Source organism: Macrotis lagotis, chromosome 3 (assembly GCF_037893015.1).
Source record: "Macrotis lagotis isolate mMagLag1 chromosome 3, bilby.v1.9.chrom.fasta, whole genome shotgun sequence".
Classification (NCBI taxonomy): domain Eukaryota; kingdom Metazoa; phylum Chordata; class Mammalia; order Peramelemorphia; family Peramelidae; genus Macrotis; species Macrotis lagotis.
In genome coordinates, this window is record NC_133660.1 from 162,032,171 (window position 1) to 162,144,865 (window position 112,695).

Below are 112,695 nucleotides of genomic sequence, written 5' to 3' on the forward strand. Positions count from 1 at the left end.
TTCTCCAGTCCAGGTCTTCTGATTATTCTGCTTAAGGAGGATCAGAAGTGTAACACAGGGTTCTGATCCTACACTCCTGTCACCATAGTAACATTTTATGATCAGATTTTCTTTTCTTTTGTTTGCTCATTTTCCCAACCTAATACTTGACTTTTAATTCTTTCTTAAAGTAGGATTCTGCTTTCAGTTTGGAAGGTGTACTGTCCCAAGTTTCAGGGGTTTTGGGTAGCTGTTTTCAGAGATACTGAAAGAGACCTATAAGTTTTCAGTTCGGGAGAGGTGGTTTGAATGACTACAAATACTGACTTCTGCTCTGGAAGTGTGAGGAGGGCTCCTGCTCCATTGTGGCTCTGCTCCTTCTCACCCTGGGACTGCTAACCATGGCTGTGATACAGATCTGAGTAGGGACAAAACAGCAGAGTCCTGTCTCAGTGCTAGCAAATAGATCCCTGTAAAGTTCTTCCGATCAGTTGTTCAATTTCCTTATGATCTGTAGCTGAGAGTTCTGATTCAGTACCTCCCAAAGTCTGTTTCTGGTTTGCTGGGGCTGGGGCTTTGCTGGTGTGGCCTGAGCTGGACAGGTTTCACTCTCACCTAGGTGAGACAGACTTTTCCTGCTGACCTTCTAAATTGTCTTAGGCTAGAAAATTGTTTGATCTTTTTGTGGGTTTTGCCCCACTAGAATTTATTTAGAGTCATTATTTAAAGGCATTTGGAGGGAGAGTTCAGATAAGCTCCTGCCTTTACTCTATGTCAAAGTATAGTAATTACTATTTTTTTTTTTTGGCAAGGAAAATGGGATTAAGTGGCTTGCCCAAGGCCACAGAGTTAGGTAATTATTAAGTGTGAGATCGGATTTCAACCCAGGTACTCCTGACTCCAGGGCCGGTGCTTTATCCACTGTGCCACCTAGCCACCCCAAGAGGGCAATCTTGAAATCTAAATTCTGTTTTGATTATAATGACTTTTGCAGCTGGTAAGTCAATTAGTATGTTATCTCTCATTATCTTGTTCGTGGTGTTATGAACTATATCAAGCAAACAAAAACCATTCCTAAATGAAATAGAATCCGATATCCCTTCTGTCTTTTCTTATTTATCTTTAGCCAAGTGTGCTGTCATTCATTCATCCTAAGTTTGTAGATTTCTACAATAAATTTTAAGATATGGTTCTAATCTGCCAACCCTGTTACCTGATCAGTGTCTTTTGAAATGGGATGAAAAGATGGATAGGCTGGCACAATTCACCAATGCTCAACAAATAGTGCAAAATCATTGCTGGCACTCTTTCTTTAACTAGAAGGTGGATATGAAGGAAGTAGAGGTATGGCAGAACTAGTTACAACTGACTTTCAAGAGTCAATAAACATTTTTGTACCATGGAAATCAGCAAATATCAGGGTTTGATTTATTATTGTCTAGGTTTAAGAAAATGAAATTGATAGTAATACTGCTTAAACTTATATATGTCTTGCATACATTTCTTTTGTTTTTTAGAAAGTTTTTTGTTAAATATTTATTGGGTATCATTGAGGGTAGGGGGAGGAAGGGTGACTTTATTAAACATCCTTCCCAGTTGCAACCAGCAAACTACATTTCTATCAAAGCTGTACTTGGATTTGTGGCCTTTTTTGTTATACCACCAGCTGCTTAGTAGACATTCTTTTTTTTTTTTTTTTTTTTTTTGCAAGGCAGTGGGGTTAAGTGGCTTGCCCAAGGCCACACAGCTAAGTAATTATTAAATGTCTGAGGCCGGATTTGAACTCAGGTACTCCTGACTCCAGGGCTGGTGCTCTTCCTTTTTTTTTTTTTTTTAAAGATATTTTGTTTTTCCAACTACAACAGTATTTTTTAATCAAGGGGCAAGGTTTTGAGTTTTACATTTCTCTCCCTCCCCTCCCCCCCAACAGAAAGCAATCTGATATAGGCCCTACATTTATAACTACGTTAAACACAGATCTATATTGATCATGATGTGAGAGAAGAATCAGATCCAAATGGAAGAAAACATTAGAGAAAAATGACATAATGGCTAAGACAACTTTAAAAAACTGAAGATAATAAGCTTTAGTCTTCATTTTAACTCCAGTTTGTTCTCTGGATATAGATGGCATTTTCTATCCACTTAAAATTCTTTGATTACCTTTATTGCTGAAATGAACAAGTCCATCATGGTTGATCATCACCCCATGTTGCTGTTAGTTATAATGTTCTTCTGGTCCTCCAGCAGACATTACTAATTAGATGACCCATAGACATTTTAAACTTAACACATCTGAACCAGAATTCATATTCTTTACCCTTCCATCCCTTCTGATTCTGTTTCTGCTGAGGATACCACTTTCCCAGTTGGAATCCTTTGGGGCCTCTTCTCATTCCTGTTGTGAAGTTTTATTGATTCTACCTCAACAGTATAAACGGGGCACTTTCTAGGACAGTGGGGATGGGAGCCCTTCCAAGCAGCAGGCTGATGTCTCTGAGTATGCAGAATAGTTACAGGAGGAAGTCCATGCCTGATGGTTCCTGTGACTTGTGTGTTCATTTATTGTGTAAATCTTGTGGTCCTTATTCAGGAGGATGGGAAGGTACTCATATTCATAGTCAAGGCATCAGCATACAGAGGTTAGACTGATTCACATCTCCTCTCTGTAGGGCTAAGCCCATGAGTTCTAGATGATGATTTATCCTGGGAGTCCTGGATTTCTGTAAAATCTCAAAACTTCTAAACCCCTAAACAGTGGCTACTATGTTTTTCTCTTACTGATGCAGTTTCAGTCTTTGTTCAGCTCCTCTCTGCTTCTTTACTGAAATTTTGCAATGGTCTCCTTAGTATTAAGCCACTCCACTTAGCCAGATTTTTATCCCTAAAGCCAGGTCTGATCACATCATTCATTCCCTCCCTCAGATTGTTGTTATCTCCCAAATCTTTCATGGATAGAAGCAAACTTCTTGAGGGCTTTGAAGCCCTTCAAGACCTGACTCTGCCTTATGTTTCTAGGCTGATGGTTACAGAACTCTCCTTCACAAACTCTATGTTTCACCTAACTAGACTATCCTACTTGTTCTGTAAACATAACCTTGCCTCTTCCTTCTCCATATGGTCTCTGCCTAAGATTGTCTCCTGTGTTTGAAGTGCACACCATCTTTACTAGAATGGATGAATTTTAAAGTTTAACTTTAAATATCTGAAAAGTGTTGAAACATTAGCTTCTTTACACTGGTGAACAAAAAAATGTCACTTTTGGGTTTGCAATAAAAATAAAGTAAAATTCCCTGGATTCCTGCCCTAATCAAGTCTACTGCATAGTCTCTGTCTGAATGTCTGAAATACACTCCCATCTTAGCTTGGGCTCAGAAAATCAGCTTAGGTGCTCCTACAGGAAACCTTTCCTGAGCTCCTTGGTAGAACATAAGCTTCTTGATGGCAGGGTTGGCTTGGTATTTTGCAGGTACTCAATAATTTCAAATTGAAGTAAAAATAAAATATACACCATCAAAACAAATACAAAGTTAGCTTTGAAAAAAAATCTCTTTACTTCACCATCAGTACATGTCTTTATTTATCTAAGGCAATGAGGTTAAATGACTTGCCCAAGGTCACACAGCTACATAATTATTAACTGGTCACATTTGAACTCAGGTTTTCCTGACTCCAGGGCCAGTGCTCTACCTAGCTGCCCCATCAGTACATTTTTAATAAGATACAGTTACACCTCAAAACATAAACTTCCTAATGTTATCTCTCCTCATACAAACACACAGACACAGATGAAACTGCAAAATAAAACAGTTCTGTACAGTACGTTAAAGGTAACATGATTCTCAAGAAAGAGAATTAAATTTGGAGTGTCCACTGTATTTCCAATGCACTTTACAAACTCCAGGTTACAGTGCTCATGAGCAAGAAAGGGATCCACAAATGTAAATCTTTTGCACAATGTCAGAAAAATAAGTGCAATTTAAATGAAGAGAAAATTATTCTGTTTCATTAGTACACAACCTAGTAAGTGAACAATACTGCTGCTAATGAGGGTCTGTAATGTTGCACTGAATATCTGTACATTTACTTGACATTCAGCAATATTTATTAATATATAAAGTTTCCAATCCAGGTTTTTGAAGCATGTAGCTTGAATATCTGGACACTGTCTGGCATTTTAAAAACACTGTTAGCTTTTCTTTTGTTGAGTCTAATGTGACTGGGCAATGCTAGAACAATAGTCTAGGATGTCCTGAATGGTGAATTCCATTGTAACACCAGATCCAGGATAGCATCGTGCTATCAAACCCTCAAAGTGCTTGTATTGGCGTATAAATTCATCTTGCATGGAGTGCCACACCACCTAGTATAAAAGATGGAGACAAAACACAAAATTGTGACAATAAATAAAAAAATATTGTGAGGTCAAATAAAATTACATATGGACATTCTACCTCCATCACTCTACCTTCACTGTAGATTCATCAACTGTAAGATGGGGATAATAACAGCATCTCCCTCCCAGGGATGTAGTGAGGATCAACTGAGATGATAATTGTAAAGTGCTGATAATTTCTTTTCTCTTCTATTACAATTTTTTTCTTATAATTAAGAAAACAGTTTTATTTAACTGTTGAAAACCAATTGAGAAAATAGCCAATCCTGATCTTCTAAAGATCATGGGTAATCCAGGGTCAATGAAAACACTGCATAATTTTCCAAACACAATATGGCTTGGACTCTTTCTCCTACTAAATTGAGGTCCCACATCAAAATGTATCTGCAGTACTAACACAACTGAGCTCAATAGGATGTTGGCTCAATTAAATATTATAACCTAATCAATAAACACTTCTTATCTACTTTTGTTCTTCCAGTGTGTATGTCTAAGCAGATATTTTTTAGATTATTGAACATTTTACTCAGAAGGCTTTGTATTAATTGCATCAATTTTTGTTTTATGATGCATTTGTGAATAGGAGAAAACTTCACTGATGGAGGAACCCTCAATTTGTACTATGCACAGAAAATACTTATTTTCATAACCTGGGTGAACAGACTAAATGAGTATGTTTCCTTGTGTTAAACTTTAATTCTGCTATTAAGAGTGGTCATTTTGTATGTCAGTGAAAGAAACTGAACTTTAGAGACCTTTTTTGAATCAAGTTTACCTGTAGCAGTTTCATTTTTTTAACCTAACTTTTAAAAAAAACCAATAAGAAACAGATATAAGTGGGAACTTATGTTTTCTATATTTCTCAGTTGTGTGATATATAGTCTCCTCTAGAAATAATTTGTGAATGCTTATATTATTTTAACTTTCATCAAGGAGATACCCGGTGCCCAGAAAGGTCATTATTTCAAATGTTTTGTAGATTGGAGAAAAGATTCAAGTGCTTGTTACTTAACTTTAAGTAATTTATTAGTTACTTAAAATATATTGTATGTCTGTATGTGCATGCACACAACACATATACACATATACATACACCTTATGTTGTCTTTATTATCTTGGAATCTTTGTAATATCTTTAAGGAGAATATGTATATAGTTCTAAATTATATTATCTGAACCAAAATCACTTCTGTAAATAGTCAGGGGTCCAATCATTTTTCCTGACCATTTTCTTATGTACTATTAGTAATTTTTTAATATATTACATTGGGTACTGAGGTAGAAGACATTTAATGTTCTATTGGCAGATCTATTTCATTTCATATCGATTGTTCTACTCCCAATTTCATCTACAAATGTTCTCAAGACGATTTGGCTTAGCAAATTCACCTGAGGTGAATCTGCAGGAAGAGATTTTTTTAAATAACATTTTTTATGGTTAACTAAAATTAATCACAGTGCAAACTCTCTACATCTTTCAATTAACTCGGTGAAAAAGTAAAGTTGTGTTTTTCTGTGGAATCTTGTTTATCTGTCTATTCCCTTCTAATACCCTCACTGAGGATGTCCATTGTGTATATGTAGATTAGCTTCATAAAAATTTAGATAAATAGTAGATATACAGGTTGGCAGCTCAGGATATCACCTCAGGATAATTTTGACCTTGATTGTCTTTCACTATTTCACGAGACAAATGATGCTTTGAGCTTGTACTCTAAATGAATGATAGATTAGGACTGTTTTTATAAATATACACATTGTTTTTATACATACACACACACATATACTGATTTTGACTCTGCTTCAATTAATTAATGATCTGGTCACACAAAATTAATTCTGAAATATCTTCCAGCTTGATAATTACTTGCTTCATGTTCTATTAACATATAGGCAAGTTTATTGTTTGAGATAGGGTTTGGTACTTGCCATGTCTAGAGTGTGTTTTTTAGTTTATTCTTTTTCAAGTAACAAATTTTTTAAAAATTAATCTGCCTTTCCAAGTACCTCCTTCCTCCACAGTAAAATTGTTTTAGAAATTCATCCAAAAAAACCAAATTCCCCAATACATACATATGAACATATAAACACACATACATCTAAATATCTGTCTACAAAGAGAACTTTTTTTGCATTAACCAGATAAAAAAAACACTGAACTTTATCTACATATATGATACCCTCACTACTAAAAAACTCCTTTTCCAAATAAGAAAAATATTCAGAAACTTAAAGAAGTCTAATAACATATTCTATCATTCATATCTGCCTAGAAGTGAGTAGAGCATTTCAGCTTCACTCTTTTGAACTTGGGTTTTATCACTAAGTTGATGATAATTCTAGTGTCTTTCAAAATTGTTTTTGCCTATATTATTATAAACACATTGCTTTTCTTCATGAGACTACCAGAGAATAGAGAGGAAAACAATATTGTGCAGAACAAGTTTTTAACTGTCAGAGTTGACTGAAAGGCATAGAGAATTTAGACTGTGATCTTTTTGTAAACCATTGTTTGAGTATATGTATTATATAAACGCAATAAACATAACTGATGCATCAATTAGTTGGCAACTATTGATGCTTTCTCAGTTGCTTTGTTTTGGCAATGAGTTGTGAATATAAGCATGAATATATATGTGTACAGACACACACACACACACACATATACAAACACAACATTTTTTTTCTTTCTCTCTTACATACATCCACACTTACCTCTTCATCCCCTCTCCCCCCTCTATATTGCCCTCCAATTCTCTATCATGGTCTGGACAAGTAGATATTCTCATCTTCTTTGCAGGAAGAGGTTTTTTAAAATAACATTTTTTATGGTTAACTAAAATTAATCACAGTGCAAACTCTCTACATCTTTCAATTAACTCGGTGAAAAAGTAAAGTTGTGTTTTTCTGTGGAATCTTGTTTATCTGGCTATTCCCTTCTAATACCCTCACTGAGGATGTCCGTTGTGTATATGTAGATTAGCTTCATAAAAGTTTAGATAAATAGTAAAGTAGATATACAGGTTGGCAGATACTGATGTTCTTTCAGTTGCCTTATTTTGCTAATAAGAAGTTATGAAATTTTTTATGCCTTTGGCATCTTCTTTTTTATATATTTATATTTCCAAAATAAAATCAACAAAGTAGCTCCATAACAGAGCTATATCAAATATGTTACAGAGCAACTGTTATTGTCATGGTGTAATAGCATTATCTTTCCACTGCAACTGGTATAAAATTTTAAAAAATATATTTTCACTATATTATAACTTAAAAATGATTAAAAATTTAGAAAAGAAAAGATGAATAAGAAAAACTTTGGAGCGGCTAGGTGGCGTAGTGGATAAAGCACCGGCCCTGGAGTCAGGAGTACCTGGGTTCAAATCCGGCCTCAGACACTTAATAATTACCTAGCTGGGTGGCCATGGGCAAGCCACTTAACCCCATTTGCCTTGCAAAAACCTAAAAGAACAAAACCAAAAAAAACCCTTTGAAAGATTTAAGAAATATATTGTCAGACAAAATTTTACCACCGTGGATCATTTCTCTGTGTGAAAAAAACTTTAAACCTTTCAAATATAAAGTGCTTATATATATTACTTATGGTATAGAAGTTAAATAATCCAAACATAATACTGCATAACAGAGAAAGTAATGTAAAACTTTTAGACATATCTTCTTTTTCTTTTCTTTTTGTAGGTTTTTTTTTTTTTACAAGGCAAATGGGGTTAAGTGGCTTGCCCAAGGCCACCCAGCTAGGTAATTATTATGTATCTGAGGCCGAATTTGAACCCAGGTACTCCTGACTCCAGGGCCGGTGCTTTATCCACTACGCCACCTAGCCGCCCCTAGACACATTTTCTTAAGATTACTGCAAAAATATTGATTCAGAAATGTCTGACTTTAATTCATCCCTTCACTAACCTGGTCTGCAATTTTGGGAGCATTAAGTAATATTCCTGATCTTTTTCTTCTTTAAGCTGTCTGACTATGGAGAGACTCTGGTGGGGGAGATTTTTGTAAGTTTTGAATTATTTAATCAAAGGAATAAAAATCCATACCTGAAGCAAATTTTCTTCTTCACAAAGATGTTTATCAACTTTCTTGTAGAGATTATCTAGTCCCTTCTTCACTTCCTTTCCAGGATATTCTTTGATAACCTTACGAAGTTCTTGTTTATTAAATGCAAGTTGATAACTAACTTCTTCTTCCCTTATACCTTGTGCTACTCGAGCTTCAACACCCTCAAAGAAATGCTATAATGAAATTCAATCAGAAAATTAACTGACATAACCTGTTTTTCTTGTACCTTGTATTAAATTTCAACAACAGATAAAAAGTTCAATGATTTGTAATATTCCCTGTTGCAAGTTTTTAAGACAAAAAAAGTGACTTCCTAAGCACTATTACTAGTTGATTAAAAACTCAATAATTAATTAAACTCAACTATGGATAAAGATAGAAGGATATTTTTATAAGTACTGGTTTGCAAGTTCTCTAAAACTAACATATTCTTCTTTGACATGTACAGCTTGATCTTGATTATAAGTTACTGACTATATTCATTAAAGGAAAGAAAAAAAGAATGGATGGTATAGTTCTTCCTCATATACAATCACAGTCTTTGAACTTTTAGTTAAATATAAGTACAAAAGAAAGGTAATAATACCATTCCTTCATTAATATGCACAAGATTTAAAAACTTGTTTATAGCACTGCACATATATATTTATTTATGTTCTGAACCTCCCCCAAAACACTAAAAAGGTACTTACATTTAGTTTTTCAAGAGGTTGTCCTAAGGAATAGATAACATAAGACTGAAGATGGTCTGTGTACTTCTGTTTGGCTTCTTTTTTTTCAGCTTCTAGACATGAGATTTTCAAACGAGAAAGAGTTGCAAAAATATGGTGGAAATTCTCCATCATCACCACATCCCTGGGAGTCTTCTGGCTTTCATTTGCAACTTTTTCCACTAAAATAAGAATAAGAAGAGTTAAAAGAAAAATCAAAGGACATGAATCCTAAAAGACCTTTTGGATGGGAAAAAGACAAAAAAAACCACCAGAAAATGGAACTCTTGTGAATTCTATCCAGAGTGCATTTAGCAATGTCAAATTTTGATTACTTAGAAAGAATTGAGGATCAAGTTTATATGTCATGTGGAATCTTATTCTTTTTCTAATGCCTACTGGCCCTTCAACAAAAAACAAAAACTGGTTAGCAACTTCAGGAAAAGATGGAGATCTTCAGGAAAAGATGTAGAGATCAGGATGAAGCTTAATTTAAGTAAAATGTAAACACACATAATGCTAAAAGGGGCTAGTTTAAGCTGATGCATGCTTAGGATATTTAACAATCACAATCTGTCATCTACTTTTTAAAGATGCTCTTTTACCATTTCCATATATTTTCCAGATTAATTTAAAATTTTAAAAATTATATTAACATTATTTTGTATTATCTATACTTCCCATTGTGTTCTCCTCTCTCCCTTCCAGAAAGTAATCCTTTATAACAAAGCAGGAAAACAAAATCAATTAGTTCAAATATCAAAAAAACAACAACAACAAAAAAAACAACCTGAGACTACATGCACTGTTCCATACTCACAGTCCCCATTTCAGCAAAGAAGCAAGGGGAATGTCTTCTTTTATTTTTTGGGTCAAGTAATATTTTAATCACTTTGTGAAATTTCAAAATGATTTTTATAATGGTTACACCAATTTACAGCTTCACCAGGAGTGCTTAAGTGTATCTATCTTTCTACAATTCCTACAACATTGATTATTCTCATTTTTGTTATTTTTTTTTTTTTGCCAACTCTGAGGAGTGAGGAGAAAATTACTTTCTCTATTTCTCTTAGTGATCTGGAGTTGTTCTTTATATGGTTTCTAAAAATTTAATTTTATTTTGAGAATGAATAAAAGCATGGCTTTTATTTATATATATGTATACATATATATTGTATATTTCTTTCTAAAAATAAAGAACTTTGAGGACTTATACATAAAGTGTGTGTATATATTCTGTCGTAGCCTAAAATTAGAATCTAAGGGAATGTCTTTATGTTGAGGAAAAGTTAAACAAATTGTGGTATTGTGAATATAACTAAAAACCATTGCTCCATAAATAATGATAAAATGTTTTAGAGGAAACTTGGAAGATGTCTAGAAATTAATGTAGGGTGGGGTAAGAAGAATTAGAAGAATAGCTTATATAATAACATAGAAAAAACAATTTTGAAAGATTTTAGAACTCTGATCAACATAATGATAAACTAGGAGTCCAAAAGAATAAAGATGAAAATACCACTCACTTCCTACAAGAGAGGTGAACTTAAAATGAAGAAAAAGACATGTCCATAATGGGAATTTGTTTTTTGGATTATGCATGTAAGAATTGAGAGATTTCTTCTTTTTTCAAATTTGTTCAGATTTGGTAGGGGATAGAGAAGAATGGGATAGATTTAAAATTTTTTAAAAATAATTTTAATAATTTTTATATTCAATAATTTTATTTATTACATTTATAATTATTTATAATTATATATAATTTTAATAATTTTTAATAATTTAAAAAATTTTTTAAAGGATGAGAATGGAAGGAAGTTCAGAAGTAAACAGATAAGCAAGTAGTTTTGAAAGTAACATGGTGAATTCTATAACCTTAAAAAAAGCAAGTTATATGGAATAGAGATTTGCTGTTTTATATATCTCATTTTTTCCTGTTGTTCTGTGTAAATATTTAACTGCAGAATAAAAACAACTAAAATAAACACTCAAAGGCAAAAAGTAATTAAAAAAAATTAACAAGCATTTTTCTTCCCCTCTCACCTTTCCAGGTCCCCTAATAAAATGGTCTTCCATATTTCTGTTATTTGTGTATATATATATATATATATATATATATATATATATATATATATGTCAAATTGTAGACTCTTATATGAGATATTTACTATAAAGGTTTTTTTTTCAGTCAACTACTTTCTTTTTATTCTACTGATATTGTATTCCCACAAAAGCTTTTCAATTTCATGTAATCAAAATCATTTACCTTATTTTTCTAATTACCTCTACCTCTGGTTTGTTTGAAAATTCAGTTTCAAGGTCATAACTCCTGTTAAAACACACATGATTTATGTACATAATTTCTACACAAAACCATCAACATTCAAATTAATTATTGTAATATTAGATTTTTTTTTAGCTTTCCAGTTCCCCAGAAATTCTCATCGGAGTTCTTATCTTTAGGTTTATCACACCCTGGGTTATAGATGTCCATTATTCCTAACTGTGCTTTATCTAGCTTTTTCATAGAATTACTTTTCTATTTTTAAATCAGTGCACAATGTTTTGCTTTGCATTAATTCCATATATACTCTAAACAGAACAAGTATACTTATTATATGTATATATATATATATATATATACATATATACACACACACATATACATACACACACACACACACACACACACACACACACTGTATACTCTAAATAGAACAAGTAACTTTAGATTTTCACAGCTCAGCATTGCATATTGTGCCCATATGCCTTTGCCCAGGCTGTTCCTAGAACCCACTGTTCTCCTTGTTTTTATTTTGACAAAGACACAGACAGACAGACAGACAGACACACACACATTTTATTTTTCTCAATTACACGCGAAGATAGTTTTCAGCATTCATCCTTTGCAAGCCTTTGAGTATCACATTTTTCTACCATCTTCTCTTCCTTTCCCCTCCCCATGGCAGTGAACAATTTGATATAAGTTGTATATGTATGATTATGTTTAACATATTTCCATATTAGTCATGCTGTGATAGAATAATTAGAACTAAGGGGAAAAATCATGAGAAGGAAAAAAACCAACATAAAACAAGTTTTAAAAAGTGAACTTAGTATGTTTTGTTCTACATTCATACTCCAAAGTTTTTTCTCTATGCATAACAGAAGACTTAGTTTTCTTCAAGGTTCAATACAGTTATGATCACCTATTGAAATCTTTCCAGCTCTTAGTGTTCTCTCCCCTTCCTCAAATTACCATAGGTATCTGTCTCTCTAAATGTTGTGCCCTACTGTGGGATGTCAGCTCCTGAAGGTTTTTTGGTCTTGTCTTCATGTCCATGGCTTGGCATACAATTGCTTAAAAGTGGTTACTGAATGAAGAGCAGCCAAACTATAACTCACTGAAAAATTTTAAAAATATCCCTTATTAAGCATTGGCTGTGTGCTAGGAACTGAGAGGTCTCCCTTGAGGTCCACTGAAACAGTGCCTAGGTGTCACTATCTTTGCTCTTCTCTTCAATCTCCCTACTTCTTCTCAGGACACTGACATCTAGTCTTCACCATCATTCTTGACTTTCTCTCAACTCCTTCCCTCATCAGATCTTCCTAATGCTCAGGAGTGAAAGTATCACGACTCTACTCAACAAAGCAGAATTGCTCCCTGGTGCCTTCAACATCAGAGAGCAACTACTCTGCTTGGCTCATCTGGCAAAAATCTTTTCCAGAGTTGTGCACACCACAGTCACAGATTATACTGGCTGCCTCTCATTCTTTATACATAGAACCCCACTTCTTGCCCTGACTATCTGCTCTCTAGTTCAATCTTTCCTGAGATCTCCTGATAGCCAGAGCCTCTTATCTCATGCCTCCTCATCTATGCACAACAGACTACAGCAGGCACAGTTTTCACTTCTCTCTGTGTGGCAAGTGCTTAGCAAGGTGACCATACTTTACAGAGTCTTTATTAAATGCCCACTAATTGAAAGACCTCATGTAGTTAGGTGGTGCAGTGGATTGAGCACTGGCCTTGGAGTCAGGTGGACCTGAGTTCAAATCGAGCTTCAGACACTTTATAATTACCTAACTGTGTGACCTTGTACATGTCACTTTACTGCCTTGCAAAAACAAAAAAAGTACTCTTCAAAGACTACAGAAATTTTAGGGGCGGCTAGGTGGCATAGTGGATAAAGCACCTGCCCTGGAGTCAGGAGTACCTGGGTTTAAATCCACTCTCAGACACTTGGCCTTGGGCAAGCCACTTAACCCCACTTGCCTTGCAAAAACCTAAAAAAAAAAAAAAGACCTCATGTAGAAGGTAGTATCTGAGTTATGCCTTAAAGCTAGAAACTATACAGATTAGGAAAAGAGGGAGACAAAGAAGGAACCTATCCCACTCTCTGTGATAACCTTGTACCATAGGAGAGACTTGGAATGCTGTGTGTAGGAATGGCTGTTTGGAAAGAGCCTGGAGCTCAATTGTAAAGGGATTTAAATGTTAAACAGAGGAAGGTGTATTTTAATCCAGAGACAAATGAAAGCCACTGGAACTTCCTGAGTAGGGAAATAATATAATCAGACCTGGGATTAAAAAGATCAATTTGGAAACTGTGTGGAGAAAGAGCTGAAAATGAAGACCTCTTGGGACAGTACAGAGGGCTCAGATTAGTGTGGTGACTTGGTGAGGGGAAAGATATGAGCAATGATACAGAGACAGTACTGACAAGATTTGGTCACTGTCTAGATATGTGGGGTGACAAGAGTCAAGGTTGACTTTGAATGCTGGGAACCTGGATGACTAAGGATGATGAAACCCTAAACACAAATAAGGAAACTGGGAAGAAGGGAAGTTTTTAGAGGAAAGAAAATATATTCTGTTTTCACTATTATGAGTTTAAGATATTAAAATGTCCAATAGAAACTGGTCATGTAAGGCTGGAGCCAGAGCAGGCTAGACAGTGTTCTACTGGCTCAGGAGAGCCCACTTAAAATTTTGAAAGTGAGCACTGCAACTCTGAAATTGGCAAATGCTAAAAATCAGGGTTTGATTTAGTTTCCTTGGGTGTTTAGTCTTAATAAAGTGATGGAGAAAATATTAAGATTAACTTAAAAGTGTGTCATTCACACCTTTTTCTTCTTGGGAATCTGGTTGCTAAACATTTACTAGTACATCCCTGGGTTGGGGCTCAGGAGAGAGACTAGAAGTATATTTATAAATATCTATAGTCATCTGCTTAGATGTAATACATATATTTTATATAACATAATATTAATTAAAATTACATTGTATAATATACAGATAGATATGTCTTAATTATAATAATAATAAACCTATATAGGGATTATAATGTCAGTTTGGTTATATAAGAGAATATAGAAAGAAGGTAGCCCAGGACAGAACATGTTAGAGAATATGACACAGATGATGATTCAGCAAAGAAGTCAAATATAGGTAGGAAGAACCAAAAGAGATCAATGTGATGAAAATTTAGAAAGGAGAGAGCTTTTTTATTAAAGATATTTGAGTTTTACAATTTTCCCTCCAATCTTACTTTCCTCCCCCCCCACGGAAAGCAATCTGTCAGTCTACTTTGTTTCCATGTTGTGCATTGATCCAAATTGAGTGTGATGAGAGAGAGAGCATATCCTTAAGGAAGAGACAAGAAGTCTAAGAGATAACAAGATCAGACAATAAGATATCTGTGTTTTTTTTTTTAATTAAAGGGAATAGTCCTTGAACTTTGTTCAAACTCCACGGCTCTTTATCTGGATACAGATGGCACTCAAGAAAAGAGTTTCTAAGAAGAAGTTAACAGGGTGAGAAAATGAGGACTAAGGTCCTTGAATTTGGCAATGAGAAAGAAGACTGTATGTTGGGATAACCTGTTTTAACTCTTAACTTCTCTTTATTTCTCAAAGTCCCTCTATGATACAGCTATTTATTTATGGTATGTTTTGTAACCAACCATAAACAATTTCTTTTTAAGGCTTAGAGGTTTCAACAATTTATTTTAGGGAGAAATGAAGAAAATGTCATTTTCACTACAATAGATGTGGTATGGTTGTCTCATTCCAGCTACAGTTAATACCTTAAATTACAGAATCTTTAAACAGTAAAACAAATAACATAGGCCAGAACACTAATAATGTTAGCAAAATTCCCTATCTCAGGTCTACTATTTTGATAAGTTACCTCAAATTCTTCTAAAGTTACTCCCTGTGGTCTACAAAAATTTTAATTTTTGAATACAGATTAAAAATTACTCATATTAAATTAAAAAGTTTTTTGTATTAAAATACTATTATTTGAGGAGTTAACAAAAATTGCCACCATAATACATTATTTTTAGATTAGGAATGAAAGTGACACAGGTTCTTTAGTAGCATCTATATTTTAAGTTACTTAACTCTTGGTTTGACTTCAAAAAGGCATGAGCCCAAATATTAAGTTAATAACTTCTTCCCTAAGTTATTCTTACAGAAATTACCACTCTCTTTCCTCCAGGCCTTTATACTAAAGAAATCTTAATATATCAGTATCAAATATGCCTCAGCCTTTGACTTTCCCCTTTGCATCTGAATTTTAAAAAATTCTATAAATTATTATATACTTAAAGCATTGAGGAGTAAAAATAGGCTTGGTGAATATTAGTGACATTTTTCAATGGTCTCATTACTTTCAATTTTGATCTTTTTTTTTTCCTTTTCTGAAATTGCCTTAATTTTTTTTTCCATGTACAATCTCTGGTTAAATAAATAGCCACTTCTTTATGATACCAATTAATTCTGAAAAACAGCAGCTCTCATAGCATTTTTTTTTCTTAAAATAGTATTGTTTTCTATAGCTAATGCAGTTTAAAGGAAATCTTCTATAAATTTGTTTTCTTTTTTAAGATGCTGAACTCAGAGGAAAAGAAACATTTTATATTCAAGGTAAACCACAGAATAAGAACTAGGAAAAACAATTAAAAAAAAATATAACTAGCAACTCTATTGCCAGGAGGCAAGAACCAAAGAATGTGATTAATAGTTTCTTCGAATAAACTTTTTTAGGACAAATTCATTTGAGTTGGTAGACCCAGGGAAGAGCACCTCAGGACACAAGTTTCTTTTGAGGTGGAGAATCTGGGACATGGTATACTACTATACCATGGTATACTACTATCACAACAGCAAAGTGTCATGGTGGGCTGAGAGCAAGACTTGGGGTGGCTATTTTAAAGAGGTTGTATGGGAGTAAGGAAAAAATATCAGCAATTTCCTATTTTGACTTATTATTGCTAATCTGGGGTTAAGGAAGGAATACAAGTGCTATTAGTATTCTCTAAATTTTGGTTCACTGTGTACATCATTTCATTTGCCCCATCCTTGGAAACTCTGCCAGGAAATTTACTATTATACTGCAATTCTTGTGTTCATTTTTTAAAAAAAGCACCAGGATTGCTTGGTGGAAAATTATATGTAGTTTATAAATATTCAGATAAAAAGTTCACCTTTAGATTCTCTTATATGACCTAAATGTAAAATTATCACACAGATCTTATCTTTATCAGATTAATAGGACCTTCTCTTCAAAGAAAATGTTTTATATAAAAGGGAGAATACTGCCAAATGATTATGGTCTTCTGGATATGAAGATAAGAAATAAAGCACTGGAAATAGCAGCTCAGTCATTCTGATGATTGAAAAATTCAAATTTCTCCAAAGAGCAATAAACTGTGTATTCCCTTTGATCCAGCAATACCACCACTAGGGCTGTATCCCAAAGAGATCATAAAAAAGGAGAAAAAAACCCCTTTTAAAAAATATTAAAAAAATTTTTTTGGAGGGGTATTTTTGGTAATGCAATGAATGGGGTTAAGTGACTTGCCCAAGGTCACACAATTAGGTAATTATTAAGTGTTTGAAGTCATATTTGAACTCAGGTCCGCCTGACTCCAGGGCTGGTGCTCTATCCACTGTACCACCTAGCTGCCCCATAACCCCTTTTTCGTATGAAAAGTACAAAAATATTTATAGAGTTATTTTTGTAGTGGCAAAGAATTAGAAAATGAGATGTTCCTCAATTGGAGAATAGCTAAATAATTTATGGTATATGAATGTGATGGAATACTATTGTTCTCTAAGAAATCATGGGGGGGGTGGCTAGGTGATGCTGTGAATAGAGCACCAACCCTGAAGTAAGGAGTACCAGAGTTCAAATATGGCCTCAGACACTTAATAATTACTAGTTGTGTGGCCTTGGGCAAGCCACTTAACCCCATTGCCTTGCAAAAAAAAAAAAAATCTAAAAAAAATAGAAATCATGAGAGGGCAAGACTCTAGAAAAGCCTGAAAAGACTTCTATGAACTGATGCTGAGTGAAGTGAGCAGAACCATGAGAACATTGTACATATTAACAGCAACACTGTGAGATGATCAACTAAGATGGATGCAGCTCCTTTCAGCAGTTCAGAAATCAAGGACAATCTGAGAGACCTGTTATGGAAAATGCTATCCACATTCAGAGAAAAAAAACTATGAATTCTGAATGCAGAGCAAAGTATACTATGTTTACTTTTGAAAACTTCTTTTATGTTTTTCTTTTTCTTGGTTTTTAGTTCTGCTTCTTATTTTACAACATGACTAATTTGGAAATATGTTAAACATGACTGTAGATGTTTAAACTATATCAGAGTACTTGCTGTTATGAGGAGGGGAGAAGTTAGCGAGGAAAGATGAATGGTGAAAACTATCTTTGTATGTAATTAAAAAAATAAAATATTTTTAAAAAAAGAATCCAAATTTGTTTTTTTATTACTATATATTAGAATCAGGTTTGTTTCATTGTTCCTTAAAATCCCTGATAGCAAAAGTGTTCTATTCTTTTTCATTCCTTTAAATTTTCTAAAGCAATTTAAAAAACTCCCCAAACCCTCAACTAAAAACTAGTAACTCACTCTATGAAAATTTAACTTAAGCATCCAACTACAGAGTAGGAGTGAGAAGATAATAGACAATGACCTAAGACAATTGTATTAAATGCCACTAAAATGTACATAAGGATTGATATAGGCCACATAATGTTGAAAACGACATGTTAACATTATCTATATTCTACAGTATTCTTATTTATTTTGTTAAATATTTCCCAATTATATTTTAATCTAGTTCAGCTCCACTTGGGAATGTTGTTATTGAAGTAAGCCTTGAGTCTGAAAACTCTGATTGAATGCTCTGACAAGTAAGCACCCTTTTTGTTACCTGAGCTCCCTTAAAAGGCCTGGAAGAATTGTCAGTGCAATCAACCACATTCATTTCAGTTGTTTGCAGAAGCCTTCAGGTAACAAGAACAATAGAGGGAAATCTTCAGTAAAGCAAAACCCTCGTCTGTGTCTATGGATTGCCTGTGACTGTGTCTAACATGTTCTACCTAATATATAAAAAGTGGCTACTTAATAAATATTTGATTTCCTATCACTGAAAAAAGAGAATTCAAAATATAAATCAAAAGTTATCTTTAAATTATCACAAAATTAAGAAAAAAGATAAAAAGAGTGAAAAAAATCTGTTAAAACTTACCATTTACAAAGACTCCTCTTATAAGTTTTATGTAAGCTTTATCTAGATCTCCTCGACGTTCTGCATTCTTAAAGATTGATTCAGCAAGCCCTGCAAATTCTTCAAATTCAGCAACAAATGGAAGAATCCCCACTTTGCTCTTCTTTGAGATCTTTACTTCTTCCATCTGTCTTATTTGGTTACTCTAAAGACAGGCAGAAAGTAAGACAATGTAATACATTAATTATAAGAAACACAACAGATGACAACCAACTATTTTAAGTATAAGCAGAGATGGTAATACATCTTATTAAGTAGATATAAATAATCACAACAAAAATAATGAAAGAGTTCATTATTATGCCCTTAAAATAAGCTTCTTTTAAAAGTGAATTAACAAAATTTGTTAAAAGTTGTTAAAAAAGTATAGACTATCAATGAAATAATTATATGATTGTAATAATTTTTTGGTTCAAAGTTGTGGATGGAATGTATTTGTTTTCCTGTGCTCAGGGCTGTTAAATGGCATGTTCAAAATTTTTCTTCAAGCATTTTGGATTGTTAGGCCAATAGGAAATAAAGCTTTCCCAGGGTGGCTCTGATGTTACAAGATTCTTGTCCATTTCTGGCCTACTAATTTCTGTTGAGAAGAGAGGGAGAGAGACAGAAAAAGAGTCTTCATTTCAGATTTGAGAAATAATTTTATCTGATTTGTATCCATTACTTCTTTCTAAACTGATATAGAAATACTTTTTTTTTAATTCAGATAAAACAGAAATCTTCCCAACAGTACAAGCAGGCATTGCAGTCTTTAGAGTAGCAAGGTGAACTGGTAACACATATTTCTGAATGGGAATCAGAAGACCTGTGCTTACATGTCCTAGGTCTGCCATTTGTTGGTTCTAAGAATCATTTTGCAGAATACTGCTGGAATGCAATTCTAAATTTTTAAAGTAAAATTTTTAAGTACAAAAATAATTTTTATAATTCATACACTATACAAAAATGCAAATACTATTTTCATTAAAGATTATAATAAAAAATTAAGTGAGGATTTGGGTAGTGGATTACTAGTGAAAAAGGTACTATGAGAATTGTTCAGTTGTTCATATTGTCATTGGTAAATATTACCTTCTTATATGTACACATAATCAAGATTTGACAGAATATCTGAAATCAGAATTTCTTGATCCCATTTAGGTAGATTATCTTTGGAGATTTTAGATACCAAGATTATGGATTAGTCTTAATACACTCTAAAGTTATTAGAATTCTACACATTCAGGGTAGCTGGGTGTTGCAGTGTTTAGAGCACTGGCCCTGAAGTCAGGAGGACCTGAGTTCAAATCCAGCCTTAGAAACTTAATAATTACCTAGCTGTGTGACCATGGGCAAAGTCACTTAACCCCACAGCCTTGCAAAAACAAATTTAAAAAAATTCTATTCAATCAAGGCAGTTCTAAATCTTATTTTTTTTCCTCTAAGGAATAGAATAGTACTTAATAAAAAATAAAGCTCTTTGTGCTGACAAATACCTATGTAACAAAATCTCTAAGCACCTCTACAGACAAAAAATTCTCATATATCTAGTACTGACTGATGACTTCAGGGATTAAAGGATCTCTCCTCTTTCAATTTCAACATTAGAAACAAAACAACTCAACATACCAATTTCATACCTTTCCTCCAAGTCAAGGCATCCAAATCATAGTTTCAGTCATTTTGGGAGCAAAATTTACGTAACTACTCTGTGTGTGTGAGTGTGAGTGTGTGTGTGTGTGTGTGTGTTGATCTTAGTAGTTCAAAACAGCTGATATTTTTCTTTAATCTTACTTTTAGAGTTACAAAATGCTTCTCATATAAACTGTGAAGTAGATAGCAAAAATATCAATGTCTTTATGGATTTCTCTGACCATAGGACCCAGAATGGTTTAATTTTTCATTTTAGGTTAAACTATAGTCACTAACCTTGATCCTAAGGATATTACGATTTTTTTGCCAAGGGTTGAAGTAATCCCTGAAAAATCTACTTCTTGTCTTGTTTACTCCGATTCTACAACTGTAGCTCATGAACTTAGTGCCCTCAGCCTCAAAATATGGATTCAGTTCTATTAGTTTTCTTGCTTTAGACTTAATTCTGCCCATGCCCCCTGTTCATCATCTTTTTTTTTTTGGTTGGTTGGTTTAAACCTCATTCCTGGAATCATTTCTTTTTGGCCATATCAATTTTCTGTTTCTAAGTTAAATATGAATTTACAATTACCAAGAGCACCACAATCAACTCCCTGAAGCAGGGAGTACTTCTTTTTAGTTTAGGTTTTCTGAGCACAATAGTTTACACCTAGCAGGTACTCAATGTTTTTAAACTAAATTTAAGATCACTCATCCTAGGCAAACAGAAGTATGCTTAGAACACAAATATACCTGGAAAGGTTATTTATTATAGTGGGAAAGGCACTATTTTTGGAGACAGATTCAAATCTTGACTATGGGCAATTCCCTCAACCTCCAGGAATCTCAGTTTCTTCAAATGGAAAATAAGAGATTTAAACTACATGTGACTTTCTTAGCTCTAAATCCTATTAAACTATAAATATGTATTTGATGTTAATATAATTCATTCCCTCCCTTGTCCCTTGGGTAATAAAAGGCAGCTAGGTGATACAGGAGATATGAGTGTTGGGTCTGAAGACAGGAAGATCTGAGTTCAAATCTAGCCCTGAACACTTCCTAACTTTAGTTTCTTCATCTGTGAAATGGAAATAATAATAGCATTTCCCTCCAAGGGTGGTTCTGAGGATCTGAGGAGATAATATTAAAAAGTCTGTAGACAGTACCTGGCACATAGTAGGTACTATATAAATGTCTATTCCCTTCCCTTCCTTTCCCTTCCCTATAAGGTTGATGGGAAGTCCTGAATTGGCATAGATCCATTATTGACATGTAAGAGAAATAAATGAGGGGAATAAATCTTAATGGAGAGAGGTATGCAATTTAAAGTTATATTATGTTGGTAAAGGCAATTAACAAACACATTTTGTAAATTCTTTAAGCACTGAAATTTTATAAATCAATTCTTGATATATATATATGAAATGATTATCTAGTTTGTGAATGTAGGTAGGTCCCTTTTTTGGTTTTTGTGTTAGCCCATTTACCTTCTGGTTTTCCATATAGCGTTACTTCTAGACAGGCAAAAAAAAAGATGAGTTTTTATTTATTTGTTTGTTTATTTATTCATTTATTTATTTTGTTTTTGCAAGGCAAATGGGGTTAAGTGGCTTGCCCAAGGCCACATGGCTAGGTAATTAAGTGTCTGAGACCGAATTTGAACCAGGTACTACTGACTCCAGGGCTGGTGATTTATCCACTGCGCCACCTAGCTGCCCCCAAAAGATGAGTTTTTAAAGAATTAACTCTACTACTTCTTAGTATGAAGTCAATTTATTTAATAGTGTACTGACCAAAGCTGAAGTTGTCAGTCCAAAAAATAGCCATCAATTTCAAAAAATTTCACGTTATGTCTAGGTTTCTATTACTAAGGTTAATCAAGATGCTAAATAATCATGTAATTTTATTTACTCATTTTTAGAAAAAAATTATAATATTGATGCCCAAACACATACAGATTACATAAACTTTTTTTTTTTTTGGAAAAACATATCTAAAGATTGGGGGAAAATGCAGTTCCCACAACAACCTTAACATTGATCTTTTGTGTTTTCACCCTTTTAGGGAGATATGCAGCTCTTCAAGATATAGGTCAACTAACAATGTAAGCTTTCGTAGGTCTTATTAATCTGGAAGTTTTGAGTACAGGACAAGTAAAAGATTATTATGTGAGAACTATCCTAGCCAGGTTTGGAGAAGTCCTTCACTATAAAGTTGATTCCCTAGGCAGTTTTTTATTTTTGCAAGACAATGGAGTTAAAGTGACCTGCATAAGGTCACACAGCTAGGTAATTATTAAGTGTCTGAGGCTGCATTTTAACTCAGGTTCTTCTAACTCCAGTGCCAGTGTTCTTATCCACTCCATCACCTAGCTGCCCCCCTATGCATTTTTTAAATACCTGTTATAATCAGTTTAACAAACTGATGTATGAAATAACTAAAATTCTAATTCTAACTTCTGTGTTAATTCCTAAATTTGATAGTGGTCACTACTGCAACTCTTATTCTATTTTTTTTTAATTTAGAGGATGGTAAAGGGAAAATGGCCAGCCAGTTTCACTGTATATCCTTACCAACAATTTCAAAGCTTTGAAGAAAGGAAAAGAAGTTCCTCCTCTTGGCAGGATCTGAAATTATTTAGTCATTTATGATTACTTAAATTTAAGTAATAAGAAACTCACAATGCATTTGTCAAAATTCCTTTTTACAGTCACCAAAACATTTCCCAATGTGGTACTGAGAAAGGAAGCAGGATCCACATTTTGTGCAGTCCATACATGATGACTCATTTTGACTAGCATGTAGAGGGAGTTAAAGCTATCAATTTTGTCTCCTAATGCAATCAGATTGTTCAGTTCTGGCTCAATGCAGCGAAATATTTTAATCATCATTTGGCGAATCATATCTTTCCTGTTCAAAGAACAAACAAAGCATAGAAAATTTAGCACAGATTTCATATTAATTCTTCTCTAGCTCTATTAAGCTGTTGTCACATGAGTGAAAATTATTTTCACATAATACAAATAATAAATACTTTATCTTCCAGTTTTACAAATATTTTCTTGATTAAGAAAGAATTTTTGTCATTTATATTCTCTGAAAGTGTTATACAAATATGACTCTATGGAGTAATTGAATGCCTTTCAAAGGCTATCACTGATGGTGTGGCAAATTATGTCACAGTCAAAGACATCTTTGTTTTCCTGAAGTAAAAAACTATATAATACATCCAAATTTCATTTAAAACTTAAATAAGATACAAATTTCAAAATCTGAATTGAATTTCAGTCTATCTAAAAAATGTAAAAAACATTCTTAGTTCACTAGATACAAAAACAGGCATAAACTAGATTTGGCCTCCAGTCATAATTTGTTGACCAATGAAGTTCAGTTCTTATTTCCTATCCCAAGTTAAGAATTCAAGGGTTGAAGAAGTTGAGGCTATGCTATGCATGGAAACTTTCAATTCAACCAGTAATAAGCATAATAAAGTATTTGAGACCACTATCCTAATGATAAACCCAAATACAAGACTATGAGCACAATATTAATTTTAACTTCTTTTCACTACAGGAGAGAAATAAAAAATTTTACTTTAGGGGAATTAAAATTTTATTCTCTAAAATTAAAAAAGAAAAAAGCACACATACTCAGATGATATAGACTGTAGTACACCAGAGCTATACTGCCGTGATAACATTCCTCCATCCAAATCTTCTGTTTCAGTCTAAAAAATTTAGTTATTTTATATATATTACCATTAGACAATAAAGATATCCATTTAAACTACTTTATATATTAAATAAACTACTCATTTATATATCAAATATATCAAGTAACCTGCTCATCTTTAAAATGTTTTTAAAACATTAGTGCCTAGAAGAGAATATTTTATTAAAAACTACATCTTTAAAAGGCAATAATTATTAATAAGGCACAAATTATTTATAATTTGTTTTATGTTTCAACATGCTGCCTAGTACCTAAGATTTTATCTAAGTATCTATACTTAACTTTTAACCAAGAATCACTTAAGGAAAAAAATCCATAACTTACAACAATCAGAAACCTAGATAATTTCAAGTAATAACTTTAATTTTTTGGGTTGAGGTTTTTTGCTTGTTTGTTTTATTGTCCTATCATAGCATTAACATCAGAATTTAATGCCATTTAAAAGCCCAACAAGAATTACTACTTAAAAAATATTTGTGTTATTGAAGAAAGATATCTCTTATAGAAAAAAAGAGTGCTATGTATCAAGAGACCTGAATCCAAGTTTACTCAACGGATGTGTGATTCTAGGCAAGTCATTGACTTGACCCCTTTGTTTCAATGTTCTCATCATAAAATGGGGTTAAAATACTTACTCTGGCTGTTTCATCAGATTATTGTGGTGATCACTTGAGGTAAAATATGAAAATTATTTTGTAACCCTTTAAAAGCTCTAATGTAAGTACTTTTTTAAAAAAATTAAGAAACAGTAGTTAAGAGTCTTATGATGAAAGAGACTCATCCATGAGAAATATTAAGTTGCAGAAACAGTGCCAAAGGTAGTAGGGAATTTATGTTTCTGGTAACTCAAAGATTGATACATGCTTGCATCACTTAATTTTGCTATTCCTCTGGGTATCTTTATTTCCTTCTGTTTAGTCCTTTCAATAATGATCATGCCAGGTGAGACCTGTTATAGTCATCCACACTTTACAGATGAGAAAGCTAGGTTGCTAAATGACTTAGCTAGTGTCAGAGATTGTTAGCTACATAGTCAGAACTAGGATTTAGGTTTCTTGATTTTTCATTCTGTCCCAGCAATGAGCCCTGTACCATCCATTAATACATCTTGAAAGTCATACTTTTTATTTCATGTATAGGTGTATTTAAATTGATATTTTATCATACTCTTCTGTAAGATAAGTTGAAAGCAATTTTTTACTAATATGAAAAAATAAGGGTATGACATTTTTCTGAAAAATTAATTCTTATTTAATTCATTTTGATCATCTTGTAAAACCACACAAATTGGACAAAATTATACATATTGCTTGAAATTTGGTTCTACTTTTTTCTCAGGTTGTTATATATAAATTCTGATGAAATATTTAACATTACATGATATAACCAAACTAAATATGAGCCATACCACAGTTCCAGGAATATTCTGATGTTGCTGAAGTTTGAAAAATTTACTTATGAAGTCCTGCTCTGCTAGACATAGGGGTTCTAATTCACTTAGAACCTGTTCAAAGATCTAAAGAAAAGCAAATTAATCCATTAAATCACTGAACCATAATAAAATTTTTATTCTAGTTTGCTTCTTTCTGAAGAGGGAAAGTGCTTTCTCAAATCTCTTCAAATGAATCTCAAGACTAAGTCCTTCATTTAGGTTGAGTAAAACCAAGAAATTGGAAATTTTCATAATTTATAAAAATTTAGACTATAGTTGAAGGCTCACCCATAAAATTGTTACTTATTTCAAAGCTAGAAGGGAAGGAAAGAAAATAAATTAGAACTTTTACACATAATCTATCAGTATAAGATATATTATAGTATTTATTATGACAGCCAGTCTTTTTCATATCAAACAACTAAATGGTAAAGTGGATAGAACACTGAACTAGGAGCTAGGAAGACCTGAATTCAAATAAGATCTTCCTGATTTGAGTCATTTATCTCTTACCCCTAGTTTCCTCATTGGTAAAAGAGAAATAATAATAGCACCTATCTCTCAGGATTGTTGTGAGGATCAAATGAAATACATGTAAAGTGCTTTTGCAAATCAGAAAGTGATTAAAAAATGGTAGCCATTATTGTTATTGTATCTTTTTTTTTTTTTTTTGCTATTTTGCAAGGCAATAGGGTTAAGTGACTTGCCCAAGTTCACACAGCTAGGTAATTATTCAGGGTCTGACGCCACATTTGAACTCAGGTCCTCCTGACTCCAGGAGTGGTGCTCTATTCACTGAGTCACCTAGCTGCCCCTAACATTATTATTATTATTATTATTATTATTATTATTATTATAAATATACTAGTATAAGCTTAGGAACTTTGCATTGATGTAGAATGCCTTCCAACTAATACAAATCACCTTTTGTCTCTGATGAGAGTAACCTGAGTTTCTGAAGTTAAATGACTTGTTCATGGCCCTCTGCTTTTATATTAAAGGTGGGACTTGAACCTGACTATAAATCCCAGAATTCTATCCATAGGGTTACTCACTTTGTTACTCATTGCCATTTATTCTTTTACTTATCAAAATCTTGACAGGATTTAATTAGCTACCTAAACTGGATATACTGGTATACTTTATAGTTTTGAGACATGAGATGCCAGATTGATCCTGAATTAAATGGTGGAAAAATTTTGACTGAATAGGTAGCTTTCAATTATAGAAATACTAATCTTTAAGAATATAAAAAAGAGGGGCAGCAAGGTGGTGCAGTGGAAAGAGCACCGGCTCTGGAGTCAGGAGTACTTGAGTTCAAATCCTACCTCAGACACTTAATAATTACCTAGCTGCGTGGCCTTGGGCCACATTGCCCCATTGCCTTGCAAAAACCTAAAATAAAAAAAGAATATAAAAAAGAAACAAACTTTTAGGTAGTAAGTTAGCCAATAAATATACTCTTGAACATGATGATAGCTAAAAAAAACAACAAAAAAGGGAAAGCAATTTTATAGATTACAATATAAAAATATTCTGTGTATGTATACAGGTACTACATATATGTAAATAGATATTTTGATATGGATCTATAATTTCATTGGTGAGGTAAATTTCTAGGAAGAAATTCCTTCTAACAGTTTAGACCAACAATCCTGCAAGTCTGTTATAGAAAACTGTCTGCAGAAACTGAGAAATTAAGTTGCTTGTTCAACATCACAAAGTTTGTATATTACCAAAAACAGGACTAGATACCAGGTTGTCTTGAATTTGAAGTCAGTTCTCAATATGTTATGTCAAGCTACCTCTCTACCTTTTCTGTGTTCCTTTCTCTCTTACTCTTTCTCAATACACACACACACATACCTGTGTATACCCACCAGGTGCTTACATTCACTTTTTTAATATAATATAATCCAAGAAAAATAATATTTCAAGCTAAACTTATACTAAGGAGCAAAACTTCATGTAAAAAATTTTTAAATCAAATTTATTTTACCTTATCAAACTTGGTTCTGTCAGCAACATCAAGATCAGAGGCAGACATGTTTCCCATATCTAACAAAGAGGATGACTGAGATCTACGACTCCCAGAACTCTGAACAGTGAGTTTATTTAGGCTAGATGTAGATCCAGTCAATTTCCCAGAACTTCCATGAAGACCTATGAAATAATGAAACTATGAAAGATAATGCCTTAGGTGTAAAAAAGTGTGCAGAATAAACCAAAGTTACTACTCTGAGGTCCTGGTTCTACAAAGGTTATATGATAAACTTAGCAACACATTGTCTTTTTTCTTTTTTATGAGCAAGGGTCAGGGTAAAATTTGTTTTATTTTTGTGGCTTCTTAACCCTCCTCCCAATTATTTCAGAAACTGAAGAGGGTGCCACTTTAAATAAAAGAACCTGGCAGTATATTGTGTGATGGTACACCAAGCTGGCTCTGCACAAGGTATCCCAAAGCTTTAAAAATACAAAAGTAAGAGTAGCAGAGTTTGCTAATGTCCTTAATGTGGTACCAGATGACAGTCTTTATTTACTTTTGGAGAATAAAAGCAAATCTTACTATTATTCCCTTCTACATTATATTCATATACCTTATCTTAAAAATAGAATTCTACTTTGAACATAAAGGACAATGCTAAAATGAAATTCTTCAAAGTCTGAAAACATACTTAAAAACATTTACTTTTAAACTACAATATTTATAAATGTTATTAACTTTATTATGGAAGGTCCCAGTTTTTAGATGTTAAGCATATCTATATAAAAGATATGCAGTAAATATCCAAAGTAAGAATGACAATAAGGCAGTCAGAAGAAAAATCCTTCTTCTAGTTATAAAAATTCAGTTAAACAAGACATAGTTTCCTCTGTGGGGGGAAAATACTTTTCATTTAGTTGTGGTTTGGGTCAGGAGGAAAATTAGTGAAATACAGGAGGAAATTAAAAGAAATCTTAACTCAACTATGAAATATTTGGCCCCATCCATAAGACTTAAAAAATTAAGTCCTATTAAGTCAAACCTGAAAACAGAAATGTCAGTTAGTTGTTTTGCATATATCTGACATAAGGGTCTATCACCTGACAAATAAGCTTAATTACCTTGTATATTTCTTAGCCTCAGCACTGTTCTCATATCGCATTTCTTTAACATATACCTTACAACTTAGAATAATCAATCATTTCACAACATATAACTAGTTTCTACACATAAACAAACATGCATTGAGAATACCTGCTGATGCACTAATCATACTCACTCTCTGTTTCTTGTTTGACAGCACTTTCTTTTCGAGGCAGTGTAGCTGGGATGGATTAGGTTGCAAGCATCAAAGACAAAGACAAGTTAATTAACTGCATTTCACACAAAACATGCACAAGAGGAAGTTAAGCTCTAGTTTGAAAGACACATGCAAAGAACTAAGGGAATCATAACTACAGTTGCAAACACAGGTTTAGTTGTCAGCTATTGTTCTAGAAATTATATGTGAGAAAGTTTTACAAATATGATGCATTCTTTTAAATATTTTTATTCAAATATAGGTTACAGATATTTGTTTAAACTTTTGAAAACTTTTATGATAAAATAAATATGGATACTTATCCATATATATATATATTTAACACAAAATATTTATTAAAGTAATGGTCTTAAATTTAGATATTTGGACAAATATAATTTATGTAGAAATGTTCATTTAAATCATTTAGTGCAGTGGAAATCTATTACAAAGTAATTCATTTCACCACAGATAGAAACATATCCTCTATTTGACAGAAAAGCTCAATTTACAAAAGCAAGTGCTTATGAGACAGAATTCAATATTTATTGTTAATGATGGTTCCTGAAACCAGTTTCCACTGTGCTAAATGGTTTTTTATTTTGCCAAAAATATAACCACATGAGGAAGGTTTCAAACTGAATTTCTTAGTACCCAGCTTCATGGAATTTAATGAAGACTTTAAAAAATTATAGGGAAAAATTATTTCTAGTCTACAATCCCTCAGTTCTAAATAGAGGCTGATCAGTGATTATTTGCAAATAAAGATATTAAACTGAACTTCCTTGCATCATTTGACATTTTTGTTTAATTTTTTCATTTTAATTAAAAATTATTATCAGAAATATTTTGACCTCAGACAATAATTTATTTAAAGAGACTGAAAAAGAGCAAGGAAAAGAACCACAAAATGAAACAGGAAATGAAAACATAATTAATTTGAACATAAACTAAATAAAACTATAACATTATAAAAATCTGAGGGATAAAATGTTGGGCTAATGCACACCTAGATAGGAAATGTTGCACGTTGTTGTAAGGAGTCAAATACTTGTTTACAGAGCACTTTCTAGTATACTGGAGCAGTACTGTAGTTCAAGATCAAAGCATAAAATTCCAGGTGATTCTCTCTCTTCTAGGAATGAAAGCACTATTCCCAATTACCAAAGGCTGACCTGGCAATCAAAAATCTGAAAAAAGCTTATAAAAGCTTTTAATATCTATAGACCTTACCAATAAGGTGAATTAGTGTACATCACAAAAAGGTTTTTAATTTAAGTCATTTTCCCCTCCCCCTTCATCTTCCCCTGCAAAAATCTTTGGCTACTATTTAAATGAAATGTTTGTGATTCTTTTGTCCATTTATAGACCTTCGTGAATCTTTTGTAGAGTTCTACCTTTGGAAATCAATAGGAGCTCTCAGTATAAGGAAGACATGTAAAGTAAAAAAAGATCCATTATTAAGAATATTAAATAAAGAGGTCCATAGGTCATATTTAAAATCTGGTGCCATATATAATTAAATGAATAAAAATGACTAAATTTACCCCAAAAAGATCTAAAAATAAAAACAATAAGAAACTGCTTTCATGGTTCTTGATCCTTGATCCTAAATTAGAGTTGTGAAATACAAATAAAAAGGACAAAGTTTCACTTCTGAAAAACAATCCTGAGGATTTCTAAAAAGTTATTGTTCAAAGGACAACAGTGATGGTATAGATGAATACCATGTATAAGAAAAATAGTTTTGTGCCAATCATTTTTCATTTATTTTTTAATTCAAGCTAATCAAATAATATTTACTTCAAGAGTGACTAAAAACAGATTTCTTAACATGAAAAGCAAAAATTCCTGACTATAAATATACTTTTGGAATATATATACAAAATACTATTCTATTTTCTATCAGTATGTGGCACTCCCAAAATGCCTAAGCAAGTTCACATTTGAAACTTGAATAGTGTCAAGCCAAATTATTTCAATTAAGTAATAAACAGCAATAGTTATACTTATTATTACCAAATTCAATTTTATTCAGTTATTATTTGTCAAATAATTATTTTGCTTTGAGCTATGGCATATACTTTTTTATCTTCAATAAGTAAATAATTTGGCTGTAATTTGAAATGTTTTAAAATGCTACAAAACTAAGGTGAACCTAATTGTTTTTTATAATCCACATTTTAAGAGAAGAATTTTTTCTTTTAATAACTTATTATGCCTTCACATAAGAGAAAGATATAATTTAATACTCCTTTTAAATGTAAAATTATGCTGGAAATTATACTTTTATTTTTTATCCTTTTAACAAACTTATTTAAGAATATTCTTAAAAATATTAGGAAAGTAAAAGTGAGGCCTTTTAAAGAGTTTATAGTCCTCTTATTTTAAGCTTAATAATTTAAAAATATTACTGTAACCCCTGAATTAAACAGTATTTGTATTCCAAGAAGCTCAGAGTGTTTCACTTTTATTTTCTTACTTTGACATAAATCTTATATTTGGCAACCTCAAAGAAAATAAGTTATTATATCTCTCATAAGGAATACTTGAAAGATATAAATACTTGGTATTGTATCATTTTCTATGCATCAAAGAAGAATTCTTCCCCCCTCAAATAAAATTATTCACTAACAAGAGGTGACAAATATACTTGATGACAACAATCAGACAAATAACTGTTCAAATCAAACTTCTTCACTCAGAAAAAAGCATCACAAGTCAATGGTGAAAACATTAACTGGGAAATAAACACATTGCTATTTTGAAACAGTTAACCTTTAGGATGAGTTAGCATTTGTGTTATACAAAGCCAATTGTCCCCAAGCTGTTCTTAAGACAACACATGCACACTGTATTCTTATGAGAGCACCAAATATTTATGTGATAAATGAACTGGATATGCTATTGCAAACAAAATTATAAGTTTGAACCAGTACATCCAATTCTTAGAAATATGTATATATATATATATATATATATTCAATTCCTGCTTCATTTTTTTCTTTTTGCCTAGAAAATAGCAAGAAAACCACTTTTTTTTAGGTTTTTGCAAGGCAAATAGGGTTAAGTGGCTTGCCCAAGGCCACACAGCTAGGTAATTATTAAGTGTCTGAGACTGGATTTGAACCCAGGTATTCCTGACTCCAGGGCTGGTGCTTTATCCACTGCACCACCTAGCCACCCCAACCACTTTTGTTTTAAAGATAGGTCTTTCCACTGTAAATGACACTTTAAAATGACCTATTATAAGAAGTCATTTTCATGTTTGTTTTTTCATTTTTCAAAAAAAGGATTCCTAATGATCAAAGCTGCTTAGGGTACAGGCTCCTTTCAACAAACAAATGTTAAACTCATTAATCTAAAGGGGAGCTATGCAGACACACTAAGAACATTCGTAGCCATTTAAGGCTAAATCTTGACTTGAATAGGCACATAACTCCTTCCGGGGGAGCTCCAGGGATGGGAACATGCAAGAGCAGAATGTGGCCTTAGCAGATAAATAACTTCACAACCTGAAACTTTTACTAACTATCTTTTCAAATAATTTTACAACCAAAGTTTCCATTTAAGCATATTTTTGAAGTCATAAATACTAATAAGGAGATTTTTTCTTACCCAAAGGAAGGCAAGAGAAAAGCTGCACTATTAGAAGAGATATATCTTAGCATATCTTTTCAGTTCCTTGAAAAAAAAAAATCCCTTTACAAACCCAGGAAAATAGCAGAAATATTCTCCATTTCCCATATGACAGCAAAAGGTTAAGAAACTTGGTAGAAGGATGCAAAGAAAGGCAGTATGGAATTCATGAATGAATATTAGAACTTTCTTTCTCAGTACTTTTGTCAAGATACCTAATTTCAAATTATATTATTTGTGTATAGTCATACACATTCTACATATTCTAGCATTCATAATATGCTTTCTGCACAATCAATACCAATAAGTGATTCTTTTTTTAAATAATGTAAATAACAATTGAGTTTTTTATTTCTACCCACTGTTTGTACCTTGTGTACTTCAGGTTCCTTAAAAAAGTTTCAATAATTATTAGCACAATTAAAAGTATAAAGTGAAAAAGGGCATTAAAACAAGGCAGCTTTCCTTACCAAACTTTTTGCTTTCTTTAGTGGTGCCTGTCATTTTGATCTTTGCAACTTCGAAGAAATCTTTTATTTCTCTTTCATAAAGCCTTGATAAATAATCCATGTAATTCTTAAATAAAAATGGAGTATGCATATTTTAATGTAACATAAACAATTCAACAATATAAACTTTTAAAACTAATAAAAAAAGCTATTTAAGTACATTCAAAATTTTGATTTAAAAGTCATCTGAAGCTTTATCTGATCTTTTCCCACAAACTAGTTTTCCAAAGTATGCTCCACAGGATAATTTTTATTGAGTACTCTATCTATGATTTTATCTCTTTTACCAACATAGCAGAAGTTCTGTCTCAAGGGTGGGAGCTGCTGTATGAGACTTATGAGATCCATTCCTACCTGCCACCCTACCTACCACCCCACCTGGGTTTGCAGAAGGCAGTGTTCATAGAAGAAGGCAGAGCCCAGAGCAAAACATTCCCATTCCTTTCTTCCCATCATTCCAACTGTAATTTAATTTTTCCAAATACTGATCCTCAGCTGAAGTAGTAACTCTGGTTCTGACTGACACACTTGTTCCCTCCCACAGTCCACTTCTCCCAGTGGCTTTCATTCTGAAGCTCTGCATTAATTGGGTTCTATTCAATCTCCATGGCCAAATTATACAAACCATGATATATACTATAAAATGTTGGGGCTTTTTTTTAGGTTTTTGCAAGGCAAAACGGGGTTAAGCAGCTTGCCCAAGGCCACACAACTAGGTAATTATTAAGTGTCTAAGACCGGATTTGAACCCAGGTACTCCTGACTCCAGGGCCGGTGCTTTATCCACTACGCCACCTAGCTGCCCCTAAAATGTTATTTTAAATCTAATACTGATGACTTACCTCTAATGGAGATCATCACTGAATGAAATTTGTTAATATAAAATTGATTCATCTGAGCTTTAGTTAAATGCCTCTAATATTTTCCATAAAAAATACTTTTATTTTTCACTTACTCAAAGTCACACAAAAATATTTTATCCTTTCAGGGCAATTCTTTAATCATGAGTAGGAGACCACAGATTCCTCCATTAAGGGTTAAACTAAGTGCCAAAAATTGTTTAACAAATTCATACTAGGAGAACTGTGGTGTACAGATTTTTAAAATTATCATTATAGAGATCCTTTGACAGCCTCAACTTATTTTTCATGAAATTATATATTTTTGATTAGTTAAATACAAAACAAATATTGGCATAAGTTTTGTTGACTTTCCTCATAATTTTAGATGTGTTCCTACAGAAAACATGATTCAAAAATGCGATTAAATATTAGTGTCACTTTAAGGAGCATGATGGTTTTCTCAGTGTACATTTTATATTAATGATAATTACATAATTCTTATACAATTTCTCAATCCCTGCCCTGATCTTTGTATATTTTGAAATAGTCATGATCCTTCCACATGATTTTGTATATGTTGAAAATATGCTTCACCTTGCTATAGGCTAGCCATGGAGTAAAAAAAAATAACCTAAGTTCCCATTTCATTGGGAGGTTTCATTTATCTACTGAGACTTAACTCCTTCAGGAATCACAGTGGTTACCATTTCTTCAGATTTTAAGACAACTTTTTGACTTTAAAAGACCATAAATATGACCATCTGTCAAATACTCAAATGTTACTTTATATTTTTAAGGGACTTTGATCTATTACCACCTAAAATTGGGCATAAATGCTGACTCACTTAAATTTACCAACTTAAGAATTCATAGCTGCTAACTCCATTAATTTTTTAAAGTATATTTTTATTCTGGCCCTGAAGACCACCATCTGCAGCTTACCTGAAGGAGCTCAGACATCCATTTAAATAAAACTAGTATCATCACTTATTAATGGCAGTTCAACATTTACATATTACTTTAAAATTTATGTGACACTTTCTTCACAATAACACTGTGAGGTAAGCAGTACAAGTTATTAACCCCCCAATATCCTCTTTACATATAAGAAAACTGAGGCACACAAAGATTAAAAATAACTGGCCTAAGATCACACAGCTAGTAAAGGTCAAAGTCAAGACTCCAACTTAGATTCACTGACTCTAGGACAACTACTCTTCCCACTAAACCAAATGTTCAAAAAACATATAAATAATGAATCTGATTGACTTCTTAAAAAATAATAGTGAAGCAAATTGAATACAAAAATTAAGCTGGGGGAAGCCTTTCTGAGCTAATGTAATTTAATGATGATCATCAAGTTAAAAAAAAAACGAAGATGATAGTTTATTTTCCAACCTGGCAAAAATGGAACTTTTCGATGGGACATATAGTCAGATTCAACAATCTTATTGGGGGTGGTGGACAGAGAATGATTGGAACCATTCAAAATATAACAGTGCTCATTATTAATTTCCATAAATGTTATTTTTATTCTAAATATCAAGTCCTTGCTCTGATGAGGAAGTATCACCATGACAGTACTCAAATGGGACTCCCTAGTCATTATCATACTTTTTTTTTTTTTTTAGGTTTTTGCAAGGCAAATGGGGTTAAGTGGCTTGACCAAGGCCACACAGCTAGGCAATTATTAAGCATCTGGGCCACATTTGAACTCAGGTACTCTTGATTCCAGGGCCAGTGCTCTATCCACTATGCCACCTAACTGCCCCCATTATCATATCTTCTGAAAAAAAAAAAAACTGGTCTTTTATTTTTTTCCAATTATTTGGAAATAATTTAGTAACCAAAATTAGACTGTACTCTAAAATATTTAGTTTGTTAAGCGCCCAAACCACAAGCTCAAATTACATTCCTGGGAAACACGTCAATTCTATTGTAAAGAGTATGAACACTGTCAACAAAAATATACCCTGAGCATGATCCAAAAGCATCTTTAGTTTGGCTAAATACTTACCTCTTCACTTAAAATTAAATTCATAAATATTACATGACATATGATAAAATAATAATACTGAAAACACAAGCAAAAAACCTTATTGATTATTTATTTGAATATTTACTGAGCAAGAAATCACTTGTTGCAATTAAACTTATTGTTTATATTTAATTATTTAAAACACTAATGTGAATAAAACTTCAAAAGGCAAAGATTCTACTAATTAAAATATTTTTCTTCAGGTATCAAGTATTCTAAACCAGAATTCAGTTTAGTGTTAAGATTCCAAAGAGCTCCAAAGAATTTAAATAGCTAACTGTAGTAAAAATAGCTTTAATGTGATCAGTAATTGATCATAAATGGAAAGATAACTTTACTGTAGAGAATTCCCAATGCTAAAGTCTAAATTTTACAGGCCTAGATCTAATATTGTTCCCCAAATCTGTCAGTTAGATACCGGCTGGATGTAGTCTAGAAGAATTAAGGGAACAATATTAGGTCTGGATATATAAAATTGGGAATTATCTATTATCTAAGTGTAGCATTTCTTGAGCTCATCAGGGTAAAGCACATAAATAGAGATGTTTTTTTAAAAATATCATTCTGGGAATACATAACCTTTTAGTTCTAGTAGATAACACTGTATAATTTGGTGAAATATTTTATCTGAATGTTAAATCCATACCTTTGTTAGTCCCTCATATTTTCCATAATCTGTACTTTTTAGCCACTCCATCAATTTGGCATATCGGAGCAAGTCTCTGTGGAAAGGATGGTGATTAGGCAAAGTCAATTCAATGGAGTGCTGTGCAAGAGTGGAACTCTGGTCATGTCCCTAAAGAAAATAAAATTAAATAAATTATTCACATACAGCATGGCTACTAATGAATATCCAAAGTGATAGAATTTCACAAGGCAAAACCAAACTAAAAAGTCAGTACTTACTTTTTTTTTTAACATATAGCTGTGTTAACACACAGTCAATTAAGACCACCTCTATAAAATAAAGATTTATTGGAATGATAAGACATTTTCATCAAGATATTTTAAAACTTTAACTATTAGAAAATTAAATGATTAGTTGATTTAATAAAGGTCAACTTTCACACTTAATTTTATAATTTCCTAAGTCATCAACTTTTAAAAATATATGCATGCTTACATACATACATACATATATACACAGAACATTAATAAGTATATCACACAGGGAGCTGATTAACAATAGAATGTCTACATTTATGGCATCCTTTCTCCCACTTTCCTCCATAGTGTACTTGGGCAAAGAAAAAATCTGTTTCATACAATCATGGGGCTTCAGAATTAGAAAGTATTGGGACAGCTAGGTGGTGCAGTAAATAGAGCACTGGCCCTGGAGTCAAGAGGACCTGAGTTCAAATCCAGACTCAGACACTTAAATTACCTGGCTGGGTGACACTAAGCAACTCATTTAACCCTAATGCCTTGCAAAAATCAAAAAAACTAAACCAAACCAAACCAAAACAACAACAAACAAACAGAATTAGAAAGGATCTTAGGGTTTATCTAGTTCCAATCCTTCATTTGAAAAATGGAAAAAAAAAGATGTGTAAGGAGTTGAAACTCTTGATTTATTCCTTCTCTTTTTACATGAAAATTTATGTAATGCAAAAAATTTGCCCCAGATTTTCTTCTTAAACATCTAGCTTTTATTCACTGGCAATTTCTCTCAATATTTGGAAGTCAAAGCCAAAACCTTGTCTAAGGTAGCTGGTCAATTATTCTACCTCTCTCTGTAAAATTATTTTCCAACAACATGGAAAAATTTAATAACATAAATCTGGCTTTAGGAGAAAGGTAAATTAAATAAATATTCATTTAAACAAAAAAACTTGTAAGACTTCTGAAGTCATATGTATATTATGCTGGCATATTATTTGATTTGTTCACCTCAAATAAAATTACCCTTATGTGAAAAACATACCAAATCAACTTAGACAATCATAAAAGTGGGATGGAGAGCTAAACTAAATCACCTGAAAATCAATTAACATTGACAGTTTAATCTCTAATGGTAATCAACATTTTAATATGTTGTCACAAAAAATCATAATTTTATTAGCATGTACAAATAATTTTTTTGAATTAAGAAAAATCTTACAAAGAAATTTGCTGAAAAAAGTTTTGAGCATAACTCTGTATTTAAAGAATATTGGTGAATATTTAAATTCTGCTTCTTATGAGAGTTTCAGTCTGTGTGCATTTTAAGTTCAAAAGAAACATCTAAAATTTCTAAGTGGAAATACTTTTTAAGGAATATTCATAAAGCTAAATTAGAAATTTAAATGTAATAATATGCCTTCCAACATAGTTTACAAATTAAATTCAAGCAAAAGATAATAAAATTTCCCCAAAGTTAAATAATTCTATTTTCTATTTACTGCATGAACAAGACTTATTGGCTTCACAAGGAATCATATAGAATCATCTCAATATTTTTGACCTAATGATTCTTTTGCTTCTATTCTCTGATCTGTATCTTTATTTTTGCTTCAATATTGAAAAAAAAGGACATTTAGACAAAGTTTGAACAAAAAAAATTCAAGCAATTTTAGATAAAACTTGTATTCTCAATGCTTGGCACATTAAGTGACCTATGCCCTGTGCAATCCCAGGCCTGGACAAGGCACTGTGCTCAATGTGGAGCAGATAGGTAAAGAAGTTGATCACAGCCAATGGGGGATATGGACACTGGATTCCTGTAGAAGGAAGCTCATAATTGATGAGATGGTACAAGATAAAGAATAGAAGAGGGAAACTTAGAAGAGTAGGCAACAGTATACCCAAAGGCAAACAGCAAGAGTTATAAAGCTGAATGAAGCCAAAGATTGGCTGGAACAAGGCAACATATTCCAGTAAAAAGAAGCACTGAAATTTATGAACCTCAAAGTCTACCCCTGGTCATTTTTTCCTATTTCCTCATCTTTAATATGATGAGTTGGATTAAGAGTTTTTTGAAGGTCCTTTCCAGCCTTCTATGACCTTAGAATAAAAGACAGAGTCTGGAAAGGCAGGCTGAGGGCAGACAAAGAACTTTAAATCCTAAACTGAAGGGTTTGTGTACTTTTTATCTTGGAAGCAATCTGGAGTCACTGATTATTTTTGAGAAGGGAAATGATTCAGTTAAACCTATCTTTAAGAAGATTATTTTGGCAACTCTCAGGAGGTTTCACTCTAGAAAGGAGTGAAACCAAGAGCAGGTAGGCCAGTTAAGAAGCACTAACCCAGGTGTGACTGAATCATAACCAAATGTTAAATACAGAAAAACCAGATGTGTCTAACAGTTTAATGTAAAACTTGCTTCACGGCACAATCCTGCTGATCCATGTCATTCTGACAGTTGGGCACTGAAAATAGGTGGTCTTCTACAGATTTCCTTTTACCATATAATGAAATAATGACCCTCTGACATTTATTTATTTATTTCTGGTTAAAAGCACTTGTTGATTGGTTACAATATCAACTCATGGCAACATGTTTCACTGAGCCACTGTACAAATACAAAGAACAAATCCAATGGAAAAAGCTATAAACAGAAGTTCATAGCAAGTGACCATTTTCACAGGGAAGTCATTGATGCAAAAGCACTATTGGAGGATGCACAGCACAAATCCCTGGTTTGTTTGTTTTTTAATTCATTTAAATTAAAACTGTTAAGATTTTTATCTGGATCCAGACACACTCCAAAGGCAGTGGGGAACTGAGTCATCTTTTTGTGATTATATTTACTGACTTCTCTGGTCCAAGTCAGCATAGAGTGTGCAAAACAAATGTTCTAAGGAAGATGAGAAGGAACACATTGGAAATTTGACTATTATACAGTGACTTCAAGACAAAAGCTTGTAAAAACCAATTACATTTGGACTACTTTGGATGTAATATGTAGTACAAGTGTTCAAATGTCTCCTCTGACATTTATGTAAATCTATGTCAAGAGAAAGGTTTTCAAGCTATAGTATCTATCAAAATGTAATTTCATTTTTTCTGCTTATTCTATATATTAAATGAAAACTCATTTTCCCAGTCTCTTTTCCTCTTAAATTTCACAGTATAATTATAGCATTAACTAATAATATAATCATTTCTGTTATGCTATCAATTGCATAATCTCAGAATTATGACTTTGATGCAGAAATAAAGTAAAATAAGAAGCTCCAAAAGAAACAATGGCATGTGCATTTTTCTTTATGTAAATGATTTCTCACTTAAATTACTCTTATTATGAATGTTCCTGAATAAAAGAATTTTACTTAGTTGAAGAAGCCAGATTCTCAGAGCTAGAAATTACTGATGGTACACAATAGTTTTAACGGTAAATGAATGCTAAGCGAATATTAGATAAAAATCAATTATATAATTTTGTACATTAACACCCATAGTATTTTTCTTTTTTAAAAAAATTATTTATTTAAGGCGATGGGGTTAAGTGACTTGCCTATCACACAGCTAGGCATTTATTAAGTATCTGAGGTCACATTTGAACTCAGGTCCTTCTGATTCTAGGGCCGATGTTCTATCCACTGTGCTACCAAAGCTGCCCCCCATAGTATTTTTCAATAGAAGTCCATTTTTTTGTGTGTATTTATTTATTTATAGAATCTATAAACTAACTATACTTTTTTTTTAGGTTTTTGCAAGGCAAATGGGGTTAAGTGGCTTGCCCAAGGCCACGCAGCTAGGTAATTATTAAGTGTCTGAGACTGGATTTGAACCCAGGTACTCATGAGTCCAGGGCCAGTGCTTTATCCACTGTGCCACCTAGCTGCCCCATAAACTAACTATACTTTTGCTCTCGATACAGGAAAGAAAACTTTTTTTCCTCAACAATTTTTTTTTTTAATGAAAGAGAGGACACAATTGCAGAATTCAGCAAAAACCAGAAAGGGTTTCTTACAAACTATCATAAGAATCAGTTTCTTTCTTTTTTTTTTGCAAGGCAAACGGGGTTAAGTGGCTTGCCCAAGGCCACACAGCTTGAACCCAGCTACTCCTGACTCCAGGGCCGGTGCTTTATCCACTACTCCACCTAGCTGCCCCAAGAATCAGTTTCTTAAAAAACAAACAAGGGATTATATATTGCATGTTTACAACCAGGAAACTGGATTAAATCAATATATAAACATTCATCAGTTACATAAAAAAAAGGTTCCCAAATGCCTTTCCCATTCTCTAATAATCTAAATAGAACATAGAAGCAAAATGGAAGGAACTAAAACACTAAGAAAAAACATTTTTCAAAGTTTGGTCAAATATAACCAATACAAAATCTGAAAGAATTTCATTTGTCTAAATGGTTAGATTTCCTAGTGCAAAAAGTGATGGCACAAAGAGGTCTTATTTGTTCATAATAATTTAACTATCATGAGGATGGGGACAATATAAAATTCTAGTCCTCCAAAGGAAGATCCAACATCATAGTATAATTTAACATTTTCTATTAAGTATTACATCTCCTTCAGTTTAAATATTTTATTCATTAGAATGGCAATATTCAAATGGAGCTAATGAAGCAACTAAGTATATTTTCTCTGGAGGACAGAGCACTTTTTGCAGAGAAGATGTCAAATTTTATGAAAAAATTGCCTGCCTTATTTTATAAGCTAACCTTTAAGGACTGACACAGGATTGACCTTCTAAAATTTTCTTTTTTCTGAGGGGATGACTTTTTGAAAGTTTCAAAGATAAAGGTTCCTTTTTTTTTCTTGTTTCTATAAACGTTCATTTCTTTTTCTTTCAACCAGTTCTATAGAGCATTGGTAGACTAACCTTCTTTAATGTGATTCTTATCATATTATTATTCTATACAGAAAGCCTCAATGACTCCATATTTTCTACAAACCTTTTAAAGACCTCTACCAGGCTTTTAATGTCTTCTGTTATTTGGTCCCAATCTTCCTTCCCCTTCTTAGGTCTTTTCACTATTCCCCAATCATTGTATGCCTATTCCTACCTTTTTGCCTTTGTTCATGTCATTACTCTAATATAGAATAATATTCTTTCCTAACTCTTATTTATCTCAATCTAATTTACCTCAAAGTAGGTTCATCCAATTTTTTTTGTTCACTTAATTATATACTGCCCTATATTGCTGGGTACTGAGAAGCAATATGGTAGATATGAGGCTAGCCATGGAGTAAGGAGTGGACAAATAAAAATTTTATTAAACATTTATTATTATTTATTATTATTATTATTATTTTTCATGGGCTAACTGCTAGAGAATATCATCAAAGGAAGTAAGACAGTTTTTGCCTTCAAGGAGCTCATATTTTAATGGGAAAAGGCAACACATTAAAGGGAACTAGAGAGCTATGTTTGGAGGTGACTCAGCATGGCTTGGAAATGACCAGAAACTGATGTGGAAGGCTGGTTCTTACCAAGATATGGTGAACGTTCATTAATCAGAGCTCAGGCAGAGTCCACATACAAATGGAAGGAGGATGAGGAAGATGATCAGAGTATAGACAGTATTGCTGAGAAGACTGGCCTTGCCATGGACAAATCCTTTAATCTTCCAATGCCTCCAATAACACTGTAGAATAGTTGTAGACTTGCACAGGTAGAGCATGTTTTCATACAGTGAGCTCCTGATATAGATGAATTTACTGTTGCATACCCCACACTATCCTCCAAATTGTTGGTTGGTTATTACTTTATGTGTTAATCTTAATCTCCCTTTGCCAATAAGAAAGTAAGTACTATACAGAAAAACAAAGATCTCTATGAGGAAAATAGACATTCGACACAAATTAAAATATTAGATTAGGTGAAATTTTTAATCCATAAAAATAAGCAGCTGAAATGAAAACATTTCTGCTAAGAGGTTGGGAGTAGGAAGGGGAGAGATAAAAAAAGAATGAATTCTGTATTTTTCCACTAGCCCTGAAAGTGCTCAATTAACAGTGAAATAAATCAAAAGCAAACAAGCAATAGTTATTTGGAAACTTTTACTGCAATATAACATTTAAGTATACAATAATTAGATTTCTACCATTTTTTCCTGTAATTGAAATATTTAATTGACCAAGATATATATCCTAAAAATTCTTATAGCAGCACTCATTTTTTAGGATTCTAAATCCTAAATATGTAATATGCAATAATATGTACTAGTTTGTCAACAATAGGAAGACTCATTTTAAGCACAGATGTCAGTTTTTAAGAGAAAGGGAGAAAAGTCCATTGTAGCAATAAACAAAAGAAATCTTCATATAGGCTTACAGAGTAGAAAGGACTATATAGATTACAGGTATATTAATTTATGTAGATTGTTGTACTGTCAATAGCATATCCTCTTTTTTTTTTTAGTAAGGCAATGGGGCTAAGTGACTTGCCCAAGGTCACACAGCTAGGTAAGTATGAAATGTCTGAGGATGGATTTGAACTACAGTTCTCCTGACTCCAGGGCCAGTGCACCACCTAGCTGCCCCTGTATAACCTTTTTAGACTCAAAGAACAAAATAATTAAGAATCTAAATTAATTCTTTCTGTGATTTATAATTCTGTTGCTTTCCCAAAACAATTATTTGATTTAATCCTATAGGAATTAATTTAATTATAATTTTAAATTACTAAATCAAAACAAATAAAAAATTGGTGCATTCAGACCCATTTTTCTTCCCATCAGGCTTTTCAGGCCCAAAGAATATCATCTGCTAAGGCACACAAATAGCAGCTGTAAATGCAGTTATTTGGCAGCTTATATGAGTACTGTCAAGTTACAAATTTATAAAGCCAAGTCTGTAGCTTTCAGTTAGATTCAGCAAGCTTGACAAATAAAACCATCAAAATAAAGTAAAGAAGCTTGAGTCAAACCCCATGTACTCACAGGAACTGAAAGAAAGTTGGACCTGCTATAAAGCTGCAGAAGGGCTTGAGTAAACTATGTAGAGATAAAATACAAGATCATAAGTATTTTGAAAAGTTGAAAAATCGTGAAAAAAAGTAAAGAACCCAACAACTGAAATAAGTATATTATGAAAGACAATAGAAAAGTTCCCTAAAAAGTAAAAAAATCCCTGAAAATATTTTTTCTAAATTGCAAAATGATACAATGAACTTTACATTATCAGAAATTAAATAAAACTTTATTCACAGTTTGTTCATTTAGCACAGGGGTTCTCAATTGAAGGGTCTGTGATTTAAAAACTTTTCTTTTTTGATAACTGAATTTCAATAAAATTGGCTGCTTTCTTGTAATTTTATGTATTTTATTACCTATATTTAAAAACATTATTCTAAGAAAGACTGCACACGTTTTAATAGACTGCCAAAGGGATCCATGTCACAAAACAACTTAAGAACCTTTGCCTTGATACAATCAATTAGTTTTTTCACATTTAAAAAAGTGGAGAATTTTATTTATCAAAATTATCAATTAGAATCATAAAGAATTTTAAGGGAGGAATTTTATTTTGTATATGTGTGTATGTACATATGTGCATATATGTATGTGAGTGTGAAAAGTTCCAATGATCAACATTATTAAGGCTATATCTGACTGTAACAGAGGTGAGCTGGTCCTGTACCACAAATGAGAGAAAATAGATGATCATTTTTACTGTATGCATTATTTCATTTAAAAAAAATGGATCTTTGACAGTTTTCTTGGGTAGATTCTTTTTTTTAAGGTTTTTTTGCAAGGCAAGCGGGGTTAAGTAGCTTGGCCAAGGCCACACAGCTAGGTCATTATTAAGTGTCTGAGGCCAGATTTGAACTTAGGTACTCCTGACTCCAGGGCTGGTGTTCTATCCACTGTGCCACCTAGCTGCCCCTTGGGTAGATTCTTGATGTAGGGCTTATAGAAAACCATGGGCATGATCACAAAGATAAGAAGGTTGGAGGATTTTTGATTTGCGTGAGGGAAGAGAATGCTCACAATGATGAGCATGAATTTTCTTTCAAGTACATAATATGTATATAGTGATTGTGAACATGGTAGTTTTTTCTGAAAATTTCAGAGTACTATGTGAGATCATTCATATCACCCCTCAAAATGCATCAAAGGTGAAGCTGTATGAAAAATAACCCAGGAATAATTTTTCTTCTTTTACTGAATCTGTGATTTGTTTAGAAAGTTCTGGGTGAAGAACATCTACCAAAGAAAATTGAGACTGTCTCTACAACTTAAAAGCCTTAGAGTTGTTGGGGTATCAAGAAATTAAATGATTTGCCCAATGACATAAAAAAAAGTGAGCGTCAGAGGTGTGGCTTGAATCCAGGTTATTCTAGCTGCAAAGCCAGCTCTCCATCTACTTTGCCACATTGACTCTCCTGGAATAAATATTTATTCTTAATGGATTTCTATAGATTCAAAGAAGTTACAGCTGGAAGAGACCTTATTTGGTCCAATCAATTCCATCATCTTACAGATAAGAAAACTGAGGCTAAGAAAAGGAGAATTAACTTTCTACGATGAGAATTCTCTCTGAGACATAAATATGTGTGTATGCATAGTGCATACATAGAATTAAAGGCATCAAAACCTAAGAATGTGTGAACTGCACTATAGGATATGTTACTAAGGTGGTTTTAAAGGGGGGGGTACAAATGAGAACTTAAATGCATAAAATAATCTTTAAAAAGACTTAAGATTTAAAGTAAAATATCAATAAGCTTAGGAATGTTTCAACTTAACTAGAAAAGTAAAATTACCTGTTGAACAAAAACATTGTTAAGATGACTAGCAAGTCTTCGGGCAAACTGCTCTCGTAAATCACTGAAACGTTGTTGCTGTTGCTTGACTGCATGAAGCATGTCATGTCCTGAAAAGAAAGAAACAATCCCATGAAAAATTTAGCTATAAAGATAACTGATGTGAGACTTAATATTCACGATGACAAAATTTAAAGCAGTGACAGACTGTCAAGATTTGAAAAGAGTGAAAAGTTTAGATTATCTGCTTATTTGGTTAGACAGTGTTAACAAGGAGATTTTTCAAAGTCCTACAAAATCTTAAAGTAAATGATTCATTTAACAAAGGGCTCTAAATGCTTTCCCCTTCTAATCAGTCAATCAAATTAAATTAATAATAAAAAGACTGTGCTACACTGGCAACAGGCCTAACAATGTCAGTGTAAATTATATTAGGGATGGTGTGGAAAAAAAATTCCTTCAAGATAGAAGACACATGTGAGAAAAGAACAGGGAAACCTACTGGGTGTTATCCATTAGACCACAACAGATGTATCATTTCATTTCCTATTGAAGTTAGTGAGTTAAGATTTTCTTTTAATAACTGATATAATTATAATATCTCTTCAAATTTTATTTAAGAAGTACATTACCTGGACGGAGAGCTACATTCATACATTGAAGAAGGGCATCAGCTGCATTGGTACAGGCCTCAATGCCTCTAGAAGAAGCAAGATCTCCTTCCTGAAGAGCCTTTATGTGGCCTTTTGCTAAGTCCATGTGGTTCTGGAATACATGTAAAATATAAATGTTATGTTTTATATATATCTATATTATAGATATAAATAACTTTAGACAATATACTGATAGTGATTTAGAGTATTATTCAATCTAACCATGACTAAAATTCTCTCTTGTAGTGGAATTGGGCAAATGTTCATTAATACCTCTCAGCTAGTACAATTGTAATAGCTTACTCACCACAAGGAATTCAATCTCAGATAGGAGCTTTACATTATTAGTGTTGCTAAGATGAATTAAGTGATTGCTTTCTGAGATTTGATCCATTTGTTCCTTTACACTTTGTAGCATTTCTTCATAGCTGCTCAGCTTAAATTCAATCTGATCCACCTCCTTAAGAGCCTCATCTAGCAACTTCATCAGGATATTCACCTGTTTCTCAGAGGCCATGATTGACTGGATGTTCGCCTACAAAGTAAAGGAGCATATCTGAAGGACCCACTAAATCATTGATGTTAAAGTCACAAAGAAATTGGCTGCATAACAATTTAGGAATACATAAATTAACATTATGTGTGCTTACTATAATTTTTATTTGTCAAACTTTTTTTCACACAATAACTGTTGTCATGTCATTTCAGATCTTTTTTGTGTTTCTCCAAATAAAATGTAAAATCCTTTTATATCAAACATTTCCTGACTAAGTCTAGCAGAATGCTCTCCTAAGGTTAGAATGCAGAAACAAAGTTTAATACTGAGATGCAGAAATGTTTATTACTGAGCTACTTCTTTCCCTTTTATTCTGATAGGTTCAGCCTGGTTTTTCCCTAATTATCCTTCCATTGGACTGTAGGTTAATGTCATGTTTTGACTAGATGATATTGATAGTTTAGTTTAGTTTAAAAACTGATAACTTGGGGTGGCTAGGTGGCACAGTGTATAGAGCACCGGCCCTGGACTCAGGAGTACCTGAGTTCAAATCCAGCCTCAGACACTTAATAATTACCTAGCTGTGTGGCCTTGGACAAGTCACTTAACCCCACTGCCTTGCAAAAAACTTAACCCCCCCCAAAATGATAACTTGGGATTTTTATAATTCAAGTGTAGCCATTCACTAGTTGAGAGATATTTTTGAGTCTTTTTAATTCCTTCATTTTTAAAATGAGATCCAGACCAGATGATTTATAAGGTTACATTTGATTCTAAAATTTTACTATTCATTATAATTTTAAATTGTTCTTCATTCTAGTATTTCCATAAATTGTTCCCTTCTGTTTTCCCCCTCCAGTATGTATATTTGGCATTTTAAAACGTATTTCAAATTGAACATGGCAGTTTCAACAGGGTCCTGGTTTGTTAGTCCTTTTATTAACTTCCTTCTGCTCTCATATATTTTTTTAAATGATTCACAGATAACTCTTCTTTCTTTTCTTCTTTTTAAAAAGTGTTTCTACCACTCTCTCATTCCCAATTTCTTCCATTTTTAAAAAAAGGTAATGTTTACATATTAGACAATTCTAGTTTTAATGAAGAAATCTCTATAAATATACATGGAACAAATATAAAAATTGATAATGTGCTGAATCACAAATTAGGTATGGTAAATATGAAAAAGGAGACATTGCACATGTCAAAATTATAGATGAGTAATGAAATAAGGTTAAGAATGAATAAAGATATAAAGTGATAAATGATAGGTCCGTGAGAGAACTAAAATAATGTATTAAATAGAAGCTTCGTGAAAAAGAAGTTTTTTTAAAAATGCAGACAATACAGATACTACTTATTAGATTCTATGGAATGCATCTATATCATTGTTCAAAGACAAATTTATAGTGTTGATTGCCTTTGTCAGGAACATAAAGTGAAACTTAGGTAAATGGGTGTATACTTTATAAATGTAGGGAAAAGAACAATACAATAAAACAAAATTAAAAATAAAAAGAGAAATAATCAAGATATTAGCTGAAATATGGCTGAAAATTGAAAAAAAAATTCTAAGTAAATCCAAGAATCAATCTGAAACCCAAAAAACTGATCAAGAATTAACAAGTCTAGGGGTGGCTAGGTGGCACAGTGGATAAAGCACCGGCCCTGGAGTCAGGAGTACCTGGGTTCAAATCCGGTCTCAGACACTTAATAATTACCTAGCTGTGTGGCCTTGGGCAAACCACTTAACCCCATTTGCCTTGCAAAAAACCCTAAAAAAACCAAAAAGAATTAACAAGTCTAAATTTAAAAAAAAAACTTAACTAACCAAAATTAGGAAAGCAGAAAGGAAGATCACAATAATTGTGACAGGATCACTATCTAACAGGGTTCCCCTTTACCACATGGGTTAAGTTAGTATTTTTTTCTTTTAAAGATGTCAAAGCTTTTCCAAATGGCACTTAAATGGCTAAGGTTCAGGCTGCCTTAGACACAGTTTTCTAAGTCATCTAAGAGCACAATCAATACCCTTCAAACCTGATGAATGTCCCAAACTTTGGCAGTCATCTCACTCCACCTGCTGACATGTATTGATATAGAAATGTGAGGAGGCTATATCCATCTACACAATCTAACTGCTACATATTCTAAACCTCCTTTTATTAACTGCTGAATGACCTATGAGTGCTTCATTTCCATTTAACATTGAACCTGGTATTGGCCTGGGGCATGTTTGCCCTTTACAATGACAAGAGATTAGCAAAAGTATCAGTTAATATTATAGTTCTAAGTAAAAGAATTTAAGAATCTAAAACAAGTGACCAATATTATATCAACAATGGCAAAAATAGAATATAAAACTGTATCATTGGATATAGAAAAGGCCTTAAAAAATGCAGCACTGACTTATGTTAAAAAAAATACTAAAATACAGACAGAAAAGTTAATATTTTATAGTATTATAACAAAAACAGGTGAGAAATAGATCATAGTGTTCTACGATTTGCTGATCTTTAGAATCATCAGAAGAATACTGTTATTTAATAGACTGACCTGAGTGACAGGGAGCAGCTTATAGTCATTATAATGTACAATTTCTTAAAGGCAACTCAGGTCACTTGCTCCCTCCTCCTTTATTCAGACTCAGTTAGTTTTCTGTTGACAGGACTTAACTTCCACCCCTCCACCAAGAAAGAGGCAGTGACGGACTTAACTCTTGGTCATGGCGATATACATTTTTCATCCATTTGCTTTTTCCTACATGAAGAAGCCTTTTTAAGTGGTTATGGAATAGGCTAAAGAGACTGTGTAATACTCTGGAGCTTAATGCAATTATTACATTATCTCTTGAAAATAGGAGTCTCATTATCTACAGCAGAAGCTCTTAATTAGCCTGGAGTCCAAGGGCATTTTAGAAAAAATTTGGATAATGATTATATATTTATATTAGCAATAACAAATATTACTGGTTTCTTCTGTAATCCCATGGTCTTTATGTAATTTAGAAGCAACTGTTCTGAGAAGGGATCATTACTTGTCAGACGGATTCATGTCATAAAAAATGGTTCAGAACCCCTAGCCGGGAAGAAATCTCTCTCTCTTACTTAGACTCTAAACATGTCAATACATCCTCCATAAAAGAGACAATAGAAATTTCTGCCTTGTTTGTTACTGACAAAAAAATTGTTAAATACAATTGATATAAAGTGTTTTAAAACTTTTTTAAAGTGATTCTCCTTTGTTAAAATATATAGCATATATTTATGGTTTTATATATAATCTTATTCCTTCTTTTATAAGTTTACTTCTTTTTGGATGCTGGTTAATTACCTTACTTTAACTATTTGTTTTTAAAAAGGATCTGTTTGGGGCGGCTAGGTGGCGCAGTGGATAGAGCACTGGCCCTGGACTCAGGAGTACCTGAGTCAAATCCTGAATCAGACACTTAATAATTACCTAGCTGTGTGGCCTTAACCCCATTGCCTTGCAAAAACCTTGAAAAAAAAAAAAGGATCTGTTTGTCACTGGTCAGATAAAATTCAATTTAGGACTGGGTATGTTTAGTATGGAGAAAGCAGGACATGACATGCCTTAAAATAACTGAAAGTTTGCCATGTGGAAGTGGTAGTAAATTTATTTAGGCATGGCCCTAGAAAGCAGAATTCAGATCAACTTAAGAAAGTTAAGAGTGAATTGGATTTTTACTTAACATAAGGGATAATTTCTTAACAAACTGAACTATCCAAAAATGCAAGGGCTACTTCTCTATGAAGGAGTGAATTCAAGATGGATGAGCACTTATGGATGCAATAGAAAAATTTCATTCTTTATGTAGGTGTTAGACTATTTGTCCTCTAAAACAGGGCTGTTCAAAATGGGCCACCTGTGAATTTACTAAATGCTTTAGTAAATGCTGAACTCTCACTAAAATGGCAAGTCAGAATATATTATCTACTGTTCCAATAAAACTTTTAAAAATAAAACTGGACAACCCTGCTCTAAATGTCTTCTAAGGTTCCATGATTCTATGAGTATTTCTTTCTATACTTTAGATACATCTTTTTTTTAATAAAATTTAACTCAAAAATATATTTTGAAATATGGGGGGGGAATCATTAATATGATCCTATTATGACTTCTCACATTTATATAGCTTTTTGTGATTTGCAAAGTGTCTTGTATATATACCATTTTATTTCATTCTCATAGAATCACATAACTGGAAGTGACAGACATTATCTATCTAAACTGAACTTGATCAAGAATCTCCTCAACAATATAGACAAAAAGATCTCCAATTAAAGGGAACCCAATAACTCTCAAAGCAATCCATTACTGATTTTTCCTTATATCAACTCTTCAGATACTTGTTTGTCTTCTGTTTGATTCAATGTGTTAGCTAGTCACATAAGCCTTTATTCACTTGGTACTGCTAGAGCAGAGTGGTATTAGTACAAGCATCAGAGATCAGGAATTGGAGGACCTGGGCTCAAACCCTGTTCTGTCATGTGTTACTCCTGTAATCTTGGGCAAGCCACTTCTATGAATTTCACTTCCCTCAAGTATAAGGTAATTGGATTTCTCAAAGAATCCTTATCTCCAAATCTGTGATCTTTGAAGAAAAAAAAAAAACAACCATAGTGACCAAATACAAATCCCTAGAGCACTCCTCCATAGAGGATACCTTTCAAGTTGACAGTCATGATCTAGTTCTCTTTGTGTTGATGAAGTTTTATAATCACCCCCATTTTTTTAGACACAGATTCTAAGGTTTAGAAAGATGATGAAACTTATCATAGAGAAAAAAGGTTGCAAATCTTTGACTGTAAACTCTGTGTTTCATTACTCTTCACAATTTCCCTGCTCCCTCAAAGCTTGACCTTTTCATAAAAGCCCTTCTTACTACAGTTTCTTCTTTTCTTTTAGCTGAAGTATGACTCCCATTTTCTCCAACTGAAGATCTCCCTTTGTACAGAGATGGCTCTGATCAAAAAGCCCTGAGCTATTTTTCTCTGCCTTTCTTCCTTCTCCCTTCTCCTTTCATGCCACATTGAGTGTCTCTTCATAAAATGGAGACCTAAGCAATGGTCTCTCATTGGCCTTGTTGCCTTCCTTTTAACAAAAGCAACAATAGACAAATGGCACCAAGGAAATATTCTGTCTGCCCATTCTGAAATAGCTGGGTAAGTTCATGAAAAAGATAATGCATGTACAGATAAAGTATATATAATTATATGCTAAAGACTTAAGTGCTCAATGGCAATGGTCTATGTATATAACCAGTGTCTCAATCCATTGTAAATTAGTAATTCATATTTTACAAGAAATTCTTACCCCATCTAGCACCTGCAGTTCCCTTGATAACTTTTCTGCAAAAGCTTCAGCATTAGAAATAGCATATTCGCAGCCTTCCATCATTATCTCAATATCCTGCTCTTCTCTTGCATTTAATTCTTGGTACTCATCTACAGCTTCTTCATCTCCTCCTGTTACACTCTGATTCTCTCCACTCGGAACAGATTCTTAAAGAGTAGTAAAGGGAAAATTAAAATTATGGAAGCCAAAAATATTAAGTACAGCTAATAGTAGTTTACTTCAGGCTAGATAGGATCAGCTGTAAGCACAGGTCATATTTAGTAGTGAGAAATAAAAAAGAATAATTCATCTCCACAGAAGAAAATCAAAGTAACTTCATTTTTGTTAAGTACTTTATATCCTCTGGAAATGAAGCACTATGTTAAAAGACACAAATTAAAAAATAAAAACATAAAACTAAAGTCACTAATTTACAAACATTACAACATGTTTTAGTCATGACATTCAAAGCCATAGCTGAAATCTTTTATACTATGTAGAAAATGAATTTCATTTTCTTACCTCTGATAGTTGTTACTCCTTAATTAAAAACATTGACTGTAAATTCTGAACATATGAAAAGCATCTTAGTCTACTTTTTAAAATAATTTTAAGTAAGAACTGAAAGATTTATGATAGTACTAATCTCTTACAGTATAACTGAGGCTTTGAACATGGTATATAAACAGTTTTGCATATTTAAATGGAATTTCATATACACTTTTAAAGTTTCTATTGATCTGCTAAAGAAATTTCAACAATTATTATCAAGACAAGAAAAGTAACAATAACATGAATTTGAGAAATTATAAAAATGCAAATAGATGTCCTTGGTGTCTTAAAAATTTGGAATACTTTCTGAGTAAAAATGTTAAAATATTTGAGGGGAACTAGATACTTATAAATGATTATTTCAAGTTAATTTTTAAAAGCACACTAAGATTGTGGTAGGAGTATTTCATTTCTGTATATTTTATAGGTAGCTTCCAATTTAAATAAAAAGCTCTTTATGACCTTAATATTATTCAGATATAAATTGATAATTTGTATAAGAATTAAAATTTGGATAAATATGACCTTTGATACATGGTATTAGTTTATTATTGATCATTAAGCCAGACAAAAACAAAAACAGACATAAAAACAACCTAAAATTTAAGTGCTCAAAAGGAGGACCAATTAAGCGAATTCTACATAAAGGCTAAAGCTTCTGCCTCAAATATTATGGAAAACACTAGGGAAATTTGATTTGATACATTATGAACAGGGAATTGCTTTACTAAGGTCATCTTAACTTTACAAAGGGAAATTAACTGTCACATATAACTGATAAGCACCTAGGTGGACAGTACTTTATATACAGATGAGGTTAACTATTACAGCAGTCTTTTCTTTCCTAAGAAATAATCCTTTAGAGGCTAGTGATGAAAATACTGTCATCAATTATATTGCACTATGGATTTTATAGTAATGATCTTGTCCCTTCACACAACTTCAAAAAATATGCAATCAATAGCACATAATATCAAATAGTAAATAATTAAAATTATACAGAAGAATAAGAAAAGGTGTTACGCACCTTCTGTAACTTTAGGCAGTTCTGGAGAATAAAAAGGTATGAAAGAAGCAGAGGAAAGTAAGCAAAGAATATTAGCTGGGTGGCAAAGTATACAGGTTTAATGTGTATTTTTTTTTAAAAAGTACTGCACTGTAACTCATTTGAACTTCATGGCAACAATGTTTCAAAGACAATTTAATTTTCAGTCATAAGGGGAGATTACTAAAGGGAATGGAAAGGTCAAAAACTCTTAAGTTTTCAGGCCAACTCAAATGAACTTTGGAAATACTCTAAGTCCCATATAAAAACATAAATAAGAATAAGAAATTGACTATAGATTTATTTTCCTTTTACTTCCCTGATTTTTGTTTCTTAATACATTCATAAGAATAAGGGATGTTTTGTTCTTAGGAGGAAAAAAATTTTGAGAAATAGACCATTTAAGTTATTTTGGAGTCTTGCCCAGTTATTTTCACACAAAGAACAAATGTTTTACATAATAACTACTTGACAATGGGTTAGTCACAAAAGATCTCAGTTATATTAGAAAGAATAAGGCTGAGGCAATTAAATGAGAACAATCAATATTAGATGAAGCTAGACTTTAAGGACTCAAATAAAAATCTTTGATTTAAATGAATAAAGAATAAAAGCATAGTTTAAAGAACAAGAGGAAAGCTTAAATGACTTCCTCTCTTAACAAATTCTTATTTCAATACATTCCTGGGAAACTACAATTCCTTAGCATGAATCTTTTGTATAATTTCTCTAAAGAAAAACAACTAATGTAATTTCATTTAGTTTTGATAATATATTAAGTCCATTAAGATTTATCTACTTCAATGATAAATTAGCTCCAAAATGATTATGGAAAAAAGGGACAACTTTTAAAGACAGACTAACTTGTGTTAATTTCAATGAACAATCCTGCTCTCAGAGAACAAATGATGAAATACTTAACTTTCCTCTCAGTAGAGAGACAGGAGACTATGTGAATAACAAATACTGTGAGACATAATCTGTCCATTCTGCTGAACTGTTTTTCTTTGTTAAAATAGAGGGTCAATGAGAGGAAGCATAGTTTTAGGAAATGGCACAGTATAAAAAATAAAACATTAATAAAACAACAAATAATAATTTTTTAAAAATCGATTATAGAGATCATCTGGTTATTACACTGTTGCTCAGGGTGGTTTTTTTTTTTTTAGGTTTTTGCAAGGCAAATGGTGTTAAGTGGCTTGCCCAAGGCCACACAGCTAGGTAATTATTAAGTGTCTGAGACTGGATTTGAACCCAGGGACTTGCCCCTGGAGTGGAGTTTTCTTAAAGAAGACTTACCAAAACCAAAAGGAACTAAAATTCTTGCTTTATGTAAGTGGACCATTTCAGGTAAAGGGATTTTTACTTAATGTGAATTTTCTCACATGGGGAAGGAGGAAGGCAGGAAGGATAGAAGCAGAGCACTAAGGAGGGGGCTGGCACATGTTTCAAGAACACATGGGAGTCAGGGACTAAGAAACAAGAGCAGGAGGAGAAACACAGAATGTGGGGAGTAAGTGGGGAATATGTTGGTATGAGACAGGAGAGGATGGGCAACGTGCAGGGCCCGGGAACAGACATGAGATACCCATGCACTGATGGATGAAGACAAGACATCCAGGGGAAAGACATATAGGTGGGTGAGCTGAGCAGAGCAAAAATTTTTCTTGACCCTTGAGATCTCAAGCCAATTTTTCCTCATGCCTGCCCCGCCATGCTTTCACTCTGATGTTTGGGTCTTTTTTTTGGGGGGGGGTAGAAGGATGTTGAGTGTATTGGAAGTGGTAGGGTCGGAGACAATGGAATATCAAACTAGGTGCAGGAATGGAGACAGAGTACACTACTTACAGTAAAGTTAACAAAGGCTTTTTTTGGAATGTGGATTTCTTTCACAATTCTTTACATAAAGTCAAATTTATGTAATGTGAATTTAAGCAAATTGTCTATATAAGTTACCCAGGTAATAATTAAAGGAAATAAAATATCATAATTTCATAGTAACAAGACTTAAACTCAATCATATCAAGTATATAGACATTGAGAGATTTGAAAGCCACATTCTAAACACAATTAAAACAGAAATTTCTAGTTAAGGATGTTAATAAATGGTATTCAAATTATGTCCCTACAGCCCTCTAGGTATTCTTTAGGTTTATGTTTTTATGTTTTGTAGTGTTAATTAATATTTATGATATCTTTATTTTTGCTTCTGGCATTATTTGGTTATGATTTTTAATAAGAATTGGAGCTATTACAACATTCTTATTAAAATCAAGAGCACTCTTTCCAATGGCTCTATTAAGTCAGTGTTATGATAGGAACAGATAAGGCAGCTATTACAAGAACTGGAAACATCTGAGAGTCACTGTTCTTTGAAGAATATTATTTTTTTTTTTTTAGGTTTTTTGCAAGGCAAATGGGGTTAAGTGGCTTGCCCAAGGCCACATAGCTAGGTAATTATTAGGTGTCTGAGACCAGATTTGAACCCAGGTACTCCTGACTCCAAGGCTGGTGCTTTATCCACTACTCCACCTAGCCACCCCGAGCTTAAGAAATTAAAAAAAAACCCTAACATATTGTAATAAGACATTGAGCCCACGTTGAAAAGTGAAAAGTCAATTTTTAGGCTTCCTTAAAATAACACCTTTTCCATTCCTAATGTATAAAGAGCTTCATTTGATGTGATAAAAAACTTAAAAGGAAAGATTTCACATGTCATGGTTCAAAACCATTTTAGACAACCAGTAAACTGCATCTGAGAAAATTATCAGCTTCTTCAATGAAGAAGAGATATATATGGGACAAAGGAAGGAGCTCTGGACTTGAAATTAGAAGAGATGGAGAAATTTTGATTTACTACTAATTCACTTTGTGGCCTCAGGCAGATTCCATAACTTCTTGGTCCACATTGGATTCCTAGGAAAGATAACTCCAACTGATTTTCTCTCATTCCCATGTGTAGGACTCCTTAATCTTTCCCTCAAAACTAAAGCATCATATGCCATAAATCTATAGCCAGTTTCTATCTCAGTAATAAACATAGCCAATAAATAGCCAAGTGAAAGTTTATTCAATATAAATGAAAATTCATAGAGATTATAGAGTAGGAATGATGAGAAAGGAATTCAAAAGAAAGGGACAGAGTCCAATGAATATAAATGCAGTGTAAGTTACCAATGTCTACCTTTACTGCAATTTGAAGGGGGTTTAGGGGTGGTAAGGCAATTTCTTTTTTTCTATAAAATTTTAGCTCTTTGTGTAACTTTTTTCAACTACTTTCTTCAATTAAAATAAAGAACATAATTCAAACATATCATTAAAGGTTATGCTGTTTTCACCTTATAGTATTTAGTAATATAAAAGATTTTTAAAAGTAAAATTTCCTTTGCTATATCTTTAAATTTTAGTTACATTAAGTCTTTTGTGTTGTTTAATCAAATAACTCAAACTTTATCAACATGAGACACAATTCTTAAAGCATATATTGCATATAAGAAAATCACTATCTAAATTAAATCAGTTTCTTAATTAATTTTAACAATCACAACAAAAAATTTATATGTATATATAATCATTTGATTTTATGCATAATTTTTAATTGAACTTTACCTTCTAAAAGTTGTGAACTAACATTGACGAAATCAATTTTTTTTCGAAGATATCTCTGATTCAATTTCCAAATACAGGAAATAAATGCATTCTTTTCTGCAGTGCTGCTGGCAACCCACTTGTATATTTTTTCAAAATGTAAATCAAATTCAGGATTCTCCTGCAAATAAATATAAATGCAAAAAATTTGTGATTATTGACTTTTTCTTTATTGCTATATGGATAATGGAAATGTGCTCTAACACAAAGAAAACACTATTACTAATAAATGTTCTTATTAGTTGCATTTTAAAACTAAAGAAGTGGTTTGTTGCAGTTAATAGCTCAGAAAAGACACTAAATTAAAATTACAAAGATGGGGCAGTTAGGTGGTATGGTGGCTAGAACACTGGTTCTGGAGTCAGGAGGACCTTAGCTCAAATCTGGCCTCAGACACTTAATAATTACCTAGCTGTGCAACCTTGGGCAACCCCAATGCCTTGCAAAACAAACAAACAAACAAAAAAATGACAAAGAAAAAATTATCATTAGAACATATGGGAAATTTCAGTCCAAAATTGTAGGTTAGTAATTAAATAACTCTATTTTATCCTTTAGGTTTTCTTTTTTTTGCAAGGCAAATGGCGTTAAGTGGCTTACCCAAGGCCACACAGCTAGGTAATTATTAAGTGTCTGAGACCGCATTTGAACCCAGGTACTCCTGACTCCAGGGCCAGTGCTTTATCCACTGCATCACCTAGCCATCCCCCTTTATACATCTTGAACCCATAAAGAGTGGACATTGAGAAAAGAGAAACCATTTCTTCAATCTCTGTGATCAGACCATCTCTTTTCTCTTGCATATTATTACTGCTCCTTTGCAAATATAAAAGCTAATTTGGATCAACAAAACCTGTTTGTTGAGAGCTAGATTCTTTTGAGGGATAATAAAAAAATGCTTATTTCTGGATCTTTTCAGTTGATAAAGTGCTATAGACATAAAAATACACTTATGTTTTTATCTGTTTGTCTGGAGCTGGGCATTTAAAAGATCACAGATTTGGAGTTGGGAAGGACCTCAGAACTCAGTAGGCTGAGTATTAAACTTCAACCTTCTGATGACTCCAAAGAAGTACAGACATTTTATGAGATGCAACTAGGACGATTAACTATAAATCTCTGTATTTAATATTTCTTCCACCAATAAAGCACTAATTGAAAACTAGATGAAACAAGAACATATGAACACATAGGGTATTTCACTATTTCAATTAAAAATTTTTGAAAACATAATATTTCTTTATGTTCTTGATAAGTAGAAAGGTAACAAGTACAGAGAAAATCCTTTATAGTCACTGTGTAGGTTAAAAACTGTTGAATGGGGGCGGCTAGGTGGCACAGTGGATAGAGCACTGGCCCTGGAGTCAGGAATACCTGAGTTCAAATCCGGCCTCAGACACTTAATAATTACCTAGCTGTGTGACCTTGGGCAAGCCACTTAACCCAATTGCCTTGCAAAAACCTAAAAAAAAAAAAAAGTTGAATGTGCCTTATATTATATCAGGCTTAAAATATGTATCACTATGATACATCAAGGGTGGGATCTGATTTCATATAATAAAATTCACATATTATCTATCTGTAGATCAATAAAAAAAAGAGAAAAACCTTGATAGTCATAAAAATTAAAAATCTGTACTTACCAATGAAAGGATATTCACATTAGGGCTAACAAAATGTAAGAACATTTGGCAATTGAAACAAATTATTTTGGGAAATAATGGCTTTATTGGGAATGTTTCCCATAACACCATAAAAAAAAACTGAGTGTTCCAGCTATTATACTCATACAGATCAATATGTCATACCAAATGGCTAGTGTTTATATGTATATATAAAAATTTTATATTCACACAGAATGCACAGGATGCCTACATAAAAAGAAAAAAAATCCTTTAAGTGCAGTAGCAGTGAGATGTCAGCTGTGAGGAAGAATTTAAATAGATAAGCAGTAAGGTGAGTGAATTGTGCCAGTCAATGAGTTTACAAAGTCAAAACTACTGGAAATAATTTAGCAATTAATATACCTTTTTAATAAAGGTGGGTTGTGTGTTACTGAGGACCTAAATAGAAAATAAAAAAGCCACAAAAACTAAAGCCTACTTCTGGCATTTGACTCAGATTCTTTTGTTTTTTTTTTTAATATAAAAATAATCATTAAAAGCAAATCCCATCTCTATTCTCTTCTTAAACTCTGCTGACAGAACTTTGTGTTTTCTTGGGAAGTATGTAGATAAATGGCATTCTCCCAAGTTAGGAATTCGTGTTGCTGGGCAACATGTCTTAGAACTCAAGGATCTCCTTTTCTTATACCTTACTTGTTACCTTACTTGTCATTTTTACACAGCTCTCAGTTCCTCAGAGACATTTGTCAGGATAAAAAAAAAAGTCCATCATTAATTGCATGATATTCCATGTAATATAAGTCATTTGTTATTTTTCTGTGATTTTTTAAAATACAAGTTTGTAATAAAGAATAAATTCACCTAAACTTTGATGTCACTCCCATAAAAATATATGGAATTTATATTGAGGCACAAGATTATTTTCTAAAGCTGCACCCATAAGGAACTCCCAACGTGGAAACTTCCTCTGCAAACTGCCAAATTGTCCTTGGGCTCAGTCTCACTGAGATACCTCTTCAGAATTCAGAGATTTTGAGTAACTTGCCCACTGTCACACAGCTGGAATGCTTCAGGGGTAGAGCTTGATTCCTATTTAATAGATTAGTCCTTCACCTATGCCATGCTCCCTTTGTTAAATGTTTGAAATGGGGGAACACATGTATTATTTAGGGGCTTAATATTTGTGCTTTTTTCTTGAACCTAAGATTCAATTGAAATGTCACCACAACGATGTTTTTATTTTTGCACTGTTTTGCCTTTTTTAAAAACTTGAATCTGGGGTTTTGAGTAGAGCAATCACTGGCTCTGCAGTCAGGAGGACCTGAGTTCAAATCCAGCCTCAGACACTTACTAGCTGAGTGACCTTGGGCAAGTCACTTAACCCTAACTGCTTCCAAAAAATGAATTCATCATTTGCTAAAAATAATAATATAAAAAGATTAATTTCTCTTCCTTTCCTTTACGAAAAAAGTCAATGACTTCAACTAAGCTAAAGATAGAATTGTAAACTACATGTAGACAGAAACATGATTTAGTTCATATATGAACCTTTCCCATTGTCTAACAGTGAGCTGGACACAGAGACACTGTTTAATTGAACTGAATTAAAATAGTAATTGAACACCACTTTCTCACTGATTGCCATTTACTCATCCTTTGAATCATACATGACTCTTGAACACAAATATTTTATGTCAGATAGCTGTGTAATTCCACATTATATCAAAATCATTGAGGAAAAAACCATTTTCACTTTATAATAACAACACCACATTCTTTATTATAGTAACAATGGTAACAACATGTTACCAGAAGTGCATAACGTATATCACAACTTAAAATTTTAAATACTATGTGATTAATAAAAATAGACAATAGTCAGCAGCATTTAGAGCTATTTTCCAAGAATAAAAAGGCTCTATTTGCTTTAGTTTACATGAAATTTGCTGCATTATCAAGGTTACAATCAGTGTAGTCTGAGGAAACAGGAAAAAGTCAAATCTTTTGGAATAAAGAATAATGCGGGGTGGCTAGGTGGCACAGTGGATAGAGCACTGGCCCTGGAGTAAGGAGTACCTGAGTTCAAATCCAGCCTCAGACGCTTAATTACCTAGCTGTGTGGTCTTGGGCAAGCCAATTAACCCCACTGCCTTGCAAAAAAAAAAAAAAAGAATAACACAACATAGATGGTAGAATGAAAAGAAAACAAGTTCAAAAGAAAGGCAAGAAAAATATCAAATGGAGAAGATTAACAAAAATTCGACAAGAAGATAATTTTGGGAAAAACTAAATTATTACAGCAAATTATTTTTAAAAAAAGATTTTAAAAGTGCACAGTGAGTATTTATTAACTTCAGTGGTGAAGTAAAGGACAGGGAAAAATGAATGCTTTGTAAAACAATCATTCTTCATTTTTATGGGTCAGTATCCACAAAAAAGGCAAGCCTAGATAAGCCTGAAAGTCATAAAATTTTCTTATAGAGTGGATGATATTTTAGAAGCTAGCCCAGGTCAAAGTGCTAGAATAAAGACATACTTTAATGGCATCTTTGGCATCCACCACAGCAAGATCTCGAAGGGCCCATGCAATCTGTCTTTTGTAGAAGTCTCCCTTATCAGATTTCTTCACTTTCACCACATTCACTTGTACTGGGCGTTCAGTTGTCACTGTTGAGTAAAATACATAAGTATTTTAGGAATTATTAATTACTATTAGGAATATTTTTTGACCAGATATCTTTCTAATTTCTATTGTCCAAGTAAATAGTCTTTATGTCAGGGAAGTGGTACACATTTTAAAATGGAAAGATAAGATTTAAATTTACACCACTGCCTTCTGAGTATTTGTGTTTAAACCTGTGAAAAAGAACATTTTTATGCAAATGGAAAATTAATTGGTTGCAGCTGCAATTTTAAAAATTACAATGAAAATATAATATGAGGAAATTTCCCTTACAGAAAAGAAATATGTCACCAAAGGAGTATTTTCTGTACATTAAAATATCTACCTGTAGCACACAAAAAACAGTTTTTCTTCTTCTTTCCTGCTTTGCAGACATTCACAATGCTCAGTAAACGTTCATCATTTGGTGTGAAAATATCTCTTTGTAATGCATGCTTGATTGCAGTCATTTTTGCTTAGCTGAAAAATTCAGAATATTAACATTGTACAGCATACCAATAAATCATTTAAAACTAAATCTTGAGTTATCAATTAGTTTTTCAATTGAAGAAAAAACTGAATAGTCAATAAAAATGTTTTTATATGGTTATCATCACAAGATGTCATAAACTGCAGTTAAAAATCAAAACAAAGCATTTCATAGCTTTCAGAATTTTAGAATAGCAAAGCTACTCTAAAATACTATCCCTTATTCAAACTTATTATTTTTTCAAGATTGTATTTTGTATAATAATTTAAAAAAAACATTTTTCTAGCTATGTAAGCATACTACTGAAGTATTTTAAAAAAATCTTTAAATGACATGAAGTAGGGCTTAGAGTACCGCTTTCCAAAATAGGGTTTAAAGAATCCCATCAAACCTTTATAATAATCCCCATTAAGCTTTACTTTCCTAATCACAAATTAATGGAACTTCTAGCCTTGGAAACTATTGGCTCCATCTCCATTGGGAAGAAGCAGTCAGAATTTATTGGCTTTCCTGATGACCCAGGATCCTCTGCCCATCCATGTTTCAGTTTCAGAAGAGATGGTATTATCCATCTCACTGAGCAGTTCCAGTCATGAACTTTACCAGGGATGGAGAAGTTGCCACTTAATTGGGGACTTCTAAGCTTTAGAGTTAGAGATCTTCAAGAGAAATGATATCAACCTTGATGGACTTGCTCATTCCATCAGTGCAACAGTCAGGGACAATTTGAGGCTCTCTGCAATGGAGAATACCATCTGTATCCAGAGAAAGAACTGTGGAGTTTGAACAAAGACCAAGGACTATTACCTTAAATTTAGAAGAAAACACTGATATCTTATTGTCTGATCTTGCTATCTCTTATACTTTATGTTTCTTCTTTAAGGATATGATTTCTCTCTCATCACATTCAATTTGGATCATCAATGTACAACATGGAAACAATGTAAAGACTGACAAACTGCTTTCTGTGGGGGTTGGGGGGGGAGGGAAAGTAAGATTAGAAGAAAAATTGTAAAACTCAAAATAAATAAAATCTTTAATTAAAAAGAGAAATCATAAAAGTCCCTAACTCTGTGGATGATGTCACTATCCTCAGGCCAGAAAGTTCTTCTTGACTAAATCTTTCATACTCAGGCAGCTGCCAAGTACTGGTGATTTTATGTCAGAAATTCTTCTCAAATTTCTCTTCTTTTTAACACATAGTTATTCTAATCCAAACCATTATTGCCTTTCGTCTAAATTATTCTAATATCTTCCCAATTTGTCTCCCTGGCTCTAGACCATACTTTACACAGTTTCCAATGTAATCTTTTTTTGGGGGGGGAGGTTTGCAAGGCAAACGGGGTTAAGTGAAGGTCACATGGCTAGGTAATTATTAAGTGTCTGAGACCGCATTTGAACCCAGGTACTCCTGACTCCAGGCCCGGTGCTTTATCCACTACGCCACCTAGCCGCCTCCCAATGTAATCTTAATACACAAATCTATTCATGTCAATCTTTTACTCAGTCTTTTAGTAACTTCCTATTTTCTACAGAATAAAAACTGTTACTGCAGCATCCAAGTCTTTAAAAAACAAACTACCAAAACCCCATCCTGATCTAGGGGATAAAAATCTTCTTTAAAAGCAAAGTGTGTTATTACTTATCCCAATTTTGACTTGTCCTTCCCTACAACTTTCAATGGTCTCTACTACAACTTTTTTTTAAATGGGTTAGTCAGTAAATATTTATTTTTTTATTATTTTTTATTAAAGATTTTTGAGTTTTACAATTTTTCTCCCAATCTTACTTCCCCCCCCCCACAGAAGGAAATCCATCAGTCTTTACTTTGTTTCCATATTGTACATTGATCCAAATTGAGTGTGATGAGAGAGAAATCACATCCTTAAGGAAGAAAAAAAAGTATAAGAGATAACAAGATCAGACAATAAGATATCTGTTTTTTTTCCCCTAAATTAAAGGGAATAGTCCTTGAACTTTGTTCTAATTCCATGGCTCTTTATCTGGATACAGATGGCATTCTACATTGCAGACAGCCCAAAATTGTCCCTGGTTGTGGCACTGATGGAACAAGCAAGTCCATCAAGGTTGAACATCACTCCCATGTTGCTGTTAGGGTGTACAGTGTTTTTCTGGTTCTGCTCATCTCACTCAGCATCAGTTCATGCAAATCCCTCCAGGATTCCCTGAAATCCCGTCCCTCCTGGTTTCTAATAGAACAATAGTGTTCCATGACATACATATACCACAGTTTGCTAAGTCATTCCCCAACTGAAGGACATTTACTTGATTTCCAATTCTTTGCCACCACAAACAGGGCTGCTATGAATATTTTTGTACAAGTGATGCTTTTACCCTTTTTCATCATCTCGTCAGGGTACCCAGTAGAGGTATTGCTGGCTCAAAGGGTATGCTCATTTTTGTTGCCCTTTGGGCATAGTTCCAAATTTCCATCTAGAAAGGTTGGATGAGTTCACAACTCCACCAACAGTATAATAGTGTCCCAGATTTCCCACATCCCTTCCAACAATGATCATTATCCTTTCTGGTCATATTGGCCAGTCTGAGAGGTATGGGGTGGTACTTCAGAAAAGCTTTAATTTGCATTTCTCTAATAATTAATGATTTAGAGCAATTTTTCATATGGCTATAGATTGCTTTGATCTCCTCATCTGTAAATTGCCTTTGCATATCCTTTGACTATTTGTCAATTGGGAAATGGCTTTTTTAAAAAACAATATGACTCAGTTCTCTGTATATTTTAGAAATGAGTCCTTTGTCAGAATCATAAGTTTTAAAGATTGTTTCCCAATTTACTACATTTCTTTTGATCTTGGTTACAGTGGTTTTATCTGTGCAAAAGCTTTTTAATATAATCAAAATCATCTAGTTAGTTTTTGGTGATGTTCTCTATCTCTTCCTTAGTCATAAACTGCTTCCCTTTCCATAGATCTGAAGGTAAACTAGTCCCTGATCTTCTAATTTGCTTATAGTATTGTTTTTTATATCTAAATTCTGTACCATTTGAATCTTACCTTGGTAAAGGGTGTGAGGTGTTGGCCTACTACAACTTTCAATGGTTTCTCATTCACTACAGGAACAAAACTGAACTCTTACTTGAGCATTTTAAAGCACCCATAATCTGATATGCTTTATGTTTTTAAAATTCTCTGTCCCTGTTTCATGATGGGAACTCTGCTGTAGTCAAACCTCAATATCTTCATTGTTATTCCTATATTTATTCCTTTTCATTTTTGTTTATATCTTATCACTCATAACTACTAGCAAAAAATGCTGACCAAAAGATGAGCACAGTATCACAGGAAGTAGAAAAACCCCAAGGCTTCCAGCGTAGCTTTCATAGCTGATTATGGTTTTATCATCCTAGAAGGCATGTTATACAATAATGTGACACCCTGAAGGAATGGTAAGAGGCATGTGCCAGGCAAGCTAAACCACCACCATATTGCCATCTCCTCTCAGATTCTGAACCCAAGACCTTTGGAAATAGCAACCACAATCATAATCTTGGGAAGTCACAGTTATAGAGATATTGTTTGACAATTGCTCTTGTAGGTTCTTGTCTTTGTAGGTTCTAAACCATATCTTTTTTTTTTTAATTTTTGTTTAGGTTTTTTTGCAAGGCAAATGGGGTTAAGTGGCTTGCCCAAGGCCCTACAGCTAGGTAATTATTCTATTTGTATCCCCAGTTTGGCAGTGCTTTTCATATATTAAATTCTTTTTCATTCCTGCATCCCCTACTTTAACCATCTATTTAAGTTCTAACTGTCTAATCCAACTAGAGTCATAGCTCTTCCCTCAAGCCATGTAAATGAATCATAATTCAAAGATTCAGTGCTAGGTCTTTAGATGTCACCCACTCCAATGCTCATTTTACAAATAAGGAAATTAAGGCCTGCCAATGTCACAGTTAATACTATTCCAGTCCCTTTAGATTTTACTCTGAGTTCTGTAATTTTAATGTACTTCACAATCTGACACTTCATCATTTTGCTCTTTCCACAAAAATCTTAATCTGGGGGCGGCTAGGTGGTGCAGTGGATAAAGCTGCGGCCCTGGAGTCAGGAGTACCTGGGTTTGAATCCGGTCTCAGACACTTATTAATTAACTAGCTGTGTGGCCTTGGGCAAGTCACTTAACCCCATTTGCCTTGCAAAAAAAAATTTATAATGGTAGGAAAAGCCAATTTTGAATCAGAGGGTAGTAAAAAATAAAAATACAGGTTTTCTTCTGTTTTTCTCATATCCAAGTTCGAAGTCCCCCCCCCCCCTTAATTTATCCAGATCCCACTAAGGGAGGGTTTGTCCACTGATCCCAGATTAAGAGCTCCCTAGTTCGGTGGAAAAGGTATGAGAGACCCAAGGCCACACAGGTCATTATTAAGTGCCTGAGGTCGGATTTGAACTCAGGTACTCCTGACTCCAGGATTTAAAAAAAAAAGAGACTACTTTGTCCTCCTGAAATTCGCAATAGAGCCATATGGCAAGCCTAGATAAGAGGCAAAGAATGCAGCACCGGCGTCAGGAAATGCGGCCTCTGACACTTAAACTAGTGCCTGTCCTTCGTCTCTGCCTCAGTTTCTCACCCGTAAAATGGGGATAATAACGGCCCCTACTTCCCAGGGCTGTCGTGAGGATCAAATTAGGGAAGAATCTGTGCCTAGACTAGCACACAATGAGGGCTGTGGAAGAGTCATCACCATCATCATCACCATCACCATCATCACCGCTGTTATTGGGCTGGACAGCTGGCACAGACGGCAGGAAGTCTGATATTCCCGGGTTCAAGCCGACCTCTGACCTTGCTAGCTGTGTGACCCTGGGCGACTCCCTTAACCCCGCCTGCCTCAGTTTCCTCATCTGTAAAAGGAGCCGGAGGAGGAAAGGACAAAGCAGGAGGGTATTTTGGAGTAAAGCCTCGTCCCCGAGCCCGAGCGGAGCGGGAGCTGCCCCGGCGGGGGTCGGGGCAGAGGCGCCGGGGAGGTGACAGAGGAGCGGCAACAACCGGAGCCGCCGCCTCCCCCTTACCCGAGGCGCGCCGGGCGGGCTCCTCCGTGAGGGGACGGGCCGGACCGGGGGGCGCGCCCGTCGCCCGGGGCCTTCCCTCCGCTCTCGGCTTCGCTCTCGGTCTCTCAAGGAAACCCCCGGAGGACTACGACCCCGCCCATGCCCTACATCCGGCCGCGTGACCGCGAGTCGACCCGGAAGTAGAAACGAGAGCGCGACGCACACGCATGCAAATAGAGAGAAACGGAGCTAGTGGCGGGGACGCCGGAAGGGGCGGGGTCTGGGGCAGGCCCTCTTTCCGGTGCAATTCTGGTCCTTCTTCCGCCCGGTGCCCTGCGGCTCGCTTGTATCCTCGCCCGCTCATGCTCCTCTAAGTGAGCCTTATAGCTACCTTCTCAGAAGGATATTTTTAAATAACTGAAGGGAGGGCTAAATTTGCGAGTGAAAATTTAAAATTCCTCTGCCTCAGAAAATGGGCTCCCTGAAAGCAGAGACTAACAGCGTCACTCCCAATAAGCATTTAATAATGATTATTGATGGATGGATGGATATGGATTAGAGGTCTTCCAGTTGAGTGAACTGAATGAACTCTCAATGAACCTCCTTTGGGGAAGCTTGCTCTGATGAAGAGATTTGCATCACTTGAAAGATTTAATTATTGTTTACACTTTCACTAAGAAATTCAGAGAGAGAGAGAGAGAGAGAGAGAGAGAGAGAGAGAGAGAGAGAGAAAGAGAGAGAGAGAGTTGATTTAAAATTTAAAATGTTCCTGGTTTTCCCTTCCTTCAAAGAGGGAACATTAGGTAATGTACCTACCTGGAGCAAAGCCCGGCCTGAGGTGCTGAGACTACAAGGATTTTTTTTTTTTACGTTTTTGCAAGGCAACGGGGTTAAGTGGCTTGCCCAAGGCCACACAGCTAGGTCATTATTAAGTGCCTGGGGTCGGATTTGAACTCAGGTACTCCAGACTCCAGGATTTAAAAAAAGAGACTACTTTGTCCTCCTGAAATTCACAATAGAGCCATATGGTAAGCCTAGATAAGTCATTTGCCTAAGGTTTGAAATTTTTTGTGTTTGACTGATTTGATCTTTTCAGGGGCTAGGATGCTGAATTGAGTTAGGAAGACCTGGGTTCAAATTCTGCCTCTAACCTTGGTGGCACACTGGGCTACTCAGCCTCTATTTGCTTCAGGTAACTCCCTGCTTTATCAAGTGTTTAAAGGATTCTTGGATCCCTCTTATGATCTGTCACAGAAGGATCACTTTACTCTGACTTTCCACTGAGAGGACCTCAGTCCAACCTCATTGCTTATCCATCTCTTGATGTTACTGATCCTTTAGAAGGGAGAGGACTCTGGCTGTTGTTGTCCTTCAATTTTGAAGATCACACCAACCAAATTAATGGTATTATGATTTGCACATTATACTTTTTAGAATATGAAGTATGTCATGAAAAAAAATGCTCCTTACCTTTACCAGAACTATTTCACTCCATGGCCTGATATTTTAGGAAACAGAACTTTATTTTGGGAGGAGTCCTTGAACCTTGAATATGATTTTTTTCCCTTCCATATCAACAAGGCACCTTGGCATTCCATAACAGCAAAGAACCATTATATGATCTGGTGACAAAATAGTGAATCACAAGGGGTGGCTAGGTGGCACAGTGGATAGAGCACCAGCCCTGGAGTCAGGAGTACCTGAGTTCAAATCCAGCCTCAAACACTTAATAATGACCTAGCTCTGTGGCCTTGGGCAAATCACTTGACCCCATCACCTTGCAAAAAAACCCCCTAAAAAATAGTGAGTCATGGCTTGCAAAGTACTGCCAATCCATCAATATGCTCTTTCTCTGAATCTCTCTCTGTGAGTCTCTTCTATTCTTGTCTCTGCTTTTGTGTCTTTATCTCTTTTGGCTTCTGTCTCTGCATCTGTGTCTCTGACTTTGCCTTTACCTGTTTCTATGTCTCTGTATTCATCTGCTACCCCAGGTGTTCATATGGTCTATTTGAGGCTGACCCATGGTAGAGCAGCATTCTGAGGTCCTATTGGCCTGATCAGCCACAGTCAGAGACACTGTAATTTGTCTCAAACATAGTGATGTCATTTTGGTCTTCAATAATGAAGGACAAAGAGCCAACCAACCAATCTGTCTCTGTCTCTCTGTCTCTGTCTCTGTCTCTCTCTGTTTCTCTCTCTCTCTCTCTGTCTCTCTCTCTCTCTCTCTCTCTGGTTGTGTGTATTCTATACACATGCATCCAGAAGAACTCCTAGACAATCTATATTGTTCTTTATCCATGAGGTTATTGAGGCAAGAATTAGAAAAATCCAGAAATCACCTATAACAGGCTACCACTTGGTTTTCCCTTCAAAAGACTAACTCAATTATTTCAACAAATAGTAAATTTTTCTCTGACATTTAAATGTTACTTTTAGTTATTATAATTTATATGAATAACATTTCTACAAGGAGAAAGAAATCTAATGGGCAGAAGCTATAATAGTTGGCATTTATAGACTTTAGGGTTTGCAAAGAATTTTGAACATATTATTTTAGATTTGAATTCAGATTTGTCCTGTTCTTTCCCTCCATAATACCAGACTGCCTCTCTATGTCTTATACCTCTTTTGTAGCCTTAGTGCTCTCTATAAAATGGGATCATTGGAGTTAGTTTACTGACTGATTTAAAATATGCTGTATTACATTCCTTCTTACAGCAAACATTAAGTCTCTGGAAGGGGTTTTAGATGTAAGTCATATAATCCATTTATAGATGAGAAGCCTGAGACCTTAGTCACAATTTGAACCCAGTAGTCTTACTCCAAATCCAATATTCTCTATTATTCCAAACTAGGTGCTCAATATTTGTTTGCTTATTAATGATGAAGGAGATAAGGAGGGTTAAAAGAAGAAGCAGGAATAGGTAGAAATACTATGGAAAGACCTCCTTTAGACAGATTTTTGTAAATGGAAGTTTAATTAGAAATGATATTAAACAATTTTTCTATTAATAATATGCAGTGAAAAAGAGCGTGTCTTTAAAATGCCTTAGAGGTTGAAATACAGTAAAGATTCTTGAAATCAAAAATGTCCTTTTCCTTCAATTCTGGGAGCAAGTTCCTCTCCAAACAATCCACAATCATTATGCACAAATTCTCGAAATTCGCTGAGGTGTGAGGATCAAACTGTTGAGCTAGCAAGTCCTATCATGTAAGTGGACTGACATTTTATCTATGTGACATCAGCAGTTTTTTGATTTTCTGGTGGTCTGCTGCCTGCTGCCATCAAGGTTTGTCTGACTTGCTTGGTGACTTCATGTATGGATAGATGTAGATATTGTGCCAGGTCGTAGGGGCTTATGGAAGGACTTTTCAGAATGAAGTAAAGGGGTTTATTTCATCTCTTTCCCTGTAGAAACAGAAGTCCAACACTACAAATGTGTTTCTGCCCCCTTTGGGTACTTATTCAAACTCATTTGTTTGTTGGTTGGAAAAGGTAGCTGAGAACCCTTAAAGGTATGTAAAAAAATTTAAGTTTAACATTTTTCTTTTTTACACTTCAAATTCTTAATATTATTTTCTTTTCTTTATAAAAACCACACCAAAACTTTTGAGAGACCCTGTGTTTCCTAATCTTCATTTATCTATGTATCTGTTTAAGGGAAGAAGATTTCCCCAGATGTCAGAACACTGATGTCACTGGCAATAGCACTTCCTTGAAACAATAAGATACTCAGTACTCTTTCCAGAATTTTATATTTGTAGATGTCATGAGATAGGGGAAAAACCCTAAATTTTTCTCTTATATATTCTGTGATAATCTTTTTATACTTTATTGCTAAGTGAATGGAATATCATTACATGGGATGAACCAGACCTCTGATTTCATTCATTCAGTCAATAGTCGGTAAGCACGAGTGGTGGGGATATAAAGAAAGGTAAAAAATAGCAGCAAAGTTGGGAATTCAAGCTGAGCTAACCATTCCCAATGCTGTCAGCAGATTTTCTTCAATGTATAGTCTTAGACAATTGCCCAGGTCACTTAGAGTTTAAATGACTTGCTTAGGGGTCAGCCAGTCTATAAGGTATCAGAGTCAGGGACTCCAGGATTTCCTGACTCTGTGGTTGGCTTTCTATCCACTTTACCAGCCTGCCTCTCTGTCTATCACTGCATAGTCCTTTGTTGTTTTTTTTTTTTAACTCTATTGTAAACTTTTATATAAAGAGCATATTCCCACTGAGGTTCAGATTCAGGTAACATCTATAAAGTATTTGAAACAACAAGGTGAAAACCATTCATGGAAAGTCATACATATCTATAAATAAGAGGACTCCAGAAGCTTTATTTGTCTTTCCATCTCCAGGAGTTTTCCTTTAGAGGTTTGGATGAGTAAGTATTGGTGGGGTGTATTAGAAGATTCCGGCTTAGATAGGATTTGAGCTAGATTGGGTGGACACTAGGTGGCGCCATGGTGCTGCTTAGAGCTGCAAGTCAGGTAGACTCGTGAAGTCAAATCCAGCCTTCCCAGCTGGGCAATCTTGGATAAGTCACTGTTTACCTCAGTTTCCTCATCTGTAGAATGAGCTGGAGTAGGAAATAGCAAACCACTCCATTATCTTTGTCAAGAAAACTCCAAATGGGGTCACAGAGAGTCAAACTACTAAAAAACATTGATTGAATTACAACAATCCCTAAGGTACCTGCTCTGAAATGCTGTTTTTATGAATGTTGTAAGTCATAATTACATGAATCATGTAAGTCTTTGTGAAACTATCTGGAACAAAAATTATTTTAAAGAGATGACCTAGGCATATTCAAAGAACACAGATAATAATGTTATCATAACAGCAACATTATTTTTGAGAAGACCAGTTCATGATTTTGAACCAAGACCCTTTTAGAATAGTGATTTACAAAACAAGGGTCCTTAAGGGGCCTGCTGACTGGTTGCTCATGTATCGATGTTTAAACTATGACATTGTATATACTTTTGTTTTTGACAATAATTTACTTTTTTACAATGTTATGTTATTTGCAACATATTTATTATTAATATAAAATGATTTACAACACAATAAGCTTTTATTGATCTACATCATCATGGTTTTTACTAGTATCCTCACTTCTTCTAGAGAGCTGTCCCAAATGATTAATTGTATTTTTTAAAGATAAAAAAATCAGTACAGCTGATAGATACATTGAAAAATTCCAAAACATGTACAATATGTAATACCTGTGGACTTCCCAGTTCATGAAGGAGAGTCCTCTTATATCTCCTTAATTTAAATCCTGCTTGATCTATATAGTTTTGTTATATTCACTTTTATTTACTGTGTATTCTTTCAACAACTACATTGTTGTCATTATTGTGTATATAATTTTCTTGACTCTACTTAGTTCACTCTGTATTAATTCATATAGATTTTTCCATGCTTCTCTGTATTTATCACATATATAATTTCTTTTTTGTTGTTGTTTTATTATTTATTTTTGAGTAAGATTTTTTCCCCAATTACATACAAAATCAATTTTCAGTATTCACTTTTAAAAAATTTCTGGGTTCCCAATGTTTCTCCACAATATGGCAAACCACCTGATGTCATACATGGGTAATTATGCAAAACACATTTTCGTATTGGTCATGTAAAAAAAAACCCACAACAAAATCATGAAAAAACAAAGTGAAAAATAAAGAACTTCAATCTGAATCTAGACTATCAGTTCTTTCTCTGAAGATGGTTAGCATTTTCATATTTCTGTGAATAGCTACATCATTCACAATTAATCACCATACTAGTGATCCTAGGTCTGGTCTTTTCATTCTTTATCAGTTCATGTAAGTGCTTCCATATTTTTCTGATATTCACCTGCTTGTCATTTCTAACAGCATAATTGTATTCCATTACAATAATACACCACAATTTGTTCAATCATTTCCCAATTCTGCTTAACTGAACAACAGAATAGTTAATACTGGGTTTAAGTTTGTAGTTAGACTTCTGGTAACTTCATCTATCTATCTAAAACATAGTCACAGTTTTGGGAATGATCTTAGAAGACCTGTAAGAGGAAAATAGCTGCTAAAAAACCCAAGCACTTTACCTTTAGGAGAGATGCACAATTACCCTAAGAGTTTATTGTTTTAGAATTGTGGGTAAAGTTCAGATTAGTGATTTTGCAAGGCTTGCTTATCTGACTGGAGAGGAGATAGGAGAATCACTAACTAGAAGAACAAAGTATTCAGTGAAAATTCAAGTTAAGCCCTGAAAAGAGCAACATATTTCAGTACCATGCTATAATTGCTTTTCATGCTGATCATAAGATTAGATCTGAAAGGAATCTTAGAGATCATCTGGTTCAATCCTAATATACAAAAGAAGAAACTGTCCCATCGAGAGGCTATGACCTATCCAAAGTCAGACAAATAGTTAGCAGCAGAGCTATAATTTGTAGCTTGGCCAGTTCATTTAAACTCTCTTGCCTTCACTTCATCTGTAAGATGGTGAGAATAACTTTTTCAAGAGTGGTACAGAAGACAAAACACTGAACATGGGTTAGGTAGACCTGAATTCAAATTTGGCCTCAGATATTTACCAGCTGTGTGAGCCTGGACAAATCACTTAATTCTGTTTGCCTTAGTTTGCTCATTTGTAAAATGAGTTGGAGAAGGAAATGGCAAACCACTCTAGTATCTCTGCAAAAAGAAAACCCCAAATGGGGTATGAAGAGTTGAGCATGACTGAAATCTCTGAACAATAGCAAACTTTTCCAGAAGGTTGTGTGAGGAAAAATAGTTTGTAATAGAGTGCTCTCAATTGGGGTAGCCAGATGATGCATTGGATAGAGTACTAGCCCTGGAATCAAGAAGACCTGAATTCAGATATGACCTTGATATTTGATACTTACTTGCTATGTGACCTTCAGCAAGGCACTTAACTCCATTGTCCCCCCCACACACACAAAAAGAGTGCTATGGAAATGGTAAGAGTTATTGTTAAAAAGTATTCTTTTAACAACAAGGTTTCATCTTTAAATATGCTGAAGAGCCATTCATGTAGGTATCTAACATTCTCACCATTTTCAGTTCCTTCCTTGTCCTGACATGCTTTCTCTCAAAGTAACTTGTCCAGGGTCACAAGTGACTTCTAGCAACTCAAATAAGGAACATTCTTTGCTATTAATTCCTCCTTACTCCTGTTTTCACATGCTTTTCATTCTAGGTGTTTTATTCCAAGTTATAACTTTCTCCTTGACTAGGTCAAAAAGTATAAAATAGTCATAAAACCAAGTTCTGGTTCCTAGAGATGTCCAGGCAAGACCTGGAATAGGCTATAGATGATTTTTCTAGTTCGTGTAGTGATTTTGATTAATTTCTTTTGAAGAAATATCCTTAATTTTTGCCTTCTTTGAAAATATTTAACAGTAGCTTTGGTTTGTAGAAAAAGTCCCTTTACGCTGTTACTGTCTGGTGTTCTGATTTTGTTTCCTTTCCTCCCCTTTCTACTTCTCTCCCATTGGAGGAATTCTACACTATTTTCTCTTTATAGAGTCATTAGATAGTATACATTGTGGGTAGCTAGGAGTGCTAGGTATGAAATCAGAAAGACTCATCTTCCTGAGTCCAAATTTGACCCTCAGACAATTACTAGGTATCTGACTGTGGACAAGTCATTTAATCCTATTTGCTTCAGTTCCTCATCTATAAAATGAGCCGGAGAAAGAAATGGCAAGTCACTCCAGTATTTTTGCCAAGAAAATCCGAAATGGGGTCATGAAAAGTCAGATACCTGATACAACTGAACAATAACAAATGCTGTCTGCATGCATATAAATTGCAGCATGCAATGTGAAAGATTACATGCAGTTTTACCATTAAATTCTGATTTTAAATTTAGGGACTAGATAGTACCTATTTCTCTGCCAAGAGAGAACAGAAGAGGAGATACAATGTGTGTGTGTGTGTATATGTGTGTGTGTACATGTGTACTTCCATGTTTTGACTAAAGGTATATCCTAGTGGTAGGGCTATGCCCCATTGACTTTGGATCCATACATTTTTGACATTCAGTTCTACCAGTTTCCTTCCCTTTCCATGCCTTCCACCATGAAAACAAAGAAAACAAAACTGTCAATGGAGGAAAAGTCTGCAGTGTCAGGTTATATAAAAAAAATAGTACTAAATGATAGAATTATCACAACTGTCTCCTACATTCTTTAAAAATATTGGAACTGAAAAAGAAAATCTAGTGTTCATAATAAGTGACTACTAGTTTAGATTGTTTATAGTAGATTGTTTTAAGGGATTTGCTATTTTAGGAAATTAATAAGCAACGGATTTTAACTAATCTTTGGTTTCATATAAACATGATTTTGGTATAAACATGATTAAATTTGAACTAGATTTCACTCAGTACAAATTTAAAAAAATCCAGAATCTCCATATATATCTATACAAACATGTGTGTATATATATATGTACATATATATGTACACATATATCCATGCATATGTATAGATGTAACCAATGTTTGGAGTGTTTGGACTGACCTCCCGTGGGAAGAAGTTTGAAACCTATGAGTGCTGAGAATTATAATCCTTCCCCTTAGAGAGACTGTAGTGCTTTCTGAACAGGGGAGGAGTAAAAAGTGGGGAAAATTTCCTTCAACCATTGAGTGAGCTGAAGCTCATTCCCAGCTATGAAGCTTGGAAAAGGAGAGGACAGAAACAAATTTTGAAGGAGACAAAAAGAAAGTCAGATGGGTAGAATATGTGTTTTTGAATAGATGCACAAGAATATATAATTTAAGTAGCTAATATCCTCTGCCTTGTAAAACTCTTGCTAAGAAATGTGATTGAATTGTTTTCGCTCTGAAAGACTAATTAATTTGAAGTGCTTTAATCACCCCCCCATTTCTACCTCAAAAATGGCAAAAATTTGTTCCTAAATTTCTCTCTTCTTGATCTGTTTATAATACCTGATTTAAATCATATCTTTGACAGTGCCTTCCCCTTAAACATAAAATTATGATTACTCTAAACTTCTCTATAATGCATGCTTATAGATTAATTGAAGACAGTGGAGAGGGCAGTAGAAAATGCCAATGACTATTTTGCTATAGTCAGGACAAAAATAGGTCAGAAAATTAGACATCTCTTTAATTTGCTAGACTTTTCTATCTGGACTGAGCCAATCGTGATGGAATCTGATGGTTCTTGTCTTTATTAATAACTTTTTATAAACTTAGAGAGACATAATCCACATCAGTCAAGATCATTCCCTTAGGTTAAACTTTGTTGAATCAGATTCAGGGATGATATATAATAAAGACACATTAGGGAAGCCCAAGTCTCTAAAGTGTGGGATTTGGGGGTAAATATGTAGACTAAGAGAAGGTTATTTCTTAGAACTATCTAATGGGAAGAAAGGGACATAGTCTGCAAAGATTCTTCATTTCTACATTACCATAGTGAGAATGAAAGCCCTTTTTCAGCCAAACCTTCACAGCTGTAAATATTGTAAATATTTTCAATTTCTATGGAAATCTCACTTAAATGTTTTTAAAATTGCCTAAGATCCACACATTTGAAAACTTTTATCAGCCTCTAATTATGAGTACACCAAGCTATAGATTGAATTGAGGGCATATCTCTACTCTCAATACTTTTTAGTAATTAGATAATTCATTCGTCATTCTGTAAACAATTTTATTTATCATTATTAGCTGACTCCTTCAATAGTTAGTAAAGAAAAATTAGGTAGACAGGAACAAAATACTGAGTAGTTAAGAGTAAATTGACATCTCACTTCATTCACTTATTCATTTTCTTTTCACAAAAATGTAGTTACTAATAAAGAGAGAAGAATCAAGTAATAATATTTAACATGAAATTTTTTAAAATTGGGAGGCTATTAATGAAAGTAACATATAGTATTAAAGTGGCAGGGGACAGAGAGAAAGACACACGAGATTGAAAGCATAGAAGCATATTCTCATAAGGACTAAACAGTCCTTGTTGTTGGAAGACCAAATTGAATCATCATTTATGTAGGTAGTATCAAAGTTCACAATTTGTAGGTCCTTTTTAAGATAAGCATGATTCAATTTGTTTACGGTTCGGGCAAAGGAATATTTGGAAGCACAACTATAAGCTTCCAAACTGTAGACTTTCTTGAAATGCAGATCAAAAAATGGGTTATCCTAAAAGAAAAAAGGGAAGAAAAGTATTTTTGTCATAATCACTGAGACAGACACAGTTTCACTGTTTTCCATAGTTATCATGTTTACTAGTCTTTTAAAATCTCAATATGACATGTTTCTAAAAGTCAGAAATAATCCTTATAAACATATTCGTTTAAAAATTAATGTTCTAATATATTTCTTTTCTTCCCCCCCCCTTGGCAAGGAACTATAAAGTTAAATAATTTTAGTGGTACACGTGTTTTTTCCCTCATCATACATATGAACACTATCTGGGACTATTGAATTACTAAACCCGATTGTCCAGCCTTCTCTGTGCATGTGGGTTTATTTGAAAATAGGAAATAGCATGCTAATATGAACCTTCTTAAAGGCCCCAAGGAGGGCCAAAAGGAGTTTTCTCTTCATCCTCTGAATGCTGTAATACTTTCCCCATCCCAAGCTCAGAGATGAAACATCAAATTTTTTACCATTCATATATTACATGCCATCAATCTACTGACTTTGAAGAATACAAGACTAATCCTGGCATGAAATATAAGCCAATTCATTTGTGATTTGACATTATCGTTGGATCTAATCAAACCATTATTAATTTGGTATTGACAATCTTATAAATAAATACTTATTTTAGGAGATAAATAAGTCCCTTTTATTCCTGTTGAAATAATTTATTCTTCAGTGAATTTGCATTCCCATTTTAACTAAATTCCCTTCTGAAATTGGCAGGACTAATTTTTCATGTCTCAGCTATATCCAAATGACCAAATAGTTGCGAAATCAATTTATATATACTTTATTCAAGTATGACAATCTGCCTATTCCTAAATTATGTTTAATTTTATGTTTTTCAATCTTTTTTTTTTTTTAAGATTTTTCAAGGCAATGGGGTTAAGTGGCTTGCCCAAGGCCACACAGCTAGGTAATTATTGGGTGTCTGAGGCTGGATTCCTTACTCCAAGGCCAGTACTCTATCCACTGCGCCACCTAGCCGCCCCCTATGGTTTTCATTCTTAATTCTTCAAAACAAGATGAAAACTTTTTTCTAATAATGAACAAATTGCATTATCTCCATACTCTATTTGTAATTGCAACATAGTGCTTCCCCCCCCCCCAACTTTTTAAACACAAGTCTCCTTTGATTCAATTCAATGGTCTTCTTAAAGCCCATAAGAAACATATTGAAGATATTTTTTAAAAAATACGCATTTGGTTAGGAAATACATACACAAGGTCTCGTATGAGAAGGTAACCAATGGAAGGAGCAAAACTTAAATAAAAACCAAGTTGTAAAGGATGTTATCAGATGAAATGCTGTTCTGTTATTGGCAATGATGAACAGGATTCTTACTATAAGTAAAAAAACTTATAAGCAGATGCAGTGGGAAATGTACTATATACAAAGTAGCAGCAATATTGCAGGATGATTAGTTGTGAAAGACCTACCTTTTCTCAGCAATGTGTGACCCAAGAGAACCCTGAAGGACTTTTGCTTTCCATCCCAAAGACAGAGCTGATGGTGTCTCAACAAAGATTGAAGCATACTTTTTTTGTCCTTTCACTTTATTTTTCTTGATGTTTCTTTTTTAGGGTGGATTATTTTTACTTTTAGAACATGATATTGTAGTAATGTTTTTCATGACTACACATTTTAAATATATATCAAATAACTTGCTTTCTCCATGAGGAGGAGTGAATGGGGAATAAAGTAGGAGAAAGAAAGAATTTGGAGCTCAAAGTTTTGGAAGTAAATGTTGAAAGTTTTTTTTGCCTATAAACAGGGGAAAAATAAAATAAAATTTAGAAAAGGATGTATCATAGCAATAAATGATGAGGAATGTATATATATATATGTATTATATATACATATACACACATGTATGAAGCATGAGCAAAGGACAACCAGTGGACAAATTGATGTCCACACAAAGTCACAAGACTGTTAGGATGGCTGCTGGTGCATTGGGTGGACTCTGCTGATTTTTAAGGGAGGACATGAACAAATGTTATATAGAATGGGCAAGAATGGAGTAGTTTTGATCTGAATCAAACAAAATATAAATGAGGTCATGAATCCATGGGAATATAAAAGCATAAATATGACCTTAACAATTTATCCAATTTTAAATTTAGGTATAATATAGTTGAGCAAATGATTGATGACATGAATTTGTAACTTCTTTTTCATGTAGAAAAAGTCTAGACTACCTCATGGTAGGTAGGAAACAAATCAGCGAAGTTCATAAAGCCACTAATTTTGTTTTATTAATTACTGTTCTACTCTGTCTTTCATTACCATAATGCTTAAAATAATGTGTAAAGGGAAGTTAAAATACATCCATAGGCACAATGGCATATTAAAAGACAGTAAATTTCATTACCAAAAATTGCTTCCCTTGACCAAGCCTCAATATTTTTCCTAATCATATGTACATACTAAACATTATTCTCCATCAACATAGAATAAATATTCTTCATGCTTCTGGGATGCTCATAAATAATTTATCACATAATCATTTAGTATATCTGTTGAATCTTTGACATTAATTTCATAGAAATTTAAAGTGAAAGAATATAGAAATAATTTCACTGAATTATCACATAAAACAGAGGAAGCAGTAGATACCCAGCAGAATAAAGTAACCAGATTAATATCATACAGTTTGTTAGAGACAGATCCAGGAATAGAACTATGATCTCCTAATTTTTAGGCCAGTGTCCTCTACCACACTGTGATGCTTCATGTTTGCAACAATTCACTTTTTAAGACCCAGGTTGCCTTTTCATAAATTTAGTTTTAATTCTATTCCATTTCATTTTTTGACCTCTTTCTGCTTCTAAATTCCTCCACTTAGAATTACATAATTCTTGTTGAAAACAGTAATAAATGTACTGATTTTTGAGAACTGAATTACAAGAGCTGTGAAAAGACAAAATTCCTAGAACATTAGGTCCTATAAGTAAAGATCTGAGATAAATGATTATTAATAACCATTGATTTGGGGGAGATCCAGAGTTCTCCCCTTTTCTATAATCATTTCAAAATTCAATCTCTTGGAGGACATTACTGATAATGAGATTGGATTAATTTTTTAAAAAATCTCTTGTTCGACCCCACATGTGGGGAAGTCATTGTGCTCTAACCTCAGATATGGGTAAGAATAAATTCTTTGACTGGATTAATGGAGGCTTGGCCTAGTCAATTGTAATAGCCATTCTCTCATTACTTAACGAATCAGAGTTGATTACTAATCTCTGGAACACTTACCTTTCTAAACGATTAAATGGTTAAATTAATAAAGTGACCTAGAAATTATGTCTTTCAAACTTTTTAAACACCATAGATCAGGGTTGTCCAAACTTACTTTTAAAAGTTATTATTGAAACAATTGACAATATATTTTGATTTGCCATTTTAGTGACTCACTGACCTCTTTTCGAATAGCTCTGCCATAGATCATAATACTGAGAATGGGAACTACTAACTACAGTCTACATAATCCTCACTTCAGAAAAAAAAATTCTAAAGATATTTAGAGGAAAATATAGACATCAACTTTGACTGAAGACTTTAAAATGGGATAAAGTTTATGAAAGAAGAGAAATGAAATTTTGATAATAAAAGCAGTGACCTTTCTAAAGAAAATAATATGGTTGCACAGCTCTCTGATGTCATATTTTTAAAGGACATAATGTAAGAGATGTAAAGATTGAATGTAAAGAATAGTATAAAACTAAGAATAGTGTAAGGATGTGTAAGACCCTGGCATGCCTTGAGATTTATGAATCATGCTAAGAAATGTCAAAGAGAATTAAAAAAAAATAATTCCACATTTGGACAAGAAGATGAAGAAGGAAGGGGTTGCCTGATAGATAAGGAACAAGTAATTTTTTTTATGTTATTTTCCCAATTACATGTAAAGAGTACTCAACATTGATTTTTTATAAGATTTTGAGTTCCACATTTTTCTACCTCCCTCCCTTCCACCTCCTCATGATAATAAGTAATCTAATAGGTTTCATATGTACAATATGTTTAACATATTTCCATATTAGTCACGTCATGAAAGATGAATCAAAACAAAAGGGGAAATGCCATGAGAAAGAAAAAACATAAAATCAATTTTAAATAGTAGCTTTATTCTGCATTCAGACTCCATAGTTTTTTTTTCTGGATATGGATGGCATTTTCCATCATAAGTCTTTTAGAGTTGTCTTTGTTCACTTTGTTGCTAAGAAGAACTAAATCTATGATAGCTGATCATCTCACAATGTTGTTGCTAATGTGCACAATGTTCTCCTGGTTCTGCTCACTTCACTCAGCATTAGTTCATATAAGTATTTTCAGGTTTTTCTGAAATCTACCTGCTCATTATTTCTTACAGAATAATAGTATTTCATCACATTCATATCTCACAATTTGTTCAACCATTCCCCAACTGATGGACATGCCCTCAATTTCCAGTTCTCTGTCACTTAAAAAAAGAGCTGCTATAAATATTTTTGTACATGTGGGTCTTTTCCCTTTTTTTATGATCTCTGGGACACAGACCTAGTAGTGATATTTCTGGATAAAAGAGTATGAAGAGTTTTATCATCTTTTGGGCATAAATCCAAATAAGAGCAAATATTACTAGTAGAAAATGGCAAGAGAAAAAATTTTGAACTTTTTGCATCTTTTTTTTTGCAAGGCAGTGGGGTTAAGCGACTTGCTCAAGGTCATACAACTAGGCAATTATTAAGTGTCTGAGGCTGAATTTGAACTTAGGTGCTCCTGATTCCATGACTGCTGCTCTATCCATTGTGCCACCTGGCTGCTCCCTTTTATTTAGTTATTTTTAACTAGGATATATGATCTTTGAATAAGTAAGGATAGAGCAAATATGGTTATTAGGATTGACAGCCTTTATAAGTGAATAGGGAATTTGCTTCTTTAAATGACTAAGTATCTAAACAAAAAATCTAGGAGTATTGAAAGAAGTTAATGAAGTGATTATACAATGATTTTAAGTAATGTCTGAGAAATTCTGGAGAAAGTTTTCCCAAATTTTAAAGGAGAAAAGGTTAGATTCTGTAAACTATAAATCAGTAACCTTGACATCAATCTTAATCCTGCAAAGTGCTGTACTAAATAAGTGATTTCTAAGTATTTAGAAAAGGGTCATAGTGTTACTCAGAGTGAGAATGGATTCATCATTAATCATCCATATTTCTCCTTTATTAAAAAATAAAACTATTAAACTGGTAGAGTAAAAGAATGCTATAAAGTATATTTTCACTTCAGCAAAGCATAGTCATTTATTTTGTGATATCTTTGGGGTCAAAATATAGAGTTCTGTATTGATCCGTAAGAGGTTCAGACCCATTAGAAAGAAGAGAGAAATTTTTGACTGGTTCTGGGGACTTTGTATCCTTGATATTGTAAATAAAACTTGTTCTGTGTTGATGCCTTATGAACCCAAATGTTTAAATAGAAGTTAGTTTATAGACTCCCTTTGGGGGAGTACCATACGTTAATATTTCTAGGCATTCGTATATAGAGGCAGATATAGGGCAGACTGGTACAATGAGTGAGCTGATGGGTACTTTTTGGAAAGCATTAGATACTAACATTCCCAAGTTCCATTTGCATGGGAGCAGTCAAGTCAGGAAAGAGAGAAGTCCTCAAAGTTTAGATACAAGCCTTTTCTGTCAGTAAGGAGCCTCTGATACAAGCATTATATAATCAATTTTTAGCACTATATTCTACATTGACAAACTGGGGCAAGTTGAGGAGGGTCACCAAAGTAGTTAAGGATCTAGAAACCATGTCTTTTGAGACTTATTGGGAAAATGGAAATGGATACCCTGAAAAGAAATGACTTTAAGGAAACAAGATAACCATCTATAGATAAATCTTTTGAAAGAGAGAATGGATTTATTTTGTGCAGCTCCAGAGGAAAGTACTGATGATTGGAAGGTATTGGGAAGCATATTTAAACTCAGAATGAGGAAGAACTTTCTGATAATTAATTGTTTTTTAAAGGAAATGATTGGAAGTGTTTAATTGAAAGCTACATAATAATCTTCCAAGAATGGAAAGATAGGAAATTGAATGGGAAAGTTTCTTCCAATTCTGTGATTCTATTAATTCAGTTGTGATCCCTGCTGGAGGGGTGATGGAGGTATTGAGAATTCATGTGGTTGTAGGGGTTCCCTATGAGCTCAGAGAAGTTAATTTAAATGTCAACCAGATAAGATTTTTGAAATTAACAGGGAGATTGATTGGGAAAATCTAGATTAGATACTGTGTTTAATAGAAAATTTTTAAATATTATACAAAAAAGGAACAAAAATACCAACAAACTCTTTTATCAGCAGGTCACCCACAAAATATAATATCTTAATTATTGAGTATCAGAAATATATAAGGATATAGAAGTTTAGAAGGCTTAGTATTATATTATTCTATTAATATAATATATTAATATTATACTTACAGTATCTGCTTCTTTTCCATCAATCATCTCCAGATCATTTAAAGACCATTTTTTGGTTACTTCATATTTTTCATCTAGACCTATTCTGTAGTGTTTCACCATAATTATTTTTACTTCTTCTCTTTTAGTAACTGCAAGATAAAAATTATATAGTTTTCATGGGCTTTCAAAGGATAATGAAATAATTCAGTATAGTATTCAGTGTTTTATTCCCTGTAGTTTATATTTTTGCTGCAACTTTATGATTTATACTAATATTATCATTTATTACAAGTAGAGAAATTGAAGAATCATCAGTTTGGAAAGGACCTTAGAGTTTGAGTACAATTTCTTCATCTTCAGATGAAGAAACTGAGGCCCAGAGAAGAGAAGTGACTACTCAAGTACATTGATAGCAGGTATTAATCAGAATCACATTTTTTGAATCTGACTCTTAATTCAGTGAACTTTTTAGCATACCTAACTCCCTCTAAATTGTCACTTTTTTTTTTTTAAATTAAAACTTGCTTTGGTCACTGTATTGAACTACTGGTAAGAAATTTTTCCTACCAATACAGATAATCTCTTTTTATACAACTAATAGTCACCACGATTTGCCTCATGGCACTGGAAATTTAAATGACTTCTACAGGGCTGCCCCCTTTAGTATGTAGGTTTGGACACAGATCTAGGTCTTCTTAATGCTGAGACCAGAGTGCTCTTTGTCTCTTTTTCTACTACTGCTGCTATTGCTCTTATACTACTACCACTACTACTACTACTACCATCATCACCAGCACCACCTTACTACTACTACTACTACTACTACTACTACTACTACTACTACTACTACTACCACTACTACTACTATCACCGCTACTACTACTACTACTACTGCTGCTGCTGCTGCTGCTGTTGCTGCTGCTGCTATTCTTAAATGTACTTTATTTTTTTTAAATTTGGAGAGATATTACATTAAAAATACAAGAAACTTCAATTTCTAAGTCAATATCACCTTGAATCGATATTTATGTGCTGAATTGATCCATAAACTTCCAATGCCTATTTTTAATGTGATCACATTATCAAAAGAATTGAATTGAGGTGAAAGTTTCATGTATGTGTTGTATTACTCTTGAAATAATAATAATAATAATAATAATAATAATAATGATATCAGGCATCATGCCCTTCTATCCATTTATGTATGATTTCTTAAGATTAAAATAGAAAAATATGTGCAACTGTTTTAACTACCTAGACAAAAATGAATATTTTAATAACATATATAACTTGTGCCATTAAGTCCATTTGTAGGAGACTTTCTTTATTGGTTAGAAATTGACTATTCAATGCTTCATGCCAGACTGAGGGGCAGAATTGATGAAAACTTGGAGAAGCAATCCTGGTCTTCTGGCCTTGAGAGAAGAAATAAGTTCCAGGGAAAGAAAGATTGGGAAAAGCTAACAATTAGAGAAGGTGGCACCTTGACTGTACCCAGGGATGTGTTGATAAATGTTTACTAACTGTTTTCTTCCCCAAAAATGTAAACACAACACATTTTCAAGTTTAATTGGCATTATTGACATTTTATTATTGCCTGAATTCTAGAAAATCAACAAAACAATAATCAAATACTTATTTGTAGCAGTTGCTAATTTCCTAGATGCAAATATGATGAACAGGCGCTTCATTTTGTGGAATTAGGGGAAAAATGGGGGGATAGAGGAAGGGAGAGAGATGTCTCAATTTGGGTAGTTTTAAAGATGCAGCATGTTCCAGTTATGCAACCAATGAGAAAGAAGCTGCTGCCACCTATGCAGTAGGGGAACATAAAATATCTTCTTCCAGAAGTAGGTTCCTGTTGTCTTCCTCATGAGTGTCCCCATCTTTGATGATCTGACTAGGCATCAAAACTGGGTAACACATACACCCTTCAAATGGCTGTGGCATGATGGGTTCAGATATCTAAAGATTTTAAAAATACATTGTGTTACATAATTCATATCATTTACTTCCAGCTGAAACATTTAAGCAAGCCCCTGAAATAAAATGTAAGCAAGGTAATGTTCTCTGAAATTAAAGTAACTCATGAATCATCACATATCAGAATTTAGCAGTGCTATGAACACAGTCCAGGTAGCTAGATGTCATAGTGTATAGAGCCCTGGATTAGGAATAAGGAAGTCATCTTCATGAGTTCAAATCTGACCTTATTTACTTACTATCTGTGCGACCCTAGGGGAATCACTCAACCCTGTTCACCTTAATTTATCTGGCAAAGTAAACTGGAGAAGCAAATGGCAGACCACTTCAATATCTTTGCCAAGAAAACCCCTGAATTCCTAGCATTCTCAATCTATTATTTAATGTGTATTTTTTAGCTACCTATTATATAAAGAGAAAACAATGCAAGATAGCATTTAAACAAAGTGGGAAAATGAAATGTTATAGATTGTTAAAAATGGTAGAATTCAGAAGAGAGACATATCTTTGGAATTTGAGGAGTTGGGAAAAAATCTTTGAGAAGAGTGGAATTGAGTTGTTTGTATAATAAGAAAAATGAAAGTAGGCATTCTATGTTGGAGGGACAGATTATGGAGGAATTTGAAAACCATACTCAGTATTTTAAGCTTCTTGAGATAAGCAATGAGAACTTGGGTTCTTGAATGACATGATGAAATTCCTGATTTTTGTCTGTTCTGCTAAGGTCTTATTCTGAGGATTCATTCTGACTAGGTGATCTTTTTTTTTTTTAACTAATAGAAGGTTTTACCAATAAAATGAAAGCTCTAGCAAATTCTACCAAGATAGAAAGATTTTGATTATAGGTCATGTGATGAATTGTACCTGTTGCCTAAGGATCAGATTAGTTAAAATCTTAGAGGTTCATCAGCAGGTTAACTCTAGGGTCATAAATTCTTCAACCATTGTAACTTTCTAAAAATTCTATTATCAATTGAGCAAGTACACAAAATGTAGCATTGCAGAATCTTGAAGTAGTGGAAACAGTGGGAGACATTATAATTTCTTGAACGGTGGATTGAAAGTCCTGTTTTAGAGAAAATAGTCTGACAGTGGTATACAGGACAAATTGAAAAGGAAAAAGGAGTTGTATTGGCAAAATGACCAATTAGGAGACTTTTGCAATGGTCTAAGTGTGAAATGGTGAGTACCTGTAGGGACAATGGAAATTAAGAGAAAAATCCGAAAGATTTTTTAATGGAAGAGAAAAGAACTTAATGACAATTAGTTATAAAAAAGTAAGGACAGATAGTAAGTATGACCTCAAATTTTTTGACCTGAGCAAATTGAAAAGAAGAAATGGAGTAAGCTGTGAATGTATGAAGGTAGAAGGGAAGGACATTAAGGACTAAGAGGATAAATGAAGAGGCCAAATCTTGGAGGAGATGAAAAGGGATCAGGTTCAAACTGTAGATAGTAGTGTTAGTTTTAGAAGGAAGATAATTTCTTCCTCTGAGACTAGTAGTACACGCATATGTTTATTGTTTTGTTGTTTTTCAGTCCAGCATATAGGCACTTAACAAATGCCTGTTGATTTGGATTAAAAAAAGTGATTATGGGATGTTCTGAGATGAAAGTATGTAACAACTTTGGTTAGCCAATTGATTTAAGCATGCTTAAAACTCACAATAAGATTTTGGATTTGCTCCCAATGTGGACCAGTTTTTGTTATATTTACAAAAACTGTATCACATGTAGAACTAGGCATCTCATAAATATTTTTCCATTTGTCACAATGGGAGGAGAAGTTGTTTAGTAGAAGTTGTTTACTGAAAAATATGCATGTTCAAAGATCATATGTAGTTGACTAGTAATGCTGTATACTAAAAGAATAGGATGTTATTATAAATAACTATTTAGAAACTTAAAAAATTCAAAACAGTAAAATGCTTTAAGCTTTGCAAAGTATTTTATGTATGTTATCTCATTAGTTTCACACTAAAGAACAAAACCAAAATAATGTTTAAATTAGTTTTTTTAATAAGTAGAAAACTTATTTTCTGAAATCTTAATATTTTTAAGGCAATTCTTTTGCTTTCCATTTTTATCCCTCAGATCTCTTTGAATATTCTTATCTGAGAAAACTAATTTGCTATCCTTAGAACAATGTTCTTAAACACAAAAATTGTACCTGTCTATCTAATATTTTATCCATTATTTTAAGGTTACAAAATTTTCCACATGCATTATACCATTTGAGTTGTAGATATTGTTATCTACATTTTACAGATGAGGCAACTGAGATTTGATGATTCAATGACACCCATAATCATATAACAGCTAATAAGTGTTAAGAGACAGAATTTGAAACTGGTTCTCTTCTGACTCCATCTACTGCATAGTTTTGTATCTATAATTGCTGTATAAATGTTTTGTTTAGTTGAAACTGATCTTGTACCACCGTTAAAAAGAAACTAAGTTAAGAGTTTAACACTTTGGGAAAATTCTGTGGCATAAAGGGTGCATAAATACTTTAATTTGGCAAAATAGCCTCTTTGGAGCCTATGAGACTCTAAAAATATTCCTAAGCCAATAACCAAAGAGTTCACTTTGGCTGGAGTAGGCCCAACCTATAATCTCCATGTGTGCATTTTGTTGCCAACAAAATTAAATTGCAATATGTGTTTTAATGCAAGAGCAAAATGAAAACTTACACTACGCCACCTAGCCACCCCTATCACATTGTCTTAAAACAGAAATGTGTTCAGATAGGTAAACATTACTGTTGTGGTTTTGGTAGCATCAGAAATAGAATTTTATAATAACTTTCTGTGAGTAAAAAGATATTCTCCCAGGGAATTAAAGGATCAAGCAAATCTAGATGCAATTTTTCACTAGGCTTCTCTCTTCCTTCCTTCCTTCCTTCCTTCCTTCCTTCCTTTCTTCCTTCCTTCTCTCTTTTTTTATAGCCTTCACTTCATGCCCATCATTTATCTTAATTTTTAATTGCAATACAATTTCTGTTTTAGAAATGCCTGTTATTCAGCATACTGGATTGTAGTTTGGTCAATTGAACAAAAAAGGAGTTGGTCAATTGAAGGGGAAGATATCTTAATTTATGGCAAGCTATATAGAAATGCTCCAATCAAACTGAATGTCTTATACTTAACATTTAGCAGTTAGTGTGCCACGGGACAAGAATCTTTCATGTGAACCTGACTTAGAATAGAGGAGTCTATATTTAGTGTTTGGACAGCTAATATTGTAATGGTTGCTGTGGTTACTTTGGTCACCAGTGAACTAACCAAATCACGTGACACTAAAGCTTGGGGGAAATTGATGAAAGTGTTTGGGGTTTATTGAAAATATGATCACTGGGGGTGGGCAGCTAGGTGGTGCAGTGGTTAGAGCACTGAACCTGGATTCAGGACTACCTGAGTTCAAATCCAGCCTCAGATACATAATAATTACCTAGCTGTGTGGCCTTGGGCAAGCCATTTAACCCATTGCCTTGCAAAAAACCTTAAAAAAAGAATCTACAGAAAATATGATCACTGGAATTGTGCCAAGCCAAGTATTTCTTAAATTTTTTTTTCCCGGAAGGAGGAGCTAATCTTATTTTTGTGCTAAATTAATGTGAATGAATTGGAACTTGTTTCTTCAAGATGGAGTATAATCACCATAAGTTCATCTTGAAGATACAAGTTCCAATTCATTCACATTAATATATATATATATATATATATATATATATATATATATATATATATGGTGACTTTGTTGAGAATAATAGCTCTAGGGGATTCAGCTTGAACATTCTGTTGAGGTTTCTGAAAAGTGGTTTATATTTTTTTAATAGATACAGGTATCCAAAGTAAGAGCCCATGAGTTTATGACCTATTTCTTTTTTTGTTTGTTTTTATGAACAATTTGATCAAGTGACTTGCCCAAGGTCACACAGCTAGTAAATATCAGATGTCTGAGGTCACATTTGAATTTAGGTCCTCCTGATTCCTAGACTGGTGCTCTCTCCACTGTACCACCTAGTTGCCTCATGACCTGTTTCTTTTACTGTACTTGCTATTGTTGTTATTCACTCTAGTCTTTTATATCCATCAAAGTTAGGATAAAATTGGACATGGGAAAGTGGAAAGAACGTTGGATTTGGAGTCAAAGGACATGAATTCAAATCTACTTTGTTACTTACTTTGTAAATGATTGTGGGAGAATCAATTATTTATCTGGGTTTCAATTTTGTTGTTTATAAAATTGGGGTGGGGTTGGACTGGAAGACCTCTGTGCTTCCTTCCTTGGCTTAAATTTTTGAATTGTAGCTCATCATCACCAATAGTTTCTCAGATACACCACATATGCTCAAGGTCCGAGAAAGTGTCTGGAGAAGCTGACTCAGTTGTATTTAATTTGTTGATAGGTAATCTATCAATTCTAAAATCTCAAATTATAGAAGTTAAGAGGAGAAAGCAGTATACTAAAATGGAACCTTAGTTAAAATCAGTATTAATAATGTCAAAGATATGTGTGTATTTTTTAAGGATATGGACTAGAGTTGTGATTTGATTGGTAGAGGGAAATCCTAGTTAAGGGAACTCCTAGTTATGGAAACTCCTTCTGCTAATGTAGTTAATCACTTTTTCTGAAACTTACATTATTAGAGAGTTAGCTAGAGCATGGTGGGATTAAACAACTTGTCTAGGTTATGATGCCAGTATAGATCAGACAAAGGGCTTAAACCAAGTCTTCCTTGTTTGGAGATTGAAAATCTACTGTGCTGTAGAGAAACTCTAATAGGAGTTATCCACCATTTCAAACTAAGACCCTAGTTTGAATTCAAACCTGGATGAACAAGATATTTCATTTAAACTTTCCCACAGAGAATTTTAACAATATCCCACAGGTGCAATTTGATCTAGTAGATGTGCATGTGTGAGAAAGTGAATCTCTGAGAAAACATCTTTTGAAGGGAAAATAGTTTGAGAATGCAAAATCCAGTTAATTTTAAAAGTGTTTTGCATATTTAATTTTTTTCAAACTTTAAGAAAATGAAAGCTGTTCATGAGCAGAAAGTATTGCATAAAAGCTCAAGATACCTGCCTCTTATGTTTAATGGAATTTTATTGCTATTTCATCCCATTCTCCCAACCTAAATCTTACTAAAAGAAACAAGACTACTGTGGTCAAGGGACTCTGTTCTTATGTGTTTCCTTTTTTTCCTCTCTTTTTTTATTTTGAATTTTTTACAATTTTTTTCCCCCAATCCTGCCTCCCTCCCCCCACTCCCCACAGAAGGCAGTCTGCTAGTCCCCACATTGTTTCCATGGTATACACTGATCTAAATTGAATGTGATGAGAGAGAAATCTAAGGAAGAAAATAAAGTATTGTGTCTGATTGTGACACTAATGTAATGAGCAAGTCCATCAAGGTTGGTTATCACCCCCATGTTGCTGTTAGGGTGCACAATGTTCCTCTGGTTCTGGTCATCTATCTCAGCATCAGTCCATGCAAATCTTTCCAGGCTTCCCTGAATTCCCATTCCTACTGACCCCCCCCCCCCTTATTTATTTATTCTCATTTTGTACAAATTTTTTTTACATTAATAAAATATTCTTGTTTATGAGTAAACAAAATACCCCTCCCCCCACGAATATAGACTTGCTTGGGCGAAAAAGTAAAGGGGAGAGAAAAAAAATTAAAATTAAAAAATAATAGTAATAATTGTAGGTATGGCTAGGTGGCGCAATCAATGGACAAAGCACCAGCCCTGGAGCCAAAAGCACCGAGCCCACATCCAGCTTCGTAAACCCAACAATCACCCAGCTGTGTGACCTTCAAGCCACCCGATCCCCACTGCCCTGCAAAAACCAAAATGAAGAAAAAAAAAGACCCAAAATAAAATAAAATAGTAATAATAGTAAGGGTGGCTGGTTGGCAGACAGAGCATTGGCCATTGAGCCAGGAGCACCTGGGTCCAAATCCGGCCTCAGACACCCAAAGATCACCCCGCTATGTGGCCCCAGGCAGGCCATCCAGCCCCATTTGCCCTGCACCCTCCCCCAAATAATAATAACAAAAAATGTGCTTCAGTCTTTGTTCCAACACCAACTCTGTCGCGGGTGGATCACATTCTTTATGATAAGTCCATCCCAAAAGTTACTTCCATATTTTTCCAACGTTGCCATTGCTGATCCCAACTCCCTCCTTTCTTATTTCTCCACTACCATGTACTATATTTTCTCTCTCCTTTCACTCTGACTCTGCTGTAGGGTATTTGAGTGTCGCAGCAGACAGTTCCCTGGCCCTGGGGCCAAGAGGCCCCAAGCCCCCATACCACCCATTAGGCCCAGCATCCACCTGGCCCTATGGTGCTAGACAGGCCATCCAATCCCAGTCCCTTGCAAGAAGTAAAAAAGAAAATATGTTATATCTGACCACTCTCCCCCCATGGTCTATCCTCTCCTCCATCACTCACGTCCCACCCCTTCCCCCTGTCCCCACCCTCCTTCTTACTCCAGATGCCTATACCCCATTGAGGATATATGCTGTTTCCTCTCCTAGCCACCTCTGATGAGAGCAAAGGTTCCCTCATTCCCCCTTGCCTCCCTCCTTCCATATCATTGCAATAGCTCATTGTAATAAAAAAATCTTATTATATGAAATATCTTGGCCTATTCCCCCTCTCCTTTTTCTTTCTCCCATTCCATTTCCCTTTTTATCTATTGACTCCATTTTTACACCATATTTTATCTTTGAATTCAGCTTTCTCCTGTGCTTCAACTATAAAAGCTCCCTCTACCTGCTCTATTAACTGAGAAGGTTCATGAGTATTATCAGTGTCATTTTTCTATGCAGGAATACATGCAGTTCATCCTCATTAAGTCCCTCATATTTCCCCCCTCTCCTCCAATCTCCATGCTTCACCTGAGTCCTGTATCTGAAGATCAAACCTTCTGTTCAGCTCTGGCCATTCCAAAAGGAACCTTTGAAATGCCCCTGGTTCATTGAAAGTCCACCTTTTTTCCTGGAAGAGGACATTCAGCCTTGCTGGGTAGTTCATTCTTGGCTGCATTCTAAGCTCTTTTGCCTTCCGGTATATTATATTCCAAGCCCTATGAGCTTCCAATGTAGTTGCTGCTAAGTCCTGTGTGATCCTGACTGCAGCTCCACGATATTTGAACTGTGTCCTTCTGGCTGCTTGTAATATTTTCTCTTTGACTTGGGAGTTCTGGAACTTGGCTATAATATTCCTAGGGGTTGGTTTTTTGGGATCTCTTTCTCTGGGGGATCGGTGGATTCTCTCCATTTCTATTTTGCCCTCTGCTTCTAGAATATCAGGGCAATTTTCCTGTAGTAATTCTTTGAAAATGATGTCAAGGCTCTTTTCCTGATCATGATTTTCAGGTATTCCAATAATTTTTAAATTATCTTTCCTAAGTCTGTTTTCCATATCAGTTGTTTTTTCAATGAGATATTTCATATTTTCTTCTAATTTTTCATTTTTTTGGTTTTGAAGTATTGATTCCTGATTTCTGGTAAATTCATCAATCTCTCTGAATTCTATTCTTTGTCTGAAGGATTTGTTCTCCTCAGAGAGTTTTCTATCTCTTTTTCCATCTGGCCCATTTTTCTTTTTAAAGCATTCTTCTCCTCAATAACTTTTTGAACTGTTTTATCCATTTGACCTAAGTTGGTTTTTAGCATGCTATTTTCTTCAGCATTTTTTTGGATTTCCTTGACTAAGCTGCTGACTTCATTTTCATGTTTTTCCTGCATCTCTTTCCTTTCTTTTCCCAATTTTTCTTCCAACTCCCTCATTTGATTTTCAAAGTCTTTTTTGAGTTCTGTCATAGCCTGAGCTCAATTTCTGTTTTTCTTGGAGTCTTTAGATGCAGGAGCTTGTGCTTCCTCATCTTCAGACTGAGTATTTTGATCCTTCTTGGGCTCATTTGCAAAATATTTCTCAATGGTCTTATTCTTGTTTCTCTGCTCATTTTTCCAGCCTGGGCCTGGTTTTGGGGTGCTTCCTGAGCTTTTGGGGCACTCCCACAAGGGTCTCAGTGTGTGAGGCTCTGTCCTCCCTCCTGGTCTGTGAATGACCATAAGCACCCCCCTCTGCCATGGGGCTGAGGTGAGGGGGCCCTGCTGTTCTATGGGGGACCTAGACTGTGATCAGGATCTGAATGTGGTCAGAGCCCCAGAGTCCTGTTCCAGAGGCAGAGGACAGAGCTCTGCAGTCTCTCTTCACTCCCCTCCCTCAGCTCAATGGGCTCATGCCCTGGAGGCTCCTGCTTACTGGCTCTGCCAGCTTCTGTTTCCGGATCTGGGCTGTGCTGGCTTGGCTGCAGGCTGTGTGCCCTGAGGGCTGGGCTCCACATGCTTGCTCTGAGCCATGGCTCCCAGCGCCCTGGGGCTGCCTCCGGGAGGCTGAAGTTCTTTGGCTCTGGCGGGCCACCCCTCGGGCAGGCTGCCTCTCCAACCCCAGAGAGCAGAGCCTTTCTGCTCTTTTCCAGGTTACCTTGAGTAGGAGAACTGCTTCACTGGGTCCCTTTGTGGGTTCTGTCTCTCAAAAGTTTAGTTAGAGTCCTTAGTTTAGAAGTTTTATCAGAGATCACCTGAGACTGGATCCCTTCTTGTAGCCATCTTGGCTCCACCCCCCCCCCACTGACTTCTAATAGAACAATAGATTCCATCACATACATATACCACATTTTAAACCATTCCCCAGTTAAAGGACATTTACTTAATTTCTAATTCTTTGCCACCACGAACAGAGCTGCTAAGAATATTTTTGTACAAGTGATATGTTTTTATTCATTACTAAAATATTCTTGTTTAAGACTAAACATAATACCCCTACCCCCCAAGAAATATAGACTCTCATGAGAAATAAAGGAAAGAGAAAAAAATGTGTTTCATTTTGTGTTCTGATACCATCATCTCTGTCTCGGGTGGATCACATTCCTTATGATAAGTCCATCATAGAAGTTATTTCCATATTTTTCCACTGTTGCTGTTGTTGATTGTAACTCCCTCCATCCATTCTTCCCCACTACAATATATTATATTTTCTCTCTCTTTTCACTCTGTTCCTCTTCTAAAATGTGCTGTAGGGCAGTTGAGTGGCACAGCAGACTGATCACTGGCCCTGGGACTAAGAGGCCCTGAGCCCACATACCACCCCAGAGACCCAGCAACCACCTGGCCCTGTGGTCCCAGACAGGCCACCCAATCCCAGCACCTTGCAAAAAATATAAAAGAAAATGTGTTATATCTGACTATTCTCTTCTACGATCTACCCTCTCCTCTATCACCCCCATTCCCCCTTCCACCATCCCCCTTCTCTCCTTTTTACTCTAGATGTCTATACCCTATTGAGTGTGTATGCTGTTTCCTTTCTGAGCCATTTCTGATGAGAGTGAAGGCTCCCTCATTGCCCCTTGCCTTCCCCCTTCTGTATCATTGCAAAAAAAAAATCTTTTATATGAACTATATTTGCCTATTCCACCTCTCCTTTCTTACTCTTAGTTCGTTTCTCTTTTAGCCATTGACTCCATTTTTAGAATATATTATATCTTCAAATTCAGCTCTGTCCTGTGTTTCATCTATAGAAGCTCCTTCTACCTGCTCTATTAAATGAGAAGTTTCATGTGAGTATTATCAGTATCATTTTTCTAAGCAGTAATACATGCAATTCATCATCATCATTAAGTCCCTCATAATTTACCCTTCCCCTTTGCTATCTATGTTTCACCTGAGTCCTGTACTTGAAGGTCAAACTTTCTGTTCAGCTCTGGTTGTTTCAACAGGAACATTTGAAATTTTGCTGTATTGAAAGTCCATCTTTTCCCCTGGAAGAGGATGGTCAGTTTTGCTGGGTAGTTGATTCTCAGTTGCATTCCAAGATCATTTGCCCTATGAGCCCTTAATGTAGTTGCTGCTAAATCCTGTGTGATCCTGACTGCAGCTCCATGATATTTGTGTCCTTCTGGCTGATGTAGTATTTTCTCTTTGACTTGGGAGTTCTGGAACTTGGCCATAATATTCCTGGGGGTTGTTTTTTTTTTTTTTTGGATCTCTTTCCAGGGGAGATTGGTGGATTCTCTCAATTTTTATTTTGCCCTCTGCTTCTAGGATATCAGGACAATTTTCCTGTAGGATTTCTTTAAAAATGAGGTCAAGGCTGTGGATGAGCTCAAAAAAGACTTTGAAAAGTAATTAAGGGAGGTGGAGGAAAAATTGGGAGGAGAAATGAGAGCCATGCAGAAAAATCATGAAAACCAAATCAAAAGCTTGGCGAAAGAAAAACAAAAAATAATGAAGAAAATAATATGTTAAAAATTAGTTTAGGCCTAATGGAAAAAGCAAAACAAAAGGCAAATGAGGAGAAGAATGCCTTAAAAAGCAGAATTGTTCATCAGGAAAATGAGATAAAAAAGCTCTCTGAAGAAAATAACTCCTTCAAATGCAAAATGGAACTAAAGGAAGCTGATGACTTTATAAGACAGCAGAAAGAAATAAAACTCTTCCAAAAAAAAGCCAAAACTTAGAAGAAAATGTGAACTATCTCATTGGAAAAACAACTGACCTTGAAAACAGATCCAGAAGAAATAATTTGAAAATTATTGGATTATCTGAAAGCCATGACCAGGAGAAGAACCTAGACTTTATTTTTCAAGAAATAATACAGCAAAATTGCCCTGAGATCCTAGAAGCAGAGGGTAAAATAGAAATCGAGAGAATTCACTGGTCACCCACTGAAAGGGATCCCAAAAGAAAAACTTCCAGGAATATGATAGCCAAATTCCAAAACTCCCAAATCAAAGAGAAAATTCTAAAAGCTGTCAGAAACCGACAAGTCAACTACCAAAGCTCCATAGTAAGGTCTTGGTTTACAACCGAGAATCAACTACCCAGAAAAACTGAACATCCTCTTTCAGGGGAAAAGATGGATTTTCAATGATACAGGGGACTTCCAAACTTTCCTAAGGAGACAACCAGAGCTGAACAGGAAGTTTGATTTCCAAGTACAGGATGCTGGTGAACCATAGAGGGAGTGGAAGAGAGGAACTAACTATGAGGAACTTGATGCTGTTGAACTGTTTGTATTCCTACACGGGAAGAAGATATTGATGACTCATATGAACTTTCTAATTTATAAGAGCTGTTAGAAGGAGCATATAAAGACAAGACATAGGAAGGAGTGGAATATAATGGTATGATGTGGTAAAGGTATGGAGTCAATGGGCGATGGGGTAAAGTACTGGAGGAAGGAAAGGGAGATGAAAAAGAAGCTGAGAGATTTCACATAGGAGTCAAAAACTTTTTCAATGGTGGTGAGGGGGGGAAGGCAAGGGGGAATAAGTGAACCTTCATTCTCATCAGAAATGGCTCAGGGAGGAAATGGCATGCACACTTAATAGGCTTAGGAAATCTGTCTTGCCCTGGAGAAGGATGGGAGGAAAGGGACTGGATGAGGGGGAATGGGTGTTGGGAAGGGGGAATAGGTGATAGAATAGAAGGAAGATCAAGGGAGAGGGTACTCAGATGCAATACAATTTTTGGACAGGGCCAGAATGAAAGGAGAGAGAGAGAGAGAGAGAGAGAGAGAGAGAGAGAGAGAGAGAGAGAGAGAGATGAATAGAATAAATGAGAGTGGGGAGAAATAGAGTGGAGGTACAGCTAGTAATAGCAACTGAGGAAAAAATATTGAAGCAACTTCTCTGTTGGACTTATGATAGGAAAAGCAACTCACCCCAGAGACAGAGCCATTGAAATCTGAACACAGACTAAAGTATATTTTTTCTCTCTCTCTATTCTTGAGGTTTCCTATCTTCTTGGGGCGGGGAGAATGTTATGTTTATTCTTATGTTTACTCTTATGACATTCAATTTACATCAATGTATGGCATGGGAAACAATGTAGAGACTGTCAGACAGCCTTCATGGGGGGGGAGGGAAGGGAGAGAAATTGTAGAATTCAGAGCCTTGCAAAAAATGATGGGTACATATTACTATTGTATATAATTGGAAAACAAATAAAATGTTAAAACCAAAAAAAAAAATGAGGTCAATGCTCTTTTCCTGATCATAACTTACAGGTATCCTGATAATTTTTAAATTATCTTTCCTGAATCTGTTTTCCATATTAGGTGTTTTTTCAATGAGATGTTTCATATTTTCTTCTTATTTTTCATTCTTTTGGTATTGAAGTATTGTGTCTTGATTTCTTGTAAAGTCATCAGCTTCCTTTAGCTCCCATTCTACATCTGAAGGATTTTTTTTCCTCAGAGAGCTTTCTTATCTCTTTTTCCATTTGGCCAATTCTGCTTTTTAAAGTATTCTCCTCAATAACTTTTTGAACTGTTTTATCCATTTGACCTATGCTGGTTTTTAACATGTAATTTTCTGAAGCATTTTTTTGAATCTCATTGACTTAGCTGCTGACTTCTTTTTCATGTCTTTCCTGCATCTCTCTCATTTCGTTTCCCAAGTTTTCTTCTATCTCACTTACTTGATTTTCAAAATCTTTTTTGAGCTCTATCATAGCCTGAGCCCAACTTCCGTTTTTCTTCGAGTCTTTAGATACAGGAGCTTGTACTTCCTCATCTTCAGATTGAGTATTTTGATCCTTTTTGGGATCATAGACAAAGAATTCCTCAGTGTTGAGCCTTTTTTTCCCCTCTGTTTACTCATTTCTCCAGCCTGTGCCTGGTTTTGGGGTGCTTCCTGAGCTTTTGAGTATTATTGGGATACCTGCTTTGGGGTTTTCTTTTGGGACACCCCACAGGAACCTTTATCCCTCTAAGGTCTTATGTTCTCTTGCTAGTGATTTGATATTTAGATGACCATAGGCACTCCCCTCTGCCAGAGCTGTGAAGAAGGTCCCTGCTATCTTGGTATGGAAGGCCAAACTGCAACCTGGATCTGAGTGTGGGAAAACAGCAGAGTCCTGCCCCAGGTAGAGCAGAGGGATTTCTGCAGTCTCCCCGATCCCCTTACCATCTGTGGGCTGTGCTCTGGAGGTGCAGGCTGGTTTCCCTAGATTCCTGCTGAAGGTTCTCACTGTAGGGCTGCTCTGAGATCGGTGCTCCTCACTCCACACTCATTCTGGAGCAGCAGAATTCTCTCACCTGTGTTTTCTTTATATCAGTGGTACTTCTGTGGGTTGTCAAAACTAGTCCCAATTCAGAAGTTTGGGTTGGGCTACTCCTTTTTACCCAATAACCTAAATTCACAATGTTTCTAAATTGACCTAGACTCTTTTCAACTATCTTTAGTGGTCTCTTCTTATTGTTACTTGACACACAAAGGATCACACTATTAGCAATGATTTGACAAAAATATTTATCACTGTAGTTCATGGAATTTTTGTTTGCTACCTGTGTTCCATATTTATTGCACTGAGAGGGAGAAATAGTACAGAAATATGTACAGAATGGGTTTATATTGTCTTCAGAATCTTAGTGTGAATCACTAATTTTCTTTTTTTAAAAAAATTTTTTTTTGGTTTTTGCAAGGCAAATGGGGTTAAGTGGCTTGCCCAAGGCCACACAGCTAGGTAATTATTAAGTGTCTGAGACCGGATTTAAACTCAGGTACTTCTGACTCCAGGGCCAGTGCTTTATCTACTGTGCCACCTAGCCGCCCCTTAACTTCTTATATTTCAGAAAAATATCTCAAATTGAGGGCTCTGGTAGAGTTTGAAGAGAATTCAGGGGGACTAGGGAACTGGGCTTGGATTCATTTTTGTATCTCAAATCAGGATAACTTTTCTTTCCTTCTAGGCACTGAAAATTCCATTCTCACTGTCTCACTGTCCCATTCCTACCTGTTATTATTTGACTCCCTGCCTTATTTGTTCCTCTTCCTCCCAGCCTTTCTTCCTCACATCTTAGATAGATGGGTCTTGGTGAGAACCTGGTCATTTCTGAGGAGAGCCCAAAATTAGGCTGATTTCTCTCCTGTAGTGGTCTGCACCACATCAACTTAGCACATATTTAGTTGTAGCTTTTCCCTCTTCATTAAAATTCATTTTGGGGTGGAATTGAAGTATAGTATTGCTTCTTGGCAGGCATAATATTTATTAGCTTCATGTTCTTGGTCAAGTTATTTTCACGCCTTCATCAGTAAAATGGAAAAAATTATATATATATATATAATATACATATTTGTATTTATATTTATTACCAATGCCACAGGAGTGAAGATCAAATCAAATCAACATGCATTTATTAAGTAACTACTAGGTACCAGACACTTTGCTAAGAGGAAAAAATAATCCCTGAGCTCACAATCTAATGGAAGAGACAACTTGCAAACAATTATTTATAAACTAACTATATACAAGATTAAATTGGAATAATCAGAAGAGGAAAGGCATAGCACTACAAAGGACCCAGAAAAGCTTCCATAGGATTATATATTATCTTGACTCTTTTATAGAATTATTTCATGTGTATTTCCAATTAGTCCCTAAATTCCTTGATAGCAGCAGTGAATGACCTGCTCCTTTTTTTTTTTTTTAGGTTTTTGCAAGGCAATGGGGTTAAGTAGCTTGCCCAAGGCCACAGAGCCAGGTAATTATTAAGTGTCTGAGGCCGGATTTGAACTCAGGTCCTCCTGACTCCAGGGCCAGTGCTCTATCCACTGCACCAACTGGCTGTTCCAACCTGCTCTTTCTTAATCTCTTCTCATAGTGCCTGGTACAGTTGTGAACATACCATAGAAGCTCTAAAAATATAAAGTTTCACTATAGTTTGAATCAATCCAATTAAATGTTGAGCTGAATTGGAAAAACTTGATTCCTTGGAAGTAAAAAGGATAATTTTTTGAAAGTGAGATTTAGAAGTAGAAAGAAAGGAAAAGGATTCTTTTTGAGTTACTAGAGACATCAAGGGACTCAATGGGCTGAAAATTAATTTGAGAATCAACATTAAGTTGACTAGGACCAGGGACTGGGTCTTCAGGTTCATTGGTACAAAGAGCCCACAGATGAGTAAATGCCCTCTAACAACGTAGATCAAGACCTTCACTGCAACTTACCATCTTAAAGATCTGTCCAGAGCTCTGAAAGTATGGGCCCTGGCTCCCATAGCTAGTGTCAGAGGTCAAACTAAACTCATCTCTTTTTCTAGCTCTAGGTCAATTCTTTTTTTAAAATTTATTTAAGGCAGTGGGGTTAAGTGACTTGCCCAAGGTCACACAGCTAAGCAATTATTAGGCCTGAGCCAAATTTGAACTCAGGTCCTCCTGACTCTAGGGCTGATGCTTTATCCACTTCACCACCTAGCTGCCCCTCTAGGTCAATTTTCTATCCACTATGCAACACTGCCTGTCCTATGACCTAAGACTGGGTAATTCCATTCTAGGAAATAAAAGAATGTTAACTCCATCAGATAGCATTTTAATACAAAACATATTTGTTTAATTTGGATATAGGAATTCTTTGATTTTTTCCTCTTACATTATGAAAGTATATTAGCGTGCAGTGCTAGATAATGGGATGGTCATTACTGTCATACAATCACCTCTGCCTCTCTGAGCTTCAGTTTTCTCATCCATAAAATGAGGAGTAAATAATACACATGGGTCATAGAGCCATGGATACAATGAACCATTTAAAATACTTATAGAAATGGATACTATTGTTATTATGACTCAGTTTCAATAATGGGATGCTAAGAATCTATCTGTGTAAGATTTTGAGGATAGTGGTTTGTGTATGACAGTTGAACTAATGTTCTGTGCAACTCATTATTCAATTAGGTTCCCACAATTTGTACTCATATCTCAAAAATCATTAGTAAATACTCTTTTACTGTTTCCTGGAAAGCTAATGAAGTATCCTTAGGACCTTCTTTAGAAATATACAATTCTTTTTCAGTTATTCTGTCCAAGGATAACTGCTTTCTGGTAGCAACATGCAATTATCCAGAGTCGTGGCTCATCCAGGAGGATAAGGGGAGGGGGGAGGCAGGGCCAAGTGCACATACCCCAGCTTAGATACTTTCCTGGACAAATTATTCATCAGGACAAATTGTGGGACTCTGCTCTGATCCTTTCCTTATTCTAATTTGCACCTGGATTTTGTTGTCTTATTTAGTCTAGAGTTTTGATTCTGTTTACTGTTGACTCGTTGTTGATTGCATCATTTCAAGATACTGACATTCCTCTTACCTTTGATGTTTTTCCTATACTCTGTATTGGATAATCTGGTAATCAATTATTTTCTACTTCCAAGAACCACCTTTGTCTCTGACTAACTCGCTTTGCCTAGTTCTGGACCACATAAAAGTATGGCCTGGGAGGCCTCAGCTACTGCCACGGATAGTTTCTAGCTATTCCAAGTTGATATTTGGGGGTAGGAGAAGCAGAGATACAGAGTAGGAGGAGTCCACAATAAGAGTATTTGAAAATTCTTAATACCCACAAAAATTTTTCTGTTAAGGCATAAACTAAAATAAGCTGGCCTTTGAGAAGATTGTTGATGACTTATGTAAGGACCAGAGAATAAGCATTTTTTTCCTTTATTTCTATTCATCTGAAAAGTTAAATAGAGAAATTTTGCTATGTATATAAAATGCAATACTGACTATAGTTCATATCTCCATTCAAAAGACATTTTATAGACTAAACAAACCATAATTATGTAGGTAGAACTCTGAGTTGACTAGACCTTTAGAATTTTATTTGTTGTTCCTTTTTGTACCACAATATCATAAAAGTGCAGTTTGGGATATAACATCCATGTACAATACTGATTGATTATCAACTTCTTTTTCTGTCAATGAGTTTTGAATTTAGATACCTGGTGGCATGCATATATGTATGTAGTATTAACAAATGTAGTATTAATTAAAGTCTATTCTTCTAACATGTAGTTTTCTACATTTTTAAATTTCTTTTCCTGTCCAGGTCATTAGATTGTAAGCTATCCATTAGACTGTGAGCCTCTTGAGGGTAGGGATTGTCTTTTGTCTTTGTATTCCCTATGCTAATTACTGGCACTTAGTAGGTATTTAATAGTTACTAATTGACTGAATATCCATAAAGTATAAATATTAGAGAAGCAAAGCCCATCTTGAACTAAGTGACGCTTGACTGGAGGGCAATTTCCCTTCTTGTTATTATTTGCCTCTTTTATCAATTTGCCTTTTTTGGTAATCATATTGTCTTCTTAGTGTTAAAATTCCTAAAGCAGTTTATATGCAATTATAAACCATCCTATATGGAAGAGAAAGCTTTATTGTCACTAATTCATCTTTACAATCTACTTACCATCAATAAAGTATCATCACAGAGGACTCTAAGAGAAGAGAGTTTTTTTTTAAAAATACTGTTATGTTTAGAAAAATAATGAGATATTACATGCCACAATGGATAAAGAGACAATCAGTCCTGAAGTCATGGAATTCTGGGTTCTGCCTCTACCACATACTGACTCTGTGACCTTGGGCAAGTCACTGAAGCTCTAATGCTACAGGCACCTCTCTTACTAACACTCTAAATTGTAGAGAAATTGTGGTCTTCCTCAGATAGAAAATTTCCACATCAATGAAACCACAGGTTCAATCCCCATTCCTTGAAAAAATAATTAAAAATCGTTCCCATTTGAAAATTAAGGTACGGTTTCTTGTTCTTTATGAGAAAAGAGCAATCCACTTTCCAACAAGGGCAGTAAATTGAAAAGAATAGCCCCCACCCCTCCTTTATTTAAAACAATAAGTGCAATTCTGTGCTTGTATATAAAAAAGAAAGAAATCTTAAGCTAATACAATGATGTGCAAAGAAAATGCACTGGATAGCCCCTTGAATACTAAATAACCCAATGCCATTTCAGATCGGTTTCCTGAACAATTAGCTAAAAGATTTTTTTCCTAGCACAAGGTTACACTGAGTTTTTTTTGGATTTTGCCATCCAGTAGAGCCTAGTTCTCAGCACTAGCATGATCAGCAGCAGACCCAAGCACAGTAACACTGTCCAAGTACTAAGTACGTTTCCCTCTGACACCCACTTTCTCACTGAATGCTCATTGGAATAGGACTTTCTTAAAAGAAAGAACACAATCAGTAAGTTACCTGATACACAGAGGTAGTACCTATCCTGGACTGGGAACTCAATTTCAATAAATTCATAGAGATGCTGTGAGAGTGGTTTGAATAGTTTCTTCTCCAAGTCCTCTTTTACCAAAGATGACATTTCCTTCAGTTCAACTACGATTGATGCCTTGGCTCAAGCTTGTTTTCTGTCTTTGTTCCTTTGGCTCTCTTTCGAGGCTGCAGCTGGTCGCCAAAATCGCCTACCTTTTGCCCCTCAAATTCTCACAGATCCCCGTCTTTCCTGGTATTTCAGTCAGAGCCAGGATCCAGGATTCAGAGCCTTTTCCAACTTTTCAGTATCCCTCACTGCAGCATCAGCCGTAACAGTAGTGACCCAACCATCACACTTCAGCATCCAGCAGGCTTCTCTTAGCTGCTCATCTGTGGTTTGTTGATGGGGGAGTATATTGATGAACATTGGCAGGTATAAACGTGGAGCTCCTTCGCTTTTTCAGTGCTGAAGCTCCCCTCTGATATCAATATTCAGAGGAAGACCACTTCTTCAGTTTGATTCCATTACACAGAACAGCTGTCTGGATGTATTGATTGGAATCATCTTCCATTAAGAACTTTGCTATCACTTGCAAGAGAAAAAAAGCACTGCTTACTCTCAAACACTCCCCACAAGTATGGCTTTCTCTTTCCTTTCCCCTCTCCTGGAGTGCTGTCAAACACTTTCCTTTCCCCATAGGTCTGCTCATAGATTGCCTCAGAGGAGAGAAACAGCCAATTCCTTGTTCAAAATCACTTCTGAAATTAAAAAGAGACTTCAATATTAGTCTTCATGGCACTGTTTGAAAACCAATACAATTCTTAAGTGGGTGAAATGATACCATACAGGTGGTAGTTGCAAACAATTCCTCATTTCCACAGAGAACAGAATGAATATTCTGCATGTTTGAAGTTTATAAAGAAGAATTTAGGTTAAACAAATGAATATATATATATATATATATATATATATATATATATATAGTTATCTAATTTCATCTGTGTGGGAACTCTCTCTTTTAATACAGTTCACAATCCATCCATGATTTAGTAGCTAAGACTTAGGCAGTCAGTTACCTTAGATATCAGTATTTCCCATCTATAATGTTCAGTCTTCCTATTGATGCCACCACCAGAAAAAAGGGACAATCTCAGGGGCGGCTAGGTGGCGCAGTGGATAGGACACTGGCCCTGGAGTCAGGAGTACCTGAGTTCAGATCTGTCCTCAGACACTTAATAATTACCTAGCTGTGTGGACTTGGGCAAGCCATGTAACCCTAACCCCATTTGCCTTGCAAAAAAAAACCCTTAAAAAAAGGGACAATTTCTTAGCAAAAGTAGCATAGTGTTATAAAAGGAGTCCTTTATTTGGAGTCAGAGGAATTAGTTCACATCCTTCCTCTGCTACTGTCTGTGTGACTGTGGGCAAGTTATTTCATTTGTTTGGGTTTCAGTTCCTTTATAAATGGGAATAGGGGAAATATAATCCCTAAAATCCTTTCCAACACTGAGTCTCTGAATTCCTAAAGTCATATTAGGCACACATTTTCAACATTAGCTGTTGTTAGTCAATGGTTTTCATGATTGTATCATATCCACATAAAGTGGACTTAACTATAGCCAACACACCATTTTGTAGGTCCATTTTGGCTCCAAGTAGAAGGAAGTAAAGGAAATTCACATTTATTAAGTATCTACTTATCCAGGCACTGGGCACTTCATAAATATCCTATTTGATTTTCACCATAATCCTGGGAAGTAGATATTATTATCCTCATTTTACAAATAAAAACTTAGGCAAAGGTTAAGTGACTTGCCTAGAGTCACATAGCTAGTAAGGAAGAAAAGTTGTTGTTTCTTATTTTTTTATTTTAGAAAGAAAAGTTTTGAACCTGACTCTAGGCCCAGTACTCTATACTATGGTGTAAAATGACACTAGGATGTATTATTAGAGGAAAGAACCAGAGAGATTATCCAGTCAAACCTAGAGAAATTGAGCTGCAGATCTCTTGATTATATTTTTTATTACTGACCTTTGTCATTTATTTTCAATTCTTAATATTTCTGCTGCAAGGGTCAGATGACAATTGGGAGCACTCTCTGCCCATATGCCAATTTGATCAGCATAGAAACTTTATAATGGTGAAGTGGTAAGGGTTGGACCTAGAATAAAAATCAATTATTAGGACATCTAGCATTAAAACTCATGTAAACGTCAGTAGTGTTGGTGGGGAGGTGATAGACAGAAGGGACAAGATGAGTTGCATGTCAGTGCATGAGCAACAGAACCTAAAAGGCAAATAGGAAAATATAGTTGAAAGTCATGCAGGATGGTCAAGAAACTGATAGGAAAACAGGTTTGAAGATAAGCAAAGAATGTGTGTAAATGTTTTAGGCTCAGTGGAATGTCTTGGTAGCTTAACCCTGGAGTCTTGAAACTCTGGGTTAACATCAAGAGTGGACAGTTCTTGGCCAACATTTTCCCCTGGGAAACACAGTTGTTCCAGAGTAGAGATCTATTTTTAGGAAAAATTTTATGCTAAAATGCGACATTACATCTTTTTTGAGTTATTGATTTTGTTATAAGCATTTAATATATAATGTTTATTTTAAAATAAGAATATCAATCGGAGAGTAATCTCTCTTAAAATTGCCATCTTTAGGAATGTAATAGACTCCAGATTGGCTAAACAAAAATTTTTATTTGACAGGATATGTTAAAATGACCTCTAAGCATCCTTCAAAATCTAGTACAACTACCTCCTTTTTGAAGCCTTCTCTGTAAGTAATCTCTTTTTTTTCAAATTATTAAAATGTTTTGTTTATATTCCTGTAATGCATTTATCAGATCAGATTCTATTCTTTATTATGGTTACTTATTTTAACTATCTTGTATTTTAACTATGTCAATTATTATCTCCCCTATTCAATTATAAGCTTCTTGTGTCTAACTTATCTTACCCTCTCCCCAGGTGCTAAGCATAGTCTATGCTAAGCATACTTTATAAGGCTTCAATAAATGATGAAAATTGATTGAACACATTTAACTTGTGTCGAAAGCAATTCATGTCTAATCAAGTAAAATGATTGCTATGTTAGTGACTTAGTTTGAAAGAGATTTAAAAAATCAATACTTTACTTTGCATAAATATCAAAGATTCCTTAAGGAAACATTTCCTCCCAAATCAGGAAATCTAGTTTTCTTTTCCAAGATTTCATATGTTCTGAAATAAAATTTTGGGTTACAAATGTTTGAGAATTAGGTTTTAAAATAAAATTTTATTGATGACCTTTATTTTTTGCATAATAATTTCCAGGTTTAACTTGCTTCTTTTTCTCTACCCAGTGAATTTTACTTTTCAATAAAGAAAAACAAAATCAATTCAGTAAAATCAGCCAATTTAACAATTATATTAAAATAAGGCTTTAATAATTACTTAATTATTTTAATGTATAGAAATATATCCCATAAATAAAATATGATTGTGATTAAAAATCTAAAAAAAGGGCATAATAGGATGATATGCCACCTAAGATAATTCTTCCAGTAACAGCTATAATATATAAAAATATATGATGTAGATATTTAATAAGTTAATGAAAATATTTAGTCATAATTTCAGAAAAAAATTTATCTTCTAAAAATAAAACTCATAAGATCATATAGAATTCTAAAGGACTTTAAGGGTCATTAAATCATAGACTAACAACTTTATCAAATAAGAAAGCTAAAGTTGAGAGAAGTTCAGTGATTAGTTTAAGACTATAGAGGTCTAAAGTAATAGAGCAAGGATTTAAACCCAGAATGTTGTTTACTCCAAATCCGATGTCTTTTCCCACTGTACTGACTGCCTCCAGGAATATCTTCCTGGATGTTTCTTTCTTTCAAACAAACCTACTCACAATTATTTGGTGGGCTTGTTAAATACTGTAGATCTCTTTTTTTTCATTCTCCCTCTTCCCCTTCCATTCCAGTATTCACGATAAGAAAATTTAAGTATAAGGTAGAAAGGGGCAGCAAGAATGTTTACTTGAAAGTCTGTGTATCATCATGGACAAGGATGTGTTATAAGGAGACTCCATTATACATTATAGTGAACAAGAAAAACTTGAGATTTGTTTGTATTTTTATATACCACGTTTCTCAAAAGTTTGTTTTATTTAACAATAAAGAAATTATATATTTCAAAGACTTTGAAAAAAGAGGGTTTTGTTTCATTTTCTTGTTTAAAATTTAAAAATGATAGAGTAACAATTAAGGGTAAATTGACCTTGGGTGAGGTTGTTGAAAAATAAATGATAACAATATAAAAGAAAGGAAAAATAGTTATCACCTTTAGGGGGTGGGGGTGGGGATAGGGGGTAGGAGTGCACCAGGAGCTGAGCCAAACAAACTAAAGGATGTGCTTACAATGTAAAACATTTATTGTCTCTATTATTATTTCTGCCTCCAGTAATGAAATGTGTTACTAGACCTCTCTGTTAATAGTAGTAATACAGCACAGGGTTCTGCCAAACTTGGCACTTTTTTCTTTGTTTGTGCCAGGTTGAACAGTGCCAGTCTGTCATATTTCTTAACTTTGTTGTGAAAAGCAGGACTGGTACTGTTAGCAAAACTCACTTAATCATTTGTTACACAAAATTATGATTGGCAGCCCTAACTCCCTATTTAACTTATCCCACGCAGTATCTGTTCCTATTTAATATTCTACTTCTTTGGTGATTCTACTTTAGTGGTGTTATTTTTATTTTCTGTTCTCATTCCAAGTGCCAAGTGAATTTACTTGTGGGTCTTGTGTTATTTTTCATCTGGCATGGTCTATTTATTTCTCTTTTGCTTGCACCTTTTGGGCTTCAGTCTCAGGGTTCAGAGGTGTTAGAATATGCAGATACCAAAAGGAAATGGTGTGACTCTTTCATTGTGGGTCCCCCTTTCCTCGTACCAATCTGAGAGACCCCGTTGAGAACTTGCTGAGAGGCCTGCTGCCTCACTCAAGCTTTGGGCTATCACCAACACTGCAGAGAGTGTCATGATGAGGCTTCAGTGATTCATAGCCAGTGCCAGCGTCCTCATTAAGAAACTTCCTCTGACTCAGCCATATGGGGAACATTACATCTTCTGCCCGGAATATTCTAATGTTTTAAAAACAATGGCTTTATAGAGCTAGAACAGATTAAAAATAAATAAATACACGCTTAAAGGATTTTTTGAAAGGGGAAAAACCTTGCTCACTAAAAATTGAGTAAAGTAGACTTTAAAAAATATGTGGACTCTAGAATGGTGTTTCAATTCCATTATACCTTTCCTTTTCTGATAATAAGAAAAAAAAAGTTGGAACAGTTAACTTTCTAATTCTATTGAAAAATATATTTGGCATTAAATATCTGGTTTCCTAGAATACACAATTTAACATCTTATAGAGACTTCTTTTTCATATCAAAAAGTAATGAAATTTGAGGAGGAACATGGCACAGTCCTAATATCCTGTAGAGACTAAAAAACTGGTCTTAGAATCAAGAAGAAGGTCAACTCCTGTATCTGACACATACTAATTGTGTGAGTTTTTCCAGGTAATTTCTCTGTGCTCCACACACCTTTCTAAGATGATAAGTTATTCAATAGAACATAGTAATTATAAGAACCATTCTTGATCTCAGTGAATAAGTGATGAAATTCACCTTCCTTCTTTTAGTGGAGAGGTAGAGGTTAATGAATGTAGAATGTTACATATAATGTCAGATGTGCTTTGTAATTTTTTGTTCTTGTTCGGTCATGTCTGACTCAGGTTTTCTTGGCAAAGATACTGGAGGTGTTTGCCATTTCCTTCTCTAGTTTATTTTACAGATAAGGAAACTGAGGCAAACAGGATTAAGTTAGAGATTAGAGTTTGAACTCAGGTCCTCCTGACTTTAAGTCTGGCACTCCATCCATTATACCACTTAACTGCTGTTTGGGTTAATTTCTTTCTTTTCCCTTTGTTACAACAGAGCACTGGGTGGGGGGAGAAAGGGAATGTATCTGGAAATGATGGTGATATAAAAACAAAAGGCACTAATAAAATGTAATTTTAAAAAATAAAATTATTCTTATAAAGTATTTCTTTTTGAAATTCCTAACTAACCCACAGCAATACATACTATATTTAAATATATCAAAAGAAGATTCATTTGATTTTTCTTTAAAATATTTGATTCAAAGTAAATTATATTTCTTGACCTTTATCTAAATGATCATCATTAAATTCTGCTTGTGCCTTTAAAATTTTTTTTTAGGTTTTTGCAAGGCAGTGGGGTTAAGTGGCTTGCCCAAGGCCACACAGCTAGGTAATTATTAAGTGTCTGAAGCTGGATTTGGACTCAGGTACTCCTGGCTCCAGGGACTCTATCTACTGCACAATCTAGCCTCCCCTTGTGCCTTTATAATTAGTTTTTTTATAATTGGATATTTTATTGGAAATACAATGGGGTTAGGTGACTTGCCCAAGGCCACACCGCTTGGAAATTATTAAGGATATGAGGTCATATTTGAACTCAAATCCTCCTGATTCCAAGGCCAGGGCTCTATCAATTGCACCACCCAGCTGCTCCTATAATTGGTTTTTTAAAGACCTTATTACAAAATTGTAAATTGGCATTCTCCTGACTCTCCCTCTCCCTGTTCCCCCCCCCATAAAAGTTCCAGAAAACTCCAATACTCTTCCTCATCCATTTTCCCCACTCCCACTATTACAGTGTCTAAGCTTTATCGAGGTTTCAGCAGATCTAAAATGATCCTGTTATTCCAATAACTGACTGACAAATTGTGTAAGAGTTGAGGAAACCTTAAATTTCCAGTTTTTGATAACTTTTAAAAAAAATTCAAGTGAGTTTTGTCATGATAAAAATATAGCTTTGGAGAAAACCACTCCTCTGATCTCAAGGTGGGTCAGCACTTCCAGTTATCCAAATGTTGTAATGAAATGCTTTCACTTATTCGTTCAATGTTGATGGTTATCCTTAGTTCTGAAAGAAGATCATGACATTAGGGAGGTGATGCTATAACAAATATGTGACTTGGATTTGAGTGAGGGGTGCTGTGTTAAGTCACCAACCTTTTTCCTCCAGAATCATCTGGATCCAGTGACCAGATGTGAATCAGGATGACTGGAGATGGCACTGGATGCAAGGCAATCAGTATTGTCACTTGTCTAAGGTCACATATCTATTAAGTGTCAATATCTGAGGCTGGAATTGAACTCAAGTCCTTCTGATTCTAGGGTTAGAGCTCTGTCTTCTGTGTCATTTAGTTGCCCCTTATTCATTCAATAGCCATTTATTAAATGCTGACCCTATTATCAAACAAAATTAATTTTAATGTGGAAAAATGAACATATTTCCTGCCACACTTTTTAGGAGGAAGGAAATAATATTTTAAAAAAGCATGAGTTTTTACAAACTAAAGAGTTGGCTTTTATTGAGCCAGATTTCCATATAGGAATGCAGAGAAAACAGCAAAAGCTTCAGAACCATTTTCAAGTGGGTATTTCAGGTATTATCAGGGTGTATAGTGCTGTCAAAAGACTATAGGATTTAGATTAAGGGAACCTAACCTCAAATTCCACCTTTGCCATTTACTATTTTTTTTACCATTTTACCATTTACTATGGGACCTTAAGCAAGTACTTAACATCTGTGAGCTATAGTTTCCTTATTTGTAAAATGAAGATGTTGGAATAGATGACTTCTCAGATCCCTCTAGGGCTAAATCTATGATTCCCATTTCACAGATAAAGTGAGGCTCAGAAAATTTAAGCTTCTTACTAGTAATCATACTTCTAGTAATTGTCAGAAAGAGATTTTGAACATAGGTCTTCCTGACTCCAAATCCATCACCTAACCACTATGATAGCCTCTAAGGAAATAGAAATAGAACTGGAAGAAAAATAATAACATAATTCCTGAAATCTTGGAAAGGGATGATATCTGTATGGACTTTGGGCCAGTTAATCAACCATCCTGTCCTCCATACTCCATTTTATTCTAAGGTTACTTATAGCTCTAAATCTATGATACTATGAATCTTTTAACACTTTCCTAATGTTTACCTCTTTCCCTTTAATGCTTTGGTCAGAAAGTATTCTTTCATTAGATTTTAATGAATGATATTTATTAATACAATTATTGGGTAGCAAGGTGGTGCAGTGGATGGAGAGCTAAGCCTAAAGTTGGGAACTCTCATCTTCTTGAGTTTGAATCTGACCTGAGACACCTAATAACTTCATGTTCCTGGGCAAATCATTTAACCCTGTTTGCCTCAGTTTTTTTATTTATAAAATGAGCTGGAGAAGGAAATGGTGAACCACTCCTATATCCTTTCTAAGAAAAAGAACAAAAGATATTTAAAATACATTGAGGTATATTGAGGGAGAAAATCTTAAAGTACTTTCTTTCACTTATAATTTGAGCTACAGTCAATGATTTAGGATTTTAAAGAAAAGGCAAATCATTCCCAAGGACTAAGAATTCTAGCATCTCCTTAGAGCAATATTAGATACAGCAAGTACTATTATTCCTTCTTTATGAATGAAGAAGCTGAAGTTCAGGAAAGTTCAATTGTATTGCCCAAGATTACATTAGCAAGAATTAGAACCTGGCTTTGCTTCCAGACCACTTTTTAAACTTTTTCTTAGATATTTTTAAATTTTATTTTAACATTTTCCCCCAATTACATGTACAAGCAATTTTTAACATTTGTTTTGAAAACTTTGTGTTCCAAATTCTCTCCCTTCCTGCCTCCCTATCTCCCCCCCCATTGAGAAAGAAAATAATTTGAAATAGGTTATAAATGTGTATTCATATAAACATAGTCATGTTGTGAAATAAAACATAGACCCTCCCCCAAAAGAAACTTCAAGAAAAATAAGGT

General features: G+C 34.3%; 2 protein-coding genes across 7 annotated transcripts; both read right to left on the minus strand.

Moving 5' to 3' along the window:
* Window positions 1–3,514: 3,514 nt before the first annotated feature.
* EXOC1 (exocyst complex component 1) lies at window positions 3,515–67,231 on the minus strand. Of its 6 annotated transcripts, none has more exons than XM_074229391.1 (20): window positions 67,084–67,231; window positions 61,892–62,025; window positions 61,420–61,550; window positions 57,220–57,379; window positions 51,993–52,180; window positions 46,470–46,697; window positions 46,142–46,274; window positions 45,510–45,619; window positions 43,684–43,737; window positions 36,502–36,651; window positions 32,937–33,042; window positions 28,807–28,851; window positions 27,543–27,706; window positions 25,520–25,627; window positions 24,030–24,106; window positions 23,061–23,289; window positions 18,730–18,913; window positions 9,151–9,350; window positions 8,437–8,631; window positions 3,515–4,342 (listed from the first exon to the last, which is right to left on the minus strand). In XM_074229391.1, the coding sequence occupies exons 2-20, from the start codon at window positions 62,013–62,015 to the stop codon at window positions 4,190–4,192; spliced, it is 2,739 nt and encodes a 912-aa protein (XP_074085492.1). In that variant the 5' UTR covers window positions 62,016–62,025; window positions 67,084–67,231; the 3' UTR covers window positions 3,515–4,189. The 6 variants fall into 6 exon arrangements, with proteins under 6 accessions (XP_074085492.1, XP_074085493.1, XP_074085494.1 ...); XM_074229392.1 differs by lacking the exon at window positions 67,084–67,231 and adding an exon at window positions 66,642–67,000; XM_074229393.1 differs by lacking the exon at window positions 67,084–67,231 and adding an exon at window positions 62,843–63,217.
* A 9,764-nt stretch (window positions 67,232–76,995) lies between these two features.
* Window positions 76,996–103,899, minus strand: EXOC1L (exocyst complex component 1 like). Its single transcript, XM_074227457.1, has 3 exons — window positions 103,779–103,899; window positions 83,742–83,872; window positions 76,996–77,262 (listed from the first exon to the last, which is right to left on the minus strand). The coding sequence occupies exons 1-3, from the start codon at window positions 103,897–103,899 to the stop codon at window positions 76,996–76,998; spliced, it is 519 nt and encodes a 172-aa protein (XP_074083558.1).
* Window positions 103,900–112,695: the final 8,796 nt, after the last annotated feature.

Coding starts and splice junctions, on each gene's coding strand:
- EXOC1L (XM_074227457.1), bottom strand. CDS start 103,899: ATGTCATCTTTGGTAAAAGAGGACTTGGAGAAGAAACTATTCAAACCA. Junction 83,873..103,778: donor GTACTACCTCTGTGTATCAG/GTAACTTACTGA, acceptor TTTATCTTGCAG/TTACTAAAAGAGAAGAAGTA. Junction 77,263..83,741: donor ATGGAAAAGAAGCAGATACT/GTAAGTATAATA, acceptor TTTTTCTTTTAG/GATAACCCATTTTTTGATCT.
- EXOC1 (XM_074229391.1), bottom strand. CDS start 62,015: ATGACTGCAATCAAGCATGCATTACAAAGAGATATTTTCACACCAAAT. Junction 57,380..61,419: donor ATGCCAAAGATGCCATTAAA/GTATGTCTTTAT, acceptor ATTTATTTGCAG/GAGAATCCTGAATTTGATTT. Junction 45,620..46,141: donor GAATGTAGCTCTCCGTCCAG/GTAATGTACTTC, acceptor CTTTCTTTTCAG/GACATGACATGCTTCATGCA.